At 42.0% G+C, this 117,771-nt stretch overlaps 1 protein-coding gene across 3 annotated transcripts; it reads left to right on the top strand.

Annotated features, from left to right (window-relative positions):
• The first annotated feature begins 24,963 nt into the window (after positions 1–24,963).
• Positions 24,964–113,886, top strand: EFHC2 (EF-hand domain containing 2). 3 transcript variants are annotated; one of them, XM_039532774.1, is made up of 15 exons: positions 24,964–25,134; positions 33,140–33,328; positions 42,905–43,055; positions 58,192–58,415; positions 67,825–68,076; positions 69,612–69,722; positions 70,056–70,194; positions 82,588–82,753; positions 84,118–84,260; positions 92,187–92,383; positions 96,071–96,204; positions 103,466–103,663; positions 104,372–104,464; positions 110,445–110,550; positions 113,677–113,886. In XM_039532774.1, the coding sequence occupies exons 1-15, from the start codon at positions 25,093–25,095 to the stop codon at positions 113,770–113,772; spliced, it is 2,241 nt and encodes a 746-aa protein (XP_039388708.1). In that variant the 5' UTR covers positions 24,964–25,092; the 3' UTR covers positions 113,773–113,886. The 3 variants fall into 3 exon arrangements, with proteins under 3 accessions (XP_039388708.1, XP_039388029.1, XP_039389251.1); XM_039532095.1 differs by having other exon boundaries at positions 69,576–69,722; XM_039533317.1 differs by lacking the exon at positions 24,964–25,134 and adding an exon at positions 31,619–31,635 and having other exon boundaries at positions 69,576–69,722.
• The last annotated feature ends 3,885 nt before the right edge of the window (positions 113,887–117,771 follow it).

Below are 117,771 nucleotides of genomic sequence, written 5' to 3'. Positions count from 1 at the left end.
GCATGTCCATGCACCGCTGATTACACTGGACTGTACCCACGCTTCCTTATACTAACATAACATCACACTTCCATTGTGGTACAAAATACCTTCTGTGTACTGGGAATGGTTGGAATCTTAAGCATGTCTATCATTCCTGTATAGTGGGATGGTTCATGGCTCCACTTGTGTGGTCTCGCTGACATCCTCAACCAGTGTAAGCTGATGAGATCACTATGCTGCCCAGACCATGTCCTTGTGTGGTGTCAATTGCACATGTAAACAGTTATACATCCTGGTACACTGCCTGGGGGATAGCAAGCCACACGCACTGTTGCTACTTGATGGGAGTGAAGACTATGAATTTGCAAGGGGACATTAAGTCTGAAGACTGGCACTAAGGCACAGTGGTCTCAATTCCTATTTGCTAAGGTGACCTGCAAAGTACATACCAATGCCTGCTATCCTCGCCTGCTCCTCAAACTGCCTGTGTCACATTGCTGAGGAATTACATACATTCATGGAGTTTAAGGCTAGAAGGGACATTAGATCATCTAGTTCAAGGTTTCCCAAACAGGGGTCGCCGCTTGGGTAGGGAAAGCCCCTGGCGGCTGGGCCGGTTTGTTTACCTTCCCTGTCCGCAGGTCTGGCCGATCACAGCTCTTACTGGCCGCGGATCGCTGCTCCGGGTCAATGGGAGCTGCTGGAAGCGGTGCAGACCAAGGGACATACTGTCCGCCACTTCCAGCAGCTCCCATTGGCCCAGAGCAGCGATCAGCGACCAGTGGGAGCCGCGATCGGCCAGACCTGCGGACGGGGCAGGTAAACACACTGGCCCGGCCCGCCAGGGGCTTTCCCTACACAAGTGGTGACCCCTGTTTGAGAAACCCTGATCTAGTCTGACCGCCTGGATATTGCAGGTCATTAAATTTCAACCAGCTACCCCTGTATTGAGCCCAATAATTTATGTTTGACTAAAGCACAACTTGTGTTAGGCTAAATCATAGTTTCCAGAAAGGCCTCCAGTTTTTATTTGAAGACACAAAGAAATAGAGAATTCACCACTTCTCCTTTTGGCAGTTTTCTCCAATGGTTAATCACGCTCACTGTTAAAAAACTGTGCCTCATTTTCAATTTGAGTTTGTCTGACTTCAGCTTTCAGCTATTTGATCTTGTTCTGCCTTTCTCTGATTAAAAAGCCCTTTGGTACCTTGTATATTCTCCACAGATGGTATTTATTCACTGTAATCAAGTCCTCTCTCAGTCTTCTTTTTGATAAACTAATCAGATTGAGCTCTTTAAACCCTTCACTGTAAGGCATTTTCTCCAGCCTTTGAATCGTTTTTGTGGCTCTTTTCTGCACTCTCTCCAGCTTTTCACCATCCTTTTAGAAATGTGGACACCAGACCTGCATGCAGTACTCTAGTATAACACTTACCAGTTCTGTATACAGAGGTAAAATCACCTTCTTACTCACTACTCCTCTGTTCATACATCCAAGGACTGCATTAGCCCTTTCAGCCACAGCATCCCACTGGGAGCTCATTTTCAGTTGTTTGTCTACCATGACACCTAATCCTTTTCAGAGTCACTGCTTTCCAGGATACACTCCTTCTGTAGCTATGGCCTGCATTCCTTGTTCCTAGACGTGTAACTTTGCATTTGACTGTATTAAAAGGCTTTTTGTTTGAATGGGCCCAGCTCAGAGGTGGCAGTTCTAGCAGGACAGTGGGGGCTAATGTGCCCACAATGGAAATATTGTGGGAGCTGTTCCCCTCCATCCCCACACAATATTTCCGCTGTAACTGGGGAGGGTGTGTGATGGAGCAGCCCAGGCCCTGCTCCTTCTCCAGCCAAGGCTCTGTGGTGCCAGAGAAAGGGGGTGCTTGGAGGTGGGAGCTGGAGGCGGACTGGGCAGGGAAGGAACTGCATCATTTGGGGACAGAGGGAGGGCTGTTTCCCCAGCAGGGCAGAACTCACTGACGTTTGTGTAAAAGCAGCAGCCAGGGTAGAGAGCTGGAGTGTCTGGAGGTCTGGGGTGGGGAACCGGGGATACTATTCTGCCGCAGACACCCTCACCACTTCCTCTGCCTGCCATGCCTCTGTGAGGCCAAGGTGAGTACCCGCCCACCACTGCTAAAGCCTTGGCAGTGCCTGAGCTCCCTCTGCACCCCGGGCTCCTTAGCATACCCACCCCCGGCTCCAAATCTCAGCCCTCCCATTGCCTCTGGCTCAGTTTACCAAGTGATCCTGATTGTTCTGTATTATTGTTATTTATCATTCAGCTGATCTTTCTGTCACCGGCAAATTTTATCAACTGCGATTTTGTATTTACTCTCAGATCATTGATGAAAGTGTTGGAAGAGTGTTGAGCCTAGTACTGATCCCTGCAGAACCCCACTAGAAATACCCCCATTCCATGATGATTATCCATTGACAACTACTTTTTGAGATCTATCAGTTAGCCAGTTCTTAATCCATTTAATGTGTGCTCCATTAATATTGTATAGTGCTAATAAATGTCATGTGGTACATAAATTGCAAAGTTGGTGTTTCTGAGTGAAACTTGCACATGCATATTTCCATAAAGGGATTTGCCAAAGGCCCTGATGTACAGTCTCTGTTATTCCAGCTCTTCTCCTGGGCTATCTTTCAGGACCCACCGGACCTGCTCCACTGTGCACTTTGTGGGTACAGCATGTGGAGCTGCAATGCTCAGGGTTGGATATGTTGAGTCCAATCTGGCTATTTCATTTCTTGCTCAGGAATGCCTATCTATCATTACGTTAGTGCTGTGAACATAGGTTTTCAGCCATGATGTGAATATTGGCCAACTTAATGCCATTAAATGGAGCAAAAGGTAAATGAAAAATCTAAATTAATTTGTTCAGACTCAGAAGATATATAATCACTTTTACTTCATATTCCTTTGCTAAACTAGTCCCTTTAATGGTAATATCAATGGTGTGAATTGATCTCCCTTACTCAATAAACAAAACACTAAAACGATAGAACTAAAAGCCTGCAATTTTTTGCTTCCTTTCAAAAGGTGACAAACATCTCTCACAAATCAATGGAAATAGTGCCAACTTAATTCTGGGCTTTAGCAAATCAGACAGATTTCAATTTCTGTGATAAACGTCTTATTTTTCAAAACAGAAAAACACACCCAAGTTTTTTGCAGACGTGTTTTTGAAGAGAGAAGAAGAGACAATCTCAGGCACAGAAATGAGCAGCATGATCTACAAGAATAAGATGAGTCCAAAAAGGTATGTCAGAAGCAACAACATTGGTTCCCGGTGGGTGAGGTAAAGCTGAGTAATGGAGTGACTGCTCAAGACTATATCTCAGTGTGTTTTGATCTCCTTGATCATCCATATTGCTTCTCCTAATCTCTAATTAACCTTATTGGAGATGGAAAATCTATTGCCTTAATATCCAAGATTACCTAATGTAGCCTTCTTTGACTCAGCAACAAATCACATAGGCCGCTACAAGTTCAATAAGGGATCAGAGGCAAAAGTCAATTAAATGCTCCAAATATTTTTTTTGGAACCAAACTGCAGACCTTTATCTCATTAGAAGGATTTACAGATTATACAAGGCATGGATAAATGAAGTATCAGTTTAATGTCTGACATGTCTCCTGTCAAAAGATTAAATTCTGCATTTGCAGAGGGATGGCGATGATAATCAAATAGGTATTTTCTCTCTCTTCCTTTTATGAAAATAATCAAAGTGATCTTGCGTCCAACTAAAACAAAAGGGAAACAATATGGAAGAGTTACCCTGAGAAGAGAAAGACCTAACAAGTGCTCTCAGAAGATTGATACAAATCCATTAATGCTATACATTTTCACTGACTGCAGTGTGATATTTAAACAAACAAAAATCCCATATTGCTTATCAAAATCTGCAAAAGTGTCCCAAGCCAAATAATTTATTTTAAATAAAGTTTATTTCAGAAAGCCCGACGCTGTATTACAATGCCTCCCTTTCATCCTCCAAAGTAACCACAGAAACATAAGATTAATATTTAAAATTAAAAGAACAATTCTTAGGCTAAACACACTAATAGAATCTATCTATCATTACCCCTTTGGTCTGAGTGGTCAGGTTGTTTCCATTAGGATATGAAATTCATGACATGAGTCAGGTATATTCCTGGTGTAAACTTGTGTATTTACAACAAAAATGTACACAGAGCCTGTTTCCCTGAACACGGTATAAACAAACATTAGCAGGCTGTTTTCTTGCTCAGAAATCCCCAAGTCTGCTACTCCAATGAATTCTGCACTCAAGAAGCCCTGTCCCTCTGCTTCCTCTCAGCATCATGCTGACAAATCCCTCTTATGGCTTTTTTCTGTCTCCAGCACAAATAAGTCTGCCACTGATATTGTAGCCCTTGCATGTGCAACCAGGGAAACCTCTCAGTTCACATAACTTAGCTCTGCCCTGCCATGCACCCTATTGCCTTTGAACATAAGTGACAGTCCCGACCATAACTGACCCAGCACTATAGACAAGGGCAAATTGTGCTGAGAAGTGGCTTTCAGGAAATTTTCTCTAAGGAAAAGGATAAATGGACACAAATCAGATATTAGGGATGGCAATATACAAAAACCTGTAGGAGAACACTTCAACCTCCCTGGCCACACAATAGCAGATCTTAAGGTGGCCATCCTGCAGCAAAAAAACTTCAGGACCAGACTTCAAAGAGAAACTGCTGAGCTCCAGTTCATCTGCAAATTTGACACCATCAGCTCAGGATTAAACAAAGACTGTGAATGGCTTGCCAATTACAGAACCAGTTTCTCCTCCCTTGGTTTTCACACCTCAACTGCTAGAACAGGGCCTCATCCTCCCTGATTGAACTAACCTCGTTATCTCTAGCTTGCTTCTTGCTTGCATATATAAACCTGCCCCTGGAAATTTCCACCACTTGCATCTGAAGAAGTGGGTATTCACCCACGAAAGCTCATGCTGCAGAACGTCTGTTAGTCTATAAGGTGCCACAGGATTCTTTGTTGCTTTTACAGATCCAGACTAACACGGCTACCCCTCTGATACTTTCAGGAAATTGTGCTCAGCATTACACCAGTTTTCCATAACCGGTTGATACAATGTTAAACATGACATCCCTATGTTAAGACTGCACAATTTTCTTTAACATTGTGCTAGCTAACACAACTCCTCAAGGCCATGTTCTGACACAACCTAATTTTCTAGTGGAGATAATCTTTCATGGTGCAATAAGAGAGAAATAACCTTAAAAATAAATAGGAAAATATGATTGTAGAATACAGAAATTGGCAAAGGGGCCCTTTGCAGGATTGGTATCTGCAACTACTTTAAATTGAATTTTTTAAGCTGTCTTTGTTTTGGCTGACAGGGTCCCTTTAAAACTAAGCAGGTCATGTAGCTAAACTAAGCAAGAGCTGGTCTTCTGTATGAATTGCTGTGAGTCATGTTTGTACTCACAGGGAATAGTGTAATGCGTTAATTGAATCTCTCTCACTGATTTAATTTTCAATTGACAAGTAAATAGGTCTGGTTTAAAAAAATTAACATAGAAAAAGAAGCTGTCAGTAATACTTTGATGATAAATTTCTCTGGTGCACATTTTTCTCAGATCAACAAAAATTGCAAGGGCTTAAAATGTGCAGCATTCTCTTTTCAATGAATGTTACCATGTTTCATTGCATTAATTTGATGGCTCAGTATTTTGGCACTTATTTCCAGAGCGATTTTCTTCATATCTTTATATAAAGCTCAGTGTTTCCCGGAATTTTAACACTTAATAGAACTAGTCATTTTCATAACCCTGACCCAAGCCCCAATACAGAACGTACAAGTAATGCAAAATTGATAGATAAGAAGCCCAGTTTGAGAGCAACATGACTATATCTTAGAGGTCAAATGCTCCCATCCACTTACAGGAGCAGAAGGAAACTGGAACCTCTTGATGTCTATCCAGGGGTGTGGAAGTGGACTGCATGTTCTTCTAATTCTCCAGACTACACAGGAACTCCTCTCTTCCTTCATGGGCTTTGGACTCCACTGCTTAGGTGGGGAACACCAAAGGTAGGAAGGGGTTGTGACTGGGCCTACTGTACAATGACATCATTCTCCACCCCAGTTGCATGGGGCCAAGCAGCACAAGCTCTCATTGACTGAGCCAGCATTCACATGTGCCAAGTCTTGTTCCACATTGGAAAACCTATTGTGAAGGGGAATTCCAGGGGCAGGGATGATATGGAGAGCCTCTGGACACAGAGTTTCTTAGAAGCCCAACAGCCAAGGAGCCTCAGGAAGCAGGAGTCAGCGCAGAGAAATGGAGCGTCTGTGCAGAGGGCCTTGGCTTCTGGTGGCACCTTGGAAATCTGTAAGCTGCTGAGCTACTGCCATTTCAAACCTTCCCCACTCCCTGCAATAGAAGAATTATGAGGAAACGCTGCACGTATCAGCTCATGGAGTTCCCAGTGCTCTACCTGAATTATTCCCAGGCAAGGAAGCATAGTGTCCAATCTGGTTTTGTTTCAAACAGGTTATTTTATTTCAGTGGGACACTCAATCTGAAAAACCCTCCCTTATTTAATCATAACCTCATTTGTGTCTATAATGTCCCCCTGGAAATTTGAGATAGAGGGCCCTGATTCTCCACTATAGTCGAACTGCACATGGATACAGGAGAGTGGTGGTGATAGGGAGCCAGTTGCTGCTCCTTGATCCTTAGCTGCCCAACTCCAGTGGAAGTTAGAGTAGCCCACCCCCAACTCTAACATCTGCTGCTGGTAATAGAACTTACAACAGTGAAGGATCAGGCTTAATGGAGCTTTGCTCCACCACACCTTCTTCTGTGTATGCTCTGTCTATGACCCATCCATGTAACATGCCTGACATAGCCCATGCCTCGCCTTGCAACAGAGGGAGTGTGTGAGGGGGAGAGAGACAGCTGGCATAGGAGGTGGCAGAGTGATCTCTGCTGTCTTTCCGCAGACAGAGAAAGTTCCCTTATGCAAGGGAATTCGCCACTGACTATCTTTAGCCATTTTAAGATGGCTTTTTGGTTTGTTGTTGCAAGGTTGCTCAGCTGTGTTGGCCTAGTAGTAATACATTTTATTTTATTTTAGAAAAAAGCATAGTCAGTCACTGGCTTGGGAAAAACACACATGTAAAGAATGACACAGGCTTTGTAAGCAGATATAAGGGGATAAACTAGCACTGTAGGCCAAACTGGGGGCCTTCCAACCTGGACAGCATCTCTTTAACTTTCCATAGAACAATGTATAATGACAAATCTGTTATAATTTGTCATTATAATACTGCCCCTTCTCCTCAGGTTCTATATGCCATTATGGTTGGAGCTCCCATGACTTTCATGGAGTTGATCTGGGGTGACTTTTCTAGGTGTATGTAACCAAACTTCTGCCATGTATTATTATTTCAAAAATCCCTTTAATTACAAACATTAATAATTTACTTCATAATAGCAATGAATGGCCTCTGTGCTGTGTTTCTTTTTATGTGGACATGTAACATTAATCTCTGGAATTAATTGTGATTGCTCACCTCATTGTTTTCCTTTGAACAGCGGACTTTCAAAACAAAACATTCATAAATGTATGAGGTAATAATAACAATATTTTACTACACACAGTTGATATTTTAATTTTTACTAATCTGTATGCACTATGTTATTGTAAGTTACACAAGACAGACAAATGTAATGGTTGATTTAATAGTTTACTGCTATAGCTACCAGGCATCCCACATCTCTACATTTCCTAATGTACTACTAGCACCAAGCATGCACAGAGCAAAATCAACACGCTCATATCTTTCTCTTAAGGACGGCAGCTTCACTATTTATTTAAAAGAAGAGCCAGAAGTAAAGAACTCATCTTGATGGCCTTTTTCCCATCCCACTTGTATAGATACAAAACTAAAGTAAATTTCTTCGATAGGAAGCAGAGTGGTACAAAGTACATGCTTTCATTATATAGAGAGATGAAGGGCTAGACTGGGGTACACCTCAGGCAATCTAGGACTGTATTCCCAATAGAGCTTGAGCATGCATTTATTTGCAGGCACCATATGGCTTTATCATTTGTTAGTAGGCATTCATATGAATAGCTCCTCATTGTTATCAGAAGAAGATGGACCCCAGGTGAATAGAACATTGACATTTGTGTAATCATTGCAGTGGTTAATCACAGCATAAGCATGAGCAACAGACTTGGCTGCATAGACACACAAAAATGTCCTTTTTGATGATGACATTGAAAGGTGGCTTGTTGGCTTCTAAATGCTAAACTGAGGGTCACTGACAAGCTAACATGGGCTGTAGCCCACAAAAGCTTATGCTCAAATAAATGTGCTAGTCTCGAAGGTGCCACAAGTACTCCTGTTCTTTTTGCGGATACAGACTAACACGGCTGCTACTCTGAAAAATATCAAACCAGTTTCTGAAAAATGCAATCCAACAGTTGCAGTTAGAATCAGCATTAACGAATGCAGATTCCTTCTCCACACTTCTGAAAACCTCCCTAGGGTGAGTTCTTGAGATACCTGGGAGCATGGCTTTGTGCCTGACCTACAAAATTTGGTTCTGGATTCAAACTTCCCCAAAGACTGGTGGTATTTAGATCTGGTGTTTTAGTATGGCTCATGATAAAGATGGGGCCATAAGTAAAGTCAGGGTCTGGATGTGAACTGACAAAGTTTAGATGGTCTTTGGATCTGGAGCTTCGGTTTGAGCCAATTTTTGTTGAATTAGGAATGCCTTATTGCAAAGTTTACAGTCATTTCAATTCAGCTCTTAATGATGTTATCTATCACAAGGAATTTCATTTAATATGAATAAAATAGATGCAGATGCTACGTACACCTCTACCTCGATATAATGCAACCCAATATAACACGAATTTGGATAGACTGCGGTAAAGCAGTGCTCCAGGGTGGCTGGGCTGCGCACTCTGGTGGATCAAAGCAAGTTCATTATAACGCAGTTTCACCTATAACGTGGTAAGATTTTTTGGCTCCCGAGGCCAGCGTTATATCGAGGTAGAGGTGTAATAGGAAACATCCAACAAATATGTCATAGTTTACAGTTCTTTTACTCTGCCTCAGTATAGAAAGCTGTCATTGTTAAATGAAAGACTAATTTCAGAAGTCACTGTAATTTTTTCCGGTATAATGCTCTGTCTGATCATCAAGCTAATTTACAATAGGAAGGAAAAAAGGAAAAATTTAAAGCCTTCCATTTTTCTAAAATTGAATTGTGGCTGGTGTATAGATTAGACCCCGATGTGCTGCACCTTTAAACTATTTAAACTCCACAACCCCTCTCCTCTGTGAAGCCCACATACAGTAACCCAACTCAATAACATTACTGTCACCTACCCATAAGACTAAACAGATCTGAAGCCAAAAGAAATATAATGCTAAGGCAAAACCATCGTTTAGGTCTCCCAGTGCAGTTTATGTTGACCATCTAGTTAGATAATAAGCACATTGGGCTATTTTGTGGATCAGAAATATTGAACGGCTATCTATTCAGGGACCACCATCTACCCAGTGCACGAAATGAGGTAGAAGTCCTGTGGAAAAGTAGTATGTGATCATGTAATTAAAGACTATTCATAATACATATCCACAAGAGGGCACAGGTAGCCTTAATTCTGGAATTTCCTAAATTTTGAGGGCTTGACTTTGCAACTTTAACATTCTTGCAATGTCATGTTTTGGGATGTAATATGAAAATGATAATACTATGAAGTATCATGCTAGGGCCAATGTTGTTTAAATGTCATTATCTAGAAAAGGAGGGAGCAATGAGGTGTCAAAATTTGCAGATGACACCAAATTATTTAGGTTACTCAAATCCAGAGAAGATGGAGGAATTCCAGAAAGCTCTAACCAATTTAGGTGAGTAGACAACACAATAGCTAAAGTATGTCAGTGTTGATAAATGCCAAGTAATGTACATTGGAGGGAATAATCTGAACTGTCAAAAACATTGCTAGTTCCTAAATTAACTGTAGCAAGTCAGGAAAACGACCTGAATATCATTGTGGACAGCTCAGTGAAAACCAGTGGTCAAAAAAAGCAAAGCAGCTGTTAGGACACATAAGGAATGTGATGGAAAATAACACTGAAAATATTAGAATGTCGTTATAATTTCATGTATGCCGTGTTGTTGTAGCTGTGTTAGTCCTAGGCTATTAGGGAGACAAGGTGGGTGAGGTAATATCTTTTATTGGACCAACTTTTGTTGGTGAGACAGACAAGTTTTCAAGCGTACACAGCTTCTCTTCAGGTCCAGAAGTTAGCCCAATAAGAGATATTACCTCACCCACATTATAATTTCATGGTATGCATGGTATAGTGTGTTCAGTTCTGGTCACCCTTCCTTTACAAGGATATGATATGTAGAGGAGGTTCAGAAGCAGGAAATGAGAGTCACCATAGGTATGTAAGAACATCCAGAGATGGAATGTTTAATTAAGAGAGGAGATGAATACAAGGAGTATACAAAATAATTAATTGTCTACAGAAAGTAGGTCACATTTTTTTTCTCATCATGCAGGAACAAAGGGACATTTGATGAAACTGAAAGGCAACATATTTCAAAATGACAGGAGGAAATACTTTTCCAAGCAACACACAATTAACCTATGGAGCTCATTGCCACAAGATATCAGTGAGGCCAAGAGCTTAGCAAGATTCAAAAAAGGACTGGACATTTATATGGATGATGAGACATCCAGATTTACATTAGTAAAGATAACACTTTAAAAATCCAAAAGATTGGAAGAAACAAAAACCCTCCTGCTTCAGAACCTAACCTAACTTCTAAATGAGTGGATTAGGAAGAAATTTTACCTACTGTGGCAAGACATCTTTTCTGCCTCCTCTGGTGGTGGGGGCCTGGAGTCTGATGGGAAGACAGTGTTGTGGAAGGGACTGAACCTTCTTCACTTGGGAGATGTGACAGACCTGCAGGGAGGGGCCCATTTGTGTGGAAAATCTATAAGGAAGATTTCTCCACTACCTCAAAAAAAACCCCAAACAGTAGTAAGTTAGCACTTTCCCTATCCTATCACCTATCATATCAATAACAGTGACCTTATTTTTTCCACTTCCTTCCCTCATATCCAGTTTTAAATTCTGTCTCAAGCATATTCAGCATCCCTAAGGTTAATCTGATTTGATCTTGTCTTATTCCGTATATTTAGACATCTTTATCAGGCACTACAACTTGAAACAGAGATATCCCAGATACATTATATAACAACAAAATTACATGTAAATGTAAAAATTAACTTGTAATAACTTGACTTACTGCTTGGGCTTGAGGATCAGCATGATCCTGGCCTCCTCATCCACATAAAAATTATTCAGCCACAAAAGGCCCTTGAGCATAACATGACATTTACAACATCTATCTGTATTTCTTGTTTATTTCTCATAAATTTCCTTTGGTAATAACTTGATAACTGAGAAACATTCTGCAGCATCCAAATACCGTACACGATTATCCCATATTTTATACAACACATGTTAAAGTAATTAATTTTCCCAGGCAAATGTCATACCATTTAGTTCATAGTTAAGAGCCAAATATTTGTGCACTCATTTGTTAGAAAGATCTGCATAAGCACAGAACACTTTAGTTCCATTGTACTGAACAAGTGTAATTTAAAGGGACACTGTCACGGCTGTTAAGTTCTTAACTTTCACATTTGTTGTTGTTCCAGTTAATTGCAATTCCCTTAAGGATTCTGCCCAGTTTTATTTTTTATTTAAAAAAAATATCCTTGCTACAGCATTTAACATGAAAAAACGACACCAAAAGACTAGACCTACTGTGTTGTGGAGTGCACTGCAGGCAGTCTGATGTTTGTGTCCTATGGTGCCAGAAGGACATGTTTTATTTTAACCCTCTCTTGCCTTTTTATTGACACGATCTTGAGCCTGCCCCATTTTTGGTTTGGAACCATAGCAATTAAGACCCTGTAGGTGACTCATAAAAGCAACTGCATTTAATAAGAACTTGAACAGAATTGCAAGTTGGAGAAAGAAACTTCTTTAATCTTTCCCCCCTCCCCACTGCCCCCCCCCAAACAATAACAACTCTGGAGCAGCAATTCACAAGACAATACCCTTCATCGATGAAATATAAGTTAGCAGCATTACATCATCATAACAATCTCCCATTGGCGCATCATGCTCTGAGGGCATGAAACCATTTCTGGCAGTTTCTCATAGCTGTTTATTTCCAAATGAACCCTTTTACATATACTACACCCTATAATACAAAAGACACTCACAGCATTATATTTAAATTGGAACTGAACAAACCAGTTCAGTGAAGTGAAGAGTAGAAATACACCTGAGCAACTACAAATTCTCCTCTCACTTGACAAGATTGGATTTCCTGAACAAAACCAGAAATTTCCATTGAAGGTTCCAGTTCAGCAATTCTAGCCTGCACAGCCTCTCCTATTTCCTGCATGGCCACTTGTTCTTCAGCATGCTCAACATGCTTCCAACAGCTTCAGGGCCGCCCAGAGGATTCAGGGGCCTGGGGTCTTCGGCGGTGGGGTCCCCCGCTGCCGAATTGCTGCCAAAGACCCGGCACTTCAGCGGCGGGTCCTAGGGCGGAATGACCCCCCGCTGCGGGTCTTTGGGGCATTTCGGCAGCGGGTCCCGGAGCGGAAGGACCCCCTGCTACCGAATTGCTGCTGAAGACCCGGAGCAGAAGAAGCTTCGGGGGCCTGCGCCCCACGAGAGTTTTCCGGGGCCCCTGGAGCGCGTGAAGAACCCCGCTCCAAGGCCCCCAAAAAACTCTCATGGGGTTCCCTGTGGGGCCCAGGGCCTGGGGCAAATTGCCCCACTTCCCCCCCCCCCCGCCCCGGGTGGCCCTAAACAGCTTTGGAAGCAGGGGGCCTGATTCTCTTCTCACTTACATTGGTTTTCCACCAGTGTAAATCCACTGACTTCTGTGAAGTGAGAGGAGAGGTAGGCCCACACCTCTGTCAGTCACTGAAAGGCAGGCAGTTCTGCTTCTGGAAGGACTGATTCAGAAATGGGAATGGGTGGCTTGGCAAAAAGTATGAGGAGGACTGGCAGACATAAAAGCAAAACATGAAGCAGATGAGAAGATATGGATGATCAATGGGAAGAAGTACAAAAGAGGCCATGAGAGTAAGGGGGATCAAGAAGAGAAAGAAGTAGCCAGGAAAGGGATGATGTGGGGAGGGAAGAAGGGAACGTAAGAAATACAAGACAAAGGAGAAAGAGGACAAAAAGAGACAGGAAGAAGTGCACAAATAAGAAAACAAAAAGATGAGAAAATGAAAGGCAGTGTGAAAAGAGATGGGGTTATGAAACATCTGATTTTATTCAGATCTCTGGGGCGTTCACAGATTTTTGAATCCTTAGAGATTCTCCCAGCACTGCTTCTAGTGCAAAAATGTACCAGCTGTTTTAATATCTTACACTGCATTAACAGTCTATATGGACAATATGCTATCCTATTCCAGGCAAAACAGATGATTCCTCAAAGCAGCTTTGATCAATACCAGATCCTCAAAGCAGCCTGCAAGTGTAGCTTGAAAGCTTTTTATTTAAAAAATAAATGGCATTTCCTCCTCTATTTTCTTAATTGAAATAGATACTGAATCTAGGACACAGTGTACCAGTAGCATGAGGGTGGAGTACAAGTGCATCCTTAGAAAAGCCTTGATCAATATTAGAGTCTCAAGATTGACTGGAAAAAGGAAGCTTAAACATGGGCGTGGGAATTTTTTAAAATGTTTTTGTTTTTATCCATCAGCCTAAAAGCTTAAGCTGGGAAATGCAGAATTTGGAGGAGGGGGAACTGGTAATTCCTTCATGCAGCTCCAATTGATGTCAAAGCTTTAAGGCAGCCTTCAAGGGGAAACTTGGAGAAATGCCTGGGGAATTTTCAAAGGCAGTAGGCAGCAGGTTAACAACCCTTGATGAGCAGAGACAGCAACTGGGCTTTTAAGCAACCTGCTGTATTTCAGTTATTATATTTGATAGTGTTTACAATAGAGTATTCAGGCTGCAGACAAGTAACCAATGGTGGAAACAAGAATAAATTTCTTTGGGCACTTCCTCTGGGACAAATCTGTACATTTTGTTACCTGGCACATCACACTACACAAAGCAGAAATTCACAAGATGCATGTGCTGTGTGTAGTTTGTGTCACTGAAGGGAAATGTTACCCAGTGATTAAAGTAAAAGGAAGCGTATATAAGCAAAGTACACCCCACTCCCCCAATCTTCAGTTGGTGCAGTGAGAGTTCCTCCTCCTCTTTCATTCTACTTTAAACTCTGATGTTGCCATTCTGTTTTTTAGGTACTGCACCTTTAAATATAGAGGCCTCTCCCTGGCAGCTGCAGGATTGGCTGGGGGGACAGATTGCCATTTTGCATTTCAGTTCAGTTGCAGAATGTCACAGGAGTAGTCACAGGGCTCTCCTGCCTCATGGTGACTTTATATTAGTTCTTTCTGTGCAGTTTCTAAATCTAAAATAAATGTCACCTAGATTGAGAAATACAATTTGTGTCTGAGAAAATATAATAGGGAGGCCTCAGTAAATGATGAAAAAATGGTTATTGCTGCTGAGCAGTGTATTCATACTTCCCTTTGTTGCTTGGGTATGCATGTCACTTGGGGCTAGAGCTTTCCTAGTCCTCCCAGCAGTTGCTGTGAGTTTTAGTAAAAGTGTGTCTAGAGTTTTCCTGCCAAATCTGCATTCCAGCTCTGAGTTTAATCAGATGCTTTACTTTCACATGCATACTATTTCACATGCTTTACTTTCACATGCATCTCACATTGGCCCATAATTTGGGGATGAATAGGATCTGCACAGTTACAGCATATCCCAGGTCACACTGAATATATACAGTGGTTTTACTTTAAAAGTTTTTGTCAGCTGGAAAATTTTTGCTGCTTCTACTGGCGATCCCCAGTATGGGTATGATTTTCAAACGTGCTCTGTGTAGGCCTAACTCGGCTTTTTTTTTAAGTCAGTGATTAAATTCTCACTAAATTCAATGGACTTCTTCTGATCACCTCTGCCTACATGGACAGGGTATGTATATCCAACTGGTATGAACTTCAAAACCTGTAGAGACACGTTAAAAGTGCCACTATACCTGATGTGACTTTACATCCAGGTCTATCTCATATTCATGCTCAGTATTATAAAATGGCAAGCTTTTACTATGAAGTATTTCACACACAAGCTCAGATTCAACCCTGTGTTAGAGCAGCTTAGCCAAAGTAACTAGCCACAGGAAAGTCACTTCAATATAGGGGGATCTGCCAGCAGCTCTTAAACCATTCCTCTCTCTGCAGCTGGCATAGGCAGTATGGCTGGAAGAAGGGGATTATGGTCCATGTGCCGTGGCTCTTTCCAACAGCTATATTGTAGATGTTCCAATTACTTGAAGATTTTGCAAACATGAAGGATGTATAGATTAAATGCATTCTTGGGACCTAGTTCTCCACCCACGTACACTGGTGTGAATCGAGTGTAACTTCATTGAAGGGAATGGAATTACTTCGGTGTAAAACCAATATAAATGAGAGGAAAATCAGGGCCTTTGTGACAAAATGCCCAAGTGGTGAATAGTTTTGTTCAAAGCAGATCAGGAGATCATAGTTTGAATACTGAATATTTTCAGATTTGCTTGAAAAACAGTCCCAATACAGATTAGAATCACTATGTTTCTCTTTTCACCATGGTAATAATATATTGGTTTTGGTTTTTTTTAACCCTTTGGCTTCCTTTCTGCCTTCTTCCTCCTTGTACTATAGAACAAATGCAGTGTCTGATGTACATTCGCCTTCATAACTCTCTGTTGCTGTCAGGAAGTACAATTAATTTAATATTACTATCCTTTGTCATTAAAATCTTCATTTAATACAAAGATTTTATTAAAAGATATTTTCTTTTAACACTTTTTCAGTAATGGTACTAATTAATTTGTTTTTGTTTTGGCCATATTCTCAAATGAATATAAAAAGGGAGGAACAAAAGATAGCCACGATGAATCAATCTCAAAGAAAACTTGATGTGGTAACAGAATCAATGGTTCTAGACAGGATATATTGCTCCTTCACTTCACACTGCAAAATGTGACTGAAGAGTAGATGGAAAATGTTTGCAATGGTGTGTTTTGTTCTTACAGAGGAACTGTCTAGCAGCAGTTCTCAAACTGTGTTTCAGGACCCCAAAGTGCGTTACAACCATAGGTGCCAACTCCGTGGGTGCTCCAGGGCTGGAGCACCCACGGAGAAAAATTAGCAGTGCTCCTCACCCACCGGCAGCCAAGCTCCCCTTGCCACCTCCTCCCCCACCAAGCACGCTGTGTGCATGCTCCTCCCACTCTCTCCCAGCGCTTCCTACCCCCCTGCCAGCTAACGGCTGTTTGGCGGTGCTTAGGACTTTCTGGGAGGGAGGGGAGAGGAGTAGGGATGCAGTGCGCTCGGGGAGGAGATGGAGAAGAGGCAGGGCCGGGGCGGGGACTTGGAGGAATGGGGCTGGAATGGGGACGGGAATGGAGCAGGGCTGGGGTGGGAAAAGGCGGGGTGTGGCAGGGACTTTGGGGAAGGGGTGGAATGAGGGTGGGGTGAGGGCAGTGTGGGGGCAGGAAGACGCGGGGCTGAGGGGGGGGCCAGGGGCGGGGGAGGGGGATCGAGCACCCACCGGGCAGAGGGGAAATCGGCGCCTATGGTTACAACCCCATTTTAATGGGGTTGCCAGGGCTGGTGTTAGACTTGCGGGAGTCTGGGTCCAAAGCCCAAGCCAAAGTTGAAGCCCAAGACCCCGCTCCCCCTCCAGGTCATGTAGTAATTTTTGTTGTCAGATGGGGGTCACAGTGCAATGAAGTTTGAGAACCCCTGAAACAAAGCATATGCTTCCCTCATCACCTGTTACAACATGTAGGCCAAGAGAAAAGTCCTAACTGTGCTGAGTAATTGTGCAGGATGAGGGATGATGTGGAGGGAAAGCAGCAATTCTGTAAGTGTTCTCCTCCACAGCTGCCTCTGGCCTCTCCAAGGCCACTATGCAGGAGCTAATTTCCATGTAGCTAAGAAAAGCTTGGCCAGAATGTGGGGAAGAAGTCATGAGACTGTTCACTGTGGATGTTCCCTTGTTAGTGAATTGTACTTTGCAATCATGTCATCTGATACAATAGTAAGGGCTCAGGCATTTTTATCACCATGTGGTCTAATCTTGCTCTGTGTTGTGTTAGATAACATGGTGGCAAAAAGGTTTGAATCCTGTCTACAGTATGACTTCCACTCTTACTACCTCTGATGGAAGAGCTACATGAAAGGTGAATTTTGGCTGCCAGTTTTCCTAGTTAGATGCACGAAAGAAGTAGGAAGAAGTGTGAGTGCCTTTTGGGCTATAGCTGTGTGAGTCAGACTTCCATTGCTATCTGGAAGGCAAGAACAACACAGATCTTGTCTTCATTGGAAATTTAGATCAAGTTAAACCCAACGTTGTGGGTTCATGTTAACTAACGGGATGTTAAACACAATTTTGCAACCAGTGTAGATTCCTACAAGTTGTGTTTAACAACATGTCAACTGGTTGCGGTTAAATGTATAGTTCCATGACCATCAGTCCCTGACTATATTGGTTGCAAAGTCTGTTTGACATCATCTTAGTTAACATGTCACCTCAAAGTCATATTCTAACATGACCTAAGTTTCCAGTGAAGACAAGCCCAGAAAAGCAACAAGGAAATCCATATATAGCCTGAGATCTGAAGGGTGTTCCCTGGGTATTCCTGTAGGTCTCTGGGTGAATGAAAAATCCTAGCTGGGAATATTCCTCCTGGGCTCCTGCTCTATCCAGAAGTCAGGAGAGTGGCAGCTTTTTTGAAAGTCCTGAAACTTTGGGGGCTGTGTTTCCATTCTGTGCATTTTTACACAGGAAGAGAAACATATGGCCCACAGTAAATAACATGTTTATGCAGAGTGTTAATTGTGCTAAGTATGGCTTTCAAAACCTCACTTGGAATTTACTTATGATTTTTAATAGGATGCTGATAATACTGTAGCATAAAACCATCTCTTGTTGCTCATGACAGATGAAAGCACACATTCCTCCAGCTACAGAGAGGAAACTGATTTTTGTACAATTTCAAAATATTTTTACAATCTGATGTTACCTAGAATCTCTGTGTTCTTGGGGAACCAGGGCGCAGTACCCAGCCTGTCTGACTCACAAAAGACCTTTCACCCCCGCACCACCCCAGCCTCTGCTTGAACTAAAACCAATCAGAAGACTTACAAAAAGCAATGAAAAGGCGGCGAAAGACACACCTAAACCCCTGGGATAAAGGTGACAGGATTAAGGAAACTCCCCTAGCCTCATCTGCATTGAAGATGGGACAAGGAGGCACCTCCATTAGCATACAGAATGGAGAAAAGAGATTCCAAGGTAAGAACTGCATGGAACTCTGGGACCAGGAAAGCAGGGAAGCACTGCATGATGGGGGATTTCTGCTCCAGATGTTAATGAACCCACACCTGCACACAGGGCCGGCTCTGGCTTTTTTGCCACCCCAAGCAAAAAAAAAGGGGGGGGGAGGGGCCGCCGGAGCGGCAAAGCAGGGGAAAAAACAAAAACAAAACCACAGCAGGGCCAGAGCAGCAAAGCGGAGTGCGGGGGACAAAAAAACGGCACAGCTGGAATGGCAAAGTGGGAGGGGGGTGGAAACTGCAGCACAGCTGGAGCAGCAAAGCAGGGAAAAAACAAACAAACAACAACATAAAACCATGGTGGGGCAGGAGCGGTAAAGGTGGGGCGGGGGGAAACAGGGTGCTGGAGCGACAAAGCAGGTGAAGAAAGAAAAATAAAACACAGCGCAGCCAGAGCGGCAAAGCAGGGTGGGGGAAAAACAAAAAAAACTGCACGGCTGGAGCGGCAAAGCAGGTGAAAAAAAAAACAACCTACGGCGCGGCTGGAGCGGCAAAGCGGGGGTGGGGGAATGGCACGGCCGTCAAAGCAGGGGAGACCAAAACAAAAAACCCTACAGGGCGGCCGGAGCCAGGGGACTTCCTGTGCTGCAGAGTGCACGCCCGGTCTAATGGGGGGAAGGGGAGGGAGCGAGGGGGGAGAGAGAGAGGGGGGCAGCCAGGGCTTCAGGGAGGCGCTCACCCCACAGCCCCGACCTCCGTGCCGCCTGCCGGGAGGGCTCCGAGCTGCTCCGGTCGGTGGGGAGGGAAGGACTCGGGCTGCCCTGCCAAATTTGCTGCAGGGCGCTCCCCTCCTCTGCCCCCTACAGGGCGGCCAGAGCAGCAAACAAACAAACAAAAAAAAGCGTCAGTGCCGCCCTAGGATTGGGCAGAATGCCGCCCCCTAGAATCTGCCGCCTCAAGCACCAGCTTGCTCAGCTGGTGCCTGGAGCCGGCCCTGCCTGCACACACCCAGCTCAGACCAATTCTAGACCAATTCTAGTATTAAATACTTTATTGTATCCAAAATAGTGAAGCTCCCTAATTGCATTGTGAGCTCCCTCCAAGGAACACCACCCATAGCCTGGAATGATCAGCTCCCATTGTCTAGCCTGAACAAAACAACTTTGGTATACTCCCTTGAGCCATCAGTTTACACATAAACAAATCTAGTGTTCTCCCTTGAACCATTGTTTCTCTACAGAACCCCCCCTACCCATGCTCAACTAGGTGTTCTGATGCCTGGATCCAAAATCTGCATCAGTTCCATTAGGACTTCATCTTCTCCTGACTGATCGTGCTGGGGGCTCTGCCTGTCTCCAGCACTCCGGACCCTCAGCTACCTCCACCACCTGGGAACCCTGATTGATTCAAGCTTTACGGAGTGATGAGAACCCAGCTCTCTCTCTCTCTCGGTATAGCCTTCTGACCCTGACTTGTGTGATCAGTTATAGTTTTTAAAACCTGACTTTTATAATCAAATTTAAGTTAGATTTAATATTATAACTGTTTTGTTTGTTTGGCTCCCCTATGGTTATTACCTGGCAATAAATAACTTTCATGATTAAGCTGGTTGCTTCTCTCTCTCTCCTTCTCCCCTCCCCCCTTCCCCCCGGGTGATTTTTGGTTTCCTCATTCGCTCTGCAGCAACATTTCTCATACCTAAGCTAAAAGATCACTGCAGCACCCAAAAATCCTGTGGGGTATGCTCATCAAGTGGGTTACTACCAGAACAACTGTAATGTGAAAGTGGGGATAGGGACGTGCTGAACCTGGGACATATGAGGGTGGCAGATTGAAAGTGCTGCTCGACCCAGCCTGCTCAGGCGTACTCTATTCCGGTGCGGTGCTCATGGCATATGAGGGTCACAGCTTGGAGGGGGTGTTTGACCCAGTCTACTGAGTCCAGGGACATATAAGGGGTCAGCTTGGGAATGCTGATTAACCCGGTCCTCTCAGACGCACTCTGTTAATGTATGTGTGTGTTTATCTGATTCTGGGGCTGGAAGAACCCAGCCCTGGGGAATCTAGGTCCTGCAGGATAGCTCCATTGGGAGGGAACTTGCAACAGGGAGAAGTAGAGCTCCATATGAAAACACAAGTGACACAAGCAGTACATTGACAGAAGTACAGAACCCCCCCACACCCCCAGAAGAGTAACCCTAATAAATGAGCATACCCCAAAGTAACGGCAAAGCTGGTAACACTGATGATTTGAAATAATAAAGTTAAGGACATTATTTCAAAAGTAAAGTATATAGGAGGAAAGTTTGCATTTCTGCTTATTTGTCTTGGATCCGATAGGGCTTTAATAACATCATGCATCGACTACAAGAAAGGGACCGAGACACTTTTTCTGTTGGACCATATGAATTGGACCTTAAACTCACTGAACGTTAATTCTCACTAAATGAGTGTCAATCCATCCTCATCATCGTATCCACTCATTATACTCCACACCTGAACATAGCCATTTTATGAACAACATACCCTCATATCTCAATGTCTGTACTTTGACCCATCAACCTTTTACCCCCAATCAGAGATATTGCAGATTATGTATTACTTATGCCATCTGATCTTAAACAGAACTTCGTACCCCTTGATAATCTGTACGTTATTCCCTGATAACTCTACTCTGTACCGTTCACTTTTTTTTAAATCATCTTAATTATGGCAGGAGTCCATGCTGATGGAAAAGCTATGCTCACTCCTGTATTTTCACACCTTTATAGAATTGTCTCTACCTAATTTAGGATAAGCTTTGCAGGACTTTCTCAATTCTTTCTGAGTTGAAAACTGAGCTATTAAAAGGTATTTTACTAATGTAGTAATATCATTTCATCAGCCTATTGGTCAATATAACAAGTGTCCATGAATAGTAGTTATGACATTGCACTAGTCCATTTAAGCTTTCCCTGTGGTTAACTTATGTAGTATGGGACAGGGGTCAAGAGACTGAACAGAAAACTCTATTTTGCTCAGATATTTTAAAAGGTAGAAATAATTTCTCACCATGAATTAACAGTGAAATGTATTTGAAAGTAGAACTTTTAATTGGATTCTCTGAGCCTATTTTTGATAGCGGCTCTCTTGCTTTCAAATAGGATTTATGATGCTGGATCTTTGGAAGTGTAAAGAAGCTTCTATGCTAGTTCATTAATCACAAAAAGAATAGGAGCATATTGGCATGTAAGCATTCCAAGATGTTTTGCGTCAATGTCCTCCAGACCCTCTCTTTGAAATGAAAGCTACTAACATTGAAAGTTTTGCTGCTTGAATATACACAGTGTTTCCTGAGGACTATACAGATAAATAAAAGATAAAAACACATTGAAATGGATAGAGAAGGTACATGTATTTCATGGATGTTCTTAGAACTTCAGTCAGCACAGAAAGGGGTTAGTCATATGAGTGGTATAGGTGCTACATTCACACAATGGCCCCTTCAAAATTTTTACAGCTCTTTGCAAACCTTCTTTGAAACTAGAGGTGGTGACAAAACAGGTTATTTCCCCCAGGGAAAATTTCAACCGTTCTGCAAAAAAATCAAAAACTGAAATATTTCTACCTACAACCAAAGTAATTTGATTAGGAAATGCTGCCATGGGGAATGTCTGAGTTGTTGTTTGGGTGCCTCATGTTCCCATTTTTCTTGATAGGCTGGGTTCCCTGATCAGACAATATCTCCTGTGATACCCCATGGTCTTCTTCCCTCCTGGTGAAGGGAGGCAGTGCATTATGGGAGTCTCATGATTGTGGTGCACCACGGGAACTGAAGTCTGGCTGCAGAGTTTCACCCATGGAGAATACAGATATGAAGCAACTGAACTACAGTGCCCATGAGGCACTGTGGTGGCAGAATATCAGAATCAAAAAATTTTTTTTTGGCTGAAATATTTCAGCTATTGGCCAAAAATCAAAATCTTTTTGGATTTAGGCTGTCCATTTTTTTTAATTAAAAATTGAAATCTGCTGTGGAAAGCAGAACTTTCTGCAAAAAGATTTAAAAAAATCCAAATTTCTGTGGAAAAACAGTTTTGATGAAAAAGTTCTAGACCATCCATATGTGAAACACAAGGACAGACAGGCCATTGAGCTGCTGCTTTTCTGGACTATGTTTTGGAAGTGCACTGAGTATCCAGAATGCCCGGAAGAGGGTGTCCTATTTACAGGGGAAAATTAAACCTCCCTTGGACACTATCAGCTTAGTTTGTGTTCAGAACCCTGCTTGCCACTACTTATAGTGAAGTTCTTGAGTAAAACATTATTATGATGTTTTTCTTTTTAATTTCAGTGAAAACAGTTTAAAAATGAAGAGTACTTGTAGCACCTTAGAGACTAACAAATTTATTTGGGCATAAGCTTTTGTGGGAGCTCCCTGGTCACTCGATTACAGACCTCAAAGTCGCAATACTCCAACAAAAAAACTTCAAAAACAGACTCCAATGAGAAACTGCTCAATTGGAATTAATTTTCAAACTGGACACCATTAAATTAGGCTTGAATAAAGACTGGGAGTGGATGGGTCATTACACAAAGTAAAACTATTTCCCCATGCTATTTTCCCCCCAGTGTTACTCACACCTTCTTGCCAACTGTTGTAAATGGTCATCCTGATAATCACTACAAAAGTTTTTTTTCTCCTGCTGCTAATAGCCCACCTTCATTGATTAGTCTCATTATAGCTGGTATGGCAACACTCATTTTTTCATGTTCTCTGTGTATATTTATCTTCCTACTGTATTTTTCACTGCATGCATCCGATGAAGTGGGTTTTAGCCCATAAAAGCTTATGCTCAAATAAATTTGTTAGTCTCTAAGGTGCCACAAGTACTCCTGTTCTTTTTGCTGATAGTATCAGAGGGGTAGCCGTGTTAGTCTGGATCTGTAAAAGCAGCAAAGAGTCCTGTGGCACCTTATAGACTAACAGACGTTTGGGAGCATGAGCTTTCGTGGGTGAATACCCACTTCATCGGATGCAAGTGGTGGAAATTTCCAGGGGCAGGTATATATAAGCAAGCAAGAAGCAAGCTAGAGATAACAAGGTTAGATCAATCAGGGAGGATGAGGCCCTGTTCTAGCAGCTGAGGTGTGAAAACCAAGGGAGGAGAAACTGGTTCTGTAGTTGGCAAGCCATTCACAGTCTTTGTTTAGTCCTGAGCTGATGGTGTCAAATTTGCAGATGAACTGGAGCTCAGCAGTTTCTCTCTGAAGTCTGGTCCTGAAGTTTTTTTGCTGCAGGATGGCCATCTTAAGATCTGCTATTGTGTGGCCAGGGAGGTTGAAGTGTTCTCCTACAGGTTTTTGTATATTGCCATTCCTAATATCTGATTTATGTCCATTTATCCTTTTCTGTAGAGACTGTCCAGTTTGGCCAATGTACATAGCAGAAGGGCATTGCTGGCATATGATGGCGTATATTACATTGGTGGACGTGGAGGTGAATGAACCGGTGATGGTGTGGCTGATCTGGTTAGGTCCTGTGATGGTGTCGCTGGTGTAGATATGTGGGCAGAGTTGGCATCGAGGTTTGTTGCATGGATTGGTTCCTGAGCTAGAGTTACTATGGTGCAGTGTGCAGTTACTGGTGAGAATATGCTTCAGGTTGGCAGGTTGTCTGTGGGCGAGGACTGGCCTGCCACCCAAGGCCTGTGAAAGTGAGGGATCATTGTCCAGGATGTGTTGTAGATCCCTAATACATACTAACACGGCTACCATTCTGAAAAAAAGTTTAAAAATGTTTACATATTGCCATGTAATCCTGGAAATGCAAATAGCAGGGCATGGGACCAGTGCATGGGAAGCAGAAAGTGAAATCCATTGAGCTAAATTTCAGGGTCAGAACTGTGTAACATGCAAGATCAAACAAAAAAAGTAGGAGATTCTCTCTTTAGGGGGTGGGGTTTGCACCTTCCGGGGGCCACGTTGCAACCTTTTCTCCACAGCCACCACGGCTGGACACTAAGCTCCCGTCAGAGGGAAGACAGGCGGAAATGCCGCCGTGAGCAGGGCCGGCTCCAGACCCCAGCGTGCCACGTGCACGCTTGGGGCGGCATTTTGCCGGCAGGGCGGCAGGCGGGTCCGGCGGACCCTCCGCAGTCATGCCTGCGGGAGGACCGCTGGTCCCGCGGCTCCGGTGCACCTCCCGCAGGCATGACTGGGGCGGCCAAATTCCTAGAGCCGCCCCTGGCCGTGATCCCCTGACTCCGGGAGCTGGCGTTTTCAGGGACGCACCCTGCCACCCGCTACAAACCCCGGGATCCTTCCCCACGCCCGGCCCGGGAAACGAAAAGCGGGAGCCCGCGCTGCGCGCTGGGGCCACACGGGCGGGGCAGCCCGCAGGCAAACGTGCAGTGACCGCCCCGAGCCTGCAGGGGGCAGCCGAGAGCAGGCGCTCCTTGGCCAGGCCCCGCCCCGCCCCGCGGCCATGACACCTCCCCCTGTGATGTCAAACGCACGTCTCTAGGCAACAGAATCCCAAACAGCGCATTCACGTTCCCTCTCCGCCTGGCAGCGCGGGGGGCGCGAGCGGCCCGTGTCCGGGCAGCAACACCAGCCCCGGAGCGGCGCCGGGCTCGAGACCGGCACGAGCATGGCGCTACCGCTCCTGCCCGGGAACTCCTTCAACCGCAGCGTGAGTGACAGCGGCAGCCCCGCCCCCGAGACCCCGCCCCCAGCTCCTAACAACCCTGCCTAGCCCCCTTCTGCACCCCCGCCCCTACAGCGAGCTGCCTCCCTCCCATAGCAACCCTGTGCATCTCCCCTGCCCAGCCACCCCCTGTGTCCCCCCACTGCTCCTAGTACCGCCCACCCCTTGCATAGGTCTTTCACCAGCACCTCACATAACCCCTGCCCTGCACCTACCACTCTGCATAGCCCCGCCCCTGCACCACCTAGCAACGCCTGCCCCAGAGCTCCTTGTACCTAGCAGTCCCACTCAGCCCCTTCACCTGTGCTCTTTACCCATCACACCTACCCTTCATAGAGTCCCTACCCCTGTCCCTGCACCCCTAGGAACTGCACAAGCTCCTTGCTGTGCACCGGAGCCCCGTCTGCACTGCTTCTACCTTCTGGAACCCTCACACATCTCCTTATAGCTCCTGCACCTAGCAACCCACCCTGCACCCCTCTCCTGGCACCTGCCCCATGAATCCAACAACCCCCAGATAGTCTTTATAATTGCCCCCCACCTACCCACACACTTCCAGCTCCCCCCTTTGTTCCCCTCTATATGCTCCCAAGGTATCTTCCCCAGCATACTGCCTAATCTACCACACAGGTGTCTGATGCCTTTGTTTTCTCATGTGTGGGGAAATAGGGATAATGATACTTGGCTCCCTTGGTAAAAAGCTTTTGAGATCTACTGATGGAAAATGCTATGAAAGAGCAAGTGTTGTTGTTGCTCCCCTTCGGCGTACCTCCCAAGTGCACTCTAATGAACCTCAGGCTCCCCCAATATTCCTCCACAACATACCCTTCAGCATTATCACTTCCAGTATGCTCTCTCAATATACACAAGTATAGCTTTTGATTGAACTCAAGGTGTGATTGCTTCACCCTATCTCTCTTATACTTATCATGTTCCTAGAAACCCATACATTTGAAATGACTGTGCTTATTCCAGGGGAGAAGGGAGGGTAGGTCTAATTTTCAGAAGACTGTTCAAAAATAAATATTTATTGCCGACATCAGGCGTTGGCAATGTTTGCACCTGATGAACTGTTGCTATGCAAACAGGAAAAAGACCTTGGAGTCATCGTGGATAGTTCTCTGAAGATGTCCATGCAGTGTGCAGAGGCGGTCAAAAAAGCAAACAGGATGTTAGGAATCAGGGGCGGCTCCCGGCCCCAGCACGCCAAGCGCGTGCTTGGGGCGGCACGCCGCGGGGGGCGAGTCGCCGGGAGGGCGGCAGACGGCTCTGGTGGACCTCCCGCAGGCGTGCCTGCGGAGGGTCCGCTGGTCCTGCGGCTTCGGTGGAGCATCCGCAGGCACGCCTGCAGGAGGTCCACCGGAGCTGCGGGACCGGCGACCGGCAGAGTGCCCCCTCCGCGGCGTGCCGCCGTGCTTGGGGTGGCGAAATTGCTAGAGCCGCCCCTGTTAGGAATCATTAAAAAGGGGATAGAGAATAAGACAGAGAATATATTATTGCCCTTATATAAATCCATGGTACGCTCACATCTTGAATACTGTGTACAGATGTGGTCTCCTCACCTCAAAAAAGATATTCTAGCACTAGAAAAGGTTCAGAAAAGGGCAACTAAAATGATTAGGGGTTTGGAGAGGGTCCCATATGAGGAAAGATTAAAGAGGCTAGGACTCTTCAGCTTGGAAAAGAGGAGACTAAGGGGGGATATGATAGAGGTATATAAAATCATGAGTGATGTTGAGAAAGTGGATAAGGAAAAGTTACTTACTTATTCCCATAATACAAGAACTAGGGGTTACCAAATGAAATTAATAGGCAACAGGTTTAAAACAAATAAAAAGAAATTCTTCTTCACGCAGCGCACAGTCAACTTGTGGAACTCCTTACCTGAGGAGGTTGTGAAGGCTAGGACTATAACAGTGTTTAAAAGAGAACTGGATAAATTCATGGTGGTTAAGTCCATAAATGGCTATTAGCCAGGATGGGTAAAGAATGGTGTTCCTAGCCTCTATTCGTCAGAGGATGGAGATGGATGGCAGGAGAGAGATCACTTGATCATTGCCTGTTAGGTTCACTCCCTCTGGGGCACCTGGCATTGGCCACTGTCGGTAGACAGATACTGGGCTAGATGGACCTTTGGTCTGACCCGGTACGGCCGTTCTTATGTTATGTTCTTATGGTCTAGCAGCAAGTGTAGATGAGGACAAACACAACATGTCCTTGTCTATATTTGCAGGTAAATCATGTTTCAGCTGTACCTGTTGTCAGCAATAGTTATTTTTCTCTTTTGTATATGAGGCTTTGTTTCCAATACACTTGTCCTTTCTGGCCTTGTCTGCACTGGAGAATTATATAGTGTGTGATTAAAATATTAGTCTTGGCCCACATGTAAGTGCTATACTAGCGTCCACACTACCAATAATATTTCACTTGCACTTATCTCTGCATCCACAGAGAACTGTAAAATAAGCACATTGCCCTCAGGAGTCAGTGATGGGAGGACTAATTGTCATATACAAACTAGTTTTAGTGTTTCTCATGTTCATGAACACTGTAATATTGAAAGCTAGCATTGACTCAGAATAACTTTATTTAGACTTGCTTATAGTAGGGCAAACAAAAAAAATATATAAAGCATGCCTTTAAAACATTTGTAGCAAATCTGGGACTTTCCGGAGGTGGGTGGGAGGGGGGAACTGACCTCTAGTGCATCAAAAAAAAATCTCCAATATAGGTACATTGTGGGTGCTTTTTTCTGCTTCCATTGAAGTCAATGGCAAGACTCCTATTGAATTATTTGGCAGCAGGATTGGGCTCCACAAGAGTTGTCACAAGCAGAGTTAACTTAAATTCTGGAGTTTGCCACCTTCTCATTTTACATTTATTGAGCAAAAGTAAAATAGTGTTACATTTATAACATTTCTTCTTTTTGAGGGCTTAAGTCAAAAGTGAACATATTTAGCAAGTAAGGAAGAACTGAGTAATCAACCAGTAGTTTTTAGGACAGTTTGAACTTTGCTTATTTATGTAACAAAGGAAAATGGAGAGACAAATACACGGTTTTAAAAAAACCCAAACAAATCAAAACCAGGACAGTTCAGGGATAAACAAAGTTAAGAATGATAATACATCATTCATAGCTGACAACAGCATTCTTTATATAGTTCCATAAGTATTCATGGCTGTTCGTAAATATGTAGAAGGACAAGGTTCTTACCATGAACTCTAAAATAAAAGAAAATAGAGTTTAGGCAGCCACCACTTTTTCAAATCTGCTCATTAAGGATGGGGAAATTTAAATAATACATTTGCTGAATAGTACAAATATTATCAAATATTTTTGAATATCAGTAGGTAAATACTTGGAAGTGAGTGTGACAAAATGAAGTTCAGGTTCAAAGGCGAGAGAGAGAGAGAGAGTTAAATCTTCCTTAGAATATTCTACTCAGTCATGTGGCCTCATTCATCTATTTTGTAATCATTCTTCAGATATTTTGGGTGCTGGTTGTTATTGCTAGCTTGTGCTGGTCACAGTGCCCTTTTCTTGGAGAAGACTAGGAGGTGTACTATATGCAGACTAACAAAGAGGTTTGAACCATTCCCGCCACCGCTGCCTTCCCTTCTCTTATCTTCACCATGAGCACAACAGGTGCAGAGCAGCAGCAGCGTTCTGGATGTTTGTGGAGGTCACTGCTTTTATATACTGGAAAAAACAAAAGCCACACTGGTTACTACTAGGAGCACTGCCACCAGTGCCTCCTCTTTTGTGGAGAAATCTAGTTCCAGCAATAGCACCTTCCAAGCAAGAAGGACTAGTGGCCTTGGCATTGCTACTCCGGTTAGCTCTTGGCTTATTTTTTCCCCTGCTATTACTTCCATCATTGTGCTTCCTGTTGCTGGTGTCATCACTACTACAACAACCATTCTTTTCTGTTCCCACTGCTACCGATATGTCAGTTACTATGCCTATGTGAAGGGCAAGAAGAAGTGTGGATGGAGAGGTGAAAGTACCCATTTTATTTGATTTGTACTTGCCTAATCAGGAAATTTGCCTAACTGGGATGTCTCTCAGGGGTCCTGGTTGAACTTTGTGATAATTTATGGCAATTATTCTAGCTCAGTGGAGATGATATTTTTGTTAAAATTGGAGCTTTCATGATGCTTAGGTCTTTGTGTATGTCTCAGACTTATTCTGGTTCTGTATTTGTCAACATTTATCTACCAGCAGCATTCAGTCTCTCCTTAGCTATGATATATCCAGAAAGGTTTAATTTCTGCTTGTTTCCTCTTTCCATATCAACTGTACACAATAGACTGCTAAGATGGACATCTCACAGCTACCCTGTTGCTGGCACTTGGTAGGTAGCAGTCTCTGTCCCTGTCCTACTGTAAATAGTGCCTCCTCCCAACTTGGCAACTTCCTGGAAAACAGTATTACTACTGAAATGGTTTATTCTGTTAGTGGCCATTCTACTTAATTGGGACTGATGTCTAACCATTTGGCCATCCCAGTTAATTAGACTCAAGGGTTATATATAAATCCTTATATATACACCTTATAAATACCTATAGATTTTACTGTACCCTAATGCTTCCTTTTCACTGGATGAAACAGCAGAACTAATAGAAACAGTGCAAGTTTTGATGTTCCATTTGCTGCAGAGCGTAGGATGCTTTCTGGTAGAAATGGATCAGGAGGCATCGGAAGTTTGAAAAATTTACTGCTTGCAAAGGGAAAAGGGAGGTACTCTTCTCCCTGCCCCCTCCTTCTTCTGCTTTTTCTTTTAAGGCACTTATCATGCTCCATTGAAAAACAGAGAAAACTATATTGTGCAATTCCATTTTCCTGATCCTGCTAAGGAGGCCAGGATTAATTAAGAACCAATGGTGTCTTAGTAGTAGTTACAGTAACAGGACAAGTAAGCACAGCTTCAGGAGCAGGAAGTCTCAAAGGCCAACTAGCATTGCTATTGTTAATGTGGTGGTTGATTTTTTAATCCATGTAGAATTGCAGTATTTTGAGCTTCATATAGTCAGTGCCACACAAGCTGTAGGCATACACTTTAGGAATGCTGTTTGCTGGGACAGAAACTTGTGAAGCCTGACAACTATGATCCATCTGTTGAATCATCTCTGTAATGGATGTCCCAATTTAGAGCATGAGAGGTATGCCCAAGTAGAGCAGAAAGAATGCACAAGCTGTTTCGAGTCCAGAATGGGTAAGGAAAGTGATGCGGTGGCATGCCTGGCACTATCTCCCTCTTCCTCCTCTGTCATCCTACTCTCCTGCTGTTAGTACTGTCCCATCTGCCTCCGCTCAAGGTAGCAGTACCATCACTTGTATTCTCCGTTCTCTTCTCCACTGGGGCTAAGGGCAAAAAAAAATCCCAACCTAAATTGGTGGTAGCAACATGAATGCCTATTATTGTTCCAATCATGCAGTGCTTTAAAACCAAGATCAAGCACAGCTCCTCTCACCCCACCATGCAGCAGATCACACAGCTGAGATGATGACAGTGGGCATGCAGCCCTTTTAAATTAGTGGGGTGAAGGGGAGAATGCTGGCTTTTAGCTGACCAATGGATTTTTGTTCAAAAAGTGTGAGATCCTGTTGAGATGCACCTTTTCTCAAACAGTTCTGCCTGGTACTTCTCAGAAGATCTGAAAGTGAGTTTACAGACCTTAGAAGAAGGTGGCTGTGGGGGAAGGTCTCATCTTCTGTGCCACTAATGTTTGGAACAGCTCAAATTCCATGCATGCACCTCTGACTTCAACAGCTTACTGGAATTACCCTCAACGATGCTAATGTTGCTATTGTTACTACGACAATTGCTGCCTCATGCATTCTCTGCTACTTCTTCAATGTTGCCAACCTTGAGATCACAAGTTGCCCCCCCCCCATCATGAAATTAAAAAAAAAAAGATTACATTGTGTAAGGAGAATTTTGGGCTGTCTTTTGATTTTTGAGCACCCCCCGCCCATCCCCATGACAATTAGTGCTGCCCACTCTTCCACATGTGCTGGGTAAGGGGATTTTGGCCCCTGCTGCAGGAGCTCTCACCTCCACATCTGCATAGCCCCTACCCAGCGATTAATCCTGTCCCCGCCCAGCCTCACCTCTGTTCCTTCTCTTCATTCCTCTTTTCCAGGCCTGCGGGGCAGGGGCCCTTTCTCCCTTCCAGGCTGTTGGGGCTCGTCCAGGGACTCTTCCCACCCCTCTGCCCCTTCCCAGGCTGGGTGTTGCAGGGGGAGGGGGAGGATCAGGGGATAGTCTGCAGGAAATCTTGGATGGTACATGGCTAGAAAATGGTCAACTTAAATTTGGCTTCTTTGTTATAGCTGTAAGGTCTAACATGGTGAGAGAAATTGCCAATAGATATTGTGGAAACTTCTGTTGCTTTGCTCATCCCTCAGTTTCCTGGTCATCCATTATTTCCGGAGAGAACCTGAATGTCAGAGTCACGTAATTGCCACCGTGTACACTACAGGTATTCACTTCCAGTGTTTGGTCAAAGCAACCAACAAACTATATGTGTAAAGAGACCTTTGTTCTTTTCTTCCTTTCTTACTTAAAGGAACTTGCTGGCAAATACACACTGTTTGAAAAGTTTATTGTTCACAGAACCTTTTAAGGTTAGTTTGCTTCTAATAATGATTCTGCATATAACCATTTTTAAGTGTTCTTTATGTAGAACCCTCTACGATTTTGCAGCAGACAGTGGAAGATTCTTGATGGATTTAATTATTGGGCCATTTGGTTTTCATATAAAAAGTTACATTTCCGGAAGAATTTGTATGGGAGCAAATCTTGATCACTTAACTTAACAATTTAAGACACAACTAACCAAAATAAAAACCAGACAGAACAACAGGAAAACTTTCTCAGGACAGGCTTGAGATATACAACACCTGGTTCTGAGAGCTGTTTTCCTTTACCTAGATAAAATACTTCCCTCATTTATTGGCCACACTTTTGACAGCTGCCTTTTTCTCCCAGCTATTGCTTCAGTAATAGATGGGGAAAAAATAAGAAATATTAGATGTGCCAAAAGTGGTGCTATTCTGTAGAGCCCTTTGGTATAAATCAGCCATTTCTGCTTGCAAATTTCTCTTTTTAAATTCAGCTTTATTATATTTATTTCCCATTTGAACTCAAATGTAGAAAGCTTTCTCCTGCTCTGTACCCCCCATACCACCTCTCTCAGTTTGGTGAGGAGCTGCTACGGTAATAAAATAAGGAAACGGAACAAGAGAGCAGTTGACCAGCATCAGAAAAAAAAAAAGACAGAAAACAAAAGTAGGAACCCCCCAGCCCCAAACCTTTTACACATAAATTGCCATACTGGATCAGACCTGTGGTCCACCTGGTCTAGTGTCCCATCCCTGAAGGTAACCAGCATCAGATGCTTCAGAAGAAGATGCACTGTGTTATAAAGTAGCACTTCTTTAGTTGCTTTCATTCCTGGACCATGAACGTGCTCCTTATACTCTTAAACAACACTTCACTTCTCACTGAACATATGGGCGTACATTCCTATTGCCAGAGGCAGCGACAGAACGGAAAGGAGAGATCTATTCACCCTTCTACAGGCATGGGGGAAACTGCACACAAGAAGATGAGGGAGGACCAGTGGAGTAATTTTTATCCAACAGTTGGATGGAACAAGGAGCTGGTTCCACAGATGAGCACAATTCCCCCTCTCCCTAAATCCCCTCACTAGTACTATGTCCTACATTTATACCATAAAAGTTTGTGTGTGTGTGTGCTCAAATATATCAAGGATACAAATATCCCTATCTGTAAGATGGGAATTGAGAGTTGACCGGCTGGATTGGTTCACTCAACTGGCAGCATTCTGGTTATGATATATTTTTAGAATTTCCATTTATGTTAAAATTAATTTGAGGGAAGTTTTTAAGCTGTTGATTTAAATACATCGTTTTATGATTATTTAATAATGGCTTATTCTCTTTTTTCCAATCTGTTTACAGCTAGGGAAAGAAAAGTTCCATAAATCTCAGCATTGGGGTTACTGCAATAAAATTGCTATGTTGGTGGCAGAAGATAAACCTGGAATAGGAGGTGAACCTTTGCATGGACAAAAGCTGAAACCTAAATATAGTGTGTTTCCTAGAGGTGTGGGAAGTGACGCTCCTTCATGGGTAGCATTTGATAAACAGGTATGTAGAAATTGATCTCTGTTATAAAAGTGTTTTTACAAATGGTTAATTTATGCTAAAAAAGTATAAGATAGGTAGAACCCAGTTAAAGAAAAATAAAATATTTTCTGTGCAGCAATGGTTAACATTTATTTTTCCATAGTATTAAGTATAGCTACACTGATCTATATACTAACTGCAACTGTCTAAATAGTCCACCACAAAGCTCCTAACTGGGGATTGGAGGGTATAGTGTGACTTCTGGAGGAGATAAAGTATAAGGATGGACAATGATATATTTATTTTTAGTGAAATATATGGGGACTAAGAAATTATCTGGTTATCTTAAAAAACATCAGTGGAGCTCATATATGAAGAGTTACAAGATGTAATTGGTAACTGCTATCCCTGTCCAGCGGTGAGCTGTGTGTGGCTCAGAGACCCACTGGAACAGGGTTGAGGCTCTGATTCTGCAAAGTAATCTGCCCATCTAGACCTTTAGGCCTGTGCGAAGCCCCATTGGGACTCCAGATGGGTGTAAGGGTCTGGTTGGATTGATTCCCTTTGTAGGTTTTAGGATTTAAACTATTATTTTTGCTTTTGTTTTGTAACGGAGTAGTGACATCCTTCAAATTAGCAAGTTACTGAAAAACTGTAATATCTGACAGTGTTACAAAATCAAACTATCATTACGTTTGATGTTTAAAGTTATGTTATGTTAAAGTTAGGTTCTAATGACAAAGGTCATTTTGCCTCTTTTTAAAACAAATGGCACAGAAATATTATGTGACAAAACTATTGTGGTGGGTAAGTATTTGGAGGAATTTCCAATCTCTCAATTTCTGCTTTAAAATAAATCATACAAGTAAGTACAGTTAAAACACACATTCATCTTTTTGGTCAGCCAGCATCAATTATAAATTCATACAGGGCCTCATCCTGCAAACACATACAAAAACAACTTTATTCACGTTAGCTATTCCTTTGAAGTCAATAGCACTGCTCACAAGTAAACGTACTAATATGTAGAAGTGTCTGTTGGTTCCTTAGTTTGTGAAAGTACTAAGGCCTCAGTCAATCCTGCAGACACCTATGCACATACTTAACTTAGTGCATGTGAGTTGTCCAAATGATTTTACTAGTACTACACACGTGTGTATGTATGCAGGCTTGAGACCCAAGTATATGAAATAAGTCTGTAAACTACATATTACCCTGCATGTGAGCTACAGTGCGAACACTGCACCATTTCCAGACTTGTGGTTAAATAAACTAGATAAACTATTTACATTTTGACTTTTAATTTTTTGGTTTAAAATTATTCCGCTTTTGCCCATTTCTTCTTGTTTAGTAGCTTTCCTCAAGATCTAATAAGAAAGAAGAGAATGCGTAGTACTTCATTTAACTAACTGAATAGTGAAGAAACAGGGTTTTTATAGTTTTCAACATTCAGTAGGAAGAGATTAAGTGTTCACATAAATGGGGTAAGAGTTCACAAATGAGACATTTTGTGCTTGAAACATTACTCATAATTTGTCCATCTAACTATACTATCAGGTAGGCCAAACTAAATGATGTTTCCAGGTGCCCCACAGAGTTTGTCGAATCTCTGTTCCTGTTTGTTGTTGTTGTTTTTTGATATAAAACTTTTTTATTAGTTTTTATTAACTTTTATTAAAAGAGGACAGATACTCCCTAAATTCATATATTAAACATGAGTCTGCTGTTATATTGCTATCAGGAATGTAAAATTCCCCAAAGCTGAGGGATTTGGAGAGGCAGATGTGTATTATCCTCCCTTTTACTTTGGTATTGTCACAGCCAGGTCATGCGCAGCCAGACCTAGTAGTCAGAGCCAGAGTCCACAGTTGTGAGACAGGAATTAGCTGGGTCAGGATACCATAAGATCTGAGGTAGGAGACAAACTGGAGGTTAGAGCCATAAGGCAGGAACTAAAGTCAGGCCGGGTCAGGATACCAGGGAGTTAGAGGCAGGAACCACAAGTCTGATACCAAGAGTCAAGCTGGCTCAGGCTGCCAGGAAATCAAGCCAGGGTAGTAGGCGCAGAAGGCACACAGTCCAGAGAAAGGTGAACCCAGTTCAGACAGCTTCCTGTTCCTGCTGCTGACTTAGGGCCAGCGGACCAATCGGCCCTCTGGGTTGGAGCCTCATAGTGGGGCTGGGCTTCATCGCTCCCAGGTAAGCTGTTGCCCTCAGGCTGCCAAGTGGAGGGTAGAGCATGACTTTTCCCATAAACCTTGCAAAGACCCTGGGGTCATGACAGATATTATCAGTTGTACGTTTCCATTTCTTAGTTACTAGCAAAATGCTTTGCTTAAGCACAGTACATTAAGTAAACTGAAACTGCATCCTAGTTAATGGGTAAAATAGCATATGTGTCACTGAGTATGAATTTCATGCTGCAACTGCAGATTTATAGTTCACTTTTATAGCTATTGTATGTATCACTGTGATAGATTGACTACCAAAATATTTTAAGACCTTTAATATCCAATAGAAAAAATTAGTTATTTGATTTGTCACCCTAAATTGTGTTTATTGTTAAAGCACTTATGTGATTTTTTTTTTGATTAAAACATAACTTGTCATTTTTCAGTTTAAGGCAATCTCCTTTTCTCTTCCCCTCTACCCTCCTTTCTAAATGATTTTGCATTATTGAAATGGATGACTTAGCAATTGCATATATTTCGGTCTTACAAAGCATAAGCATATTCATATACAAGGGTATAAAGAGAAACAATGTTTGTGGAGCAAAAAGCTTAATTGATCAAACTATTCTAACAAAGTAAAAAAGCATTTGGGCATATGCGTACAATAAGGAATCATTATTTAGGACCTGATCTTGCATAGAGGTCCTTGCATGTGGGTTCTTCCATCTAGATGGATTCCCGGGGCGGGTCAGTGAGATTCCATTTGGACACAAGGGACCAACTGCATGGATTCCTGTGCGGATCAGGGCATTAATGTGTAGAGGTGTGTCAGCACATAATGCATCCCATTATTATGGGGCCATGACTGTGCCCCAGAGGTAGGCTTGCAAATAATCTTCTCATTATAAACCCTATACTTAGCCTAATCACATCTGTTTAATCAAGAAGCTGAAAATTTGACATGCTTACTTTATGGCAAGAGGAGTTTATTTTGCCAAGTTTGAAGGGTCTATATAAAACTGGTTTTCAGTAAGAAGCAAGTAAAAATTCCCCCTACTTTTATAATATAACAAAAATAACTAATACTTTTTGGAGTGCATGTAATGGAAATATTGACTTAGTTTTGCTCCTCCCTGGAACAATGACGCTCCTGGGGGTTGGTAGTGGAATGTCTTCTTTGAGCACTTGCAAGCTCTGAGAAGAAGGGCGCTCTGAGGAAATGTGCTGTCCAGACCGGGGGGTGGGGGAGGAGAGAGTGGATGAAATCTCTCTTCTGTTCTCCATGCTGATGTGTCTGAAGCACCACGCCTCCAAATGTCTCCTCATTTAAGAAGCAACTTTGTCTCAACAGGACTCCTCCCCAAAAGGCAGATGATTTTTTATGTACAGCACTCCTGGAGGATTCGGCAAGTAAAGGCAGAATCTATCTTTGCCCTATGCTGTTACCAACCTTTCCTGCTTTAGCCCTAGTTAATGGAACATTGTACGACTTAAAGGAAAAAATAGAAAATGATGGAACCATGACTTCAAAGAGTCCCATGACAGAAGTACTTTTCTACTAAATGTACGAGACAAGGGTTTTTCTGGCACACAGAACACACTACTGTGTAAAGAACTGAATGGGACGGAAGGACATACCAGCCATTGGCAGCCTCATGGTCCAGGCGCCCTGCACAATCAACTTGGTTCCAGCTTTATTTAAGTGGAATTACAAGCACTGGTTTTCTAGAATCAGAGGGGTAGCCGTGTTAGTCTGGTTCTGTAAAAGCAGCAAAGAATCCTGTGGCACCTTATAGACTAACAGCCATTGCATTTTGTGGGTGAATGCCCGCCCTGCCGGGATGCAGAGTGGAAAATTTCAGGGCAGGGTAATATAAAGCAAGCCAAGAAGCAGCTAGAGGTAGAGAGGTTAGATCAATCAGGAGGATGAGGCCCTGTTCTAGCAGTTGAGGTGTGAAAACCAAGGGAGGAGAAACTGATTCTGTAGTTGGCAAGCCATTCACAGTCTTTGTTTAATCCTAAACTGATGGTGTCAAATTTGCAAATGAACTGAAACTCAGCAGTTTCTCTTAGAAGTCTGGTCCTAAAGTTTTTTTGCTGCAGGATGGCCACCTTAAGATCTGCTATTGTGTGGCCAGGGAGGTTGAAGTGTTCTCCTACAGGTTTTTGTATATTGCCATTCCTAATATCTGATTTGTGTCCATTTATCCTTTTCCTTAGAGACTGTCCAGTTTGGCCGATGTACATAGCAGAAGGGCATTGCTGGCATATGATGGCATATATTACATTGGTGGATGTGCAGGTGAATGAACCGGTGATGGTGTGGCTGATCTGGTTAGGTCCTGTGATGGTGTTACTGGTGTAGATATGTGGGCAGAGTTGGCATCGAGGTTTGTTGCATGGATTGGTTCTTGACCTAGAGTTACTATGGTGCGGTGTGCAGTTGCTGGTGAGAATATGCTTCAGGTTGGCAGGTTGTCTGTGGGCGAGGACTGGCCTGCCACCCAAGGCCTGTGAAAGTGAGGGATCATTGTCCAGGATGGGTTGTAGATCCCTGATGATGCGTTTGAGGGGCTTTAGCTGGGGACTGTATGTGATGGCCAGTGGAGTCCTGTTGGTTTCTTTCTTGGGTTTGTCTTGCAGTAGGAGGCTTCTGGGTACACGTCTGGCTCTGTTGATCTGTTTCCTTATTTCCTTGTGCGGGTACTGTAGTTTTGAGAATGCTTGGTGGAGATTTTCTAGGTGTTGGTCTCTGTCTGCGGGGTTAGAGCAGATACGGTTGTACCTCAGTGCTTGGCTGTAGACAATGGATCTTGTGGTGTGTCTGGGATGGAAGCTGGAGGCATGAAGGTAGGCATAGCGGTCGGTAGGTTTTCGGTAAGACTGTGAATGGCTTGCCAACTACAGAACCAGTTTCTCCTCCCTTGGTTTTCACACCTCAACTGCTAGAACAGGGCCTCATCCTCCCTGATTGATCTAACCTCGTTATCTCTAGCTTGCTTCTGGCTTGCTTATATTTACCTGCCCCTGGAAATTTCCACTCTTGCATCCGACGAAGTGGGTATTCACCCACGAAAGCTCATGCTGCAAAACGTCTGTTAGTCTATAAGGTGCCACAGGATTCTTTGCTGGTTTTCTAGAGAAGCTTGAGTGGAGGTGGGAATAACTGAGGCAGAGAAGCTCGAAGGCTTGGAAAGGGATAGGTTCTGGAGGGCTGTAGGGAATGTCAGGAATGAAGTTGGGGATGACACTTCCCCCAGGGAGAGGAAAGAGAGGATGGGGGAATAGTATTCACCCAAACCATTCTCTGGTTCTTACCTCGCCCTCTTCCCTCCTTGGAGGAATTCTCATTCATCATTTAACATGCCTTCTTTGAGATGCTAGCTATACATATGTCAGGCTGCCCAGTCATCTCCAATGGTTATTCTTGCTACCAGAGATAAGATTTAAGCTTCTACAGAATTAAAAATACCGTATATACTCGTTCATAAGTCAAATATTGTTGGTAAAAAAGTGACTCATCAGAGAGCAGGAGTCGGCTTATAAATGGGTCTACACCATAATTTGATGATTTTAAACTCTATGGAATAATTGAATTGAATATCTAATACATTGTCATTTTGTTTACCTGGAGTGCCTGCAGGCATGGAGCCCCTCAGCTCCCATTGTCTGGGAACAGTGAACCGCGGCCACAGGGAGCTGAGGAGCTCCATGCCTGCAGACGCTTCAGGTAAACAAAACATCCCGACCCACCAGCGGCATACCCTGACAGGCCTGGAGCCAAAGTTTGCCAACCCATTTATTGATGTCAATACTGCAGCCTTTTAAAGTTGCAAAGGCTTTGTTTAGTGGACTAGATTGGCTTGAAAGGAATACTAAAAGAGCAGTGCTGCAGATCTGCATGACATTTGACCCATGCATTTCACAAGATGCTATGTCTTACAAGCCAGACGGAAAAATACAATGAACGACAGTACTATAGTGTCAGTCTGCTACTGTGTAATTTGATCTCTTCATGCATTTCTACCAATGGACCTCATAAGTCTGAAGCCAATATGAAAATATAATGTGCAGAATAGATGGAATCTCTAATAAAATTGAAATAGCCTGTTATCCACACAGACATGCCAATCTACAGGGCTGCTTTAAAATAAACAAAGAACAATAATAATGTGACAGTGATAAAGCAGGTGACATTCCTATATGAAGTCCCACAAAATCTATAACTACAATAATAATAATCTATTTTCATACTAGTATTTAAAATGAACGGTGAAATCAAAAGAAAACGGTCTGCTTATCACGCAGCGTTCAAACTTAAAGTTGTTGAATATGCAGAAGCAAACAATAATTGCGCTGCTGCTCGTGAACTCTGTATCAATGAGAAGCAAGTAAGAGAATGGCGAAAAAATAAAACAACACTAAAAGACATCCCAAGAAGCAAGAAAAAATGTCCAACGAGGTGCGCTTCATTTCCTGAGCTGGAGAAAGATCTCAGCAATTGGGTTGTTGAATGTTGACAAAATGGGTACATTGTCACTAGAACTGGAATTCATCTGCATGATCTGCAAATGTTGAAAGATGACAAATACAAGTCAGTAAAGCCATCAATGTTTGTCGCTTCAGCGGGTTGGTGTACTCGCTTCATGAGCCGTCGTGGTTTCTGTCTTGGTCAGCGAACAAAGATAGCGCAAAAGCTGCCGAGAGATCTGGAATTAAAAATCGAACCTTTCTAAAGGTTTATTATAAAATATCGAAAGGAATATGCATTTGAATGGTCACAGATAAGAAATATGGATGAAACACAGATGACATTCGATTTCCTGAGCAACAGAATGGTAACCGGTGATGGTGAAAAAACAGTTTTAACTAAAACCATTGGCCATGAAAAAATCCATTTTACGGTGGTTTTATCATGTTTGGCAAATGGATCAAATCTCCCTCCTGTTGTTGTTTTTTTAAAAGAAAAACCTTGCCTAAAAACATGAAATTTCCTGCTGGTGTCATCTTACATGCACACGAAAAGGGATGGATGGATGAAAGTGGGACTATTGAATGGCTGGAAAAAGTGTGGAATAAGAGACCAGGAGCACTTTTCAAGAAACCTGCTATGTTCGTTTGGGACATGTTCAGGGCACACAAGACGGATGAGGTGAAAAATGTGGCCAAAAATATGAAAACTACTTTGGCTGTAATACCTGGAGGCTTAACTTCAGTTCTACAACCGCTTGATGTTTGCCTGAACAAACCCTTTCAAGACAGGCTACGCAAAATGTGGTCTGAACGGATGTGGTCAGGCATGGCGAAGTTGACAAAAGGCGGGAATCTTATGAAGCCCGAAATCAATCTGGTCGCCCAGTGGATCAAGGATGCGTGGATGTCCATTCCTTCAGAAATGATAGAAAAATCATTTAGGAAATGCTGTATCAGCAATGCACTCGACAGGTCAGAAGATGATGCCATATTTAATGATGACAGAACAGAGGCTGATGATGAGAAGGAATCTGAGTCTGAAGACGACACTTCCGACATCTACGATGACAATGCAGGTGCAGCTGTGACTGAAGCTGAGTTTAATGAACTGTTTGGTGAATCAGAGACTGATTCAGACTTTGAAGGATTTAAAGACTTTTTAGTGTCTCATATTGTTCTAAGTTACTTGTTTTAAATATCCATTTACTGATTTTAAATATTGACTGTAATTTTGATGGTGAATACATATGTGTTCAGTCAGGGGCGGCTCTAGGAATTTGGCCACCCCAAACAGGGCGGCACGCCGCCGGGGGCGCGCTGCCGGTCGCCGGTCCCGCGACTCCGGGGGACCTCTTGCAGACGTGCCTGCGGAGGATCCGCTGGTCTCGCGCCTCCGGTGGAGCATCCGCAGGCATGCCTGCAGGAGGTCCACCCGAGCCACGGGACCAGCGGACCCTCCGCAGTCATGCCTGCGGGAGGACCACCTGAGCCGTGGGACCAGCGGACCCTCCGCAGTCATGCCTGCAGGAGGTCCACTGGTCCCGCAGCTCCCGCAGGCATGACTGCGGAAGGTCCGCCGGAGCCGCCTGCCGCCCTCCCGGCAAAATGCCGCCCCAAGCGCGCGCTTGGCGCGCTGGGGTCTGGAGCCGGCCCTGTGTTCAGTTATTATAACAGGTTTTTTTTGTTTGATTACATTAAAATAATTCTAGCAAAACTTTTGAGTGTTTCTTGTGATGCCAGCTTTTAAAATATAGCAGGGGTTGGCAAGCTTTGGCTCCTGGCCCGTCAGGGTAAGCTGCTGGCAGGTCGGGACGTTTTGTTTACTTGGAGCATCTGCAGGCACAGAGCCCCTCAGCTCCCAGTGGCTGCGGTTTGGAGCAAAAAGTACTTTGAGAGTCTCTGATGGAAATGCTAAAGAAAGGCAAAGTATTTTACATAGAGAATTTTGACCTCTTTTAAAAATTTCCAAGCCTACTTCTGTCAGACACCCCTCAGTACCTGTATGGCATGAAGAATGGATAGCTAGAGTCTTTCTTCCATGGTCAATTTTATCTATGGAATCCAGATTAAAAATACATTCTTTCATTACGTAAATCTTGAAACTATAATGATTATGAAAGAGGTACTAATTAGCACTGGTTTGAGCCGGATATGGTAGGGAAAAGTATGCAAGTTTCCGTAGTGTTTTCTTGCCTGTGTGTGCTATGCCTACTTTCCTGTTGGTTTATATACAAATATTTTTTACAATTTTCCCCAAGCTTGACCTCATGAATAAAGACAATAAATGGTGCCAAATTGTTTAGTAGTTTTGCTATGTGCACAAATGAGTATTAATATGCAAGAGCAAAACTCACTAGTACATGTAACCATATGGAAGATGTCAGGGTCTCTAGAGGTGAAAGCTGCTGTAGTAAACTACTGAGCAGTGTACCCACAAACATTTTTTCTAGGATTACTACTACTGTAAGTTATAGTAAGGGAGGATCTAGATTTGTGTTTGGGGAGGACAGCCCTAGCCTTCCCTGATATTCTCACACTCACTGAAACACACCACCAGGTAAGTTTTGAAGTAATTGTTTTGTATAGCCCTAAATGGCACCCAGTTATAGGAAGCTGATATGGGCCTTCTCTGTGACAGTAGCCTGCTGATAGCTTAATAGTAGATTTTTTTTTTAAATTTAATTTAAATTTTTTTTAACTGGAGTCTTCCTTCTCTACTCAGATGTAGTGATAAAAATGCCATCCAAAAGAATATAAAAATATGCAATTTCATGTGGATTCCTATTCTTATATTTTTGAAAAGTAAATCTACCTGCTGAAATCCACACATTTGTTATCTTTATAATTAATTGTGCATCTGTACAACTTCCCTTTATTGACATCTTTTTTTATTGCAAACACACTGGATGAAGACTTTGCTTCTTTATATTTCTTTATTTATGCTTTTTTGTAGGTATTGTCTTTTGATGCCTATTTTGATGAAGAAGTGCCTGAAAAAAATCAAGAGCTATATAGAATAAGACATTGTAAAATTTACTTCTATCTTGAAGATGACACAATTCAAGTGGTTGAACCCCAAGTCAAAAATAGTGGAATACCACAAGGTACCTATTTATAATAGACCTTCCTTTGTTTCTTCACCTCTGATCTTTTCCTTATTGAAGTCTTTCTCCATCTAAAAGGATACCTAAAGCATCTGCTTACATAGGCCTATTCTACGCTACAAAGTTTTGCCAGCATAATTATGAATTATTTAAGCTTAGTACCAATGTGGACACAAGAACAAATGGATATAAACTGGACACTAGGAAGTTTAGACTTGAAATTAGACGAAGGTTTCTAACCATTAGAGGAGTGAAGTTCTGGAACTGCCTTCCAAGAGGAGTAGTGGGGGCAAAAGACATATCTGGCTTTAAGACTAAGCTTGATAAGTTTATGGAGGGGATGGTATCATGGGATAGCCTAATTTTGGCTATTAATTTGGCAATTGATCTTTGATTATCAGCAGGTAAGTATGCCCAGTGGTTTGTGATGGGATGTTAGATGGAATCTGAGTTACTACAGAGAATTCTTTCCTGGGTGCTGGCTGGTGAGTCTTGCCCACATGCTCAGGGTTTAACTGATCGCCATATTTGGGGTTGGGAAGGAATTTTCCTCCAGGGCAGATTGGCAGAGGCCCTGGAGGGTTTTCGTCTTCCTCTGCAGCATGGGGCATGGGTCACTTGCTGGAGGATTCTCTGCAGCTTGAAGTCTTCAAACCACAATTTGAGGACTTCAGTAACTCAGACATAGGTTAGGGGTTTGTTATTGAAGTGGATGGGTGAGATTCTGTGGCCTGCATTGTGCAGGAGGTCAGATTAGATGATCATAATGGTCCCTTCTGACCTTAAAGTCTATGAGTCTATGAGTGTGAAAAAAGATCACATCCCCCTAGCTGACATAGCTGTCCTGACAAAACCCTCCTGCTGTCCTGACAGCGGAATGCTTCTGTCAGGATAGTTAATGTTTGTGAAGATGGTTCTGGGAGAAGAACTTGTGGTGGCTTATGCCACATCTATACTAGGGGGCTCTGCTGGCCTAGCTATGCTGGTCAAGTCTTTGTAATGTAGACAAGTCCATAGTGTAGCTAATTTTGAGTACAAATCTATGACAAAGAGTATAGATAGAATTCTTTTTCTTGCCATGGCCATTAATGAGTACTTCCTCACAGGCTTCAGTTTAGAGGATCCAGGCCTAGTAGACGAACCTCCTGTTTTTGAAAGAACATTCTGTGACCAAGCTGCTGGGCAAAGTCCCTATTTTTACACAGCTGTGATTGAAATTACATGATTATGGGTCTGTCAGCACAGTCGTGTAAACTCTTAGTTTTCCAAAGGCAAGTTGTATATTATAGACTTCCACTCTTGTCTTGCTGCTACTACCTTAGAACTGGTTGTTAATTTCTCTATAGAATTCTAACGTTGTTTATTGCCCACTCGGGTAGCATGTGCCTGCCTTTGGTGAGGAGGTACAGCAGCTTTTAGTTCTCCAGCTGTCAGTTCCTTTATTACTAGAGGTGGTCTTAGCGTTTTTTGATAGGGCCTGCTAAATAATTTGTCACTGACACCCCCAAATTAACTGACTCCTGTGCACTGTGTTCACACCAGTATCTGACCCGTGATCTGCACTCCACTTTTTATAAGTATCCGCACCTGTGTTTTGGGGGAGGGCTAGTGAGTTGGTTTTTCTGGAATACCCTCTAAATCTAATGGACTGGTTTTACATAAAAACTGTGTGATCTGCAGACCATCGCTCTGCAGCAGAAGTGTAGTGCAGCTGCAGTTCCTTGGCGTTTATGGGGCTAGCTGTATACTTCCCAGTATTTGAAACGTTTGCAAAAGTTAATAGTACAAATAAGCAAGAAGGCTGGGGACCATTATGTCTCCCCAACCACTGGAGCATTTTGTGTACATTCTGATGAATTTTAGTACATACATCGATATGCACACATTAACTACTCAATCACCACAGTCCCCTTTGAGGTAGATAAGTATTATTAATTTCCCCATCTATCAAACAGATGTAAAGCAGAAATGTTACCTAACTGATCAGTAGAGCCCTGCAGATATCCGCTTTATATCCATGGATATCTGCATCTGCGGATGCAAAGGTGGTTGTATTGTTTACAATCTCAGATGCAGATCCCATTTTTTGTATCCATGCAGGGCTTTAACAGTGAGCTAGGGTGCTGATGCAGGTGCGGATACTTATAAAAAGTGGAGTGCTGATCACGGGTCAGATACAAGTTATCACAGATGCGGATCCAAATGTTTATATCTGCACAGGGCTCTGCTGATCAGTGTTAGAGGTGAATTAAGATCCAGGAGTCCCTTTTCCTTAAGACAGTGCTTTGTGTACTGAATGACACTGCCTCTCTTGGTGTCAAATGTCCCCTCCTTGTGGTCAGAGGTCTCGCTGGCTGTTCAGCAGAGGAACTGGCTCTGGTTCCAGTAGGCACTCCTAGTCCTACCTGGGCAAATGCTCTATCAGGCTCTGGATGAAGGCTTGTCAAATCTCTGATTCTCTTAACCTGGGAAAATATGAAGAATTTAAACCCTCCGTCTGTGATTGGAGATGGCAGCAGGTAAAGCTGGTCCTTGGTTTATGTGATACAGAAATGAGAGAAGCTACTTCTGGGTTAGATGTTCACAGCCTTTCTTGGCTACTAGAATGATCTTCAACAGCTGGTGCACCTGAAGCTTGAGAGCCTGCAATACAACATAGGGTGCCACTTTGGGGCTTGTTTCACTAAAGCAAGATAGAGCAAGACCACTCTCCATTCCATTGGATTTGGGTGGTGGACAGATATTTATCCCTATTGCCCATGTAGTGGTAGGAGTTGGAGAGGCCAGGCTGCTGGGCTTAGAATCCCACACAGTTTGCTCAGGTTCCAGTGGGGACTGGAAGGTTCTGACTTATGTCTTACATACTTGATTGAAGCTAGTGCTAACTGCTATTGGAGTACTTTTATTTTTCTTCTTTTGGTTCTAGATACTGAAACTTACCTTGAACATTATTGTAGAGAAGCAAAAATACCTTCAGTGCACTATTATACAGGTGTATCTGGAAGAACTTTATGGCTTATACAACTCGGTCCTGAGTCTTACTACAGAATTAGCAACTATTCTTGAGCGACAAGGTGGGTGAGGTAATAGCTTTTATTGGGCCAACTTCTGTTGGTGAGAGAGATATGCTTTCGAAAGTTTGTCTCTCTCACCAATAGAAGTTGGCCCAATAAGAGAGAGTACCTCACCTACCTTGTCTTTCTAATATTCTGGGACTGACACGGCCACAACACTGCATACCACAACTCCTGAAGCGTTAAAAATCATTCAAAAGGACTATTCTGAGATTTTTTTTAAAAAATCTCAAACTCTCTGTTGCCACTTGGGTTGTTAAAGAGGCTTTATAATTTCAGAGTGTCTATAGCAGAAGTTTTCAGACTATGGGGCGTGGCTCCATAGGGGGCCATGGAGAAATAGTCAGGGGGGTTCGGGCCAGCCCTGTGTGGGTGGGGGTGTGTTGGGCAGGGAGTGCCACCTCTACCCATGACTCACCTCAGCAGGCCATCCGGCCTCTGGGTCAGTGTCAACATATGCATGCCCAGTGCTGGCTCTACCCCTAGAGACCATCGTGTGCACCTTCCCCAACCCTGAAAACCCAAGAAGGGAGGGGTAGGTATGGGGGGGTGCAATCAAAAATTGTAACTCAAAGAGGGGGCTCAGCTCAAAAAGTTTGAAAACTGCTGGTCTATAGAGAGATGATATGGATAGAAAGCCTCTTCAGCCAATCAGATTACAGATTTCAGCCAAGTCATTTGAATAAAATGGTCCATAAAGACAAAATGAAGATTTTAAGTGTTCTAAATTTCATGGCGACTGGTGATCTTTCAGTTGCCTGATGTAGGTAAACTGTAAAATACAATGTGTTCATAAGGAATTTATATTTTGTGTTAAATACCCAGGAAAGGTAAGAAGTATGCATTAACTTGGCTTTTCTAAAAGCCAGGAAACTAGATTTTACAGAAGATTTTTAACTTTCTCACACAGTTTGGCTGAACACAGTAAATTTCTATTACTGGTATATATGAAAACCTCTATTACGGGTGTATTGTTTAGCCTGAGCACATTAAAAATACTTAAGCAAAGACAACATTTTAAAAGCACTGTTTTTTAAAAAAAAAATAAAAAAATCCAAAATCATTAGTTGCCAAGTACATTCAGTTGTAGATACAACAGTAGTTTAATGTTGTTAATATTATTTATATTCTAGTAACCCTCAGGAGCCCCGTTCAGGACTAGGGTCACACTGCATTAGGTACAGTATAGATATGAGAAAATGCAGTCCTCACTTAGAAGACCTTAGTCTTGAAAAGGAGGAGGGTGGGAGAACAGATAAAGGGTGTGGGAAAGAATTACAGCAAATAAATGAAGAGATCAGGATAACAATGTCTCATATGTTAGTTTCACGTAGTTATTTTTATACATTTATTTTTGTTCATACTTACATGTTCTCTTTCGAGTGATTGTGCACTTATACGTTACACTGCAGGTGTATGTGCACCCAATGCACTTGAGTCAGAGACTTTAGCCAGTAGTATCACTAGGTGCTGCATGTGCCCTCTCTCATCTTGTGCACCTAGCCAAGGGCATAAAAAGGGCTGATCCACTGCCTCCCTCTCAGTTCCTTCTCGCAACCCGTGGCGAGAGTTGGAGCTCCCCATACCTTTAGCTTAGGTTTGCCAGCTTTCTAAATAATTGTATTGTATATAGATAGGTATAGTTAGTTCTAGTGTAGCTATAAGTTAATGTAGTTACTTAGATCTAGTTTAGCAAAAACTGGTCATTTGGAATGAAAAAAAATCATCAGGATTCAGGCAAAGTACCACATGCAGAGCTGTTTTCCTTGTGACAGGCAGGCATAAAAGCTTTTTGACTTGGCTTGGTGAGGGACACATGCAGTATTTGTACCTCCTTCCCTACCAGGACTAAGGGCTGGTCTACACTACGGGGGGAAATTGATCTAAGATACGCAACTTCAGCTACGTGAATAACGTAGCTGAAGTCTAAGTATCTTAAATCGAATTACCTACCGTCCTCACTGCGCGGGATTGATGTCAGCAGCTCCCCATGTCGACTCCGCCACCGCTGTTCGGGTTGGTGGAGTTCCGGAGTCGACAGGAGCTCATTCGGGGATCGATATATCGCGTCTAGATGAGACGCGATATATCGCTCCCCGAGAAATCGATTGCTACCCGCCGATACGGCGGGTAGTGAAGACGTACTGTAAGAGACTGAGGGTTTTCCACCTCAAAGCCCTGATGAAGCAGGGTGATGCTCCCCTTTTCCTAACTGGACCCCAACAACAAAATAATGAAATCAAGTCAACAGGAAGAGTTCCTACTGCTACCTGGGATCCCAAGCAGAAGTCAATGGGAAAACATCACTCTTCACCCTCCCGCCCCCCAGCCTCCTCAGAGCACTCCCAGCATTCTGACTCTTCATCTCATAAGAAGGCTTCCAGTGAGCACTCCAGTACTGGTTTGAGGCGTCACAAGCATAAGCACTCACCGGCACCATTGGAGGTGACACTGTCAACTTTGGCTCCTCTGGGGCTATTGAGAGTGGTGTCTTCATCCTTACTTGATACATGGTCAGTACAGCTGATTCAGACCCTATTGGCACTGCCAGCTCTCCAACTATCCTACTTGAAGACTTACCTGTCTCAGTCCTGTTGACTCCTCAAGCATTGCTGTCTGCAAGGGAATTTCTGTGCCTCCTCTTACCAGTTACCGGACTTTTCATTGTTATACCTGGCTCTAGTTGGGGCAACTCAGTGTCTTTGGCACAGTTGATACTATCAGCACCTTCAGCACAATCAGCACTGCCGGCATGCTCAGCAATGCCAGCACCTGTGACATAGTCTGGGCAGACAGCATGTCTCTCTACATTATTATGCCAGCACCATTGGTACTGCCAAAACCAATCACCTTGTTGGTACTCCGGCCACCTTTTCCCTTGGTTTCTTTGGATCTGCTGGTGTCTTCCATACCCTGACCACTGCAGACTCCAAGAGTGACTGCCCCTCCCTTTTCTGAAGAAACCTATGTTTCTTCTTCAGACTTTGAAAGGGAGGAACTTGTATCACTTTGAAGGTCTTTTAGATCATCTTATAGACCTCTTATCAGGGTTATGGGTCCTAAGAATCAGGACTGGTTTTCCACCCTGGGCTACTCAGACATTGCAGTATCCCTCCTAGTTTTACTAATCTTGGGCTGAAGAGGGTTTCAGGAAGAACAACAGAAGATGAAGTTTGTTTCGGGTGGAAAGCTGACAGTCCCTTTGGAATAAACTTGAGGTGTGGCCTAAGGGAAACTTTGGCTTTATGAAAGATCATGAAAGGAGGATCAGCCAGAAGAGCTTGAAGTTCTGAAACTCTTCTTGCAGAAGTGATGTTAGCCAGAAATGCCATGTTCATAGACAGTAGAGGTAGTGAAGTTGTTGCCATAGGTTCGTAGGAGGATTCCATTAGTCTGGAGAGGACTAAATTGAGATCCCATACAGGTAGGGGATTAGGCACAGGTGGGTAAACATTCAGCAGACCTTCTAGATATCTGGAAACCAAAAGAGTGAGAGAAAATCTGTTGCTGGTTGTAGTGAGATATGGAAACCAGGTGGACTCTCCCAGAACTAACTGAAAGCCACATGATTTCAGGTGCACCAGATAGTCCAGTGCACGTCTAAATTCTCTTTGATGGGGCAATAACTGTTGTGATTGCACCCAAGTCATAAACCTAAACTTTGCTGCATACATGGATCTTTGCTGCATCTCTACTGGATTTTTCTGTTGTTTAACAAGATGGCTTGTCTATCCTGGGAGCACGATCTCTCATGAGTGTTCAACCAGGGATCATCCATGAAGTGGGGAGACTGGAGGTTGGGATGTAGAGACTTGCCCTGGTTCTGAGAGTGGTGTGAAGCAGAGAACATATCCCTCCTTTACAGTGCTGAGGACCTACTTGTCTGATGTGATGTCTTTCCAAGCACAGTGAAAGAGAGAGAGGCGTCTTCTGAAGGAAGATGATCTGGTCAGTGTGCTGTCCTTGATCAAGCAGTCAAAATGAACGCTTGGAAGTTGAAGATGTCTGGTGAGAAGGGCCAGCTGTAGACAAAGTCGACGGGCAAAATCAAGATGGTCTAGACCTTCTCTTCATGTAATCCTGTAATGTTCATGAATCTTATAGTATGGGTGATGTTGAAATTGTTTCATCTGTTCCTGGGGTGTAAACTCTTAGCATAGGGAGCGTTACATGGGAGCCTTTCAGGCTATGCATAGCACCATCTGTTTTTTTGGGGAAATAGCTTAGACCCTATGAAGGGCAAGTCCTTGACTGTATTTTGCAGCTCCTTTGGAATGCCAGAAGCCTACAGATAGGAAAAGCACTTATGGAGATGGAGGTGGTCATAGAACGCAAGATCCCATAAGCGTCATCAAGTGGTGGTGATCAGGGCGTGAGATGTCCTTTTGAAACCAGAGCCAGGAACCGTTCCTTATGTTCTTGTGGCAACTTGTCATGACATTTTGGAAAAAATAATAAAAGTATATTTAGAGAAGATTGCTCGATAGTTGGCCACTCTCATTTATAGAGTAGTGGTAGAATAAGCCTTCCGGCCATATAAATCCAGTCTCTTGAGCTGCTTGTCTTTGGGAATGGCTTTAAGATGGGACTGTCAAGAGCAGCCATGATCACCGAGGAATTGGGAACTGGTTGGGTGAAAAAGTAATTGAAGTCTGGCTGAGGGACTTGACAACATTTGTCCACCCATTCGACTATAATTGGTATAGAGGTGAGGCTCTACCCGATGGTTTTCACCAGCTCCAACAAGGCTTCATTAATAGGAAAGGTAATTCTTTCTGAGGCAGGGGTTTGTAAAATATCAAGGAGGCGCTATGTATTTTCTTGCACAAGCTCAGCGTGCACTCCTAAGGAAATGGCCACTCTTCTCATCAGGTTCTCTCTCCGCCCCCAGAGGCTTCCAGTGTTAATGAATTTAACCTCTCAATACCTCTGTTAAGAAGGGAAGTAAAATTATCCTCATTATACAATTGGGGAATTGAGGCACAGAGATTAAGTGTCTTGTGCATAGTCACACAGGAAGTCTGGCAGAACCAGGAAGTGAACCCGGGTCTCTAAATCCCAGTCCAGTGTGTTAACTACAAGAGCATCCTTCTGGTGCTTTCTAAAAAAAGGGTATTTAATTATTACTGAAAATGTATGGATTTTTTGAGGGTGAGGGAGCAGCGCTCAGGGTTGAATTGCAGGAGAAGGGATTGTTGGAGTAAGGGGAGTGGATTAAGTGAGAGGACAGCTGAGCGGGGGGAAGTTGGAAGGGTGAGGGGAAAGAAAGCAGAGGGGGTGTAAGAAGGATAATAGTCATGGAGAATCAGGTTGGGTAGCTAAGGGGCTGCAGTGGTAGGAAAGGGGCAGAATGAGGGAGAAACAGCAAACAGTGGCAGTAGAGGTAAATGAGGGGAAAGAAGTCCATGGGCCAAGTATCGGGGTTGATAGAACAGTAATAGAAGACTGAGAAGGCTCCTGCTGACTGATCCCATTTTTCATTTGGAGAGGATATAGGAGAGTAATCCAGAGGGTCTTTCTGGGTGTAGTAGTGCTGAGGTGGCTGGAGGGCCTTGACTTATCCCCTACGCTTTCAGCTGCAGATGGTTGCTTCAGTGAAGAGGCTTGGGTTTTCTATTGTCCATTCCCTGTGAGATCTCTCTAGCTTCTGCTGTATCCCATGTAGTGTAGATAGGGGGTGCTGTTCTGTGTGGGTCTCTCTGGGTATGGTGGGGTCATGGAAGCTTGTGAGTTACCCACTGTGCTCTCTGTTGTGGCTAGTGCTGGCTGCTTTGGTGACAGAGTATTATATAGACTCACATGCCGAGAGAACACTCCAAGGTAGAGACAAATGAAGAACAGTTTTTCTGAAGCAAAAATAATCAGTTTACAAATGTAAAAGAATTAGCTTACAAACAAAATGAAAACAGCAGAAAATCTATGTTTACCAGTAATCAAACCCCCCTAAGAGTAAAGGATCTCCAGAAATGATTTTCAGAGACTTGAAAAAAGTTTCTGTGAAATTGGCAACACTATAGGGATGTGAATATAGTACAAACTATAAATAAGGCTGCTGTGAAGGAACTACAGTTGTAAACTACATTTAATGCTGGGAGATGAATTGCTAAAATTTGAACTTACAATACTAAAGGAGGAAAAAAACCTTTGGGCTTGTTTTACCCAGTGGGGAAATGCGCTCTATGGAGGTGTGATTTCTAAAGCTCACTAACATGTTGCCCATTAAATGGTTCATATAGACCCTGCTGGTGCTCTTTAATGTAGTGCTGTTTGAAGCAGAACTGCATTAAAGCACATTAGGGAACCTTTAGTGCACACCAGCAGGGTCTACGTGGACCAATTAATACACAACACATTAGTGCTTTGTAGAAATCTCGCTCCTGTAGAGTGTTACCTCACGGTGTATACAAGCCCTTAGAAGTATTAGAAGAAAGCTATCCAAGCAGAGAAACAAATACATTAATTCATGTTTTGCCAGGCCAATTTGAAACTGACTTTGGAGAAACTGGAACCAAAGCTAAAAAATACCAGGACAATCAAAATACACAAAACTAAGTAAGGCTATGGGGAAACAGAGTGAAGGAGAGATCAGTAACCTTGAAAACACATTAAAAACTCCACCTACATCTTTCCAGGGTCAGAGTGTTACTGCAGAACAGTAACAAGAAATCCTCCATGTGCAGAGGAGACAAGTTAGGGTGATTCCAATATCCATTTCATAATCCCCAGCTAACTGAACCCTGGCTAGCTGACGCTCTCTGTTATGAAAGTCATTTATGTCCCATGGGGTTAACTGTAGTTTCCAGTGTAGCCTAAGCCCCACCATCTAGAGCACAGTTAAGCGGCTGGCTGGCTTCCCCAAGGTCAGCCAGCTGAAAAGGAGAGCAGAGCTGCCTGCTGGCTGGCTTCCCCAAGGCCAGCTGGCTGAAGAGGAAAGTGCAATCAGGCAAGCGAGGTTACAGTTAGCTCCTCCAATTTAACTGACTCTGATTATCTAAAGTTTTATGATGTTTCCTGGAACATTTAGATAATCAGGATTCTATCATGTTTATTCAGGGCCAGATCATGCTCTTGCTGCATGCTCACACAGGTGAGTGGATATAAGGAGCCCTCTTACTCCTCCATGCTTGCTTTTTCTATTGTGGGGTGAGCAGAGGCTCCTGGAGTGTTCTGTGAATGTGGCCTTTGAGTGAATAGAGCAGGGGTAGGTGACCTATGGCACGTGTTCCGAAGGCGGCACTGCAAGCTGATTTTCAGTGGCACTCACGCTGCCCGGGTCCTGGCCACCGGTCCAGGGGGCTCTGCATTTTAATTTAATTTTAAATGAAGCTTCTTAAACATTTTAAAAACCTTATTTACTTTACATACAACAATAGTTTAATTATATATTATAGACTTATAGAAAGAGCCCTTCTAAAAACGTTTAAATGTATTCCTGGCACGTGAAACCTTAAATTAGAGTGAATAAATGAAGACTTGGCACACCACTTCTGAAAGGTTGCCGACCGCTGGAGTAGAGTGAAGGCTTCACTCATTTCCCTCTGCCTCCCTTTACTCAATGCATGGGCCAACATAGCTGAGACAGTGTGTACGGAAGGTAAGATATACCAGGAAGAGTGCTGATGCTGTTTACTTTCCCTGTGGAGTTAGGAGGATGTAGAGACTCAATTTTGACATAATTTGTTCCCTGCTCTGCTCAGCAAGATTACAATTTAACTTTAAGCCTTCCTTGCATCCCTTTTTGATATTAAAGATATCTTGTAAGATGTCATTGGACTTGTCCAAATCAAAAATAAAAGCACACTTTAAAGAGACACAGGCAGGGGTGCTCTATAAATATATTAATAACTTCCTGACACCCAGACTTCAGTGAGGATTGTGGAGAGTCAGTCCACCAGTCATGCCAGAAAAGTTAACATGTTCTGGCTCCTGGAGTAAGCATATAGTGAAAATAAATGCTAGCACCACAGGCTGGTACAGAAGAGAAGCTGTATTCCAGATAGCAAAATGAGTATAATGAAGAAGAGGGTTGGCCCTTCTGAACAGAAGGAGATTAAAAAAAATCAATAATGCCATAGAATAGTCTGTTGGATGCTGCACTGTATGAAGTAACATCTACTTAACGAGGTGAAAGAGGTGTTAGAGTGTTCACTCATTCTGAGTGATCTGATCGGCTGAGCATGCATACACAGGTCCTCTTATAATGGATTCTTATGGCAATTTTTTTATGTGGAAAAGGTTCCCCCCCCCCCCGACGAAAGTAGGATAATAAAAGTTTAAACTGTGCTGCACACAATGTCTATTAAATCTCAGATTCACCAGTCTAAAGTTTATCATCTACAGTACATGTGAAGAAATGAACTTGATCAGGCATAACAATAGCTCATTTTTTTTAAAAGGGTGCTTTTGATACCCTCTGCACAAGAGATTTTCCATTGGCAAAGAAATTCTTACCTACCTAGCACCAAGATGAAATGTGTATCACAACCAGACACAGTATTCATGAAAAATTAGTTGAAACTGACTCTTGGAGTTTTTGTCTACACTGGGAAGATGCATCATGTTAGAAAACCATCACCTAAAGTATTTTAACTAAAATGATAATTAAACATGATTTTGCCCCTTATATGGGTAAGGAAAGTTGTGTTTAAAAATATGTAGCAGGTCATGGTTAACCCAGGGGGAGACCTGTCAGGGCGATCACTGGGTAACTCAGTGAGGCAGAGGTGGAGCTGGTTTGGGCAGGTGCAGGTGGATGCTGGTGTAGGGCCAGCTGGTGAGAGAAGGCTGGAAGCCTGAGGCAGGAGCCGTGCAGGCTGGAAGCCCAAGCAGTCAGTAACACCACAAGGCAGAGGGAGAGTTCCCAGCCAAGTGGTGACGTTGCACAGACTGGCTCACTGCTCTCTCTGTGGGATAAATAGCTGTCCACGGGGGTCATCTGACCTGGTCCTGGCTTGTGCGTTGGCTGTTGCAGCATGCCTGAGGGATGAGTCATTTCAGGCTCTGGCTGAGGGATTACCTCACAAGACCCAGGTGTTAACCATGACCAGCTAACACGTTTTTAAACACCATCTGTGCCTGTGTACAGTTGGTGCTAAGTAGTGTTTTACATCATGTTAATTAGAATGTGTTATGATTTGTTGTCTTAGTGGAGACATGGTCTAAATGTGCACATAGGTAATACATTGATACATCATTAACCGGGAGGAATATCTTTGCAACTCATTGTATGGCTCCATAGAGCAGGCTTTGTCTATCGTGGGTATCCAGACCTGGTGTTGGACTATCTAGATAGTAGCTCATAATTATTTTCCAGTGAGAGGTTAGTGACACAGATATGATATATGTGTGACTTAACTGGGTCTTAAATTGTAGCATGAAAGTAGGGGGCAAACACAGGGGGAAAATGTATTTATTTATTTGGTTAACTACCCTGAAAATTAGAAGAAATTGGCATCTTTTCTGAACAGGAGTGAATATTTGACAAATAACTTTGAGAATGCAGGGCTGGAATGTAACCCATCTAGAGCCATTCCCCAGGGAAATAAGATCTCCAATAAAGCGTTTCCATGGGCTAACTAAGAAAAAAAGCAATTCACACCAAACAGGAATACATAAGAGGAATCGCAGCAAAATTACCACTTCTCAACATTGGAGAAATTTAAAAAGGGGATTCAGGTGGTACCAAGTAGAGTGCAAGATGCACAGTTGAAAGATATTGGGACGAGACCTCCTACTTGTGTGAAGAGTAGGGACAAGACCCCATAGATATTGTATATGACACACACTTACACAGTACACACTTAATGTACTTAAGCACGTCTAACTTTAAACAGGTATAGTCCCATTGAAGACAATTTACATTTCCGTAAGGTCCCTTTGTGCTGCTCACAGTGTAACAGTGCATTAGTATAAATGAGACTCGTGTACCACAGGACACCATCTGCTGTTCATTCCACCCTTCCCCTGAGAGTCCATTTTTCCAGGCAGAAATATCAAAAGGAAAAAACAATGCAAGACTTGCAGTGTGATGGATGTAAAGTTTGTCATTCTCAATGTTGGGAGTGCCTGTTGGGAATGATCAGCCCTAGCGGGACAGGTATCCAGCCAAGAGATGGAAGAAGGGCTACTAATTCATCAGTTCTCTTCCTAAAGTCAAATACGCGGACATTTAAAAAATATTATCTGTGAGGGCTTGGAGGTGGCATTGTCTGTTATCAGTTGTGTCTGTTTTTTGACTTCCATGATTCAGCATGGAAAGCAACGGTCTCTAGGATAGATGCTTGCAGGCACCCCTGGGTATAGTAAAAGGCTGAAATATGACAGAGAGGAGGTGGGGTGGGGAGAGGAGATTAGACTTGTAAAAGCAAAACTAAGGCTGCTGTGGATGGGCCAACTATGATTAGGCAGCTGGTGTGCTGTGACCACTGCTTATTGTTCTGTATTTAATTTGTCTCGTTACCTGGTGCTTCCCCCACCTGGTGGTTGTTTGTGCTTGTTATCACTCATTTCACAATTAGATTGTAAGATCACTGAGGCAGGGACCATTTCCTTGTGATGTATTTGTACAGTGCCTAGCACAATGGGGTCCTGCTTCCTGATTAGAGCACCAGTGTACTACATAATATAAATAATAATGGGTAATTGGGCAATCAGCTGATTATGGCTGGCTCTGTGTAACAAGAAATAGGGCAACAAGCAGTTTGAAGGTTAATAGGATTTAATAATGTTCAGAACCTCTGAAAAGAGATTCCAACAGTTAGTAACCCCAGTCCTCCTGGCGTTTTATAAGTCAATGAATGCCCTTGTCTCCTTATCCTGTGGCTGCAGCACAGGACGTGGACTCAGGAGTTCTGGGTTCTTGTCACAGACTATCTGTGGGAAAACTGAGGCCCCAGGAAGGGTTAAATTACTTTGTTTCAATTGATGGATATTAATTCTGTCTACTTCATGGGTGGGATGGTGTTTACAAATACTAGTGAATTAACACAAAGTGCTATGATTGTGAATAATAGTAAAATGTAAAATATATACTGGTCCCCCAGTGTCTGGCAGATAAAACAATAGTGGTTTCCTTTCTTACGTGTGGATATTAGTAGTCACCTTGTTCCCAGGGAGCTGGTCCTTTGCTTCAGGGATTATAAAGAATAAAATTAAAGCAAGTCCTAAATTTGTCTAGGTTCAAAGTGAAGTTTATTTTTTTTCTGATAGGGTTTTGGCCCCTGTCAGATTGGTGAGCCCTGAGCCACTTCTCCAAGGCAGTGGTCTGCATTTCCCCACTGGAAGCCAATCAGTCCAATATTTCCCCTGCTTTCAACTTACTTCTTGGTGACCTTAAGATGAAGGCCCCTGCCTCCATGCTTGGAAGTTAAGGCAGTTTCTCCTGGGCAGGACACTTGTCTTCTCTTATCACAGTGATGGATTACTGTTCTCACCCTGTAGAGTGTTGTATAGGGACATCCCATCTCTGCCATCCTTTGTTCCCCAGACCGTGTCATCCAGATGTCCACCTCCATAGAGTTTTAGCCATTTGGTTTTTGTGTGACTTTTCAACTTTCTCTTTAGAAAATAACTGGTGATAAAAGGCAGTAGGGGCTGCCATAGCTTCTCAACAGAAGTGGCAAAGACTGCCCTCCCCTTTGGATGGTCATCCATTTTAGAATGCTGCTAAGAGAATACCTGCCAATCATGTTCCGAGGTCTAAGAGCCCCAAGCTGGGAATCTGTTCTAATAACATACTTGTAAATCTTGGTCTCAGAAGGTAATGATTTTCTTTACTTGCGTCACAGAGGTGTGTTTGACCTCAGTATTTGGAGAGTGATTTGGGAACTTCTGAAGGTGTTGAATGCAAAGTATTGTTGTTATTAGAAGAAGAAAAAAGATTGCTCTTTACATATAGTTGTGTGCACAATCTTTGCTGAACAAAGGAATAGTTGTCTCACTTTCGCTGATTTTTTTATTTTATGTGGGTTCTTTCATTTTTTAAAAAATAAAACCAGCCTACTAGGTTAATGTGAAATTTGATCCTTGGAGCAAAAGATACTTACCTTATCATTTTGATACAGGAACTATTGTCCGACGTCATCGGATTCCACTGCCACCTCCTAACGAAGATCAGTTTTATACTGTAGATTATTTCAACATCAATACAGAAGTAATCTTTTATGCCCGAAGATATAAGATTGTAGATTGTGATCAATTCACAAAAAATTTTTTGAGGAAGCTGGGAGTCAGATTAAATCCTCCAGCATATCATCCAGAAGACCCATACACCAGAGACCGGCAAAAGGTAAGGCAAGACAGTGATGGTGAAAATCTAATTTTACAAACAAAAAAGCCTCTGTGAATTCATATGCAAAGTATATTACATAAGGACATTTCTCCTGCAGCAAATTAAAAATGTGTCCAAGTAACTATTTTAATATATGTTAATTAAATTTGGAATTAATACAAAAAGAATAAAGCAGAAAAGAAAATACCCATTTTGTTTACTTTGACTTACTATCAAAAGCAATAGCACATAATATAGTCCCAGATAGGTCAATTTTCCTGTTGATGTGCACATCTACTTTGAAGCAGAGGGGAAGCATTTGGGGAATAGCTAGCATGAGAAATTCTTACGATAAAAGTAATATCGGTTGTGTGTATTTGCTTGATAAAACAGTTCTTATCTGTTACTGAAAATTGTAAGAACACAGGAGTGAAATTGTCTTCAATGTTTGTCTGCATGTAACTGCACAATATTACATTTAATATCTATATGTATAAAATGAGTTACTTCCAGCCCTACATGTGGTGAATCAGATTTATTGAGACAAAGTATAAAGAACGAGATTGTCTGTAATAAATCTGATTCACCACATGTAGGGCTGGAAGTAACTCTTTTTTAATATAGATATTAACTGTAATACTGTGCTAGCTGTTCCCCAGATGCCTTCCCTCTGCTGCAAAGTAGCAAGAATTCCTCATGGTTGTTTCCTACATAAGAGCTCAAACAGGGAGAATCCAGTAGATGATTGGGGATCTTCTCAAATAGCAAACAGGGGAGGGATCAGATGATCCGAGTGATGCAGGCCCTCAGCAATAAACTTTAACATCCTTTTCAGGGTCTGGTTGAATTGTTCAACCAGACCATCCATTGGCGGATGATAGACAGACATATATAGAGTCTTTCATTTTAGTAGATCACACTTCAGTAACCAAGAGGTAAAGTTGGTGCCTTGATCAGTAAGACTCTCCTTAGGTACTCCTTACTCTGGCAAAGATTTTTAGCAGTTCTTCTGTAATAATCTTTTTGCATTGGGGACATGCAGTGGGATTGCCTCAGGATAGTGATTGGCGTAATCAACTATAACTAATACATGTTTGTACCCAGCTGCACTTTTTTCTAAAGGCCCTATGAGTTCCATCCTGAGGCTTTCAAATGGGATGCTTACTGTGGGGAGTCAGACCAGAGGGGCTTTTGTCACTCCTTTAGGTCCTACTTGTTGGCATTTGGGGCAGGAGCCTATAACTTCTTGGTGAATTCTGAGCCAAAAAAAGTTATCCGGAATCCTGACAGGGTCTTCTCATGATTGAGGTAACCCGCAGAGAGGGTATTGTGAGTCAGTTGCATAACCTCACACCTCTGAGGCCAGGGAATGAGGAGTTGCAACTGAATTTCACCTGTCAGTTGGTCTTTCTCCAACTGGTACAGTTGCTCTGCCTGGAGCACAAACCAGGGGTACTGCTCTGCTTGTTGAGGGTCTATCACCTCCCTGTTCACCACTGGCAGTTGGTCATAAATAGGGCCCTACCAAATTCACAGGCCATATTGGTCAATTTCACAGTTATAGGATTTAAAAAATCCTAAATTTCATGATTTCAGATATTTAAATCTGAAATTTAATGGTGTTATAACTAAGGCTATGTTTTAGTGATGGGTATTTTTAGTGAAAGTCACGGACAGGTCACGGGCAGAAAACAAAAATTCATGGCCTGTGACCTGTCCATGACTTTTACTAAAAATACTAGTGAATAAAACTTGGCGGAGGGGACTGCCTGTGGGCCCCACGGCTGCCTGGGGGAGGGCAGCCCAGCTGCTTGGGTGGGAGGGGGAGAACGGCAGCATGTGGCCCAGGACCCCCGCTGGTGCTGGGGGGGAGGTTTGGTGGGGCCAGCAGGCTCCCTACATGGCTCCGCACCTCCCCCTGCCAGCAGCAGCAGAGTTTGGGTGTGGGAGGTGGCAGGGGGTTGGGGGCATGGGATGGAGTGAGGTGGGATCTGAGCGGCGCTTACCTAGGGGGCTCCCCGGAAGCAGCGACATCCCCCTCGCTCAGCTGCTGGGTGGAGGCGTGGACAGGCAGCTCTCTGCGCTGCCTCCGCCTGCAGGCACCACCCCTGCAGCTCCCATTGCTGCTAGGGGTGGGTGCCTGAGCTGTCCCTGAGCCAAGCGCACTGGCCGCTGCAGAAGTCATAGAGGTCATGGAAAGTCACAGAATCCATGACCTCCGTGACACACTCGCAGTCTTAGTTAGTTATAACTGTAGGGGTCCTGACCCAAAAGGAAGTTTTGGGAGGATCGCAAGGTTATTGTAGGGGATTCGCAGTATTGCCACCCTTACTTCTGCGCTGCTGGTGGTGGTTGTGCTGCCCTCAGAGCTAGGTGGCTGGAGAGCGGCAGCTGTTGGCTGGGAGCCCAGCTCTGAAGGCAGCGCTGCCACCAGCAGCAGTGCAGAAATAAGGATGGCATGGTATGGTATTGCAACCTTTACTTTTGTGCCACTGCCTTCAGTGCTGGGCACCTGGACAGCAGCCACCACTCTCTGGCCACCCAGCTCTGAAGGCAGCACAGAAGTAAGAGTGGCAATACCGCAACCCTCCCCCCCAGTGGCCTCCTTTTGGGTTGGGACCCCTAGTTTGAGAAATGCTGGTCTTTCCTTTGAAATCTGTATAAAAATACACAAAAGACCAGATTTCATAGGGGAGATCAGATTTCATGGTCCGTGACGTGTTTTTCACGGCCGTGAATTTGGTAGGGCCCTAGTCAAAAACCTTCCCTCTGATTCTTGATGAGGTCAAGTCCTTCTAGTTAGAATGTCCCCTTCCTGTTAGGGGGACCAAGATCACTTTGTTGTTTGGTGGCCCTTCTCACTGGGATGGATCCCCCCTCTCCAGGGTCCTACCTATACCTGCCAACTTTGCAGAGTTTGAGATCCCATCTCCCAAGGCACCCACAATTAATTCTTCTGGGGCAGGTTTAGACTCCCTCAGTACCTCAGAGAAATGCTCCCAATCTCATCCCCAGATAATGGGGCAGGCTAGTGTTGAGGCCAGCCCCACACAAGAGACTTCGTGTTTTCCCCTATAGTCAACTGCACGTGTACATTAGGATAGGGTTTAATATCTCTGTGAATATACTGTAGAAAGATAGACTCCCTGGGTGCTCAGGATTTGGGACCAAGTCGTCCTGGACCAGGGTCTGCCCACACGGGGAATCCATCAGACCATCATCTCTGTACCGTTTATCTGAACAGAGACCATTACTTTAGCTGGTGTTTGCTTATCGGCACAGCTATCTGCCTTTCACAGCTGTCCACAACCACATTCCATGTAGCGGCACTTGTGATACCGATGACCTGGGTGCCCACATGAAAAGCAAACTTCCACTGCTGGCTGAGTGGGCACTGGCCCTAAGCCTAATGTTTGAGGTAGCATTTCCTTATGTGGCTTTTCTGCTCCCTTCCCCAGGCTTTCCTGCAGAGGAGTCCATGTGGCTCCCACCGACCTTTGTTGGGACTGGGGCCTGAGATGCTGGGGTTTCCCAACAGGGACAGCCTGGGGCCCCTTAGAGGCTGGTGCTTCTGAGATCATACTGCCTGATCGCCAATACCCCTGGTGAGTCGAGGGGCTCCCTTGGCATCAGGCAGGTTCTTGTGTGAGCCACTTCAGCAGCAAGATCATCTTCCATCAGCCAGACAACATCGGCTAGGGACTCTGGCTGGTGTTTGAGTACCTTGTGTCTACCTCAAGCTGGAAGCATGTGGGCAAACTGCTCCACCCATGATGAGCTCAGCCAACTGAATGCTGTCCAAATCTCTGGCTTTAAACACCGTCAGCATAAGTCTCAATTTCTGGGCAACCATGCAGGGTCAGGCTCCCTGGGGGAATTTCTCCCCATGGAACCTCTGTCAGAAGGTCTCCTCCATGACTGCAGGGTAGTCGAGTACAACTGCTTTCACTTGCATGCAGTCGTGGGCACACACTGTGTCCAGCTCCCAGTATGTAGCCTCTGTTGGTCCTGTCAGGTCAGGTGCCAACAGGGTGGCTCACTGGTCAGGTGGCTACTGGGCTGCTGTTGCTACTCACTCAGACATTACCAGGAAAGCCTCTGGGTCCATCCTCAGGTCTCATCTTAGTGAGTTTCACTGACAGGTGAGGCCTTTGGGCCCTGGAGGGGAAACCCCTGGGAGAGCCTGGGCTGCATGAGGCCCTTAACTGTTGGACCAGCCTTTGCTGCTTTTCCTGCTGTTGTGCCTCTAGGGGCCAGGCCAGCTGTTGCTGTTGGGTTGCCACTTGCTGCAGGAGTTGCAGCTGCTGCTGATTCTCTATCATTCCACTTGAGAAGATGCTTGAGATCCATGTTGTCTGACCTACCAACTCAGACCTGTAGAGGTGTAGGGTGTTTGACCATCTAGGTCAATCAGTCTTCATTCTCTCCAGGGGTGGGAAGGAGTCCTGCATTCTTCACCAGTTGTGAAGGGGTTGACTCACTGATGGTGCCTCCTTGTGGTGAGGCATGGCATAGTAGCTCTCTCCCCGCTGGGCATCTCCTGGCGATGGTTGCTCCTCTGTGGTGATCTGCTCCTTTCTGTGACTTGGTCCTCCAGCCAGGTCACTTCACAGTCTCTTCACTTCTGGGGTAGTCCATGAGCAAAAAATGAAGGGAATTAATGCAAATAAACAGAATTAATAAGAGTCAGAGGGGATTGACTCCATCTCAAAGTATATCAGAGTCTGTCCCTCACTTCCCTCACAGCCTTTCTCAGGGGCTGAGCGTTAACAGTCTGTCCTCTTCGCAGGTATGCCCACTAGTGAGCTGCTGTTAAGCTCCTCCTTCAGCCTGTGCATGCTTTGCAAGTATAGCAGGCAGAGCTGCCTGGGCCCAGAGCATGTCTTTCACCCTTTGTTGTCCAGTGTGGGGTTGTATACCCAATCACAACATCCTACTTATGATATTGCGTAGGCTGAATGAATATTAATAAACCTATTAGCCCTCATCTTCAAAGGAAACCTGCACAACACTTTCAAAAGACAAGCCTGGGAGCTTACATTCAGAACTCTGGTAGACACTAAGAAACATGGACTGCATAGAAACATTGGATTTATGACTTATTACAACAATCTGTAACCCATTAACAACCCACCCCCTCAGCTTCCTCCTCCCCCTCTCACCTCACCTTTAATAGTCCCTTGAAATATGTGTTAACTACTTGTTCTAAACAATCTGTTCTACTGTATATTTAACTGTGACACTAGAGTACATTTCCCAGATCTGAAGAAGAGCTCTGTGTAAGCTTTAAAGCTTGTCTCTCTCACCAATGGAAGTTGGTCCAATAAAAGATATTACCTCACTCACCTTGTCTCCCTAACATTTTTAAAGGTAGATTTAATTGGGCTCATGGGGGGTTACCAATACTTTGGAAGATAGAGCTAAAATTCAGAGGGATGTTGATAAATTGGAGAACAGGGCTATAGACGACAAAATGAAATTCAACAAAGACAAATGTAAGGTACTACATTTAGGGAAGAAAAATCAAATACACGAATACAGAATGTGGGATAACTGGCTTTGCAGCAGCACTGCTGAGAAGGATCTGGGAGTTGTGGTGCATTACAACCTCAAAATGAGTCAGCAATGCGATACTGTTTCAAAAAAAGCAAATGCAATTTTAGATTGCATTAACAGAGGCATAGCATGCAAGTCATGGGAGGTGATAGTACCACTCTACTCTGCAGTGGTTAGGTCCAGTGATGAGCTGCCAAAATCATAACAACCGGTTCCCTCGGGGGGGGGATCATGCCCCCCCCCCGGACTCCTGCCCCAACCAACCCCCCCACTGATTTTGTTATCATCAGTAACAAAAGTGGTGATTAAGAAATATGAATTGTGCTATGCCCAGATGTTGGACAGCAACAGATAAGGCATCTCCAAAAAAGATTAGACTCAAATATAAGACAACACAAACTTATTACATGTTATGCAGCTTTCAAGTCTGAGGTCAACACTCCCTCAAATAGCAAAAGGAGGGCACAAAATCTGAGGCCACAGGGAAAAGAATGGGGGACACCACTTTCACCTACTGAAATAAGCAAGGGTCCTTATAAATTATACATTACACTGCAATGTGCAATTCCAACTGTAACAAGCAACTGGGCCATTTAAATCACATATGCCAACCTGACTGGTGAAGCTGGCTATACTAGGAAGGTTTAAATCAGTGCTCTATCAGGTATCACTTACATCATGAGCCATTAAAAAATACCAGAGAACCAAAGGAAGCAAATTATTTCTTAGTGCTGAACAGTCCTGTAGAGATTTGATTTTGTTGTCCCATAAGAAGGCTGCATTACCATAACACTCCCTCCCTCCCCTCGCCTGAAGTTGAGTGGTTTAAAACCCTGGAATTTTGTTCAACTGGCAAGTTGACCATCTCTCTTTCATTTTCAAAACAAGCTTGTGTTCACGTTTGCTGCTGCCTATACATCTCATTCCCATACTGTGCCGCGGCCGGGAACACGGGGCCAGGCAGGGTCGCGGCCGGGGACGGGGGGATGCCGCGGGGCCCGGGGGGGGGGTGCTGGGGCCGGTGGCCAGGGAGGGTTGGGGCCGGGCGCGGCCGGGTGGCTGGGGAGGGTTGGGGACGGGGACGGGGGGGGGAACACGGGGCCGGAGGGGAGTGCCGCGGCCAGGAACGCGGGGCAGGGGGGGTGCGTGCCGTGGCCTGGGAGGGGCGGGGTCGGGGACGTGGGGCTGGGGAGGCGGGGGCGGGGCGGGGACCCGGGGATGGGGGGGGCGCGGCCGGGTGGCTGGGGAGGGTCGGGGATGTGGGGCCGGGCAGGGTCGCGGCCGGGAACGCGGGGGATCACGGCCGGGGACGGGCCGCGGCTGGAGACCGGCTGGGGCACAAGGCCCCCCCTAGTTTCCTACCTCAGGGTCGTCTTCCTGGGCCGGGGAAGCCTGCTTGCTTCTCAGCCCTCCCAGGCTTCCCACGCGAAGAGCTGATTCGCGGGAAGCAGGGGGGGAGGAGAAGCAAGGAGGAGCATTCATGGCAGGAGGTGGAGGCAGAGCTGAGGTGAGCTGGGGCCGGGCAGCAGGGAGGGAGCGCTTGTTAAATTTAAATGCCCTTTTAGAACCAGTTTGTCCCCCGGGGAACAACTGGTTCTAAAAGGGCTTCTAAATTTAACAACCGGTTCGCGTGAACCGGTGTGAACTGGCTGCAGCTCACCACTGGTTAGGTGTCAGCTGGAGTGCTGTGTCCAATTTTGGTAGAGAAACTGTAAAGTATCCAGATGCTAGCAACAAAGATGATCAAAGAGGTGGAACACAAGCCATGTGAGCAAAGGCTAAAGGAACTGGATATGTTTAGTTTGGAAAAGAGGAGATTCAGAAGGGGACATGATAGTGGTCTTCAAGTACTTGAAAGGTTGCCAAACAAAAAAAAAAGATGGAGAAGAGTTGTTCTCTCTTGCCACAGAGGGCAGGACAAGAGACAGTGGGTTCAAACTACAGCATAGAAGATTTAGATGAAATCTCAGGAAAAATTTCCTAACTGTAAGAACAATAGGGCAATGGAACAGACGCCTAGGGAGGTTGTGGAAGCTCCTTCACTGGAGGTTTTCAAAAGGAGGCTGGATAGGGATAGCCATCTGTCTTGGATGTTTTAGACACAACAAATCCTGTATCTTGGCAGGGGGTTAGACTAGATGACCCTTGCAGTCCCTTCTAACTCTATGATTCTATGGTCCAAGCACATGTGTGACTGTAGACTCATTCATTTGGGCACTTTTCTATGTCCTCATTAATCCCTACCCCTTCTACTTAATAAAATCATACACACAGCTGTAGTGCAAATTCCAGCTGGTTCTGTGGCTCTTATTTTTCTGTAACTAGTCAGTGGAAGACAAATCTTTTATTTTACTATGATTGGGCTGCTCAGGACCACTCTGAACAAGGTGAAGCCTCTCTTGGCTAGATAGACCAGGCTCTAAATAAGCAGATGGCAAAAAGAGAAAGATATGAGAGAAGCAGGAGGAATAAGGGTGGGAGTGGAAAATGCTACACAAACAAGGTGCAGTAGGAACGTTAGATTCACAACTCTACAGTTGCTCAGACATAGCCATGGAAAAAGTAATGTTGCCTAGTTCCCTCCTCTTGTTTAGTCTGATCATGGCACCTTGGAGGTCTAGGGAAAAGAATGCCAAATTGTGTGGTGGTAAATTCCTGCATTCCAAAGTTGGGGGGTAGTGGTGGCGATGATGGAAATGCTGGTGCTGGTTGGTTGTGACATGGATGTGCAAAGCTTCGGATCACGTTCTAGAAAGTTTTCAAGTTCCCCTTAAGGAGAAGAAAATATCCAAAAGTTGTCCCATCTAAATGCTGTATAGGTCATGCTGGATGCGTCCTAAATGCTGGATGCATCCACATATAAACCATCAAAAATTTGTCTCGATTCATCAAGTTTAGTCTGTTTCTAAAACAATTATGTAAGCTCCCCAGAAGCCTTGAAAACTCCAAATCAACAGTTTTTTTATTTCAGACACCTTGGTTTACATCATCTCTTTGACTGAATCCTATGCTTTTTTTCAGCAACAATTTTACATATTTTTTGCCAGTTAAAATGACAATTCTGCCATCTTTTATCCTCTTTGGACAGTGCAAGTTCTCAATTAAGGAAAGCATCTGTATTCAGGACAGCATTAAGCATGTGTTTAAAGTTAAACATATATAAAGGCTGTCCTAAATTGGGGCCTAAAACTTTAACCCAGGGTAAGATTCAATGCAACACTTCTCCATCCTGGAACTTCCTATGACTGGAAACTGCTGCTTTTCAGATCTTGTACGAAACGGGATATATTTTCATTTTGAAGCATATGTGTAATTCCTATTTATATAAATGAGTGCATGCCAAGAAGAGAATATACACCGTTCAATAAGTGTAAACAACATAGATCACTTTGTAGCTCAAGGTTTCATATAACCAAATCATTATCTGTTAAATCCTGTAAAAAAAATTTTTAGTTTAACCTTTCTTCCACAATAATTAATTACTGATAAAAATATCTTCAAAGCAATCAAAGAGGGTGATGTTTATCATGAAATGTAGCCATATAGGTACCAGACATAATTTGTTGAAACTTGTGTGCTACAGGTTATTAATATCTTATCATTAAAAACTTGACAATTTTCTGATCAGAAGGACTGTTTATAGCAGGAGAAACAAGGATTTAAAAGTCTAAAAATAATTGATCTTTTCAAAAATATACCGAGTATCCTCTTTTTTCAAATACTATGTTGTGTTTGATTTACTGTAGCTAAATTACATAATTTGAAACCCTTAAACTAGTCTGAGAACATGTCTTTACCCTGTGTTTTTTTTCCTGCACTTGAGAACATGTAATTTTTAAAAAGCTGTCTTTCATTTCTCCTTGATCTTCAGATTGCAGATAGTATGAAGCCCTTGCGCCCTTATGAGCGCTGTGACACTCTGAGACAGTTTCTGGAGTACGATGGACACGTTTTACGTTTTTACTGTATATGGGATGATACAGAATCCATGTTTGGGGACCCACGAGAACTTATTCTGCACTATTTTTTGGCTGACGATACTATTGAAATAAAAGAAGTGATACCAGTAAACTCAGGCCGGGATGCTCTTCCACTTTTCCTCAGTAGGAAGAAGCTACCAAAGGTGAAGAATAAAAAATACAGCATATTTTAAGTTCTTTTGCCAACTAACAGCTTAAATGCATTATTTTGAAGTTCCTGTATTAGGAGTATAATGATAATTACAGTATATTATCAAAATGACTGAGAATAACCACAATTATAGGATTTTTTTCTTGCCTACGTATTTGATCACACAATAGGTACAAAAATTATAAAAAATAATAGGCTTGGGCATGCTGTACTTAATCAAGAAGAGAGAAAATTCAGATGGGCAAACTAATAGGTTTGTATTCCTTTTACTTATACTTTTATACCAATGGAGAAGTTTAATAGTTTATTACTCCAGCACTCCAGTGGAAATCAGTGGAAATCCATTGAAATCAGTGGAGTTACACCATCATAAAACTGATATGCATTCAGAATTAGGCCATGATTTTTTCCTAACTCCTTCAAAAAAGTCCAGTTTCAAGGTTCAGCAATGTAAATTATTGCTAGCAGCTACAGTATCATTGCTTTCACTTGATTTCTTAGGGTAGTACCTAATCTAAAGCCAGTTGAAGTCAATGGGAGTCATTCTACTGACTTCAATAGATATTAGATCAGGCCCTTAGAGAGGGTCTACTAATTAGTATAGTCCTCCATAACTTACTTACCATTTTAGAGTTTGAATACAATGTTTTTGTGTCGTTCCATTTTTATACTGGTGATGGACTTGCACCATTATAGGTCTGGAGTAATGCAGTGATGAATTATTTCCCCCCTCCTTTGCTTTTAATATTTGTTATAATATTTAATTCTATAAGCCACAGGTGTTTACAGGCCAAGTTTAAAAAACAAACAGATCCCTGCCTTGAAGAGCCAACAGTCTGGGACCCTGATCTTGCAACAAGCTCTGACTTAGCAGACCCTGTACCCATGCACTGCTCATTGAAGGATTGGGATTCAAGGGTCTACTTCTCTCTGAAGCCCATGGAAGTTAGAGAAAGGGAAGCAAAGGATTACCCAAAATGGGGATGGTATACAGGAAGGACTGGGGTTACATTAAAGATAATGAGATCTGTTTTAGTTATATGCACATCTAGTTGATTCTTTTTGGTTATAACTAGAATAAATTACTAGTATAAATTAAAAACCTACTATAGGAACATTCATCACAATAGAATAGGCTGATTAGCTCTTCTCTATATTTGTGCAGCACCCAACACAATGGGGCCCCAATCCTGTTTGCAGCTTTTACATGCTACAATAATATAATAACTACCAGTAATAATAAGATATGCAATACTTTAGTTGTGCTAACCTTTGCTTTCCAGTTGCTTCAGAGAAAGAGACTGTGCCCTTGGGTGCACAATAGGACTCTGAATGTTTAGTTTGAACAGCAGAGTGGCTTTGGAGGTCAGTAACATAAGCACACCTCAATATAGTCACTAAAAATGTTCACACAAAACCAGTCATAAAAATTGTCTCATACAACCACTGGTTTTGTTTGGTAACTGAAGTCTCTGTTTTTTGCTTTATTAGATGCAGTTCTTAAGCATCTGTTCTCTTTCCATGCAGTATGCTCCAGCAGGGCTGTATCAGCCTGGTGCAATCACAGATCGCACAGTTCTCAATGTGTTTGGAGGCTTAGTAGGAAACAAAGGCCGTTACATTCTGGACAATCGTAAGGTCAGATATTTTTGAATACCTCAGGCAATCTAAAGTAATTACAGTTGTTTTATCATTTCTAACATCCTGCTTATCTAAAACAAAGAAGGTTATTTGTAAGAATGGTAGTGTCACTGTAGAACTGCTTAAATGAGCAGTGTTGACATTTAATATGCAGTGTTTGTGAAAATGTTTAGAAAAAGCTTTAGCTTGGAGTGGGAGTAAAAACATCTAAAATGTGAAATATGGAGGTTTTTTGGTTAAAGATCAAATATTTATGTAAAATTTCAACAGTTTTTTTTTAAAAAGAAAGTTCCATAGAGGTGCTTCTTAAATCTTTTTTTCTTTTATTAGACAGGAACTGTGCATCAGGAATTTTACAAAGACTCTGACCTGACAATAGGAGCAGTGATCAATGTTTGGGGAAGGAGGGTAAAACTCTGTGACTGTGATGAATTTACTAAAGAATATTATATGACAAAGTATGGAATCAGTAAGTAGTTTATATTTATCCTTTTCTGTGCTTGCTTTTAAACTTCGAATTTTTAAAAGGTTAGTCTCTATTAATAGAAACCCTTTTATTTTTTTGAATTAGAAACTTGGAGCAATATAATCTGCTTTACGTAGCTAACAGCAAAATAGTAGTTTTGCAGGGGTCCCAGTGGAGTTGTTATAGAGTCAAGGCCAGAAAGGACCACCCGTCTGACGACCTGCACATCACAGACCACTAAACACCACCCAGCCACATCCAGACCAAGCCCAAGAAGCAGAATTAGACCAAAGTGTTACATTCTTCAGGAAACTGAACTATTGTGTGCCAAAGTCAGTGAACAGGACTGAGGTGCACCGATGCAGTGGCAGGGAATTGATTTAGTAAGATGTTCCTAGCAAGTGACCTGTGATCCATGCTGCAGAAGGCAAAAAATGCCCAATATCTGTGCCCATTTGACTTGTGGGAATATTGCTTCCCATTCTTGGATATGGTGGTCAGTTAGACCCTGAGCATATGAGTGAGACCCACCAGAAGCCCCTGAAGTGTGAGATTTTAGGAACATAAGGCATGAACGGTAAGAGATGTCTAGAGGTGCCTAGCCCAGTCCTCTCTCAGTGCAGGCAACCCTGTCATACAATCCTACTTCATACATTATCTAAAAGCTAATTAGGTTGTTTGCCCCCATTGCTCCTGTTGGGAGGCTGTTCCAGATCTTCACCCTCTGATGGTTAGAAACCTTCTTCAAATTTCCCCACCATGGTCAATTTATACCCATTTATTCTTGTGCTGACATTGTCCCATAGCTTAAATATCTCTTCACGCTCCCTGTATTTAGAGAGAGCAGTCGTATCCCCTCCCAGCCTTTGTGTTGCTAAACAAGCCAAGCTCTTTTAGCCTCCTCTTGTAAGGTAGGGTCTCCATTCCCCTCATCATCCTAGTAACCCTTTTCTACACCTGTGCCAGTTTGAATTCATCTTTCTTGAACATGGGTCATCTATCATGATCTATTTAAGACCAACACAGATTTGCATGTTGTGCCCTTGACTGTTTTTATTTCAAAACCAGGACAATAAAATGATCCTACATATCCCTACCTTCAGTCAAAGTATGTACAAGAATGTACATCTGAACATTTGGGTACACTGGCTTCAAGACTAAGCTTGATGAGTTTATGGAAAAGATGGTATGATGGGATAGCCTAATTTGGGCAATTAATTGATCTTTGACTATTAGCGGTAAATATGCCCAATGGCTTGTGGTGGGATGTTAGATGGGATGGGATCTGAGTTACTACAAAGAATCCTTTCCTGGGTGTCTGGCTGGTGAGTCTTGCCCACATGCTCAGGGTTTAGCTGATCACCATATTTGGGGTTGGGAAGGAATTTTTCCCCAGGGCAGATTGGCAGAGGCCCTGGGGATTTTTCACCTTCCTCTGTAGCATGGGGCACGGGTCACTTGCTGGAGGATTCTCTGCACCTTGAAGTCTTTAAACCATGATTTGAGGACTTCAGTGGCTCAGATATAGGTCAGGGGTTTGTTACAGGAGTGAGTGGGTGAGATTCTGTGGCCTGCATTGTGCAGGAGGTCGGATTAGATAATCATAATGGTCTCTTCTGACCTTAAAGTCTATGATTCATATTCTTCCCATCACACTGCATTTTGTAAAGATGTCAGATCTATTTTCTGAAAACTGTTGCTGAGTTTAGGTGTTTGTCACTTGAGATGATTCAGTGCATCCTCATAACAAATGCTGGCAAATCTACACTTAATGCTCTTTACTATACAGAACCTGTGCTGTTTGGAACATCACAGCAGCTATCCCATAGTGCCTCAAGAATTGCAAACTGGAGCACTGAATTTTGGAAAACAATCAGCATTTGTCTCCAAGATGGGAAAACATTCTGGGAGTATGAGATTTAGTTTAGCGATCCCAGAATTCCCCAGTCAGAATCAGAGCTGTTTTTAGTATGGATCTCTCCTTGGAAGAGCAGTTTATCCTACCATCGATTTAGTTATCCAGTGAATAGATACTGAGTATATGGACTGCTCAAAAGTGGTGAGAAAAGTACTGCTACAACCCTTTTCTGACATGAGAAACAAGATATCTGGGTCGATCTGTTTGTGACCCTGACTCACGACCAGATGGAACACAGAGTTTGGACCGAAGTCCAATGAACTCCTTGGTGGAATGAGGTACTGTAGTGCTGTAGAACGACAGCAATGAATGGCTGAAAAACATCAGAAGGAGGAAGGCCACCTTTTTATTTCTCTGGAGCTTGGCCCAATATTACAGTAGAAGCCTTTATTGAAGCTAATTACACATATTGAATACTGCTTCTTGTCTCACTTGTTGGCATTAGAAGAAAACAGTTGGAACAATACTGGTGCAAATATGCCAGGCATTAAACAAGACCCTATCAGAACGTGTTGTTAAAATTAAGAATGTCCATACTGTGATTACTGGAATGGTGAATGGGACTTCCGTAATTGGGGTGGTGTGTTAAGTGGAACACACACAACCATTATCTGCCCACCAAGTAATACAGCTAAATATTACATCTGCAAAGGTTGTTTCTCTAGTGTAATAGTGGCTGGTTAACTGCTGGTACTTGTTTATGGATATTAACTTCAGCTAGTTGGGCAAGTTTATGAGAGGGCAGAATGGCACACACATATCGGAAAAATAAATAGTGTGTAATAGGGTGGTAGGATTTATGATTCTATGTAGAAATGCAGGCATCTCGATGTGACCCACCTTGTTAGCAGGGGTTAGAACCTTGCATAAAGCTGCTAAGTTCTGCTGATTTACTGTGGCACATGTTAACCCCCTGGATACCCTGTCAGGATGGAAAAAGGTGTGACCTTTTAGTCAGAGGGGACTAAAGGCAGAGACAAGGAGGCCCTGTGGGTAACTCTTGGAACAGGTAGGGTTGGGGGAGAAAGCTCAAGGTTGGGGTTTATGTTTTGTTGCTTGTGAGTTGCCTATAAATTCAAACCCCAGGAAGAGGTTACGTTTGTCCTCCATGGAGCTTGTGCACACTTTATTTGGAGTGGGCAGACATACCGTGTACTCTCCGTGGGCTTGATCATGCAGTGTGCTCAGCACTCTGTCCCTGATCCAGCAAAGCACTCAAGCAGGTGCTTAGTTTTAACTTGTCTTCAGTAGGACTGTGCCCTTGGCAAAGGTTAAACACTTGCTTAAGTGCTTTGTTAAATTGGGACCAGAGTGCTCAGCACCTTGCAGGACCGAGCTCACTGTTGCTGTTGTGATTTTGAGTTACTCGTCTTACCCCCTACTGTTCTTTGTACAAGCATTTATTTGACTATATGGCTTCAGCAGGAGTTGTATGCTGATAGAATTGCCTTTTAGGAGGACCAGGAGATTTCTCTTGATGTGCAGTGGTTATGATAAGCAATATGTTTCCAATGATTCTGCCTGTTTTTCTTGGCATAATATTTGTGAACACAAAGGGAAATTTTTCAAAGGACAGCGGCTTTGTAAACGATAGCTCATGCCCTTCAGCAGAAAGCCTGACGTTATTATGGATGAATGCAGCACTGATCTGAATGCAAGGGAAAGACACCTTAATGTGGGATATATTCTGCCTAAATTTTGCTAATGCAGCTGCATTGAAAGAGAAGGGTGATCTGAATGCAGCAATAGCCACATATACATTATAAACAATGCATGCCCAAATGAAATGGGAAATTGACTCATGAATATGTCTCTGAGGAGAACTATATTTATGCTTTTTACTTACTGTCTCATCACAGCACAGAAGTAGAGTAAGAGGCATCCTTTCTTAAATACTTTTCTATTATTTATTAATTAAATATTATGTGGAGGGGGAAGAGGGATTTCTTGTGAGCCAAAATACATAGTGTCACATTTTTGGCTGCACTGCCAACCATGTGACAAATAGGTGCTCTTGTAATATTTCTTTTGAAAGGCAGGAGAAAAGGAGGCATTGCCTCCTTGTTTTACTTGGTAGGTGAACTGTGAAGCAGGATCCCATTTCACTAAAATAAAGCTGGAAACTAGGGGAGGCCTCTTCTATACCTGTTGGTTGTTGGCAAATGCATGAACCGAGCATTATGTCCAGGGTTAGTCATCTGTTTTCAGTCCAAGGGAGTTTCAAGTACTTTTAAAACTCCATTGAAATTGGAAGCAAAAGATGAAATCTCAAATTTGAAAGCTGATTTCTTGCTAGCGTAATGTTTTTGCTATGCCACCGAACTGGTCCTTATCACCATTTTTGCTACTGAGAAGACTAATATTCAAGTTTTTTTATTCTTAAGGGGGACTGGATGGCTCTGGGGATTAATAATGGGCTATATAGTTTTTTGCCTTTATGTTGCTGGTTCAGATCTTGTTCAGATCTTGTTTCATGATTGCAAGTGGTTAGAATGTAGTGACTGGTGTGTTATGTGAAATGAATTTGATAGTATCAGTGGGCAGGTGTTCTGATCATAAAAACCAGCCCCACAGTAAGATTCTTTGAATTGCTCTGGAGACTGAACTGCTCTCTCATGCATAGAGTACATCTTCACTACACAGATAACTCAGGCTCTTACCTGGGTTTTAGCACGAGTTCCCTAATATCTAGATAGAAAATCCTCTGACTCAGGTCTGAGAGTGCTTTAAGCCCAGGCTAGGTTACATTGCTCAGCTGGAGGACTGTGTTAGAGCCCACTTTCACTTAGGCTAGAACCCACCCACCTTGCAGTGAAGATGTAGACAAAATCACTAATGTTCTGGTAGTCCTCCGATGCCCTTCCCACAGTCCCTCCAGACAGACAAGTTCTTCCCTCAACTGGCTGGGAATGAATTCTACAGCAAAGGAATATGGGATATACCTCCCTCCCATCCCCCCCAGACATGCATGTCCAAAGGCAGAAACAGTGAGGACACATTAAATAGGATAGGACTTTGCAGTGGGGGCACTCACACTTGGGCACCTAACCCAGGTGCTCAGACCCAGATGCCAGTTATCCAGGTTAACTGTGGAGTGAAGACATACCCATAGAGATGATCCTTCAGTTTCAGGATTGAGGTGCATTGATGCAGCATTGTGGAGAAAACTGCCAGTGCCTATGGTGTACCTGTCCTGTCCATGAATAGGATTTAATTACCAAAGGCTTTCAATACTACAGTAAATTCACATTAAAATGTTGGAAGGAATGTTAGAAGGTCATCATAGTAGGGGGCAACCAGCAAGGAGATGGACAGATGTTGTGCAGCAGATCATTGGGAGATCAACTGCTGTGTGTGCAAAGTTAGCTATAGATTGAGAAGGCTTCCGAAAATACTGCTATGTTATCACTAGTATTCAGACTTGAATAAATGGACTTTACTTACTTTATTTTCTGCATTGTTGCCTAATGATTTGCAAGATGTTTTTTGGGAAGAACATATAAGAACATTGTGTTACTCTGCAGATTGTTACAGCAAGAGACATATTTACAAATGTTCAAAAAATATTTCTGCTTAACTGTTTTGTTACAGACTTTCAGGACTTTAATAGCGCTAAAATATGAGTTCAGGGATAACACATCATTAAATTGTTAGGAATTGGTTCTGAAGGTCAAAGTTAAAGACCACACATGAATATTACATAATTACACAGAGCCCAATCTAGACTGGCTTTATGTAATGGGACCTGGGAAGACAAAAAATGGACACCTCCATACTACAGCAATTGAAAGTTGTGGTATTTTGTTGAGATCATGACTTCTTAGTGCTACATTAAGCATGGCTGATTATAGGTATGACTGACACATTAAAACAAATGTGCAAGTGCTGAGTACCAAGAGAGTAAAACTAAATTGAGCAATTATCTTTGTCTTGTCTACTAGACATACACTAGGTGGCACTGTTGGAGTGCAAGAAAGATCTTAATCAGTGTTCCATTTGTTATGTAAGTCCCACAAATTAAAGCTACCGTAGGTGAGAATAATCAATATTATAAATCTGATTGTTCTTTTTCAAATAGAGAATACATGCGATCACCTTGTAATTCAACATACAAACTCATGTAGGGGGTTTCCCCCCCTTCTCAAAGTGCAGAGACTTATATACACAGTGTTTGTTTTTCAGCTAGAGTCGCACTTGTAACTCCTCACACACTACACACTACACTGAAATTGTCTAGAGAGTCAATATTGCCAGAAATAATGTTTATAATCTTTAAGCGAATCCACATGTTCCATAGAGTCTCTATGGATAGAAATTTCATGCTCTAGTAAAAATATAACATTAGGGATCTATTATCGACCACCTGACCAGGACAGTAATAGTGATGATGAAATGCTAAGGGAAATTAGAGAGGCTATCAGAATTAAGAACCCGATAATAGTGGGGGATTTCAACTATCCCCATATTGACTGGGAACATTTCACTTCAGGACGAAATGCAGAGATAAAATTTCTCGATACTTTAAATGACTGCTTCATGGAGCAGCTGGTACGGGAACCCACAAGGGGAGAGGCAACTCTAGATTTAATCCTGAGTGGCGCGCAGGAGCTGGTCCAAGAGGTAATGATAGCAGGACCGCTTGGAAATAGTGACCATAATACAATAGCATTCAACATCCCTGTGGTGGGAAGAACACCTCAACTGCCCAACACTGTGGCATTTAATTTCAAAAGGGGGAACTATACAAAAATGAGGGGGTTAGTTAGACAAAAGTTAAAAGGTACAGTGACTAAAGTGAAATCCCTGCAAGTTGCATGGGCCCTTTTTAAAGACACCATAATAGAGGCCCAACTTCAATGTATACCCCAAATTAAGAAAAACAGTAAAAGAACTAAAAAAGAGCCACCGTGGCTTAACAACCATGTAAAAGAAGCAGTGAGAGATAAAAAGACTTCCTTTAAAAAGTGGAAGTCAAATCCTAATGAGGCAAATAGAAAGGAGCACAAACACAGCCAACTTAAGTGCAAGAGTGTAATAAGAAAAGCCAAAGAGGAGTTTGAAGAACGGCTAGCCAAAAACTCCAAAGGTAATAACAAAATGTTTTTTAAGTACATCAGAAGCAGGAAGCCTGCTAAACAACCAGTGGGGCCCCTTGATGATCAAAATACAAAAGGAGCGCTTAAAGACGATAAAGTCATTGCGGAGAAACTAAATGGATTCTTTGCTTCAGTCTTCACGGCTGAGGATGTTAGGGAGATTCCCAAACCTGAGCTGGCTTTTGTAGGTGACAAATCTGAGGAACTGTCACAGATTGAAGTGTCACTAGAGGAGATTTTGGAATTAATTGATAAACTCAACATTAACAAGTCTCCCGGACCAGATGGCATTCACCCAAGAGTTCTGAAAGAACTCAAATGTGAAGTTGCAGAACTATTAACTAAGGTTTGTAACCTGTCCTTTAAATCGGCTTCGGTACCCAATGACTGGAAGTTAGCTAATGTAACGCCAATATTTAAAAAGGGCTCTAGAGGTGATCCCGGCAATTACAGACCGCTAAGTCTAACGTCGGTACAGGGCAAATCAGTTGAAACAATAGTAAAGAATAAAATTGTCAGACACATAAGAAAACATAAACTCTTGAGCAATAGTCAACATGGTTTCTGTAAAGGGAAATCGTGTCTTACTAATCTATTAGAGTTCTTTGAAGGGGTCAACAAACATGTGGACAAGGGGGATCCAGTGGACATAGTGTACTTAGATTTCCAGAAAGCCTTTGACAAGGTCCCTCACCAAAGGCTCTTACGTAAACTAAGCTGTCATGGGATAAAAGGGAAGGTCCTTTCATGGATTGAGAACTGGTTAAAGGACAGGGAACAAAGTGTAGGAATTAATGGTAATTCTCAGAATGGAGAGGGGTAACTAGTGGTGTTCCCCAAGGGTCAGTCCTCGGACCAATCCTATTCAATTTATTCATAAATGATCTGGAGAAAGGGGTAAACAGTGATGTGGCTAAGTTTGCAGATGATACTAAACTACTCAAGATAGTTAAGACCAAAGCAGATTGTGAAGAACTTCAAAAAGATCTCACAAAACTAAGTGATTGGGCAACAAAATGGCAAATGAAATTTAATGTGGATAAATGTAAAGTAATGCACGTTGGAAAAAATAACCCCAACTATACATACAACATGATGGGGGCTAATTTAGCTACAACGAGTCAGGAAAAAGATCTTGGAGTCATCGTGGATAGTTCTCTGAAGATGTCCACGCAGTGTGCAGAGGCGGTCAAAAAAGCAAACAGGATGTTAGGAATCATTAAAAAGGGGATAGAAAATAAGACTGAGAATATATTATTGCCCTTATATAAATCCATGGTACGCCCACATCTCGAATACTGTGTACAGATGTGGTCTCCTCACCTCAAGAAAGATATTCTAGCACTAGAAAAGGTTCAGAAAAGGGCAACTAAAATGATTAGGGGTTTAGAGAGGGTCCCATACGAGGAAAGATTAAAGAGGCTAGGACTCTTCAGCTTGGAAAAGAGAAGACTAAGGGGGGATATGATAGAGGTATATAAAATCATGCGTGATGTTGAGAAAGTGGATAAGGAAAAGTTATTTACTTATTCCCATAATACAAGAACTACGGGTCACCAAATGAAATTAATAGGCAGCAGGTTTAAAACAAATAAAAGGAAGTTCTTCTTCACGCAGCGCACAGTCAACTTGTGGAACTCCTTACCTGAGGAGGTTGTGAAGGCTAGGACTATAACAATGTTTAAAAGGGGACTGGATAAATTCATGGTGGCTAAGTCCATAAATGGCTATTAGCCAGGATGGGTAAGAATGGTGTCCCTAGCCTCTGTTGGTCAGAGGATGGAGATGGATGGCAGGAGAGAGATCACTTGATCGTTGCCTGTTAGGTTCACTCCCTCTGGGGCACCTGGTATTGGCCACTGTCGGTAGACAGATACTGGGCTAGATGGATCTTTGGTCTGACCCGGTATGGCCTTTCTTATGTTCTTATGTTATTTTGTCATGTGTTTACTTATATGATGCTACTCTGTTACAGTGGTGGTTTTCGGTGTAAAATTTGAAAATGTCCGAGCAGGAGACTTCTTTTTATGTATTGATTTAGGATTTGAGCCCTCCCAGACTAATTGCGGTATATCATGGAAAGGGCATGTGTAATTTCTGAGGGAAATACATTGGCTGCTTTGTTTTTATAGAAACTCCTCTTGACTGGTTCAAGAGGAGGCATTAGCTTTTCCATGAAGAACTTATTCTCGACAGGATATGTTGCAATAGAAGTAACTGCTCAAGGAAGGATGGAGAAGGTGCTTCTTGTATTTAGGACTTTACTTAGGAGAAATTCTGACATCTGAATTCTTGCTGTACTTTTCAACAACAAACTTGTGTTTAGATAAATCTGAATTAAAAGAGTAGGTTGCTGTGATCTTCGTTTATTAGCATGTTCTAAATCACCAGTTCTCAAACTCCGTTGTGCTGCGACCCCATTCTGACAACAAAAATTACTACATGAGCCCAGGAAGGGGGACTGAAGCCTGAGCCCACCTGAGCCCCCCCAAAGCCTGAGTCCCACTGCCCCAGGCAGGGGGCCTGAAACCTGATCTCCATCGCCCAGGGCTGAAACCCAATCATGAACCCCACCACTCAGGGCTGAAGCCCTCTGGCTTTGGCTTTGAACCCAGAAAATCTAATGCCAGCCCTGGCAACCCCATTAAAATGGAGTCGTGACCCACTTTGGGGTGCCGACATAGTTTGAGAACTCCTATTTTAAATAGGCATGTAGATTGAAAAAGCACTTCAGGAAAAGTTTGAATTGGCCCACATTTCACCCTTTTCCTCTACATGTCCCGAAACCAAACCTATAGTACAATAATGTTGGGGATGTTTCAGATAAAAAATGTATTATTCATTCAATCAGTTTTTCTTCCTGTAGAACTATGTGTAGATTTCACCATTTTCACTGGATACTTTTGTTTTGATGATGAAAAGGGAATTGGTGAATTAAATCTCTCCCACTTGAGGTAGAAGAGACAAGGCTTGGGAAGAAAAAAACCTCATTCTTGTTTGTGGCCATTGTTGTACACTGCCTTTCTGAGGCCCTCAGTTCTTTCGTGGACTGTGGATGCTGTGACATCCTTCTGGCTGGTGATTTGCCTAGTGCGTTGTACTTTTATTTTCCAACATCTATCAGTGTTGCTTCCACGTTAATAAACTTTATTTACAGGGAATATAATCATCAAGACTGTATTTATCTAGGTTCTTATGTTGTCTGTAAGCCTCAATAGCTGTTGTAAGTTGTAATACCAGGAAAAACAGGTTCAGGGGAGCAACTATGGCACGCGAGAACAGCAGCTGACACTGGGGCAGCAGGATTTTCGCTAGATATAGGGATCAGGGTGGACCTTATAACAGCTTGTTGAGTTGACAAGCATATGTGAAGAGAGGAAGAGAGGACAGATTGGTTATTGGTCATGTTCATATGGAGGAAGGATCATAGTTGTGGAATAGTGCTGATGAGTGAGTCTGGAGCTAAGGCAATATTTAAGAGCAGGGTAGGGGAAAGACTATAAAAGTAAAGCTTCAGAAAATGTGGATGTATTTGGATAGGACTGAATTTATTGGCAACTTGCCAAGACTGACATAAACATTTGAGTTCTTCCAATACAAACAAAGAAATTGACAAAAAGCAGAGAAAAATATCACAAGCAAGGAATTTAAATTGTGGAATGATCCCAAGGGATAAGAGTTGAAAAGTGTTTTTTAAAATTTGGTTGTTCTGTTTAGGAATAATATTTCCCTTAGTATTGACTGATTTCTTCTAAACATTATAGGGCATGGGCAAAATCCTGTCCCCATCAAAATTACGATAGCAGTTTTGCCATTGATTTCAATAAGGCCTGCATTTCACCCTATAAATAGTGAAGTAAGCATGATTTAAAGCAGGGATCTCAAACTGAAATTACCACTAGTGCCACATGAGTACTAGTACATTTGCCCGAGGGCTGCATTACTGAAACCTTTTCATACAACGATTCAAAAGTATAGTCAAAACTGAAAAGAATGAAGAGTAATATATGTGACAAAGTTCCTCCTCTACCTTGGTGGGTCCTGTGCTTATTGGAGGATTTGCTTGCCTCACAGATTCACCCTGTGGGTCGGGAAACAGCCCAGAGACCTTCCCCTCTGGTAGAGGCCAGAGTCCAGGACAATTCCTCTTGTGTGTGATCAGGAGTTGGGAGGTTTGGGGGGAACCTGGGCCCACCCTCTACTCCGGGTTCCAGCCCAGGGCCCTGTGGACTGCAGCTGCCTAGAGTGCCTCCTGGTACAATTCCGCGACAGCTACAACTCCCTGGGCTACTTCCCCATGGCCTCCTCCCAACACCTTCTTTGTCCTCACCACCGGACCTTCCTCCTGATACACACTGTACACTCATCCAGCAGCCAGCCTACTCACTCTCAGCTTCTTGCACACCTCCTCTTGCTCCCTCTCCACACACACACTCTCTCTCCCTCCCCTTTGGCCTGACTGGAGTGAGCCCTTTTATAGCATGAGAGGGGCCTTAATTAGAGTCAGGTGCTTAACAGCCTCACCTGACTCTTAGCAGGTTAATTGGAGTCAGGTGTTCTCATTAGCCTGGAGCAGCCCCTGTTCTGGTCACTCAGGGAACAGAAAACTGCTTATCCAGTGGCCAGTATATCTCCCTTCTACTACTCTGCTGTTCCCAACTGGCCTGGGTCTATCACATATAGTATGCTATTAAAATTCAATGTATTAACTTTTTAAAAACTGTAATGCGAAGAGGGGTTTTAATAAAATATAAACACCGGTAACTATTCCTTATGTGGTCAGTAATACTGATGATGATCTACACTAACAGACTATCAACATAGCTGTAATGGCAGGAACTTTTTAAAGTAACTATTCATACAAAATACGTTGCCACTTTTAACAAACATTTCTCCCAACTACTCACAGCAAAGAATCATACATGCTGAACTTCATACCCCAGACTGCTTGTCTAGTCCATGAGGTCCCGCCCTTGCCTCCCCTCTTCCCACCCCTTCCCTGCCCCTATTCCAACCCCTTCCCCAAATCCTCACCCCAGCTCCACCTCTTCTCTGCCTCCTCCCCTGCTGCGTCCCCGCTCCTCCCTTCTCCCTCCTGGAAAGTCCTAAGTGCTGCCAAACAGCTGTTTGGCGGTGGGAAGTGCTGGGAGGTAGGCAGAGGAGCGGGGACATGCGTGCTTGGGAGGTGGGGGATGGGGAGGGGAGCTTGGCTGCCAGTGGAGTCGGCGCCCATGGCAGGCCACATGTTTGAGACCCCTGATATAAAGGGAGAGGTTCTGCTCTGTTACACGAATACATTAATAGACATCTATACTGAAAATGCATTCTCTTAAATAAAATAGCATGATCTGAAAAAAATCTTGCTGTCTTATTTTCTTATAGAGGATTTTACCCCAATTCCATTCAAGGCTCCACCTCCTCCAAAAATAGAAAAGAAGTTTCCACCGTATACTGGATTTGGTTCTGAAGAGGATTCTCTGTGCTCCTGCTTGAGCCTTCTTCCTCAACCTCCCCAGAAAGATTTCAAGAAATTCATGGAGAAAGACAGGTATTTTAGTGAAAGATAATCCCAGTCAGTTTTTAAAATTCCTGGTTGCAGGGGAGAGGGGTGTTAAGTGAAATGTCAAGGTTACATGACTTAAGTGTCCAGGTGTATTAGGACTTGGTTAGCAACATTGCAGTCGACATTTCTGTGAACTAGGCAGATACCATCTTCCATGAAGTTAGGGTCTAATCTGATTCCCATTAAAATAAATACAAAGATTCCGTTGACTTCATTTGGTGTTGGATCAGACTCTGAGGGTATGTCTACACTTGGAGCTAGAATGTGATTCCCATCTCGAGTAGACATACTTGCACTAGCTCTCATTGAGCTATCATACTAAAACAAAGTAATGTAGCTGTGCTAGCACATGCAGTGGTGAGAGGTGGTTGGGACTAGCTGTCCCAACTATGACCCAACCAGACCCTGTGGGTACATACTTGGGGTGGCTAGCCTGTACTGCTGCTCCCAATGTTACCATTGCTCCACTACTGTTTATAGCACGCTAGCTGGATGAGAGTTAGTCTGAGTATATCTACTTGAGCTGGCAATCACACCCCCGGCTCCAAGTGTAGACAACTAAAAAGAATTTCAGAAGATCCACAAATACGATATAACCCCCGTTTGTTTCTCTTGAGATTTCCTGACAGTTCCTTTCTTTGTTGGCTGGTTTTCACGCACAGTTGTACTAGAGAAATATGAAAACATTAGCACCTTTTATTTCCATATATAGACTGTGCCATGATTTATGAATCCTGAGTAAAAAGCAAAGCTGCATTGCAGAGCTGAGGTCCATTAACCCACATGTAGCGCCTTCAGAAAAAGAGAATGCTTTTAGAAGACTTTATTAAAATTTTAATAATTTATATAACCACGGTACATTTTTAAATAGTAACATCTAAATCAATTGATTTATTATTGTTGAATTCATGCAGTTTTCACATTTTAAAAAATAGCCACGTGGAAAAAGAATCTGATTGGCCAGATTTCCTGGAGAGGGTCCTGACATGTATTTTGATTTGTATTTAGGTTTGAAATTAATACATCTAAAAAATGTTTTTTCCCCCCAATGAAATTTCTGGAAATAAACTTTGAGCCTGATTTGCAATTGAGATTGAATACAAATGCAATCAGAATCTGTAATCAGAGAACCAGTTGTGCCCTGAAAAATAATTCCTTTCTATCTGGCTGATCCTGCTTGGCTTTGTTAACCCCAGCTGAAAATTATTTTTGAAAAAATAGGGAATTTCATTCCATTTCCTGTCCAGACCAAGAATAACACAGTTTATTTCACAAAATGCATTTCCAAGTGATTAAAAGTTTCATCATACTATGTACTGAATTTCTTGCCACTTCTTCTGCCCTTGTAGAAAAGGCCTCGAAAGTAACCTGCTGCGCTTTCTTGCAAAATTTATTACTGATAATCCCATTGACAAGGATCGGCAGTTCATTATTTCTTATTTTCTGAGTGATGACACAATTTCAGTGTTTGAGACCCCACAGAGAAATACAGGTAAGAGATAATAATCCTCTGGAAGCAATTCCAAGAGTTCTGCTGCTTTGATTAAAATGTAGTGATCATTAAACCCTATGGCCGAACTCAGTCCTTATGGAAGCCTGCGCAAATCCTTTTGAATTCAGTCAGATCTACATCTGTTTCTTTCAGGCTTGACTGAGGTCTGCTGTTTTACCTTAATAGTAGTTTGCTGTGATAATTTATAATCTGTGATACTCAGAATGAAACCATTTGTTGTAAAACAGCACTTCACAACATTTAAAGTTATTGGCTCCTAAAGATGGTGGCACATTTTCTATTTGCAAATCTTACCCAGGGGGGCTTGCTTTTGTTATAAATAACGTATAGAAACTGTATTGTTGTCATTGATGGTAAATAGGGATAAACCCATAGAAAACTTAACACATTGGAAATCATACAGTAAATTCTATGTTTTGCAGGATCAATATTATTATGCTAGCTACTGTATATGTTTTCCATTATATAGAGGCACAGTATAAAAGCAAAATCATTGTAATCTATTTTAATATACATAACAATATCTTAAACAATACACAGTTTATTGGCATTTGAAGGGTAAATTTGGTCTTGTGCCAGTAGCTGTCTTAGTGACCTGCTAGAGTGACATTGATTTGAATTCCAGGAGACAGCTCATCCAGCCTTTCTAGTGATGAATGGTCTGTGCTTCAAGTTCTTGTCTATATGTATTTCACTGTTGGTGAGCATGCATCCAATACAATTAAGTCCAGATACTTTGGTCCAGCAATGTTCTTTGGGGACCATGCCTGCGCCCTGAATATTCCTGTGCCTCTGAGGGCCAAAAGGGCAGGGTGACCCTACCTTTCATTTCCTTCTCCCTTTCTCTGGGTATGGGTTGGAACTTGCAGTGTCCAAGCTTCTTAGCTCATTATGTGGCCTATTCTTTGCCAGGTAAATAGTTCTGGATAGTTAGGTACTTAGTAGTTAGTTAGTTAATAGTGTTATTGTTACAGATTTTTTATAGTAATTCCTTTCTTCCTTTTAGAAGGAAATTCACTTTTTTGTTTTCCCATGAGTTAGCTCTGGAACTGAGATCAGTCATAATGGCTGAGCAGAAATCTCCAGGCTTCAAAAATTCCTCTTCCCGTGAGGCTGTAGTGCCTTCCAATGATGTGCACACTAGATGCTTGCTGTGTTTGGGTAAGGTGCACATAACAGAATCATGTACTTCATATAAAGCATTTTCAATGAGAACCCAAAGAGCTAGGGAGTCTCCTCTGAAAATATTCTCCCTGGAGAGGTCAGTGCATCCCTTTCCAAACCCCGAGACACCTGGAGCAGCAGTTTCTTAACACTCATCATCTAAAAGTGCTCTGGCTGCCACCTTAACTCCTGGAGTCAAAGTGGGAGCAGAAGCAGCCAAACTAGGGAATGCTGCACTGGGGGTGGGAGAAAATGGGGCCTCATGGGCGATCTCTCACCCCAGCATCTCCTTGAACCCTGAATGTGCAAGGGAGACTTTCCCCTACTCTGGACATACTAGGACCCAGGTGGTGCCTTCCCTCTTCCCTTGCCATGTGGCCTAGCTGGCCAGAGTCTCCAGCTGGCTGGGGCAGAAATGGCCAAAGCAGGGACCTCTGGACATTCAGAGAATTTTCTACAGTTTTAACTGGACTTTCTCTGCCCTGTGTTTGATTGGCTGTTTGTTCCAACACACCCCTCTCCCACACCCCTCTCCCTCCCATTTTTTTCACCTCAGCTTCACTCCACACCTGTCCCTCTTATCCTGTCTCCCTCATGCCCTGCCCTTCAGTGTCCCCTCTCCATTCCCTTTTCTTTCCAATTAACCAATCCGTTCCTAAGTAAATCTACACCCTAACATCCCCACACAAAAAATTAAAAACTTGTGGAATTAGCTTAATGTTAGCTGCCATCACACTTTTCAGTCTGCCATTGTTCGCGACTCCTTCTCACATCCTCTGTTTGTCTTGTCTATTTAGACTGTAAGCTCTTTGGGGCTAGGACCACTTATTGCTCTGGTTTGTACAGTGTCTCGGAAAGAGGGGTCCATTCTTTGTTGGCCATTAGACACTTCAATATTTTATTTATTTATTTATTTATTTATTTATTACTGTAGCACCTAGAAACCTCCGTCATAGACCAACACCTGATTGTGGTAGACACTGTTCAAAGTAAACATGATTAATAATAAGAGCTGCTCCTAAAGATCCATCTTTCTAGTTTGGTAAAATCTCAGGGTACAGAGGAAGGAAAGAGCACTGGACCCACAAAGGAAAGAGATCTCTGTCCTCTTCCTCAAGGAACCATAAATCCTCTCGAGCTTCAGAAGAAAAGGCACCCAGTCCGGCACTGTTCACTATGCCTCCCTTGGTAATGCTTAAATCTCTCAGTACAGACCTCTCAGCATTGAGGCCCTGATGTCTCTCATACTAATAACCCTGGCCCTATGACCATCTACTCACCTGTCTTTGATACCAACATAATTGGTATTGAGATCCTATATAGCATTGAAAGACCTACTGGTCTCTTCAGTGCTGGACTCTCCACTATTAGCAGTGATGGAACTACCTCCTCCAGCACTGACTGCTGCTCTGATACTGGTACCAGGTACATTAGTGGTACCAACCAGAGCACAGACTAAAGGTGCTCCTAGCACACCAGCTGCTACAGCTCCTCCTCTCCAGGAGGACTATATATTCTCCTCCTCAGGCTCTGCAGGCAGTAGGGAGGTTGGCCCAGTTTGTTCCCCAGAGTCTAGATATTCAGGCAGCATACCACGGAGAGGGAGTCAAGAGTTGAGTTCTATTACCCTCAACGTAGAAGCTGAAAGAGGGATCGAATTCTCTGGTATTCTCTCCCTTGGCTACCTGTGTCTTGTGCTTAACAGTACCTTTGTCTGTATTGGACTCCGGGAGGAAAGCATCAGGCTAGAAGGCCAGTGCCTGCCTCCCAATCCAGGATTAGATCCCCTTCTTCACCTCCACCAACCCAGTCTGCTCCACTCCCAGCTGAACAGACATTCATGGTTCCGGTGAGGAAGCCCAAGCAGAGGCCGTCCTAACCCAGTTTCACATGTTCTCATCATCCCGGTATGAAACAGTAGTCCCTGAGTCATTTACCTCAACCCCAGAGGGCTATGAGATGTTCCAGGACTTGTTATGGAGAATAGCTGACACACTGGAGATTCCAGCTGAAGCAGTATAGGAAAAATTGCAGAAGCTTCTGGACATCCTACACTGGTCCATACTTGGATCTCTTGCAGTGCCAATCAAAGATGGACTTCTAGAATCAGCTAAATTGCTCTGGCAGACATCTGCCTCTTTGGTATCAGCATCAAAGAGCTCAGATCATCATTGCCACCTAGTGTCTTCCCAGGGTATTGAGCAATTTTATACACAATGGCTGGAATCATGGGTGGTTCTTGTGGTGAATGAGAGAGATCACATGGAAGGCAACACAAAGCAACATGAAAAGACAAGGAACCCAAAAAATTAGATTTATTTGGCTGAGGAAAATTACTCCACATCAAGCCTGCAAATGAGAATCATTACCTACCAAGCCTGGTTGGCAAAATACAATTATCTGAAGTGGGATTACATGGCTAAATGTGCAGGCAGGCTTTTTAAAGACAGTAGCGAAGAATTTAAGTTGCTCATTGCTGAAAGTGACCTTGTTATGCATATCACTGCAAGCAGCCTGTGATGCCATAGGTATAGCTTCTAGGTCTTTGGTAACCTCATTTCTATAAGTTTCAGAGTGGTAGCCGTGTTAGTCTGTATCAGCAAAAACAATGAGGAGTCCTGGTGGCCCATTAGAGACTTACAGATTTATTTTGGGATCAGCTTTTGTGGGCTAGAACCCACTTCACCAGATGTCTGAGACAATTCCGGTACTTTACACCTAAAGAATCTCTCCATCCAACCTCCAATACAATTGCCTCTCCAGCCTGATGTAATATCTCAGGCACTATGAGATTCTCCATCTGGATCCACATTCCCTGCACTTTATGGCATGGGTGCTGGCTAGCTGACATGAGTGGAAAGATCCTATTACCCTGAAGTACAAAGCATCCTAATCTGCAGTAGAAAAGATTCTACAAGGCATACTTATGCTGCTAAATGGAAGAGATTCATAATCTGGGTGCAGCATCAGTTATCTCCATCCCTGGACCAGATTTCAGACATACTGGACTACCATCTTTCTTTAAAGGACTCTGGACTGTCAGTGAGTTTCCGGAGGGTTCACTTAGCAGCCATCTCAGTTTTCCACCCTCCTCTTCAGTGATATTTTACATTTTCACACCCTACGGTAGCTAGGTTTGTATATCCCCCAGTCAGAGAACCTCTTCCCTCCTCGGGATCTAAATATTGAACTGATTGGGGCTAATGGGCCCACCTTTTGAGCCAATGGCCATATGTTCTCTCTTTTTCCACTTTTTATTAAAACAGCTTTTCTGTGGCAGTAACACTGTCCCGAAGGGTTGAGGAGATACAAACACTTGATGGCAAGGCCCCCTATAAAGACAGGGTGCCAGTAAGACCGCACCCTACATTTTTATGGAAAGTGGTCTCTGTCCTTCACTTAATCCCCCCCCCCCCAAAATCCACGTTCAAATAAAGGTGAGGTGAAATGGCACACTTTACAGAATTTCTTAGAGTGCTCTCCTTCTATGTAGATAGGACTAAGCCATTCAGGGTATCCCCAAGATTATTGATATTTTATGCAGACAGGATTAAAGGACAAGCCCTTTCAATACAGATGTTCTAACTGGATCTCTGCTTGTAGCAAGCGATGTGATGAATTAGCTAACATACTCTCATAGATGGGTCTAACATCTCAGTCTACCAGAGCACAAACAACCTCTGTTGCTTCTTTGATAAATGTTCCCATACTTGGAGATACTAGGGTAGCTACTTTGGGCTCAATACACACATTCACCCACCATTACTCCATAGTGGAAGCATCAAGATCTGATGCTAATTTTGGTAGGACTGTCCTACAATCATTGACAAAGAGTCCTGTGGCACCTTATAGACTAACAGACGTATTGGAGCATAAGCTTTCATGGGTGAATACCCACTTTGTCAGACGCATTGGTTAGGTAGACTCCTAGCATTCACCTCCTGTAATCTAAGTCATTGTTTGTGAGTTACCAACAGTGAAATGTTTATGGACAAGCTCTCAGAGAAGAAGAAATGGCTACTTGTACCTTACAGTAATTGGTTCTTCAAGATGTGTTGTCCATATATGTTCCATGAGTCCTGCCGCCGCCCCCTCCCCCCTGGAGTAGAGGCAAAAATGGAGTGTAGAAAGGCGCTCCACCTGTGTTCCATAGCCTCTAGCTTTCACACTTCACTGTTCCAGCCTACATATTAGATCCATAACTAGTTATAATGGAATTGTCTATAGAAACAGTTGCTTCCATATATGTTATATCAATAGAGAGGATGCTGGTACAAATCCCGCAGGCTGGAACAATATATCAGTGTCTTTCCATTCCCTTGGATTTCTTACAGTAATTGGTTCTTCAAGATGTGTTGTCCATATATGTTCCATGAGTCCTGCCGCCGCCCCCTCTCCCCTGGAGTAGAGGCAAAAATGGAGTGTAGAAAGGCGCTCCACCTGTGTTCCATAGCCTCTAGCTTTCACACTTCACTGTTCCAGCCTACATATTAGATCCATAACTAGTTATAATGGAATTGTCTATAGAAACAGTTGCTTCCATATATGTTATATCAATATCAATATCTATATCAATAGAGAGGATGCTGGTACAAATCCCGCAGGCTGGAACAATATATCAGTGTCTTTCCATTCCCTTGGATTTTGCTTATTTTAGATAGTATGCAATGCATAATGCATACATAAACCCTTTATCCATACTGATGCTTCCAGTTGCAGGCTGGAGAGTGGGTACTTTGGCATAGGGAGCAAGGTGGGACTGGAATGGGTCTAAGTAGGGGAAAATAATAATGACCTCAGAACAGATGGGAGTAACAGTAAATTGTTTTTTTAATGATCATCCCTCTTTTACTCAGCTTCAAAATGCTTATTATTCCTATTTTAATTTTAGAAATTGATGTTAATAGGCAAATTAAACTATTTGGAGTTGCAAAACTAACACTACAACCTTAACATTGTTCTCATTTTTCTCAGTACAGCATCCTGAAAATCACAGGGAGAGAAGCAACTCATTATTAATATTTTTCAAATTAGATTAGAAATTTAATTTTTGGACATTTTGAAGCTTCTGTTGAAAAGGGGGGCAAAATCTGAGACCTATAGCTCCCCATATAGGAGACTATAACCCATTTTTCACCTTGTGTTAATACTAATCTAACAGCTGTACAAACACCTGCAAGGACTGATCTGATCTCAGTGGAAGACTTTTTTGTTGGTGTTTATTTTGAGTCTGCTTCGTGTAGATTTCCGTTGAAATTGCTCATCTGATCTCAACCTAAGGTCCTTAACCTGGCGGTGTTCCTTATTGTTGTTTTAATTTTTCGTTGCAATACTAGAAAAGCGCTACTTTTAAACATTAGAAAAACACATTAAGATAAATTTCTAATTTAAACACACAGAAGGAGGTAAGTGCAGTCAGGGCTGAAATTCCAATCTCATGGTGACCAGTTGTGTTTAAGTATTGCATACATCTTCTAAAACTGTATGATCTAAAGTATCATATGTGCTGCTATACCTAGGTGAAAAGGAATGTGTTAAGTTCAGAGTTCCATCCTTAACTTTGAATTTTCGTGCTTTTTTTGGGTTTAAGCTAGACCCTGATCATTACCTTAATGTATTTTTTCTATCACTTTTATGATGTTAGTGGAGCAATTAAGTAAGATATCTGATCCAAACTCTTGTTTAATAAGTAGTTGGGTTTCACATTCACTTACAGTTTTGATTATAAATGGCATTATAATTTAATGTCCATCAGCCTTTTATTGGATTTACATCACTACAGAATATGTAAGACATCATAAAAAGTTACAAAAGTATGCTTTTTGGCTTTTGGTTTGAAAGGTTAGATATAAACAGGAAATGAAGCCCAGCCACTACAGAACTGGTGTAGTGCACATTTAACACAGTAACATATCTTGATAAAACATAACACTTGACAAACTGTTTTCTAGAACTTGGTAAATGTGATGCAGATTTGCTGGGCATTGCAAAACTATAGTAAATCAATTAAAAAGAAAGCCTATTCCTTCTAGTATTTTACATGCTAGTCACTTTAGCTTTACAAACAACAGTACCCATTCTGCCCTACTTGCACTTGTACTTGGCACTTAAATGTCATTTACATTTTAAAATCCACCTATAGTATAAATCACACAGTGCCCTTCAACCACATGCTCGGTTCCCATGATGTAAATAAAATAATTATATATGAAAACAAAATTATCATGAGGACGTCAAGTTTACAAAGGAAAACAGATCAGAATTAAGTTGCATTGGAAGAGCTATCTGGGAAAGCTAGAGCTATCTCAGTCCGATGTTTTTCACATTGATAAGCTCTTTAAAAGAAGTTGGAATAATGGTCAACCAAAAATTCAGTATATATGACTAGGACTTTCTCCTTATCCAAAGCTGTATTTGGCTTTAGCTGTTCAAGTGCAATTGCTTGTGTTGTATCCCTCCCAAGGATCCCAGTGCTGGTGTCCGGGTTGTGGAAACCATGAGAAGAGGCAAACTTCTGTCACATTTTTATGAAAAAAGGAAGGTGTTTAGCAGGCATTAAAAGGATCACATGTCATGGAATGTGCACAGTGTAATTGTTGCTGTGGGCACTGATTATAGATGGCCCTTTTCAGGAATGAGAGAGAGAGAGGGAGTATAGGAGATGAAACTTGAAGATGAAAACTAATATTTAAAAACAAAATAGCAAAGTACAGCTAATTATTTACAATTCTGTTCCTCCAGGGATACTTGGTGGGAAGTTCCTGGAAAGAAGTCGTATTAAGAAGCCCGGGCAAGAGCTTTTTAAGAGTGAAATATCTGAGTACTTCAAAGCTCAGGATCTGTTTGTTGGAGCCAAAGTTTGTTTCCATGGTCACAACTTTCTTTTGGTGGATGCTGATGAGTATGCTTTCAACTATATGGAGAAGCATGCAGATGAGGTGAATTGGGCTTTTGCTATTTTATTTTGCCTTTCAGGACTGTGCATTGAGTATCTTATCTATATAATTTTCTCAGAACCAAGTTTACCATGTTTCTTCACACTAAAATGTGTACCGAACTATCATCATTTAATTATTTATCTTAACAATTTGATCATGTCACTGCCCCCCTCTCTGTATGTGTGTGTGTATATATATGTATATAATCTCTGATCATGTGCTTTGTCACAAATATCACATATTCCCTTCACGGCTGGGGATTCAAGCTCTCAGATGCATTGAGTTTCATGATCTGCTGACACTGGCATTGTTTTCAGAAAGGAAAGCAATAATTAGCAGAGGGAGGGGAAAAACTGATGATACATACTTTTATTGTGCCAGTTAATTTACACATGGTCCTGGTAACAGAGTCAATGTTAACCAAAGCCACACAGGTATCTCATAGTTGTTCTGGCTGCATCTTCCCACAGCAGTTGTCACATGAGGCACTGGCAGAAACAGTAACTTGAGGAGAAGATAAAAACAAGCTGCTATAAAGAATTGCAGAGTATTATGGGTGGACTACTGGTCTGGGTATGCTGTGCAGAAGCATACACTTAGGGAGATTCTGATGAAATAATTATAACTGTAGGTGTACATATTTGGGAAGTCTTTTCTCTGAAGTGTTGAAAATATTATTCTGAAATTATTTAAAAATGCATTTGAAGAATATGTAAAATCAGGAACTCCTGAGTTCTAACCCCTGCTCTGCCATGCTCACCTTGAGCAACTTGCTTAGGGCCAGATTGTGCCCTGAGACACAGTTCCGTGCAGCATATAAGTTGCATTGCTTGTGGTGGATCACAGAAGGAAATGTGTCTCAGACTCAGTGTGTCTGAGTCATAATTTCTCCAAAGCTGCCCTTTCCCACAGTGGCAGGTGGGGAAGGGCAAAGAATATATTGAATCAGTCCTTAACAAGAAAGGGGATTTCCCTCCAGCCTTGTGTCCTGCCATCTTGTGGGTGGGTGGGTGGATGTGGTGGTGGTGGTGCGGGGGAGGGACAGTGTTACTCTAGTCAGGTCTTTACCTATTCCCTGACCACCTACTCACTGAAAGGGAAGGGGGGCAAGAAGCAGCCATTCAAGGACTCTGCTGTGCCGAAGTCCCAGATCCCAGGGGTGGGTACGCCTAACACTGGTTTTCATGTGGGAGGGTGGAAATCCTTATTCCACTACCCAGTCATGGTCGAGTAGCCCTTAATGCCTTTGGGCCCCATGCACTACTCATCTGAGTGAGACAAACAGGTTTTCAGCCTCTGTTTCTTTGTAAAATAAGGATACTAACATTGTCTACTTCACTTGGTGAAGTAAGGATTATTTGTTTGTAGAGTGATTGTTGATATAAAGTGTTTTAATTGTTATGTATTAGTAAAAAGATAAAGCTATATACACCTCTTATTCCCTGCAATTTGTTTGTACTCCTAGTATCATAACCAAACTATGCTCCAAAATATACAGTGCACCATTAAACTACAAATGTTCTTTGGAGCTGCTGTTTGCGTTTGATTAATCCCTAAGCAAATAAATGAGATCCTAGTTTTTCAGACTAAGTGAATGCATATATCAGCATTACAATTGGCAGAATATGAACAAGAAACATTGAGAAAACAGTCCTTTAAAAATGAGTTTTGAAAACTATTATTCTTGCAGATAAGATTTTAAAACAGATGGTGAGAATAAGCTTTACTGTTGTATTGATGCCTAGGTGATTTATGCATGGTATTTGAATACTGAATATTAGGATTAAGTATACTAATTTGTCACAGTGGTCCAGGGAGTCACGTACTTCACTTACCTGAGCAAAAGTTGGAGATAAACAGATGAAAAATAAATACATTCTAGAGGAAGAGAGTTTTAAGATTATTCTTAATCCTTTTATTTTAAAATTCAATATTTCTTTAATCTTTAGTTCTCTGTTTCCTTCCTTTGCCTTGATCACTTTCCTCATCTGTGTCTGTTTTTAGAGCTGGTCAAAAAAGTTCCAACTGACCATTTCTCCATTACAGAATGCCATTATGCCAAAACAGAAACTTTCTGCAGAAATGTGTTGATTTTTGATGCATTTTTGTTTAGATTTAAAAAAAAAAAGGCATTTTGATAAAGTTACATTTCTATTTTTTTGGAGCAGAGTATTTTGATTTTAATTTTGAAATTTATTTCATTTTTATAAAAATGTAAAAAGTCATAATCAAAGGAAACATTTTGATTGATCCAAAATGAATTATTTTCAAAAATATCATTTTGTGGGAAATTTTGAAATTGTTTGGTTTTGTTCCGATTTTGAATGAAAACAAAGTTAGAAACTGAGGAATTTCCCACAAATTAGAAATTCCAGTTCCCACACAGCTCTGCATATTTTAGCCAAGTTGAAAAGACTAGATCAAAGCACCTTAAGGAACTGTTAATGAGTGTCAGCAAGGTACACACCATAGTTAACCTGCCATGCACTAGTGCAGGGTAGATTCATACTCCAGCTTGCTGCAAAATAAGTGTTCATGTAGACAAGTCGTAAATGACAAAGTGTGCATGTCCTGTCTAGCAGGTAGGTTAATTCGAACTGGTGATTGTTAATTACACTAAGGCCCCTTTGTGCTGCTCAGGCAATGTTATTAGGGTCTTAAGGTACACCCACTTTTAGGGCTTTTAACATAACCAGGGTGATGTAAAGATGCCTAAGAGATGCTGGGCCTGACTCGCAGTTATTCTAAGTGTAACTGAGAGTCAGGCCCAACTTCTCATGGTTAGGTCCTTAATTGCCAGCCTTATCTAATTTCAATATTTGCTACTCAGAACAACACCGTGTATCAAATGGGAGAAAACAGTTTTACATTTGTTTCATTATACTGTATGTTCTGCTGCAGAGCATGTCTGACTTTCTAGAACTTGATTCAGCATCTGTTAAGTGACTGTTTATTCCAAAAAATAAAAATCAAAGTTTTATTCTTCTTGACTACACACTTTTAAGAGTAGCAAGCAAATTATGTACAGGGTTTTAACATAGCAAAACTGAATACTGAATTTGAAGCTTAAGTGCTCAAGTCTAATTGGAACGGCCTAATCGGGAAGAATGCCACTTGTTGAAAGAAATGTTCATCTTACATTCTGAGAAAAATTGGTTCCTAATAATACAATCTGTGCTGAACCCAGTGTGAATGACAAGTTTAGATGACTGAGCATATGCACTGGGACTGCAGTAAGCTGTTCACCAAAGCAAAGGATGAAAAGGTTTATTTTAAATTGATCATATGTATTAAATGAGGATTAAGTGGGATGCAGCAGTGGACAGTAAGGGCAAAAATAATTTTTAAACTTGTGCTTTAAAATGTACCTCTACCTGCTTTGATGTTGCATTGAAGCAAGACTGGACATAGTTTTCAGTAATTAAAAACTAAGCTTTCTGAAGGTCTAACAGATAAGTACATTTATTGAGCTTTTAACATTTTCAGTAAAAAGCAAATTTTCTCAGCAGTTGGCTTTTTCTCAAACTCACATAGAAAATGCTGTGATATGTACTGCACATTAGAGATGAGACAATGAGGATGATAATGCTTAGCAATTATACAGTGCCTTACATCTCCATAACACTGTGTATACATTAACTAAGTAATGCCTTTCTGAGCATTTTCTGTTCTTCCCCATCCATTAAGTTCCCAATGGCCAATATCAGCCTCATCCTGAACAAACTGAAGGCTATAGGAGAACCTAGTTCCAGAGAGATCAAGCAGATTTTTGCAGCCACTGACCCTGAACACAGCAACGTGATTGAATATAACCCTTTCAGGTAAGAACGAGGGATTCTCAGTTTTAACGTTGACTTAGGGTGATTTTCAAGAAATGTACAGAGCATTGCTGTTTCTTGAAGCTCTTTGCACAGTTGTGTGTTAAGTGATAGATGACTTGTATTTGATTTCCACTAGTTTTAGGACTTTGTGTGAAATGCAATACAAAGGAAGGTTTTCAGGTGAATTTAAAGGAAGTGATTCTGGCTTAGAACAAGAGAATATTTTGAATAGCTTGGACAGCACAAATGAATGTGGCTGTTCTCTGTGGAGTTAGCAGTGTGGCCACAGGAGAATAAGATCAGAACTGCATAGGCAGGGGAGTAGGTAAACGTATGGGCAGACAGGTAGGGTCAGCCAAGTCAGCTGGAAGTTCTGAAAATCAGGAAGGCAATTTTGAGTTGAATTCAGAGATGGATAGGAAACAACAGAGAATGGGGTTAATTGAGTCCTGATTCTTTGAGCAAGATGATAGCCTGGTTACTGAATCCAGGCCCCTTGAAGTGTAGGAAACAAACTAGGAAGATCTTAAGAGGGGAATGTAGTAGTTCACTCAGGCAGTGATTAAAGCATGAATAAGTATTGGAGCAGAGGCTGGGTTAATGGACATCTGGATTCTGGCAATGATCCAAAGGTGGTAATGAACAAATTTATAGGCAAGTTATATATGGAAGGGGAAATTAAATTCAGGATCAAGGCCAGCTTCAAGATTTCTGGCTTTGGTGGTAAAGGAGGGGTCTGAGCTAAGGAGAGTGGTAGTAAAGTCAAAGCTGTGGGACAGAGAAGTTTGTTTTACTTAGGACTTCAGTTTTTGAAACTTTGAGTAGTAATATATGATGATATCAGGCGCTTCAGAGATAAGTTGAGTAGATAAATGGGAAATAACGAGATGTACCATGGGATGTCATCCATATAGAAATGTTAGCTCAGATAGAAACTACTGATGAACTATATTAGAAGAGATATAGGTGAGAAGAAAAGGGCCAAAGACAGGTCTTTGTAATATTTTATAGTAGAAGTATCAACGAAAGAATGAAACCCCATCTTCAGTAATGAAAAATGAGTATCTAGAGAGGTAAGATTCATACCAGGAGAAGTCAATGCCACTGGCACCTTCTTTTTGCTCAAGGTACTCAAGGATCAGTGTTAGAGGTTTTATTGAGATCAAATAGGTGTTAGTCCATGATCAAAGTCAAGATATTAGACCATTAAATGCATTGAGATGGTTGGTCTTACTACTACAGTAAGAAAGGGCAAAACACCAAGCTGATGATGTTATGCTGAAAAACCTTACCATTTGAGTAAGCAGTTTATTGCACATGCCCAATAATCTGTTTAAAAACCAAATAACTTGGTCATTAAATATTTGCTTTGGTCCAAATTATGAACTAATTATCTGAAGTGTTTTGTTGTTCTCTGCCATGCACTGATAAAGTGTCAAAGTCTCTAGCACTTGTATTACCAAATTGGAGTGGCAGACTTGAGAAGGACTGACTGCACTTAGGTATAGTGGGAAAGGTTTTTATTCTGGGAAGTGTAGCTTTTGTTACATGTAAGCTTATTGTGTATTTTTTGAAGCCCGAATTCTGTGCAGCTGTGAACAGCCTGAGTGCTAAGCTGTGTGCAGGGCAGTGTGAGAGGGGTGTGGAATGAGATGAATTTTCTCCCCAAAGCTGTGGAGCCGCTCTGTGGTCTACTCTTTAAGCAGCGATGCTTCAATAGCTTCCTCCATGAATGTGAGAGGAGAGGAGGACTCACAAAGCAGTAGATCTTCTAGCCTCATCTCTCACATGGATCACCACAGGCCTCCTCTTCATACCTCATGTGTGCTGAGGTGCAGGGCTCCTGTAGGGATGAGCTGTATCTCATAAGGGCTGCCCATCACCTGCAACTGCTGGCCTTCTGAACCCCCTTGTGGAGTGGAATCCCACCAATTCTGACAGGGGAGTATCCACAGATTGGAAATATCTTAACCATGTCGTCCCGTTCCATTTTGCAATATATGCATTACTATAGAACTGCCTGGAAATATTTCCACCATTCGGGGGGGGAAATATTTTTATGCCAAAGCAAACAGAAAACCTCTCTGCTTCTATAAAAAGTCAATTTTTTTGAGGAAACATATGTCTTTTATTTTATTTTCTCATATGTTACTATTGCTTTTAATCTTTCACAGCATTTCACACTTAGAGACCTTTACAAAATGCATATTTTTAATACATGCACACACCTGCATGACAGCCTGTAGCTGTAAGGGACACTGAAGTTTATGCTCCAGTACTACAGTCTTCATGGCTTGTCTTAGAATGAGACAAGAATTTCACTATGCTCTGAAGTTTACAGTTCAAATATACTCCTGTCTGCCTAGTTAATGAGTCAAAATAGCTTTCTCCATAATGCAGATCCTCTCTTGTGTAATTTTCCTCAAGTTACACTGAGAAGATACATCCTTAGATATGATGCAGTGAAGCAGAATTATAATTATAGCATTTATTTATTCTGTTTACAAATCCCAAATCATACAGCATAGAAAACAGGAAATAAATAAATAGAATATACAGAAAGAATCATCAGAGGTATTGTTCATACTATTGAGAAGCTTTGTTAAATAGACCAGGGCACTGATAGTGAATATGAAATGCTAAGGGAGATTAGAGAGGCTACCAAAATAAAGAACTCAAAATAGTGGGGGATTTCAATTATCCCCATGTTGACTGGGTTCATGTCACCTTAGGACGAAATGCAGAGACAAAATTTCTCGATACTTTAAATGACTGCTTCTTGGAGCAGCTGGTACAGGAACCCACAAGGGGAGAGGCAATTCTTGATTTAGTCCTGAGTGGAGCGCAGGAGCTGGTCCAAGAGGTAACTATAACAGGACTGCTTGGAAATAGTGACCATAATATAATAACATTTAACATCCCTGTGGTGGAAAGAACACCTCAACAGCCCAACACTGTGGCATTTAATTTCAGAAAGGGGAACTATGCAAAAATGAGGCGGTTAGTTAAACTGAAATTAAAAGGTACAGTGACTAAAGTGAAATCCCTGCAAGCTGCATGGATGCTTTTCAAAGACACCATAATAGAAGCCCAACTTCAATGTATACCCCCAAATTAAAAAACACAGTAAAAACTAAAAAAGAGCCACTGTGGCTTAACAACCATGTAAAAGAAGCAGTAAGAGATAAAAAGGCATCTTTTTAAAAAGTAGAAGTCAACTCTTAGTGAGGTAAATAGAAAGGAGCATAAACACTGCCAAATTAAGTGTAAAAATGTAATAAGAAAAGCCAAAAAGGAGTTTGAAGAACAGCTAGCCAAAAACTCAGAAGATAATAACAAAATGTTTTTTAAATATATCAGAAGCAGGAAGCCTGCTAAACAACCAGTGAGGCCCCTGGACGATCAAGATACAAAAGGAGCACTTAAAGACGATAAAGTAATTGCGATAAAACTAAATGAATTCTTTGCTTCAGTCCCAAACCTGAGCCATTCTTTTGTAGGTGACAAATCTGAGGAATTGTCACAGATTGAAGTCTCACTAGAGAAGGTTTTGGAATTAATTGATAAACTTAACGGTAACAAGTCACCGGGGCCAGATGGCATTCACCCAAGAGTTCTGAAAGAACTCAAATGTGAAATTGCGGAACTATTAACTGTGGTTTGTAACCTGTCCTTTAAATCAGCTTCTGTACCCAATGACGGGAAGATAGTTAATGTAACACCAATATTTAAAAAGGGCTCTAGAGGTGATCCCGGCAATTACAGACCGGTAAGTCTAAAGTCAGTACCAGGCAAATTAGTTGAAACAATAGTAAAGAATAAAATTGTTAGACACACAGAAGAACATAAATTGTTGGGCAAAAGTCAACATGGTTTCTGTGAAGGGAAATCATGTCTCACTAATCTATTAGAGTTCTTTGAAGGGGTCAACAAACATGTGGACAAGGGGGATCCAGCAGACATAGTGTATTTAGATTTCCAGAAAGCCTTTGACAAGGTCCCTCACCAAAGGCTCTTATGTAAATTAAGTTGTCATGGGATAAGAGAGAGGATCCTTTCATGGATTGAGAACTAGTTAAAAGACAGGGAACAAAGGTTAGGAATAAATGGTAAATTTTCAGAATGGAGAGGGGTAACTAGTGGTGTTTCCCAAGGGTCAGTCCTAGGACCAATCCTATTCAACTTATTCCTAAATGATCTGGAGAAAGGGGTAAACAGTGAAGTGGCAAAGTTTGCAGATGACACTAAACTGCTCAAGATAGTTAAGACCAAAGCAGACTGTGAAGAACTTCAAAAAGATCTCACAAAACTAAGTAATTGGGCAACAAAATGGCAAATGAAATTTAATGTGAATAAATGTAAAGTAATGCACATTGGGAAAAGTAACCCCAACTATACATACAATATGATGGGGGCTAATTTAGCTACAACGAGTCAGGAAAGAGATCTTGGAGTCATCGTGGATAGTTAGGACTCAAACAGGATGTTAGGACTCATTAAAAAAGGAATAGAGAATAAGATGAAGAATATCTTATTGCCCTTATATAAATCAATGGTACGCCCACATCTTGAATATTGCATACAGATGTGGTCTCCTCATCTCAAAAAAGCTATACTGGCATTAGAAAAGGTTAAGAAAAGGGTAACTAAAATGATTAGGGGTTTGGAACAGATCCCATATGAGGAGTGATTAAAGAGGCTAGGACTTTTCAGCTTGGACAAGAGGAGACTAAGGGGGGGTATGATAGACGTATATAAAATCATGAGTGGTGTGGAGAAAGTGAATAAGGAAAAGTTATTTACTTGTTCCCACAATATAAGAACTAAGGGCCACAAAATGAAATTAATAGGCAGCAGGTTTAAAACAAATAAAAGGAAATTCTTCACACAGTGCACAGTCAACCTGTGGAACTCCTTGCCTGAAGAGGTTGTGAAGATTATGACTATAACCGTGTTTAAAAGAGAACTAGATAAATTCATGGAGGTTAAGTCCATAAATGGCTATTAGCCAGGATGGGTAAGGAATGGTGTCCCTAGCCTCTTTTTGTCAGAGGGTGGAGATGGATGGCAGGAGAGAGATCACTTGATCATTGCCTGTTAGGTTCACTCCCTCTGGGACACCTGGCATTGGCCACGGTTGGCAGACAGGATACTGGGCTGGATGGACCTTTGACCTGACCCAGTACAGCCATTCTTATGTTCTTAGAGCAAAGACCAGCCTGGAAACTTAAACACTTTGTCTTAGTCCTGTCCTGACCTCTGGTTTTCAGAAGGTGATATGCAGGGCCATTTACAGTGAGAGACATAGCAGAATCACATGGGTTTAATGAAGATGCTGCTCTTTCATTCATCTTCTGAAAGTTTTCTTGAGCAGTTAATTATAATTTCTTCTCTGACCCTCCTAATCTTAGATTGCAATCTGATTCATTCTTATAGAATAAAAAAATTAAAAGAAAAGAAAACTAAGGTACAGGGAAAATTTATGAGATAAGGTGGGTGAGGTAACATCTTTTATTGGACCAACTTCTGTTTGGTGGGAGAGACAAGCTTTTGAGCCACACAGAGCTCTGTGTGCCTTGAAAGCTTGTCCCTCTCACCAATAGAAGTTGATCTAATAAAAGATGCTACTTCACCCACCTTGTCTCTCTAACTTCCTGGGACCCACACAACTACAGCTATACTGCATAGGAAAGATTCATGTTACTTGACATTGTTTCCTGGCAGGAGAAGTCAATAAAATTCTGAGTTGGAATTTTGGGTCTTCAGCACTCTTCAGATCATAGTAACCCTAGGAAGTCCCTTAAATCCCAAAAGAGAAAATAATTTCATCTGAGGAAATCTTTGGTGCTTTGATTTTCATTGTCTGAGTTGAGAAAACATATGGAAGGACTTATTTAGATCCTAATCTTGCAAAGACTTAAGTGTGGATGTGAATAGACCCACTGAAGTGTGACTACTCATATGTGTAAGGTTATGCATATGCTTAAATCATTGAAGGATCCGGGTCTTAGTTGTAAGCCGTTTGGGGTGTGGATAGTCTTCTATGGTGGTAGTATAGTGCCCAGCACAATGGGCTTTAATTTTGATTGGGGCCTCTGAGCGTTACTGTAAAACACATAATAACAAGGGCGGGAACCAAGCTTTGGTATAGTGTTGTATTTCATGCACTCAAATACAAATGCTCAGTTTGCTTGTGTCTGGAAATAAGATTTATCTGGAGCTCTGCACGCCTTGTCCTCTCCTGTTGTTCATCTCCAGTCATTGTAAATAAAGGGTCTTTCTGTGTTACTTAGTACAAGTCCAGCTCAGAGTGAATCAGCTGAATCAAAGCAGAGAGTACGTTGTGTTCGGTGCCCTTTAGTGAATAGCTCTGAGAATTTAGACTTTATAGGCCCTGGATTGACACTTTTATTTGGGCAGGGCTCCCCCAAAAGCAAATCATTTAAAAGAAACAGTTACAAAAATCATTAAATTTGTGGTAGAGTTGTGTGTGTGTGTGTGTGTGTGTGGGGCAGTATGTATTTGTGCTATGAATTAATTGTTGTCTATTAAGGGCTGCATTATCAGAGAATAGTGCAAGGCTTAGCCATGCTCCTGACATCTCTCTGCCCAGCTCCTTGTTTTTTTATCCGTCTGCCAATCAGAGCTTCTGGGGTGGGGCCAGCTTTCACAGCACTTCCTCTGTGCTGGGAACTTTACACCTCTGCCCCATTTGCGTGCCTAGCTCTATGACTCTGTCCTTTTGGCAGTATCCTCGCCTGTTTTCCTATTTTATGTATTTTCTACGTATGTGACGTAAGTGTGGTTGTGTTGCTAGCTCATAGTTCTACAAATATCTGATCAAGTAGGGTGGAAGGTAGTTTTCAATTGATAAGATGAAATAAAATCGTGTACAGTAGTTGGACAAAGACAGTGATACAATAAATACTATCTTCAGTATGACTCCAATAAGACAATGCTGTGACAAGGTACTTCAGAGATTACAAAGATTTGTATAGTACCAGCATTGTGCTAGGTATTCTACAGACCGGTGGGAAGAAATGGTCTCTTCTCTAAAGAGTTAAAATTTAGGTAATTTCTAAAACAGTTTCTTGAGTAGTGTTGAGTTCATGTTAAACTATATGGACTTAATATCAGCATCACAAATTGAGTACAGTACATCACCTAATTTCACAGAACTCTTAATTACATTAAATACTCAGCTTTTAATTGACTGTTTTGCTTTATTTTTCTATTTAATTTATTTGTTTCTTGCTAACAGAAATTTGATGGTGAATATCACTGGTGGAAAATTGTCAGAACATGAAATTATGACCATTGGACGTCATTACAGCGAGCAAAATGAGTTTGAAATGGACATCAATTTCCTTCTTGCAGTGGCTCAAGAACAGCTAAAGAAAAATAGCTTTGAGAATTTCGGACAACTGTCTGTTACCTTTATATACAATGACCGTGAAAAGTAAGATTTCTATATTTAATTCAAGCTAATAATTGACTCTTTTTTTAAAGCTGGTTCACGATTTGGTAAAATTCTATTTGGAGACCCAGGTTCTGTCTCTCTCTTGCCTAGCATGTAATGAATGCATTCAAAGGATCTGGTTTCTGGTAGGAGCCACGTGAGGATGGATGAGAACTAGACTGCTTCTCTATCCTCCTTTTTTTCTTTCTGATTTGCTGATGGAGTCTGCATCATTTCAAGTGTATTGAGTAGCCTGTGAAATAGTTATGTTCCTGGCCCTGCCACCATAGAAAAACATTTTTTTAATCTAAGAGGAAAAATAGACATTTAACAAAAAATAAAAAAACTGTGATTTTTATTTAATTCAAAATAATCACTTACATAAATTGTTTGTCCTGGCTTTGTAGGATCATAGATTTAGAATTAGAAATCTGTAAAAGTATACTTTCCACCTGTATTATACATGTGACTTAAATACTTCAGGGGAAGAGGGCTATGTGTGTAAAGTGTTGGCTTTTCCTATTATGCAAAAGTGAAGTTGTGTGAAATACGATTTTCATTTTTATCCTTAGATTTTCTACAAGTTTTATATTATTTCCTTATTCACAATACATTCATTTGAAATATACATTTTGCTTCCATGTTGTTAAACCTGTGAAGATAGACAACATGAAGGACATTTTTTCACTTCATTTTATATTTGTGCAGATGTGGGTTGCTGCCCCATGAGAAATGCAGGACTATTTGCAAGTCCTTCAGATTGCCATTGGCTGATGATCTTCTGCGAGCTTTACTGACCATGTAAGTCAAGGCCAGATAAAACGTTGTGTGTGAGTACAAGTCACTTGCACTGTAATGTAATGTATGTTTAATGGTAGGTGAGTATTTTACATAAATTGTAGAAATATTTTGTAAGAATTTCAGCAGTTCACACAATTGTGTATGTGCCGTGGTGCTGAATCTTTCCGTGCACTTCTTTGAGTCTTCATACTGGTAAACATTTGCAAATAACAAGGAAGAGAATCATAGAAATGTTGGGCTGGAAGGGACCTTGAGAAGTCTTCAAGTCCAGCCCCCTGCTCTGAAGCAGGGCTAAGCCAACTGGCCAGCGGTCTAGTTTGAGTTTTAGAATATGGTCTTTGGTCCCTTCTTTTCCCCTACTAGAAATCATTAAGAAAATTATTTTGAGGATATGGAGACCTCTTAGCATCAGGTCAAAAGCAGAGGGAGGTCTTATTTCTTGTCAGGAATAGATGCTTTCATGCATACAAGCTTCTAGCTTTTAGCAGAAATTCAATGTATTCTTCAGGGATTTACCATTGAATGACAGGATTCTCTACAAACAGGAAGGTGAGGGAAAGTTTGACCATCTTTAAATCCTTAATGCCCAAATCTAGCCCTCCACACCAAGCTCACAGGACACTGCTTAGGGGAGAAACCTTTTAAAGTCATTCTTTACCTGCAAGTCTGCCTTAAGAAACCTAAGGACCATTGTTTCTAAGCTCAGTTTGTCTATGGACCAAAAGCATTTAGAGGAGCTCCCTGTGGTAGCCAGATGGATGACTTCTACAGATTTCTGGCCATTCATCACTTCTGACAGTTGAGTCACAAGCATCAGTCAAAAGACGTATAAAATTCATTTTTTTAGAATTCCCACCAAGCTGTCCAGCACAAAAAGTGCATCGGGACAATTGGCATTTAGAGTTAGAATTCTCATAGTCTCAAAGGCTGTGATTGAACAGATGCAACTAGAGGAGGGATGAAGTGGAGTTTTCCTTTATTTACTAACACCAAAGAAGCACTGACAGACCTGATACATCACAGGCTTCAAAAATAAATATATCTTGGTTGGTATTAGGGAAAGCTTTTGAAAGTTGACAGCTTTTCTTATAAAGGGGGGCTGAATGGAGTCAGCTTCAAAAAAAAAATCCACCAAACCCCTTTCATTTAAAATTATTATTAAAATAATATACAAGCTTAGATGACAAGGAGGATGCTTAATATCTTTTGGAAGATCATTTCATTCTAAAAGTTGCTTTACATGATAACGGACTGTGAGTAATTTTAGTGATAAGAAAAAGATTCATTGAATGAAAGATCTCAGTGTATGCAGTGAGACCTTATGTTACAGATAAGAGGAAAGTATTTACATTTTTAAACAAAGGCTTGTGCAGTTGGTACCACTTCAGTAAGGATGTGTATTTAATAGTGACTTTTTTGTTTATTTGGAGTTTGTGGTTAGGAAGATGTTTCCTGTAGTGGATTTAATTGGAATTAATTTCCAGTTTATTGGGAGCCCTCAAACTCTACCTTGCAGGTAATAGGAGTGGTTGAAGGATATTTAGTATCTTGCCCTCCATCCCCTCATTTCTCATGAAGGTTGAAAAGCCATGAAACATCTAACACAGCAGCATTGCTGCTGATAAGCCAGTTTCACTTCTGGAAAGTCCACTGTTTAATCTAAAGCAGTGCCGCTTATCACTGATGGCCCTTCATCTGTTTTTATGGATAAGGACTAATTTGATTTTTGTTTCCATGGGTATTTGTAATGAACATTTCTGAATTTATTAAATATATTAAGGAGGAAAATGAGGCAAATCCCACACCACCAGCAGCTTTAGCTAATGCATTAGCTGGGGGTATATATCCTACAGCTTGCATTTTTTTTCTGAGGTTAAATGATAAATAACTTATTGTTACTTTTTAAATAGAAAATTAAAAGTTAATACCCATAAATATCTATTATTTAACATTTGTATATAATACCGCAGGTGTCCATAGCACTTATCAAACAGAGTAAGGATTTAGGACACATTGAAGTAAACAGGAGTTTTGCTTTTGGCTTCAATGAGCCCAAGATTTCACCCGTGGTTTCTGTCCCAAAGAGCATCCCAATCTAAGCAAGTGAAGAGAGAATCCTGGCCAATAATGTAAAGTTATAGTGCATTGAAAGTACTAAGGCAATTCTTAGTGTCTCATTGGTATAAATATAGTTTTTAAAATTACAGAGCAGGTGCGGATTTTTTACCATGATATATTAAGATATGCAGAGGCTTCCTATTTGTTTCTACCAGTAAAATGCAACATTTATTATAGCATTTCTTTAAATTTATGCAAACATACAAGGAACAACGAGCGTGTTGAATACACAAGCACAATTAAAATGCTTGACAAATAAAATTTGGTATTTTCTTTTGATCCTATTTTTATTTATTCACTGTGAACCTAACAGTGCACTAATTGACAATTAAAAAGGGCTTACAAACTAGAGACATGGTGAATGAGGAAAGATAAAATGGACGAAAGGAAGCAGGTAGAGGGAATGTACGACAAAGGTTTCAAATATAAGATCATGAGTTAATTCATCTGTGCTGCACACATCTCGTGGCTTTTAAAAAAATATTGTAAGTTTTATGCTAAATAATTGCTATGGACACATCTGGGTGGTTTCTCTCAGCCCTGCTGCTGTGAGGTGGTTGTGGTGGGCTTCTAGGGAAGATGGAGGCTTGGCAGCTGTGGCTCAGGAAAGCCTGTGGGGGCAGCTGCCAGGCTGGGGAGGGCTGGAGCGGGTATGCCTCTGGAACCTAATATCCCAAGTGGTTGCTCCTTGTGCCAGGAGGCCCACTCACTGTAACTCCAAAGTTTACTGTAATTCCTATATGGAATGAAGTGATGAACAAGACATTAGAAGACATGCATCAAATACGATCTTTATGAAAACTAGATGCATTTTGAGTAGAGCTGTGGAAAATGCAGCAACTTCAGTTTGCAGCTGTTTGCTGGATGTTTTTTAGTTCCGTTGTATAACCCCCAAGTTTCCATGTGTGTATGAGCCAATGCATAACAAATCCATTACGTTTTGCTTCAATTTTAATTTGAACAATGCAAAACTGATCATTTGTTTTTACATGGTACCGCCCCGGGGGTCACACATTACTCTAAGCACCCCACCTCCCCTGGCTTAACAGAAAGAGGGAGAAGACCTACAGGATCTTTGATCCTCAGAAGGGCCAGAGCAATGAGATTTGGGCCAAAATAATTCTGTCCCTAGATAGCAGTTTTCAGGTATCTAAAAGGGTATCATAAGGAGGTGGGAGAAAACTTGTTCCTCTTAGCCTCCAAGGATAGAACAAGAAGCAATGGGCTTAAACTGCAGCAAGGGAGGTTTAGGTTGGATATTAGGAAAAAGTTCCTAACTGTCAGGGTGGTTAAACACTGGAAAAAATTGCCTAGGGAGGTTGTGGAATCTCCATCTCTGGAGATATTTAAGAGTAGGTTAGATAAATGTCTATCAGGGATGGTCTAGACAGTATTTGGTCCTGCCATGACGGCAGGAGACTGGACTCGATGAGTCTATGAAAAACTTCCATCCCACAACAGGCCAGGACCTCTCTGCTTTTTTGCTATCTCTTGGTGCGTGTGCCCTGGTGACTTTTACCCAGCAACCTACCCTCAGAAATCTGTATATTTTGGGGGTGCTATGCTCCCTCCAGTATGGTGGGCATAATTCCCCATCCACAACAAAAAAAGATCTTGAGGCAGACAGCAGGACTCAGAAGGCACCCCTGGTCATCCTGCTATACTCTCTCTCCAGCTCAATGTGTTTGGCACCATAGACACACCTGTCTCTACTGTGGCCTTAAGGAACTTGCAGGTACCAATGTTTAGAACTTAACCTTTTACAAACATTTTTTTGGTTTTCAGTACCCTATGACAGACAGGCGGTACAGTATACATTTGTTGGGTACATGCTAATCAATATATTTACCACAGGTTAGCCACCAACATTACTTAGCTCATACTGACTAGTTGTACAAACCAGCTTGTGTTAGTCCTTTAATCTTTTCCTATAACCAACTTAAACACCTATTCATACCCAGAATATACAGAAGCTATCAAACAAACTGAAGTAGCAGCACAGCATACTCGACAAATATTCCGTTAAGTCAAAGTGACATAGTACTTACTACAGCTATCAGATTAACATTTTAATAAAGTGTTTTTCAAAACAAAGGAACTTAAGCTCTGTAAATATTGCTATCTAGAAAAAGAACACGTGGGTTGCAACTTTCCTGGCTGGAAAAGAAACATTTGTAAACAGGTTGGGTCACTCAGCACTACGTTCTTACAAATTGATAAAGCAGGCTTCTACATGTTGGGATAGTCTAAGGTGAACACATTTTGCAGAGGCCACAAACAAGAGCGGTCTGTCTTCTGCCAAAGAAAAGAAAATTGTTCTCCAAGTGTTGTGGGGAGGAATGAATCTTATAACATATTCTAACCTCAAATGCTTTGATGACGTTCTAGAGCTAAACTAAAGGGGGACAAGGTGTCAAGTGATCTTAGTTGCCTCCTTTTGGGAGAGGCAAATCTAACTTCCTTTATTACTGAAAAGCATTATAGTAGCTACTCATATTAACTCGGATCATTCAAATGTAGGGCATCTCTTTCCAGTCCATCTAGTACCTTTGGCTCCAAACTCATAACTCAAAAATAAGGCATCTCCTTATTCAAATTCACCTGTGTAAGTGGGTGCAGTCCATGGGAGTCAAGGGATTTGTATCCACCTACCATATACCAGTATGAATTTGGAATATTTTCAAGCCACTTTTACATAGCTGCCTAAATATGGATTTAGGAGCCTAATTTTCAGCGCCCAGGCTTGAAAATTTTCGCTCTAGTTAAGGGTATTAATTCAAAGACAGCGTTCCTAGCTGTTCAGGGTGCTTTCACAGTCAGATCAAAGGACTTTGGCCCCAATCCAGTGTTTGTTGAAGTCAGTGGGAGTCACTGGATTGCACCTATACAGTCTTAGAAGTGGTCCAGTATAGGTTTAAGTAATTAAATTCTTTCACTTTTCCTATATAAAAAAACTGCTCGGTTAACTTGTACAACTCTGAGTCTGTGCTGTGGATTATATCTTGACTTTCCACAAACCAGCAAAAGGCCAACCTATATACTGAGAACATACAACTTTAAAGGTTCTAATTAATGAAGTTTTAGGATGTCAACATAATGTAGTACTCTAACTTTTTCTTCAGAGGGTTGAAAGCAATACTACAGGTTGGTAATAAAAACAAAAACAAATCACATGTCATAAGGCTTATGAAATTCAATGTGTGTGCACCATAGATCATATTAAGATATATGTGCAATCAAAGGTTAATGCCTGTCAACTTTTATGGTGCATGCTTGCTTCTTAATCAAAAAGTAGGAAGTATTTGTCCTGCTCTACACAGCACTGGTGATCACAAAATGGGTGCCCAGAGCATTTTGGATGGGTGCTTATTTTTATGAAAGGATTATAAATCAAAGTAGCAAAATAAACCAGATCAGCTATATTCTCTTGTGTCTATAGCACCAGCAGGTTCTCTTCTAAACATGAAGACAGGATTTTACAGGGTGCCTCCAAGAAGATTTTCACTCTTTATCCCAAAACTATAAGGCTTCCACTGATCATAACATTCGTGTATTGAAGAAAAATTGGCTAATAGTAATGTTTAAAAAATGAAATGAGTTGAACTCTAATACACTTTAAAGACAATGAAAAGTCCTATGTGACAGACAACAATGAAGAGTAAAGTTTTATATGAAGTGTAATATATAGTACAATAGAGAGACATATTCTGCAGAGTCTTCTCCTTGGCCTGTTGTCCATTTTCTATATTAATTTTTTTAATTAATTATCAAAAATGCAATTTGTTGTGTGATGTAAAATATGGAAAGTATATTAAAATAGGTCACAATTGAATCAAAATATATATAAATATTCTGCTTTTAGGTTTGAAGATGGCAAGGAACAAGTAGATTATAAGAAGTTTGTCAATGGGCTGAATTGGAGAGAGAATCCAGTTCCGACTTTCCAGACAATAAAGGTTCCTATAAAGGTAAAGTTAAGACGTTGAAAACAAAAAAGCAGTGCACAAAACCTGAAAGCCCCGTTCATGCTGCCGCTGATGTCGTTCAGTCAAAACATATTAACATCATTGATTTATCCAACAAATAATATCTGGGACTCAATCTTTATGGATCTTGTCTGGGTTTTTCAAGCAGTTTGTTTCTCTTGTGAAGGATTGGGCGAAGCAGAGAACCAGTGTAAGGCACGGGAACTCTGTAACTCTGTTGTGCACAGTGGATGCCACATCTCTAATGGATTTCTAGGGAAATATAGGAAGGAAAAGGGCTGTGCTCTCCTGTGAACAAGGGCATGACTATCAGGTGCTCACACTTTCTATTACACAAAAACCTTATGTTCAGAAGTCACAATTATCAGTTAAGTCTACAAACTCCACTGACACTGCAAAATGTACCTAAAATTTTCTATAACTCTGTGGAAACTCGCACAGAATACACCACTTCCTTGGTAGGTAGTGGGAGTAGTATGGAGAAATCAACTAATATGTCTCTGTCAGCCTAGTACTTAGGGTAAGTAAAAATGTCATTTCAGGAAACGGCAAAGATTAATCTGACCTGGCTGTCTTGTGCTGGTGTGAGAATAGAATGGTTTAAAATAGCATTGTGCATAATCCAATCAAATTGATTTTTTAAAAAATGTCATAGCAAAGAAATCCAAAGCATCTTAGTGCGCATATAACATCGCTCTTCTGACCCAGCCCTTGACTGCTGATATTGAATGTGTTTCATTTAGTCTCCTCTGCTTCTGCTGGTTTAGAAGCGTAGGGTTCATTGCATTTTAAATTCAGCAGCTGCATGTTTTCACCAGTTATATGCAAGTGCTGTGTTTTCATCCTGACAACATAGTGGATTCGCTACTTGCTCACTCTTCTGGAGCCTATAAAACTGTCTATAGGGACTAGTGAGGGCACAGTGATGCTGAGTTGCTAAGCTTTCCTTGGTGTCATTTTCTTGGACTGCATAATTCAGAAAAAATTTCTTGTATGCATCTAAGCAAGATCCTGTACATATCTTTACAACATCCACATTATACTGGATATGTTTCAGATTTTAAAAGTATGTGCTCCATGTTAAGATGAGGGCACTTTTCAAACAGGGGGTTCAGAATTCTACTCAAAGATATTACTCAATGATTATGTTGTGATAGCATCCAATGATGCTTGTCAGGATTAGGGCACTGTTGTATTAGATGCTGTGCAAACAGAGGTAGATGCAGTTTCTGACCCAAAGCACTTACAAAACTAAGAGGATGAGCACCATATGAAGGGGGCGGTGGTGAAAGAGGCAGAAAAATATACAAATATGTTGGCTTGTGATTTATTTCATATTTTTCTCCTAGCTGTATTGGCTGCTTGCCCAACTGTCTCAGACTAGTCATTGGGCACTGACTGATTTCTTGTAGGTGTTGTGCCTGAAGTGAACCTTGAATAGGGGGTGGAGGACCTGAGTGGTAGTGAGGAGAGGCAGTGTGTTCAGTTTGTAGTCATAATAAGCCAATCAGTGGCTGTGATCACAGCTTGCTACTTTGCCTCACTGTTATCAGATGACAGTGTTTTGTAGGCATCATGGCAGAGGTGATTTGAGGGAGGATTGGTTTTATGGATTTTGGCAGGGAATTTTTCCAGTGTACATGGGACAGCAAGGGAGAAAAGACAAAGGCATTTGTGAACCAAGAAGTCAGTCAGGGTTGGCATCTTTAGTGGAACAAAGGCTGTGATCAGTATAATAAAATACCAGGAATAATTTGGACAGGGTTACATTGTAAAGGTCAGGAAAAGACATTTGTGTTGGCAGTGGAGCTTACAGAAAGTGAGCTGACAGAGCTACAGGCTAGGAAGACCATCTCAGTGGCAGCACAGTGAACGGACTTGAGGGGAGCAAGGTTGCAGACAAGGTAAAAAAGATGGAAGTTGTTGGTTATATTCTCATTTTATTATTTGCAGTACTGTAGTGCCTTAGAGTCTCAGTCCTGGACCAGGACCCCATTGTGCTAGGCACTTTGCAAACACAGAACAAAAAAAACTCAACAACAATCCCTGCCCCAAGCCACAGAGGTGTATTCCGTTATCTCACTAGATAGAAGAATCACTTCTGCATTAATTGTTTTTTAAAAAAAAGCTGTACATTACATAACATACTGAGATATCTGGAACTATAGTACATTAACAAACAAGTTAGTAAATTATCCAAATTGGCTGTGGTGGCATTATTTATTCAATTTATTATTTTGTTGGTTAGCTGTAATATATAATAATGAATTTATTTTAGATGAGTACATTTTAATGAAAAGATGAGTAACAAAAGAAGAAAGAGAAGATACCCAGAATGTAAATCCTTTTATTGATTCTTTGACTTTCTCAGCTGAATCTTTATCTGAGCTGTGATTTAATATGCACTACAGTCATTTTGTCTAGGTGTAAGATGATTATATTTGACAAACAAAAATTTCAGTTTGTATTCGTACTCAGTGATTTAGTCCTGAAGTTTTGATCTTATAACTTACATTTCTTCTTCGTTTTGTCTACTAGTTTGAAAGCTGACAATTCCTACAAAGGACTTAAGTATCAGAGGGGTAGCCGTGTTAGTCTGGATCTGTAAAAGCAACAAAGAATCCTGTGGCACCTTATAGACTAACAGACGTTTTGCAGCATGAGCTTTCGTGGGTGAATACCCACTTCTTCGGATGCAAGCCGAAGAAGTGGGTATTCACCCACGAAAGCTCATGCTGCAAAACGTCTGTTAGTCTATAAGGTGCCACAGGATTCTTTGTTGCTTTTACAAAGGACTTGTTCTCTTAGCTGACCTACATATCTGTGAAGTATAGGTGTCTAACTGAACAAAACAGTACACTAGTCTTTAATTTAAAAAAATGGGCTGAAGTGGAGATGATGGGATATTTTTAATTAAAACTTCAGCAGCATTGATCAAAATCGATACCATATTCTTTAGGAGGATATGCTTTACAAATTTGTTTTTTTTCCACAGGTGATTTGCATGTAGAAATGAAATAACTTGCTTAACATTATTTTGTGACATTTCTAGTTATTTTTGTTTTCAAAATGGAGTTCTAAGTTTGTCCTCTTGTTTATCACTTTCAGTATGAAGATGACTGGAGTGGGCAGCCACCATCCCTTCCAGTGAAAAGGATAAAATATTTACCCCTAATAGAGGATGTTTTTGGCACTGAAGAATAATCTGGTCTATGCAGGTCACTTCTTTTGAATTACTGTTGCAACTTCACCAAGCGTATCTGGACAGATACTGTAAACTTTCCTTAAAAAATAAAAGAATCACAGATATAGATTTTATTGAATTTAAATGTCTTACTCCAATGTAGAAATATAGTTCATGTATTTTTGTAATTCTTTCAAAATACAAAGTACTGTACTGTAAGTACATGAGCACAAATAAAAATATTCTTTAAACTGATCTTCAGATTTGATTATATGTAGAATACACAAATATTCAGAAGTCTTAAAGTGAGAATCAAATGTAGCAAAGTGTGACTGACCCTAAACCATTCTCATCTGCAAAGAAACAAAAATGAACACTGACAACTTTAAGTCAGACTATATCAGCACAATAATTTAATACACCGCTACCTCGATATAACGCCACCTGATATTCGGATATAACACAGTAAAGCAGTGCTCGGGAGGCGGGGGTGCTGCACATTCCGGTGGATCAAAGTAAGTTCAATATAACACGGTTTCACCTATAACACGGTAAGGTTTTTTGGCTGCCAAGGGACAGCGTTATATTGAGGTAGAGGTGTATTCTCTTCCATATTTTTTCATGCTGCTTAGTTTTATATTGACGTATCCCTGCTGAATCTTAAGTGTTGTTTATGTCAAAGCCAGTTAGTTTATGGAGGGGTTCTAGCAAAGCACATTTCCTGGTATCAAAGATAATTGCAGCCTACCCAATATAGAAGTAAATATCTTGCAAGTGTAACACAGAAACTCTGAGCTCTTGATTTTTGCTTTACATACCTCCTAAATCGATAGACGTCAAAACTTATTTGGGGAATCTGTGTGAAATGAATTGGTGGGTTTATTCCAGTCTTAGTGAACAGGTGTCCTCAGTGTAAAACAGCACTTTCTCATCTGAAATGAATTGATACCCTGCTCATCGTTCAAGATTGTGATGATCAAGTGGAGTTCCTGTCAGTACTTTGCACATATATAGCACTGTATGAGTTCAAAGCCATGTTTAGACATGACTTAGTTCATTATCACTATAACCCTGTGAGCTGGTAAGTATTATTCCAGTTTAAGAAGGGTGGGGAAGCTTGAGGCAAAGATGTGGAGGGACTTGCCTGAGGCAATAGTGAGTCAGTAGAAGAACCGGGATTAGAACTCAGAAGGTCTGACTCTCAGCTCTGCACTAGTATTTTCTGGTTACTTTTGTGAAATTATCAAATTCTTTGACTGGAGGATCACAGGTTTTTAATCTCAAATTGCAATTTAAGAAAAAGGACAAGTGCTTAACTTACAAAGACAAATACTTAGCTTATCTTATGATTCTGTATTACAAACAAGTTTAATAGATTATTTAAATCTGATTTGTTTTGTGGTCATACATTTTAAAGATATATTAGACTCCATAATGTCGTAGATTCCAAGGCCAAAAAGGGCCATTGTGATCATCCACTCCAGCGTCCTACAGGCCACAGAGCTTCCCAGAATTAATTCCTGTTTGAACTAAATCATATTTTACAGAAAAAAATCCCATTTTGATTTAAAAATTGCCAGTGATGGAAAATCCACCACAACTATTAGTAAGTTGTTCCAAAGGTTAATTACCCTCATCATTAAAAATGTGTTGCCTTATTTCCAGTCTGAATTTGTCTAACTTCAGCATCCAGGGATTGGATCTTGTTATACCTTTATCTGATAGATTGAGGAGCCCTCTATTACCACATTTTTGTTCCCTGTGTAGGTACTTATAAATTGTGATCAAGTCACTCCTTAAGCTATTTTAGACTTGAAAATGCCTTCTCACGTGTCTGACAAGATCTCTGTGTAGATAAGTAACAAGACTTGGTTTTTTTGGAAAGAAAGTTTGAGAACTACCATCTTTCTGTCTTTTGACTATTTTGTAATGCTGTTCTGTGTATTTGTAGTAATACTCACTGAATTTTCTCCCCACTTCTGTCTGTGCCTTCTTTTCTTTCTCATGCCCTAGGCAACTTGGATAGCCACAGAAAAATCTACTAGGAATGGTGCATAGCAGATTCATGTAAGGATTTTCATTCCTTGCTACCATGTTCACAATGCGCCTGGCAAAGTTGTGTGGAACTTCATAGTACAAATAATTTTCACCAGATCTTCTGTTCACAAGTGGCAATGAAGAGGCCCCAGCCAATCATCAGCCAGCCTTATTGTTTGTATAATGTAACATAGAGCATACAACCCCCTGACTATTTCAACCCCTTAATCCTGCCACCAGCTTCCTCTCTCTCTTCACATTGCTAATGAGATGCCTGAATGAAGACAATATCATAAGATTATGTTTCCAGATGGCATAAGGCCACAACTTTTAAAGCACTTATCACATAAAGTGGGACACAGTCCTTGCCATTGATCTTAACGAACAATCTCTAGCTAAGAGCCTCCCTTATATCCTAAATATATTTTCTGTCCACAGACATCCCAGCTTTACATGACAGTAGCTAAGAGATGCCCACTGAGGTACTGCCTCACCCCACTATGCTGGCTGGATCTTGTAAAGTACCCAGTGTTGACTTACTAGCTCAACCCAGTACCTGAGATTGTGTCAGGGGCCATAGTGGGGCAGCATCAGAAGCCAAGACAGGGTTAGAGTCAGGAGCCCAACCAAGGGTCAGGACCAGGGTGGAGTCGGTAGCCATGCCAAGGATTAAGCCAGAATCAGAGTGAGAATTCACATTGAGGGTCAGGCCAGAGTCAGTCACTGGAATTAAGGTGAGGAAGCAGGAGCAAGGAGCAGAATCAGCTGAGGAGGCAGGAACTAGGACCCAAGGTATGGTAACAAGGTCGAGGGTCAGGAACTCGATATCAAGAGTCTGGTCAGCAGCAGACCTGGCAACTAGTTGCTCAGACAAAAGGTCAGACAACAGGAAACTTTATGCTTGGTGGTGTCCAATCAGCAGTCTGCTGCTAGTATCCTGACCCAGCTGAGTCAGTGAGAGTAGTCTGTGGTGGTGAGGCGTTAGCTGCACTTTCCTCATGTAAGCTCATGGCACAGAGACTAAGGCTTTTGTTTGGCATGTCCCCCTTCCCCACTCCCCTTCCCCTCTGGCCTGGGTTCAAGAGCTGCGGTACCTGACAGAATGGGAATTCTACATATTCCTCAAAAAAGCTGCTTCAGCCAAACAACAATAGAAGGAGCTGATTCCATCTCATGCCAAGGAGGCCCCCCTGCACCAAAACAAACTGATAGACTCTCTCTTTGGTCTGTCTTTTAGCTCAAAAGGTAATTCAGTAGCCCCAGGTACAAACTTCCCATGGAGGATCTACAAAGATCTTAATACCATGATGTCTGAAGCTTCAGAAGATTTAATCACTCAACAATAATAGGAGAGAAATGTCCCTCTTTCACCAATAGCAACTTGACAGTTTATTTCTGGTTAAACACGATCAGATGCTCCCATGGTTCCTGATAAGGAATTACAGAGCCATTAGAATAACTTTTCTCATCTGGGTGATCCAGCAGTTGGGAGAATAAAACTAGTAACTTGACGGGAAGGAAGAGAGAGGAAGAAATTCCATCCAGTTATAGCATATTAAGATTATATATTATATAGGCTGTTACTGTATACAGCTGGATGGTCTGAAACATCTGGCAGTTTTTGTTTTGTTTTGGAATATGTTATCAATAAATAAATTCACTGTCCTCAACTGCCCTTCAGCTGAGCCATCTGTCCGCTTCCTCTTCCCCTTCTTTAGCTAATAGTTTTACATTGAGAATTAGCTGTAGTAAAAACTGGGGAAGCCAATTCAGAGTCAGCCGCTTCTCAGGACCATGGTGTAAGCCAATGGTTAGCAACTTGGTAGAAATACCCTTTAACAGTTCAAGTTCATAGTGTTAACTATGGTAGTTTAGAAAATTTCCTCATTGAAAAGGAAAACTGTTAGAAGAATGACGTTGTCTTGAAGGTTCAGTGGTACAAACTTTCCACTTGCATGTATTAGAGGAAACTCAGGGCTCTC

This window comes from Mauremys reevesii, linkage group 1, assembly GCF_016161935.1.
Source record: "Mauremys reevesii isolate NIE-2019 linkage group 1, ASM1616193v1, whole genome shotgun sequence".
NCBI classification, from domain to species: Eukaryota; Metazoa; Chordata; order Testudines; family Geoemydidae; genus Mauremys; species Mauremys reevesii.
The sequence above is the reverse complement of the archived record's forward strand: the minus strand, read 5'-3'. Positions and strand labels throughout refer to the sequence as shown.

Bases quoted from the DNA above. Each gene is read 5' to 3' on its own strand.
- EFHC2 (XM_039532095.1), top strand. From the start codon at position 25,093: ATGGCGCTACCGCTCCTGCCCGGGAACTCCTTCAACCGCAGC. The intron at 25,135-33,139 runs GTGAGTGACAGC...ATCTGTTTACAG, and splicing joins GGAACTCCTTCAACCGCAGC to CTAGGGAAAGAAAAGTTCCA. The intron at 82,754-84,117 runs GTATTTTAGTGA...CTGCCCTTGTAG, and splicing joins AAATTCATGGAGAAAGACAG to AAAAGGCCTCGAAAGTAACC.